Source organism: Rhyacophila brunnea, unplaced genomic scaffold (assembly GCF_057557595.1).
Source record: "Rhyacophila brunnea isolate RB1 unplaced genomic scaffold, BYU_Rbru_1.0 scaffold_21, whole genome shotgun sequence".
Taxonomy (NCBI): domain Eukaryota; kingdom Metazoa; phylum Arthropoda; class Insecta; order Trichoptera; family Rhyacophilidae; genus Rhyacophila; species Rhyacophila brunnea.
In genome coordinates this window covers 29,068,049-29,212,227 of record NW_028232871.1, presented here as the reverse complement: position 1 = coordinate 29,212,227, position 144,179 = coordinate 29,068,049, and the positions used below count along the sequence as shown (strand labels likewise).

General features: G+C 33.2%; 2 protein-coding genes across 2 annotated transcripts; both read right to left on the bottom strand.

The window, feature by feature from the left end:
- Positions 1 to 34,568: 34,568 nt before the first annotated feature.
- Positions 34,569 to 43,140, bottom strand: LOC147070925 (MD-2-related lipid-recognition protein-like). Its single transcript, XM_085948783.1, has 4 exons — positions 42,933 to 43,140; positions 36,912 to 37,028; positions 35,602 to 35,771; positions 34,569 to 35,060 (listed from the first exon to the last, which is right to left on the bottom strand). The coding sequence occupies exons 1-4, from the start codon at positions 43,027 to 43,029 to the stop codon at positions 34,977 to 34,979; spliced, it is 468 nt and encodes a 155-aa protein (XP_085804909.1). The 5' UTR covers positions 43,030 to 43,140; the 3' UTR covers positions 34,569 to 34,976.
- Positions 43,141 to 58,518: 15,378 nt separating this feature from the next.
- On the bottom strand, positions 58,519 to 118,258 carry LOC147070924 (uncharacterized). The gene is made up of 12 exons (XM_085949263.1): positions 118,092 to 118,258; positions 102,534 to 102,686; positions 73,833 to 74,618; positions 69,218 to 69,791; positions 68,075 to 68,263; positions 67,634 to 67,844; positions 66,311 to 66,453; positions 65,657 to 65,882; positions 64,388 to 64,508; positions 61,489 to 61,643; positions 60,828 to 60,996; positions 58,519 to 58,996 (listed from the first exon to the last, which is right to left on the bottom strand). Exons 1-12 carry the CDS (start codon positions 118,188 to 118,190, stop codon positions 58,820 to 58,822), a joined length of 3,003 nt encoding a protein of 1,000 aa, XP_085805389.1. The 5' UTR covers positions 118,191 to 118,258; the 3' UTR covers positions 58,519 to 58,819.
- Between the last annotated feature and the right edge of the window lie 25,921 nt (positions 118,259 to 144,179).

Genomic DNA, 144,179 nt, shown 5'->3' with positions numbered 1-144,179 from the left:
GGGAAGCCATTGGTGGAATGACCATTTTGAAAGAGGAAAACATCGATGAAAAAAAATGTTTTTAAAATATACATCTGCGTGGGGTTTTGGTCAAAATTAGTCAAAGCCGTAGATGATAATTATTGTAATATAATTATTATTTATTGACTAAAATTGCTTATTTAAGTAAGTAAACACATTATGTTTTATAATACATTGAAATTGCATTTTATTATTTTATTACATGTATAAACTATCCGTTTAAAAGTGGGCATATTAAAATATAATATTAGGTTTCAGAAAAATAATTATTGTGTAAATTAAATATATAATATTATGTTTTATGTTTTTTTTTGTGAAGTTTCCGAATTCGTGAAATTTAATACTTTATGTCAGCTTTTTATCGGGTTAGTTTAGTTAAGAATTCATTTGCTTTAATATTAAAATATTATTCAGTATATTATTATTGACGTCTATAAAATGTGTAGATAATTAACTCGTTTTTGTATTCTTTATACCTGGATAAATCAACAATATCTACTATTATTGTACATTTATTATTACTGGCCATAACATAACATGTCCATAAGGCTATATATACCTCAGCTGGGGCACGGTCTAAAAAGATCGTGACTAGGCGATGCGTAGATTGTGTAAATGACGCGTGCCGAACGAAATATAATTTGTCATAAAAATTCAACATGCGTCCATCCGATTGCCAGCGAGTCCAAAATTTCGTCGCACCTATAGTTGAAAATTATTTGCCGTTTCACTGAAGTATGCTCTTAAATAGCAATATAAGCCAGTTATCAGCTTGCATCAATATAATAGTATTCTTTTTAACACTACAACAGGCCATGATGCCCAATGACAGTAGTGTAGTGAAACCAGCGCTCAAAATGGAAAATTTTACGAATCGGAGCACTCGATAATTTTCCGAAAATAATACCATACTTATTTATTCAGTTTGACGTAAGTTTTGTAAAAATAAGTGTGCTAGAATTTTTGTTATTTGGCATATCTTAATCAAATGGTAAAATATTTTTTTTTTACCTGAGACGGAGTGATAATCTCAAGGATATCATAAATCTGCGTGAAACACCCAGGTTTTGAGAAAACCACATAAATATTGTGATCTCACCGGGATCGAACTCGGATCCTCCGGTTCAAGCGCCAGTTATATACGGAAAATGTATTTTGCAACGTTTTTATTAGGTCGTATTCTTATTTGTCCGGTGGTTGTTTATCCAGTAAAAATATTGCAATCGATTTTTAACTAACTTCCCGACTAGTTATACATTTGAAACTTTTAGAATATATCAGAACACGATGCCAATGCATTCTTTTAATTCTTTTAGCCATCTTTAAGTAGAATTTAATCCATTTTCAGTTAATTCTGTTTTGTATGAAAAGTTATTTCGGAAGAAATCCGTAATCCAATCCACTATTATTGGTTGATAGGGGACTGGGGTCATAGCAACTAAATTATTAATATATACGTGCGTTACTATGGAAATCAAAATGAAATGTCAAAATGACATTTCAGTATTCTATTTGTTTGTTTTTTATTTACTTAATATCAAGTACAAGTTTGAGCATATTGAGCAATGAGATTATTAATGGAAAAACTCACTCAGTACAGTAGCTACCAAGTAAATTCGCGCATAGCGACATTCGCACATGTATAGGTAGACGTCACTCAATTTCCATTATGCGATATCACGCATCGGGAATTTATAGCAATATCACCTTTATTGTAATGGCGTTAGAACAGTGTTTTTAGTGTTAATGTTCATTTGAGCGAACCCGTTCAAACCGAACCATTCGGCAGACCCGACAAAAAGCATTGGGAATTTATAGCAATATTACCTTAATTGCAATGGTGTAAGAATAGATTATGCCATTCGGCAGACCCGACAAAAAGCATTGGGAATTTTTAGCAATATCACCTTTATTGTAATGGCGTTAGAACAGATTATGCCATTCGGCAGACCCGGCAAGAAAGTGAGTGTCATTTTTTCCAGATGCTTCGTCCATATTAATGTCATTGATATTGAGCATAATAATTCAACAGAAAATTTAAAAATGTTGTATATAAAAAGTTCTTTTTATCTTATAATTATTTAATACGTCTTCTCCCAGTCTCGCTCTATTTTACATATTTGCATGCGTTACAGATATTCCAGCATAAATATAAGGTTAATTTCTAAGCACGCTACTGTAGTAATATACAACAGAGTGAGTAAATTCTACAGGTTTACACTTTACACCTAAGTAAGTCATTAACTATGATTAAGTGTAAACCGTGTATGGGTAGCACACAGATAGTTGATAATCGCATTAAATTAAAATTACGGAAAAATGTATAGAATTTTAAGCAGGTGGCAGATATCGTGTGATGAGTTATTATTTGATTTTATTTACATTTTTATTTCGGTCCGTGGGTGAATCTCGTGTCTGGAAGATTTATTTCACAAACAAACTGTATTGAAAATAGTCAAATATCTTGTAATTTATTACAGTTTATCCGATATATTATTATGTATCTGAGTAAGAACCGAGAGCTTTGAAACAGCCCGCATTTTATTATGAAAGAATAATGACATCTTTTAAAAACCATTAATTAAATACTCTTCAGTAGTTTATTAATCATTATTAATAAGGCAATACATTTTATTATTAGGGAGCATTTGGAGTTATTCACAAAAATTGGTAGTTATGACGTTCATATTGGAAATTTTATTAAGAACCACGTAACCTAACCTAACATATCACTTAACTCCGAAATCAATAAAAAAGTGACAATTATGATATGTCGTATTCAGGCAGTAGTACAGAAAGTTAATTATGAGGCTTGATATTTTTTAACACGACAGTTGTCAAATGCCGTTGAGTAACACAGTAACACAATCACTGCTAACCTTTTAATTACCTTTTAATTAATACATTTAAATAACACGTTAATTATATCTAATAGCTAAAGACTCCAAACGCGCCAGTAGCGGTGTTAGCACTAAATGAGTTTTAATACGTCTTAGCTGATTCCAAATGCATCCCATCAGAATCATAAAAATAACGGAAACGTGTACGATGTTTACTATTTAGAATCGCCATGCAGTGATATTAATAGGGACGACGGGCTACATTTATGGCCAAGACACACGGTAATACAGACGCCGTTGGGTCAACAAAAGATGAATTAGAATATCAAATACTAATTTGACGATTGTATAAATGTCCGTAATTCTTTCATATTTTGTTGTAACTTACTTTGTATCAATAATACGTTGAAAAAATATGTGTATTTGGTAAAATCCGTAGAAATAAACTAATTTAAGTAATTCTAATGGATTTAAATCAATGACATTATTAATGGACGACGCACTCAATACAGTAGCTAGCAAGTAAGTTCGCGCATTCGCATGTATAGGTAGACGTCACGCAATTTCCATTATGCGATATCACGCATCGGGAATTTATAGCAATATGACCTTTATTGTAATTGCATTAGAGCAGTGTTTCTAATGTCAATGTTCATTTAAGCGAACCCGTTCGAACCGAACCATTCGGCAGACCCAACAAAAAGCATCAGGAATATATAGCAATATCACCTTTATTGTAATGGCGTTAGAACAGATTATGCCATTCGGCAGACCCGACAATAAAGTGAGTGTCATTTTCTTTTCCAGATGATTCGTCCATATTAATGTCATTGATTTAAATTCAAATTCCATTAAGAGCCTTCGGTTGATAGTATTAATATTAATATATTATGTATCACATAACTCAAAAAGAATATCGATTTTATTTAAATATATAAGTACTTAACTGACCAAAATACCGTATTTGATTCATAATCTCGACTATTTATTGTATTGTAAGTACGAGTATATTTTGTTGTCAACAAATAATGTTAAATTAAGTATTAATTTTTACATGTTATTTTTTATAGTATATTAGCAAGGCTGTCGTGTTATTTTACTGTGAAGGCTTTTATAATAGATTTGTATTGATAGCATAAGCAAATAATAAAATTCTAACCAATACAACCCCACGTAGGTACCTATAATCGTTCGATTCTAAAATCGAACTTCCTTCAGTCTTCGTCTTAAGGCCCAACTACACCAGCAGACTCGCAGACCGAATCAGATGCAACGATCGTCGTGAGCAATCGTTGACTTATCTGTAGCAATTACACCATTCAGCTATCGACTCAACCGAGTTGACGTTTGATTTAATAGGTTCATAGTATACACTCAGTTACTAGTGTTAACAATACATACATAATGAGTTAAACATAACATATTTATTGGTGGCACCACTAAACAGTCTTCCCGCAATATGCTATTAAATGCCAATTGGAAATGACATTTAGACAAGTAACGAAACGCTGATTGTATTTAATAGGATATTATTTTTTTGTTTTGTATTATTATTTTTGGTTAAAATAATGAATGAAGTAAGCCACCCTTAATTTCATGACGTAAAAGTTAAATTTGTGATGTTATGTCAAACGCAAGACAGGACACGCCACGTGCGGTTACACTTGGATGCTCAATGTTAATTCGTATACTTTCGTACGTTCTCGGTAATCTTCGACACGATCGTGTCAAAAATAGGAATTGTTCCAATTCGGTAGCGATTCCAGGGAACGACTCAAGGTGACTTTTCATGATTTGAGCTTTATACGAAATGCGTAAAAGACTCATTCTTCAATATTATCCAATTCATTCATACAATACCGGATAATTTAATTATTCAGTAGAAAATATGTCATTATGAATTCAATCGGATTTACTTAGCATAAACTCAAAATGATTCTCTTATTTAATATACAAATCAAGTAGTGTAGGTGCTGTCAATAATTACACAAAATACACTTGCATCATTTCTCATTACAATAAAATAATTTCTTGAATTATAAATATTACATTAAGAAGTATTATAATTTGAAGCGCCTCTTAGAAAATTTGGCGCCGGCTTGTTCAAAATCAAACATGCCAACACCCACTGAAATTAAAATATAATTAACTATTTATATAATATTCATTTGCGCTGCTCTTTGTCAGCCCACACGTAAATTTTCAAGGTTGCTGTGTGATAATCGGCAAACCTCATTTTGTACGAAACTATTATTGAATTATCGGATTATATTTTTCAATGTGAGAATGTATGATCTTTAGACAATGATTTGGTAACTATTATTGGAAGATATTGCGTCAAAAATAACTTAAATCTGGATAGTCACTTTTTGTTTTCTAAATAATTTATTAATTATTGGTAAATACCAAATGATATAAATTATTAATTTGGACCATTCACGAGAGATTATGCAAAGATCAACCATTCTTCAAGATGCGCGATCTCCTCTGTAATAGAATCTTGACAATTTTGTGTAGTCAAAACTAGAGCTGTTAAAACCATAATTTATTTAAAGGTTTGATTCCAGGTTCGGCACTAGTTAAAAGTCGAATGACGTTATCAGTCGACCACTCCTGTGAGATTTGTGTTTTATCTAGTTTCACAGTAACTAGAAATGGTGCTTGGTAATCTGTTAGTATAGGGAGGGTCAATGCATGAGGCGAATACGCTGGCGTGATTTTTTTCTTTATCATAATGCTCCACCCTGCGGTTTAAAGAGATGCGAGATTCATTGTATTTTTTGGAAGGACTTCTTCCTTTCCTTTGTAATAATTTGTCGTAACTATTTTTTTTTTGAATAAACCAAGGTGATTCTTTCAAATATTACCATTTTAGCCATCATCTTGAAAACGTTTCTCAAATAGGTACAGCTATAGATAGGACATGCTCTTCATATACCCGAGCTTATATTATATTATCTTATTAGATAGATAATCTACAGTTTTAGAAAAATTATATGTTTTTATTACTTGCTAACGCTGGCGCTACAGACCATTCCAGTCCAACTGCATAACCATTCCCCAGGTATCTCTATCCCGAGCTCTCTCTTTCTCTCTCTCTCTCTCTCTCTTTCTAGTCAGCCATATTCAGCCTCTCTGCGTCCCTCTTGACGTTATCCGTCAATCTTCTCCGAGGGCTGCTCAGGGGTTCTTTCATACATATTATGGATTGCTCTAGATTCCTTGCATCTAACAACACGACCGGCCCAACTGTGTCTTTGCGCCTTTAAGACATTGTTTATGTTGTGTTTACATTGTTTGGATAGCTCAGTATTAGCACGGATGTGTCAAACTTTTCAATTCATTTATTTATGCGCAGAATTTTCGTAGTTCATTTTATTTTTATTTATAAAATCGATCAGTAGGAGCTTAAGTATTATCGATTTACGCATAAAATCGATTGGATCGAGGGGAAATAAAATATTGTAAAGGAGGTCAAAAAATATCGTTACGGTGCTTGCCATTGTGCAGAACAATGTGACAATGAGGCAACAATAGATAATAGAAAAATAATTAGCTGGCTTAATCATTCGAGACACAAAAGATACTTCACAATGGCCTATGTAGGCACGGATAAAAATTGGCTTCACATATTGTCAGCGATTTGTGTAGGTAACAGAAATTGGTACTTAGGTCAATAAATTGAGAAAAGCAAGGATCCGTGACTTTTTATAAAATATCCTTATCTAATAAGGTTAATGTCCTTATCTAATAGTCACCATAATAACATTTTTATCGATTTAATAGAAATTAGTATTTATATATATTCTTTCGACCATGTCCGATCCTAATAGGATCATATGGGCCTCCACAGAGTAGAGGTTGGTATTGACAGGTTTTTTTACGAGAAACGGATGTCAGCCACTTGCTCAACCTATTAGGTCCATACCCTGACACACACAAATTGAAAAACAATATATTGTGTACTTGCCAGACCCAGGATTCGAACCTGGGACCCACGGCTTTGTAGTCCAACGCTAAAGCCGCGCGGCCCTAATTTCATAGTACGCGATGCATAATAAATTGTTGTACGGTGGAGTCTTGGAAGGTTTTTAGTTCCCTCCACCACCCGTCATATATGCACAGCCGTGGATATGCACGGCCGCTTTCCATGACGCTTTAAACGTGTCTGAAAGAAGTGATTTTAAGTGCTCATTCAGTCCCGAGACGGAGCTGCACGGGACTGATGCTGCAACCATGCACCGTAGTGCTTAAAAAAGAAAGTTAAGAAAGAAATGTGCCCTATGTACCCGCATACTGAGTGTCACGAATTGAAATGGATGAGTCTACAGAGGAGTCGGGACTATCCCGCTCCCCATACGACGCTGCAAATTTCTCGAATGCCGCAAAGTTGGCCTCGGTTGCTATCAGATCTCTATGTTTAATTGAGCCCGTGTGAGGACGGACCCTGGCAAACAGCTCCGCTCGTTCGAGTTCCATAAGCGGGCAATCCCAGAGGATGTGTTCAACATCTTGATGGTCATGCCCGCAGGTACAACCCGGCCCATCTACTATCAAGCCAAACTCGTGGAGTCTGGCGGCGAAGTTGCCATGGCCGGTGAAATCGGAACCCTTCAAATTCACTTACGATTTTTTTTTGTTATTTTACCGAGGCTTTGATTGTGACTTGCTGTCATACGCCTCTTCTATTCTAGAAGGGGATCCGCCGATCAGATCCTCACTCCTATTCTGTTAAAGAACTTTCCAATTTTATTTGTTTTTTTGCTTCATACTTCTGGCATTCACTGTATCATTCATAATTAACGAAGTCAGGGGATTTCGTTATTTTTGGACACCCTCAACTCATCACTTGCCCATGTAATATTTTGCCCCTAATTAAATAATTACAACACAATTTTAACACCCCTCCATTTGTTTAAAAACAAATTCGTTAAAAATTAGTTTATATTTTATTGATTTTGAGACGTTACATTTTCTCAACCCCCACAGTAATTAAAAATTTCATCACACAACTAGAAATTTCAAAATTTTAAGACTGCAAAAAAATAGCGCCGCAGGCGACTTTTTCCATTAGGGCAAATTTTGTGTTCGTATTTTGTCAACCCGTCACACCACCGTCCCAGAGCCTTGTCAGCCCCCCCTTATGGAGACCATGCAACCCCCTATCCTCTTTTTGCCAGAAACTATTACAATAAATCAAACAACTTCCCTCTTTTAAGGCGTGACGTCATATATGAATGTCCTCTAGTCTGCTAATTGTATTAAATAACTATAATTAGTTAAGGACCCACCACAGTCATCTTTCATCTCACAGTAACAAAACATGTTTACAATGAACAAATCACGTATATTCTATCAATTTTAATGGGAAAATACAATATTATATACCTATGTTACCAAACGTTCAAATATTTTCTTGAATGTTTGATTGATCATTTTAAATCTGGCATAATTTTATTTACAGTGTGTAATAATTTTAGTTTCTGTACAATATTCATACTGAATGTGATTTTTAAAAACTTAGGTTTGTTATTTTGACCAAGTGTACATAATTATAAAACAAAAAATAATAAAACAGGCCAAAGCTAAATAATTCGAGGAATTTAACTCAAACGATGCTATCTGTATTTTTAGTGCTGTAAAGAACGGTTCTTTATAATCTATAAAATTGATGCTTTTATAAAATTCACACCGGTTTTCATTCGCATAAACAACAGTATGTACCTTTCACGGATTAACCCTGAAAAAATGTAACGTACATAGCGATGTATTATGTATTTAGCAAACAGGAAGTGCATCCGTGTCGAACGGACATGCGCAGCGCAGTGACACCTAGCAGGGAAACTCAAGTACCAACTACAATTTCCGACGCAGCCTCATTTAAACTTGCATCTAAGTTTTTTAACATGAACATTGACCGACAAAGACAACTTTTATTAGGTACACGTTGTTAAGTGGTGACATTATGTTTTATTTATTGATTGACAACAGAATACAATATAAATTATGTATTTTTAGTAGGTACCTTATGAAGTTCAGTAAAATTTGGTACTACAATAATTACTTTTTTGAATGTGGTAAGTAAGTACAAAATAACGGTCAGGGTTGAAAACTAAAATTAATTGTACACAAACTATTATGACAGATAGACAATTTGAATAAAATAAAACGCCTCATTTGAAATTATTTTAAATTATGAGTTGAAAATAATTCTAAGAGGTAAAATCTGTTTTAATAATTATATCCAATTATAAAATATGTATGATAGTAGTTTTATAATAAGATTTTTTTTAAATTTATTTTGTTTATTTTATCGTAACTGCATTTTTGGGGAATGGATAATAAGAAATATCTTCTTATGTACTTACATCATTTAATTGGTTGGAAACTAGAATTATTGTATTGGTATTGTGGTCCTTTTAGTTGGAGCATATGTGCACCACGTGGTGTCTCCAAAATCTCTGTCACTCGCCAGTCTTCTTGGATTGTTCCGGGTCATACCAGTAGCCCGTAGCTCCATCGTATACACCTTAGGTATATAGATAGTATTTAGCGGACTTTTAATTTGCTAGAATGGTGACTGCCACGGAACAGATTTATAAGATATAAATATGTAAAAGCCAGTCGCCATAGACCAAGGTTTTTAAGCCGGATTGGGTATATTACTTTATAACGCTCAGGCCAAGAATCGCAAGAAATACAAATCGCATCGAGTGTCGCATTGAAATATTGCCAATATTGAATAGGTATCCGTTTCGATGACAAACTTAAAAGTAAAATATGATACAGACGTAATTATAGAAAATAGCATTATTCATGAATACGTTGTGTTTAAGTTTATCCGATATTTCTCCACACTCGACACTTAAAACTTGTTGTAACCTCACCCTTAAGAAAACCCATTTCCCACTATTTTATGATCCCTGGTGACTAAGTATCCATCCCACCTTATAACGCGATGTACATTACCGCGATATTTTTTAAACTATTAACCGTCACACGGATGAGAACGCGGCAAAGCGGATACTGATCTCAAAACGGATATATCCAGCGTCCAGGTAACTGAAATAAAAACCAGCCGTTCGATATCAGACGATTTTTTAATCGTGACAAATCCCCGCGAGATTTGAAACTTATAAAAATTAACAGGGCATGTTTAGGTCAAATTATCCCGATGGTGACAGTAGACAGGTTTGAGATAATCTTGTGAAGCTATGTTATTTTTTCATACTTATAAATATTTTTTAAATATATATTACCTACAAGAGCACAGATGACGCTATCGATTCGTCTTAATATTTAAAAGGGGTCTCAAAACAGTTAAAAAAAAATGTGTTTCTTACAGATTCACCATAAAATATGACCTAAAAATTACAAAATCCTGCAACTAATATCATAGAGGCGTATAATACAGCCACACAAACAGATACGTAGGTAGGTACTATTTTTTTTTTATTCAACGAATAATTCACAAGATTTAAGGCTATATCTCAGTTGAGGCATGGTCTAAAAAGATCGTGGCTAGGCGATGCACGGATTGTGCAAATGACGCGTGCCGAACGAAATATAATTTGTCATATAAATCCCACATGCGTCCATTTATTGATCTGTTTATTGTTCTATTAGTAACAATAATAATGTATTTATTGACGTCGCCATCACGAAACAAATTAATGTATTCACAGCTCGACGTTCGCTCTTCGATTGCCAGCGAGTCCAAAATTTCGTTGAAAATTATTTGACGTTTCACTGAAGTACCGTCTTAAGAATATAACATTCTTTTTATTGAACATTATATAATTTTGAAAACACTTCTGAGAAAATGTATAACCAATAGATAAAATCTTTTTTGAAAAAAATACGACACCCAGCAGGAATCGAACCTGCGTTTCTCGGGATTCACGCCCACGCACATCGACCACAATGCTATAGGTATCCTATCTAATTACGATAAATTTTAACTAATGGCATTTATAATACTCTATGGTTATATATTTTCTCAGAAGAGTTTACAAAATTATGTAGATACATTCTAGTTAACACACAAAAAAACATTAATATTATGTGCCATTATTTGTAGTTACAGAATATTATAATCCTAGCAAAGAGATACGTTGATATTTTTACTATGTTTGTAGATAGTTAGAATTTATGGTTTTTATTTATTTTTTTATCGTGGGAGGCCTCAGTCAATTGGTGCCTCGGGACCCAAGTCCCTAAACTCGACAGTGAAAAATAAATATGGAAAGGAATATAAAAATATTATAGTTTTTACAATTCACGAAATTGAAAAAAAGATCTGGTTACATTGGTAACATTCTACTTATTGAACTAATTGGAAGGTTGGTTGATCTGAAATCGTGAGAAGCATCTGCCCGGTTGGATGTATTTTATAACACTACACAGCTGTTTTATTTTTTTATAAGGCCATTTGAAATAATAATGCAGTCTATTGTTGGTTGTTCACATCACCTGCCATCAAACACCGGATGTCGGTTACCCTACCTGGATACACTTGTCTGCCATACCCACCGGATTGTTTACATTTTTTTTAAATTCTATTAAATTCAGAAGAAAAAGCGTTTCAATGTTTTGTGTCCACCCTCCCATAAAAAATGCAACGGCTATATATATTTTTTTGTTGTAATTAATATTAGCTTAGGTATATTATCATCAACATCAGACGTGCTACTGCAGATGGTGGGTATTGGCTTCCTCTAATCTATACTTTCCCAAACTGTTTGTTTTGTCGCCCCCTTATTAAAGTTTTTTTCAACGCTCTCCTCCCACGAGAAAATTCTATTTCAGTCTTAATTATCAATATACCTAATGGTTATCGTAGTGTAATTTTTTAATTTTAAAAATATAGTAAGTACGAGTATGTATGTAGATAATATTATGAAAATAAAGCAAATTAAAACTGGAGTTCTCAAACTAAATATTTATTAAATACAATGCCATTGTCTTTAACTTGGACTACATTATAAAGACATTTTATTTATGAGTTCAGTGGGTCTGTAGTTTATCATATTTATGTATTGAGATTATAATTGTTACAATAAGTTAGCCGTCTAAACTGTCAAAGCTGTCACCCTCGCTTTAAAAATTAACACAACCAAGAGATGGGCTGTTAAAATATAGCACTTTTTAACAGTTTAGACGGTTAACTTATTGTTACAATTAACCGGCTAAATAGGTTTATAAATATGATAAACCACCGTAGATAGCCGCCGATAGCCACCTTGTGTATGAATATACCTATACTACGTTTCTGTTATTTGTATTGCTTCAAAATAACACGGATATCACTCAGAACAATTCCGTAAACAAGACGGTATCTACAATAATTTGTTAGCTCAGAAACACATCTAACTTGATTTGAAATGTATCCCATTAGAATCTCCAATTCTATAAAAAAAAGTCAATTATTATTAGATACTCAACGACATTTTTCACAGCTAGCGATTAACGCGGTGCGGTCATGTGTGACCGTGTTAAAAAATATCACGCCTACCAGTTAACTTCCTGGGACAATTAAAAGTCTGAATACATCATATAGGTATTATATAATATCACTTTGTATTGGTTTAGGGGTTAAGTGATATGTTAGAATAGCCCTGCAGATGTCATTTAAATCTTCACTTTAGTAGCATGCGGTGTTCCTTATGAACAATGCATAAAACCCCACTATTTGCTGCATACATACGACATAGGGGTTTGTTACTAATTAATTTAATCACGGCATGTAGTCGATCGAATAGTATGGTGTGTACTATTTTGGAGTGGCAGCTCTGAGATTTATCATACAATCACGCAATAAATGAATAATATTTTTATATAGTACACCTGATCCTCTTTTTGCACGGGGGATACGTTCCAAAGACTACCGTGCAAAACAAAACCGTGTAAAAAAGATATGGTGCCCATACAAAAATGGTAGATAGGTTCCATTACTTAAAATCAACTCAAAATACGAAGTTCTTGAACTCAAAAATAAATCAAATATCGATACATAAAAATACATAGTTTCGATTTAAATAAAATTTTGCATAAATTAATATTATATTCATTCGTTACTTGACAATAAACGTGGCCGTTTACTGCTGTTTTTCACTCTCATCGCTGGAAATATTTAATGACGCTGACGCCGAAGCACGCTGCGCGTCTCTCGTATCGAACCCGAAGTGACTGACTAGTGGCGCCATGTATGTACGTAACGTGCGGTCCATTGCAACGCAATTTTTTGATAAATATGTACATACATACGTATTTTTATTCTTTTTAGTTTTTTAAACCGTGTTAAAGCAAAAAAATCAGTGTAAATAACAGATAATAAAAAAATAATCGATACTTTTTTAAACCATGTTATTTCGAAACCGTGCAATAAAAAAACCGTGCAAAAAGAGGATCGGGTGTATTTAACGTTATATTTTTGGGGATGCTTCGCATCTACAGCATTATTGGCCCGCACACCACAGATGTACATACGGATACAAGACGTAAACTGTCTAATATATTTTATTAAATTGTACAAAAGAAGTCTCCCATTACAGTCATTACCCATTGACTAATTATATTTTTTTAGATTTTTATTAAGTTTACACTAACAATAAAATTAGTCTCTTTACTATGAGAAAATTTCTCACAAGAAAGAATTATTAAACAATGGTGTTCATAATCCAGAAGGAAAAAAAAACGTTTATAATTTCACGAACATCGTCATTGAATTGTTCATAAAAGCAGAAAAAAGTTATTCGTTATTCACACCACCGATTGTATGTCCAATTAATAAGGTGACTTTGTTATGTAAAATTTACGAGAGTAGATTAATAGCTCACATTTTTTATTACGTAGGTTTCTACCTATTTACAAAAAAAAACACTCTACCCATGTCTTATAGTAGATATTTCCGTAGGTGTTTCAGGTAAAATATTATGAAATCTATTATTATCTATCAGTAAGTGGCGAAGGGTGGAGGTAGGCTGGTGAGAGCTGCCATAAATAGTGTACATTAAACTTTGTCAATCATACGTATTTGTTTTCATTGAAATATTACTACAATTTACAGATGGTGTAGGTTTGTTTTTAAAATCCAATTAAACCTTGCAAAACCAAACCACCTTTAATACCTCTATACCAAACCATAATAGATAATAGTAAAAAAATATCTAAAGTTATGCAATTAAATCATACATAACTTTGGATATTTTATAGATAGAATAATATTTTTTATTTATTATAGTTTGGTTAGGCAGGGCTTAATATATTTGAAAAAATGAACAAACAATATGTGTAATAATATGTTTTCTTAATTCAACGAAAACAAATAAGTATGAATGAAGACTATTATGGTAATTGATAATTGATTTTTAACAACTAACCAAAACCATCTGTAAATTGTTGCCTTAGTTCAATAAAAACAAATACATATTACTAACAAAGTTTAATACAAAATGATTAATAATTAAATAATTAAAAAAAAAATATTTTCAATGGCATTTCATCACATATATAGATTGTTTTTAAAAACAAAAAAAAATATTTTACCTAATGATTTTTGATGTGTATAATGTAAAGGAAAATAAATAATTTTAACTCATCGTTCAATTTTATGCCGTCAGTGAGCAACAGTAGTAATATCGTATTATCTTGTTATTTCCCGTAAGTCTACGTGACAAATGTGTTTTTTTTCTCTGATCACCACAATCTACCTCTTTCCAAAAGTCACCCTTCGCCACTGCCATATTATATTAGATATATATATTATATTATTGTCGTGTTCATAGCTCATTCTATTTCAACCATTCTATAAACCGCTCTCTTTGAAGAGTTCATTAAAATGAGCAGTGAAGTTAAAATTAAAATCACTTATTCCCCTGTTGCCGATTTATGCTTTCTTTTCTACTTTCCTTTTCAAACTTATATCAGTATTCATTATTTATTAAACATTGCAATGAAAGTGAACGTTATCTGAGTTCAAATATCCATAACTATCTAACGAGAAGTCTTTTATGCTTATTAACTTCATGATATATCACTCTTTTACTGCTAGAATTTGATTAGACACTTATTACTTATTAGTCTATGGATTAGAGGTGAGTTGGAAATACTGTCACCTGTTTGTGTACTCAAGTTTCGGATGAAACTACCCATACTCAGTATGTGTGGCCCAATAAACTTATTCCAAAAAACTTGTGATGATATCATCGCGAGTCGCAGTTCTGTGCACTCGTCAGTTGGTAGTCTTTCAACACTTTTGACATTAAATGCGCGCAAACGAGATAGCACTTGAATATAGGTATATTTTAATTTATTAGTCTATTGCGTTCGAATGTATGAATAATAGGTCATAAATTTTGTGTCGCAGCAGTGAGATGACGCACAGGCTTAGGCTTGTTATATGAATGCTCAAAACATGTTTAAAATTAAAAAAAAATGAATTCATTTTTGCAAGAATATTGTAACCTAACAGAAAAAACAACTCATCGTGTTTAAAATTTTATAATAAATAGGGATTTTCGATAAGCGGAGCTCAGCGCATGTTTAGCGATTCTATTGAAGCCGATACACAGCCTGTGTTCCCTGAGCCGATACGTATTTCAAATACTAATATGGAGTTGGTTTTAGTTTCAGTTGAGTATAAAACTTTTGTCGCATACGCACGCCAAACGCTCTATATAGTACTCCAAATACTAGTAAGTATTTTGGACCAAGTTTCTATACTAAGTATTTTTAATACTGGTAGTAAGTATATTTCGTTTTCAAAATCGACCTCGGAGCGATGTTCCTAGAAGGTTTAATTTATAGCTGTGTGGCAAACGGGTGAGTTTAGATGTGAGACCCGGCTTAATATTACGATGCGTCATAACTAAGAGACAAGACAGCGCGGATGACATAAACAGACATTGATGATCCTAATAATTATGACCGTAAAGTCACGCGCATTCGATAACCATTGTGGATGCGACAGCAGCTTGCAACAACTCGTAAGTGAACACCTTTAGTTATATGCACGCAGACCAAATGTTTATCGCTATACTCAAAAACAATTAAAGTATTACACCCTTCTATAAAAATTATTATGTTTACACTAAAGATCAGCGGTGAAGGCTCCATAGTAGGCATATATTTGAAGCCTACCTTCCAAGAAAAATAGAATTAAAATTGAAATTGAAAGTATTAAAATTTTATTAAATAAAAAAATGTGCGGGAACCAATAGAATATATCGCCAGAATAATTAATTAATATTTAAAAAATTAAAATGAGAGCCATCTATCGTCAGGATTATTTAGAATAAATAAAAAATAAGTGACAAAACAGCACCTCTAGCGAGTATTGAAATATCGATTCTGGTGAGCTTATTGTACGAACTGCGTGTCAAGAGTATCGGGGTAGTCTGGTTTTGTTCATAAGAATCTATAAGCTTATTAGGCCAAGCTTATCTCCGGATATATTTAGTATCGAGGACTGGCGCTTTATTTAAATAATAATTAATAATACGATAATTAAAAAAATATATTTCTATGGGTTCAATCACGCCATATAAAGATAGAATATTTAAAAAAAATAATTCATAATTTTATCTTGCGATTATTATTTATCAGTTAATTCAGTCATATACTAACATATATATATTATTTTTTAGTTGTTTTTTATTTTTAGCTGTTGATACCGCTATATTTTTAGGCATATGTTACGTTTAGGTATAGGATAATACATAATTTATACTCATTGCTCAATTTTATATCGTCAGTGAGCTATTGAAATTTCATCGATTTAGCGTGATGTTGACATTAGTGTGTAGCTATTCATCAGTAGTAATATCAAATTATCGTCTTATTTCCCGTGAGTATACCTGACAAGTGTGCTCTTTTTCTTTGATCTCCACAGCCTACCTCTTTCCAAAAGTCACCCTTCACTGCTAAATATAATATAATATCTTGGGCGAGATCCTGACCCTCGACCACGCCCCTAAAGTAACATACCGAGCTTTCAGAATGTTGGGTGTATTAAACTCTCTTCTTTAACAGTAAGCAAGATTAAATGTATTCAAAAAAGCCTTGTAAACTTCTCGCAATGTTGATTGTCATGACGTGAGCTTGTTTTTGTATCCATGGGAATGGAAAGTATCTGTCAGCTAAGTCAGTAACTGCATAGAAATTCCAATGTATGTTGTAAAGTATAAATTATATCGATATCAGATAGACACTATCTGATATCAGAAATGGCAACCTTACGGTATGAGTGGTATGACTTTATTGATAATTATTATTTCCCGCTGGATTTTCATAATATTCGTCATAGTGGATGTAGCTTTTATCGATTCGTTATTTTATAGTGTATGTGTTAATATAGTACGTCACCTCAAATTAATTATATGCACATTAAAAGCTTGCGAAGTTTTAGTACTATTCATAAGGAAATGTATTTAAAATTACATAAACCGGAGTCATACGTAACATAGAATACCTAATTAATAACTAGTAATATTTATTTTAAAACTTTTTTTGACGATTAAAAGATCTTGAAGATCGAAAGTTTGCGTGAAACGTCGGGGTCACCACTTTTGAAGTGGATGATGAGGTGGAGATAAATGACGTCGTTGCTTGATTGTTTGGATGAGAGTTTATTGTTGATACGTGAATACAATACATACAATAATACTATAATACAGATGACAGCGTGAGATTATAATTGAGGGTAATGATGTATTGGTGAGATCGATGTGATCAAAAGATTGAGTATATTAATGAACCAAGGGACTTGATTCGAGTGGTGTGATGGTTAACTGTGTCGATTGAAGAACTTGTGATTAAGGTAGTGCGTCTCGTGACGGACTCGATAAGTTGAGTGAGGATTCATGCATTGTCCTTCCAATATATAAAAATGCAGTACATATATTACAAGAGATATTGTCGCAATTAACAAAATCAAAACAGACCCTACTGATCTAGTTATGATCTAGGAAATGCTGACAAATATTACCGCTCTATTGTTTTGCTTACTCATTTAATGATGAGCGGTATGATTTCTATATATAATCATTAACTTCTCCATACTAAATACCTACCCAGTTATTTTCATTTTATTGGAGATTTATTCTATTCTAATATTTTTTTAGAATCTTTTATATATCTTTTTTAGAATTTTTTAAAGATAAAAATGACGCGTTGTTCGTGAAGCATTTCACAAGCACTTACTTGCTAACCTATTTTTAATTATTCACAATTCTCTATACATATTATGTAAATATATATGATATGATTGTATTTCTCGTGGTGCAATACGTAAGGCGCTGGCCTTTTATCCGGGAGCTCCGTGTTTGACCCGGTGAGGTCACAATATATTAATGTGGTTTTTCACAAAACCTGGGTGTTTATGATTGTTTCACGTATATTACTAAATACACTACTGCATGGTTGGCGAACCTTTTTACGTACGCGTGCTAAAATTTCCCAAATATTATTTTTCGACTGTCTGACGTGCCGAGCAGTTTTTCACGGAGAAAGAAAATGTTTTTAAGAATCCTGTTAAAAATGATGATGTTATAGATATCACTCATATAATATATACTATATAGCATACACATAGCTTTATTACTTAAATTACGCCGATTTCGGTCCACCAATTTTGAAACTGTCTGCCAGAATTACTATTACAAGCTCCACCAAGTTTTTGTTTCTTATTTGGTAGGTACAGCTATTTTTGTGGATAAAGAAATCGTTTGCTATTATATTACTTAGTTTGCTTCTTTACGCACAAATTTACACCAGAATTGATTCCATTAGATGCAGTGACGTCCCTAGAAAAAATGCCGGTCCTAGGCAGCGCCAAAATGCCGCCCCCTTTTTAAACAGTATTTTTTATCATCCTTTCTTGACTCCAATATCTAAGAAATGTGTTGTATGGATACATTACTAACAAAATATGTACCACTGAAAACAAAATTAAATCGTGGACGAAGAGCGGTAGGTGGGACGCTTTGTATGACTGACGCTCTGTATGACATCTTCAGTTTCGACGGCCAGTGCAATTTACGTGCGTACTGGTTAATAAATCAGATCGTTTCTGGTTACCAATGACGTCGAAGGACAACATAAGTAAACTAGACGTCACGAATACGACAAAAAACAGTCCTTTTAAAATTTTTGTGTTAATTAATAGATACGTTTTGTTTCCAAATAGTGATTTTTTCAATTGAAAGATATTTTCGTTATTACTAAATTTAAGTAGCTATGTCTATATAATAACTATCAAATGATTCTCCTCGATTTGCCACCCTTTGAGTAACTGCCGCCCCCAAGCGACGCTCAATTTGCCTGCCCCCACGGGACGTCACTGATCAGATGAGGCGTTCTCTCACTACAGTGGTATCAACATTGTAAATCGATCAAAATCAGAGGTTCGCGGCGCAGCTTCTCCCAACGCCTGATGAGGTTAGTACGATAATATTATATCTGACGCATAAAACCTAAGGACCGACCTATGCAATTATATATTTACATGAAACGTAATGCTTATTCTTGGAGAGTATTTACCTGCTATTTTTAATACAATGCGATCTATAATTTATTATTCTTATAGGCATATTTTTTCTCATCAAAATAAAACATTCGCGTGCCATGCAAAATCATCTTGCGTGCCATAGGTTCGCCACCACTGCACTACTGTTTCACTATTCTAATTGGCCTCATGGCCTGATGTATCGTTTTAAAGAATATACATGTATATAATATTATATATTATAAATATTTAATTATTTAACATAACTACATATTTTCTTCCATCTTGTCTTCTGTTTACCTTGTATTCCAGTATGTTTTATTACGTAATTTATTTAAACATGCATTTGATCTTAATGCTGTTAAATGTTTCCAATGCTCACGGTGAACTGCATACGTACAATTTTCCGGGCATTATACCTATTATATAAAACTAATCTACCTACTTCAGTACCTACCTATTATCTTGGTGATATCATGTTAATTGTTTAGCATAGTTAAGTGTTTCTGTAGTTTACGCAAATATTTAATATACCATGACTATGTTCATTGCTAAGTAGTTAACCTGTCACTGTGCTAACAATCGAAGCAATATCTTCTCGTAGATAAAAATAGTAAATATATTAATAGTTTATACCGTAGAATCCTATTTTCGACGGCTGGTTTGTAGACTGCAATTTGATGAATAATAATAAGATTAATTATAGAAATATATTAATTATAACAGAAAATTAAAAAACTTTGTAAGTATATAAAAAGTTCTTTTTAATCATACAAACTTGACTTGACTAGCTTTACAGATCACGTATATATTAATAATTTAGTTGCTAGGACCCCAGACCCTTAGCAACCAATAATAGTGGATTGGATTACGGAATTCTTCCGAAATAACTTTTCATACAAACCAGAATTAACTGAAAATGAAATTAATTCTACTTAAAGATGGCTAAAAGTATTAAAAATGCATTGGCATCGTGTTCTGATATATTCTAAAAGTTTCAAATGTCTAGCTAGTCGGGAAGTTAGTTAAAAATCTATTGGAAGATTTGTACTGGACAACCACCGGACAAATAAGAATACGAGCTAATTTACGTTAAAAATTGATTTTTCCCGCTATTTAAATAATATGACGTTATCATCATAATCATTAATAATTATTACTATCGATCGATTCATAATTAGGTGGAGGTAATAGTCTGGCCGCAGCACGAAATTGTGAATTTGATCGTAGTGTTAATCATTGCTCATATTTCGACTGCAATACGGTAAATTAATCTGAACGAAATATGCAATCGAAAATCATTGTTTCCAGCGAACAGTTTCCCGCGTTGCATTCAAAGATAATCAATTTTAGTATTACCATCGTAACTCTCAATTCAGTACCGCGGACTGATTGTAATTATAGTCGGCTTTGGGTGAAGTCCTCCCTTAGTACCCTCCATTCTTCTAGATCCTTAGTTATTTACATAAATAAATGAGTTAGTCGATCCACGGGATTTTCGAATGACCCTGTTGTTGTTTAGTGCCCGTTAGATACCGCTGTATGACTGCACTCGTCCAGTAGTTATCCAATCACTGATCGTATATTATATTAAGTTGATATTATTATTTCTTGGTATAGGTATAAACGTCACATGGGTCTAAGTGCCGTCGTACATTAGGGCGGCCAGACACTATCACAAATAGTAGGACACGTCGTCTAACATTTTTAAATGTTTTAATTCGGTACGAAAATATTTAAATTTTAAGACTGAATTGAATAAACTACTTAAACGTGGGTTCACCTAGTTTAATCCCGGCAAATAAAAATGGTTATTATTATTAATTAAATCAAAAATAAAATTACAGGATGCATAAAATGATCCCACCACAGTTGTTATAAATAAATTATCATAATTTTATATTCAGTAACATAAGTGTTAAGTCCGCTTTGTCGTACATAGATGGTCGTGCAAATTATTTCTAAAAAGGAGTGTCAAATTAGAAATACCAACGAGCTCATCCTATTAACACTACTGTATTAATAAAACACTGAATGTTTCCCATATACATGTCTGTCTTAATAGAACTGACTCACCTTGAAATTTTAAAGACCTGTATTATAGCTTTTCTATGATAATTCTCATTGTAATCTAAGCGTCATTTTGAAGATGATCATCGTATTAAATAGTAATTTCAAACACTTTTCACGCAGGACTCAAAATGGACCGGAGCGCACCGGAGAGCAGTTCTGGTTCGTGCAATCGATAAAATTATCGTTCCGTATCGTTGCCATCAAAATAATTTGACCGTATGAGATAAATAAGACATACAACAAAAGTATAACACACTCAATTTTATAGAATACACATACAACTATCTTCAAAAACAATTATAAGGCCAGTGGTCACTTACGGCTGTGAGACTTGGTGCTTAACTCAAAACGAGGAAAACAAATTAGCTGTCTTCGAGCGCAAAATACTCCGCAAAATCTTTGGACCCACGTTGGAAAATGGGAACTACAGAATAAAAATGAACCACGAGTTAGAAGAGCTGATTGAACAGCAAACAATCATAAGGTACTGTAAGTCCCAAAGACTACGATGGGCGGGACATGTGGAGAGAATGCCTGAAGTTAGAGCGCCAAGGATCATGACGAAGTGGTTACCCCAACGGAAGAGACCCAGAGGCCGTCCAAGAAGGAGATGGGCTGACGCCGTAGAAGTGGACTGGCTTCATATAGGAAGACCCGGTAACTGGAGAAGTGTGGCGAGAGACCGGAGTGAGTGAAGAGCGGTTGTGGAGGAGGCCAAATCCTACCCCGGGATGTAGCGCCGTGGAAGAAGAAGAAGACAACTATCTTCAGAAAATTGTCGAGCGCTTCGGTTCGTAAACTTTTCCATTTAATCCTACACTATTGAAATTATACATTGAAAGACTAATACTCGTTAACTCAATTCACCTAAAGTATTAACCTGACAAAATAACCATATTATTGTTATGTAGATTGTAGAGCTATTGCGACGGGTACAACCGATACTGTGTGAACAAAATTTCGCCCATGTGAAATAATAGAATAAATGACAAGCACGCTATACATAATTATATTACCGATAATTGAACGTAGTTATGCAGAATATAGCCAGTCCACAATAGTGCCGAGCTGAGATAATGGCACTTTAGCAACAACATGATATTAAAAATGTAAATAGTATTTTATTTCAAGAACAATTTTTTGCGGCTTGGCTATTTTCAGCAGAACGTAGAGAAAACCTTCACGCATCTGATCTATATTATAACTCATTTTTTAATTTTTTGTGGACTGGCTACTTTCTGCATAACTATGTCCAATTGACGTTATATTGTTTATATTTATCCTGACGTCATATATAATTAAATTATATAAGTACCAATTTACCACATCAACTAACTATATAATGTATTTATAAAAATGTCGGATGTCCAGTGCAAAGAGATAATAATTCAAGAGGGGGCCAACAGCCGGCCCTCGGCTCGGCCGCCCGTGAACGCTGCACTTATTGTGCACTGTATACTAATGAATTTATATAAACTTAATACAAAAAACAACAAACAATGAAGTGAAATTTCTTTCGAAGGGGCTTGATGTATTAAAAATACTTGATTTACAACGTGGTCACAATTTTAAGTGTTTAAAACAGGTAAGTTATATTGTGTGTACAATCTTAAGCACGGTTAAATGATACATAAATTATTTGATTACATTTGTTTAAACATGAATTTACATTTTGGGTAGATTAGATAAAATGGAGTGTTCAACACCTCCTCGAGTAACTATAAACATTTTGCCCTTTCAGGGAGCTGTCTTGCGGCCTAATGACTATAGAAATACCATCATAAATTGTCCGGTGTTCAAGTATAGAACTAAGTTCATCACAGTATAAAAAGTATTGAATAATATTTCCACTGTTGGCCAGTTGCGCCCTCACTTTTATTTATACTGGTGGATCTATAGCAACGCCTCTATTGGTTTTTTTTATTTGTCCCGAAAACGCGGGAATTTTGTAATAATTAAAATTATTTATTCCATGTCAATTGACATGCTCCATACCAATTTATAGTATTATGGTGTATATTGTCACTTATTATCAGTTTATTTTATAAGTAAAGAAAAATCATAATTATTATGAGTTAAATGATAGATAATTAGATCTTTCAATTAAGGTTACATGTAAATTGTACGTAAAAAAATCACCGTGGCACAGTTAACCGTGAGCTTTCTTTTTTATCGGAAAAAGATGACCGTATTCTATACGGTCTCTAATTTTATTAGATTCAATAAATGAACATTAATTCAATTTTCATAGCTGATTTTGACAAAATTCATGAATTCAAGAATGAAAACCTAACCTATCCTAACAAATAATCCAGTATATCGGCTATTTTCAAAAATTGTTTGTTGCTGGCTTCCTGTAAAGTGTAAACCGACAAGAATCGTGTTTTATTTAGACATAAATTTTATGTCGACCCAAAGAGGTTGGACGGTCTTTAATATACGGGCATATTATATTTCCGATACAAGATTTCACTGTGAGGTATGATACGGCGAACTGCATACGTACGAGTTTCCGGATACGTTCGATAATATATTAATAATTGTATGTTTGTTCAAGAACATTTTAATGTATAGGTCGATATTTGAAATATCCACTCGTAATTCCTGACTAAAAAGAAAAAAATATTACCTTTTTGTTTGTTACTATCTTTGACAACGATTGTTCACAAGTGTGACGGAAAACTATAGTTAGTCTTTTGATGCCATTTTCCTATCATCTTCCGACTCACCAGTTGGGAAGCTCTGATAGAAAACGTGTTATGCAAGTATGATTATATTGCATTTTTATGGTATATAACACAACAATGAGAGTTATGTTTGAGTTATGCCACTATTGCAATAATTACCCATACGACAACATAGCCATACGTTTCCTACTATTTTCAACCGCAAAAGTTGCATTGCACAGTTGAGAAATTAGGTATATTAAGATTTGTTATCTAAATAAATTACTTCAACACAGGTCGTCTATTTGGATATATAAAATACTCATCTATGTAACCGCTTGCTACAGCCACAAATATTTGAGATGTTATCTAATCATTCAAATTTTTAATGCCAAAGATATATATCTTGTACATATATTAATATCTTTACGAAACCATTTAATATATTAATATGCGACATATACTTACTTAAATAACGGTGACTTCAATATAATAGTTATTAAAAAAATGTATCAGACTACATACATATACATTATATTATATTTATATTAAGTTTGTATTTTTAACGAACTGGTGGCATGGATTTACTCTTTTTAGTAACGCTGTATTCAGTGTTTTTCTTGCCAGATCTAGAAATTTTAAATATGCATCTAGCTGCTAAATGTGCTATCTAGCATGTTATGGCGTTAAAACTAACGTTTTGTCTACACCGCAAACAGCTTAAAACTTCTCATAATTAAGCTAGAATTTATTACACCAGATTTGTCCGAAAATCAACATGCTGGTATTACGTACTTTATATCTTACTAGGAAAAAATACTAGATGGCAGCTTCATCTGTCAACATTCTTGTTGATGCGCTCAATGCGTTCAGTGTGTTCAATGCGCAGACATAGAAAATGTGTGTGCGTCTGTGTGCTGTGTTGCAGACAGATAAATCACGACAAATATGTATGCATTTTATAATTAATACACTAAATGTTACATACAAAATGATGACAAAATCTGCATTAATTTTAAATTTTATGACCTTTTCTATTAGTTGGGAAATTCGATCTTTGTTCTTGTAAAAACGAATTTTATAATTGTGACACATTTTTTGTAGACACTTTTTCAATTTTGAAAAAAATCTAGAATTTTATTTTGCCACCTGGCTTATGTTTTTACATTATCTAGCATATTTTTGTGAATGAAAGAGCTTCACTAACTGTGCGCAAATATTTCAGAGCTGATAAGAAGATAGGAATTATGTAGTTATGTGACATCGGATTTTTGTCGGCTTTCGGAAATCTTCTGCATTTGCTGGTAGAACATTGGGCAAGCGCACAGAACAGATAATAAATATAATTCCGATAGTCTATATACAAATACAGTTAATTTTGAGGCAGGCACGAAAATGGACCACGCATTGTAGACGTGCAATCTTAGACTATATATACATCTAGACGCCACCCGTTGCATTGCTAAATGAAGCCGCGTGCCTTGCGTTTGGTTTGTGGGCGAGCGAACCCATTCGTCTACAAATGTTCGAGACCATAGACCATTTCGCTAGTGCTCGCCCAAAGTGCTCACACTAGACGCTCAGAATTAAAATAAAATTTTCTATTTTTTTTACGTTATATAGTATTTTTAAGCGGTCAAAATGCAACCATTAGATAAAGATATCCATAATTTAAGTTATTTTAAAGAAACACTAGGTCACTGATATTAAAATATATAATAAAATACAAATTAATTATCACGAACATGTATCAACTTACCTATGAAACGTAATACCATCTTCTTGCTTATCAGTATGGCTACCATATTTTGATACAACACACAAAACCATCTTTTCTACTTAATTAACTAAAAATATTTACCATTGACTTTATGTTTAACACAAAAAATACCAATTTTAGCAACACGAGCTCGCATGTTATCGACGCTATGTGAAGCGTTTCGCCTCGATTTGATGGCGATACTTTTGGAAACTAGCTCACACATATGTAGACCTTTTATCTTACTCTAGCGCGTGTCGCAGAGATTGTAAGGGTGCCGAATACTTTCTCACTCGCACTCATGCATCGTTTTTGTTCAGGCCTTGCGTGCAATAGTGTGTGTAATACATCAATATTAAATGAGCGTCAATGCATAAACCGAGAGCAGTTGTCAGTATTCGACGTATGACGTTTTCTTGACACGTGTTTAAATTTATCCACAATTCTTCCTTACTCAAGATCGGTTGCCTGCTTCTCCTAACCCGTTAGGTATTTCAGTTCCCATTATTTCTGAGTTCCCTGGGCCAGCGGGATATAAAGGAAGTAACGGGTTACTTTCCTCGAATAAAGTGTCTGACATCTATAACAGCGACAGCTTGCTCAATTGCATGGGATAAAATTGACGTGTTCATTGAAGTATTAGGTATATACCTACGTACACGTGAGTTTTATCTAACTAATTACTGCTTCAAATTAATTATGTAAACTTAGAGATATGTAATTAAAATAAACAGGTACCTATGCGATATGATAGAGGTTGCTATGCAGATGAAATAGAAATAGACTGGACATGTTGTAAGCCGAGTGGACAACCGCTGGACAAATGCCGCCATACAGTAGTACCCAAGGGGCATTAAACCACTACAAGGATGTCCTAAAACCGCTGGATATAAATGAACTAAAAAATTCACTGGATTTACGTGACAGCGAAGAACTAATAATTGAGGGGAGTTGAGGGAGCTAGGTATGTGAGGTCTTCATCCCCGGCTGATGATGACGGCGAAGATAAACAGGTATCATTGCTGTAGAATTTTGTTCTGATAACTTTAATTAGATATGTTCCCACATCGGTTGGAATCCTGAATAACACTTAAAATGTAATAAATGCTGAATGCCAAATTTACAGGTTTATAGCGAAACAAATTATTAGCAACAAAAAAATACAGTTGATAAATTAATTAAATTTATTCAGAATGTCCTAATACTCCTAATATTGTATAATATACACGAGATTCTTATCTAAACTGTGTCAATGCACTGTCGGTTTGTTGTCATGGTGATATTTTTGCTATACCTACTACATTAATTAAAAAGATATTATGCTATTCACTAACGGTGAACTACAACTTATTATTTTATTTGTAGTGCCTACTACCAGTCAAAGTATATAACATACTGCAATTATAATGAATTTAATATGTAAATAAATAATTCTGGAAATCTCCATCATAGTTTTTCTTTGTATTATAAACGATCAACCTTGTCACATCACCGCAATGGTTGATCACACGTTTCTAGCAATACAGATTTCAAACGCATCAATCGTACGTTTGTATTGTTACTCCAGGGACGCACTAAGCGGGGGTGATAGGGACGCAAAACATCCGCGCGATAACACTTAAGGGTTAAAAAAAGTCCGAAAAAAACATTTAAAAATAATTTTATTAAAAATACACTTTATTCAATTACATAACCAAACCTTATAATACAAATATAATATATGAAGTACATATATACGTATGTTGCCTACTGCCAAATGATGGCACTTACTACATAGCAGCAAATCGAAGAGCTAAAACGAAATATAATGTTGAAATATTAACTATATTCTCATCCAGGCGTTTAAAATCTCCGATTTATAACTAATTCATCACTGATATAATTATGCAGAAAACCACAAAAAGCATTTGTTCAGGTTTTTAATATTATGAATGAGTGTCATAAAATTCTGCATACATATTATAATGTTTTGTATGCATAGCGTCATATAGATAGGTACAGTATTTAAAGAAAAAGCAATTTGTGTCATTAGTTTGTTTCACAGATAGTAAAAAAATCGCAATTATCTTTTATATCATTCAATTAAGAAATGGTGTTCGTTTGGATTATTATATTGATTTGTTTAAATATAAATATTTCGATAACAATATTTCCACTAAATAATTTTATTTGGGGAGAGGCCAATTTTTGACTGGCACCAGGCGGCAGCCACCCCTGGCGCTGCTCCGATTGATAATAAGGTTCGATTCTCAAAACAATAAAAAATTAATGGAATGGTTATCGCACTGTTTTACGTATATTTCTCAGGATTACTTTCTTTATCATTCACAAATATTCCCCGTAAAAAAAACTATCAAATAACCTCTACGCTGTGCGCAATCAACTTCCTTAGGAACGGAAGTGGTAGTTTTGGTACCATGTTTTTATTGTGTGGTTAAAAAGGTTGTAGAAAAGCGTCACTAAATTTAGTCGAATACTGTGTGTTGAAAACAATAATGGAAGGAGAATGCATTATCAAGAGACCATTCCAGAAGCGTCGAAGAAATAAAGAGGAAGAACTCGATGAGATGAGATGAGATGAGATGCGATGAGAACCCAAAAATCTATTACTCACCATAATAAAATAATCGTGAAAGTCTCAAACATTATAAAATGGAAATTGGTTTTAAATGCTTTATGAAAGACAGTAATAATTGCCGGAGAAGGCAATAGGACGCCCCGGTCGTCACAATATTATGGTGAATATTATTCATGGTCTCAAGAGGAATTTTTAAATAATTTTGAAGTGTGAGGAAGGCCTTCATCTATGTCCTATGATTTAGTAGTATATCATGGCCCCCACATCTTGAAGCGTGCTCCCGGGCTACGATGTCTGCGGGCTCATCTACTTATCGCTGAGGTTAAAGGCAGTGTGATGCTCTGCAACCCAACGGTTCCGCCAGGTAAAATTAAAGGTGTAAAATTAACTTAAAAACCTTCTTGAACAACGATTTGCAATATTCATAATAATTTAAATATTGTACATTATTTATGCTTACATTATTATAACTAAGTATTGCTCAATAATTGTTTAGTTTACAGTTTGTGATATGAAATATTTCGAATTTTTTGAGGATTATTAAGCTGAGTAAACACTAATTATTACATTTGTCACAAATAAGTAAAACAAATATTTGATGTTTTGGCATACTTTTGAAATATTTTTAGAGACAATTATTATTACACCAATCCATGTATTTTTTTGCGAAACTAAGCAATTGCAGATATTATTTTATCAAATTAGATTATATCATTGAGTTAATTATCTTAATTTTATTATAACCGCGATTAAGTTTAAAATGAAAAGTGGGTATTTCGTATCTATTTAAAAATGATAGAATCAATCAATTACAATACATATTATTTTATCTGGCTCTCTAATAATATTCTATCAACGATAATCGATATCACTGATTAGCTTATTTTAATTAATTAATAATCAGAGACGGATTCAGGGCCCTAGACCTCAAAACATATAATAACGTCCCCATTTTTTGACCATGTCCGATCCTATTAAAATCATATGGGCCTCCACTTGTTTTTGTGAGAAGTGGGTGTTAGCCACTTGTTATATTAGGTCCATGCTGTGACTCCAAACACAAATTGAAAATCAATACGTAGGTATGTGTATTTGCCAGACCCAGGATTGAAATTTTTACCCAGGGCATTATACGCCGTACTCAATATATAAATTGGATTTGGCGGGTATTGGAAATAGACACATATATTAATAATCTTTCTTGCTCAATAGGTACTAAATGTTTAACATGAACATCCGGTGACCGCGTTAATTAATGTGTTTTTGCAGGCGCCAGGTCCAGTGGCAGGTTTAGGGATGTTATATGCTCGAGGTACTGAATGATAAACAATAAAATAAAAACCATAGATTCTAACTATCAATGTAATTAGTAAAAATACCAAGGTATCTATTTCTTAGAATCACAGCCCATAATTAAAAATAATTATCACACTTACATACTTAAAAATATTAGAAGTTCATTTTTGTGTAACTACAAATCCGCATCTGTTTGAGTGGTTATGCTATAGGCAGTGAGGGTTTGAGCCCTCTGAAATATAGGGTCTCTTTAGGGTAGTGCCCGTATCGATGCACTTACTGCCAAAGTATTCCATTTCATGGGGGGCTTTATTTGGTCAAAAACACCTGTCCCTCCGATACTCGTGACTGCACAGTGACGTACCGCGGAGAAAGGCAAATTGTGCGTTGCATAGGGGTGGCGAATTAAGGAATGGACACAAATATTGCATCTTTTGAGAGCAGTGGCGGTTTATTATGAAGCAGATGATGAGATCGCTTCATCAGAAAGTATCGGCATCTTAATTAAAAATAATCGAAGCATAAAAATCCTGACAGCATAACTATTGTTGTACTGTACAATAATAATAAAATTACCGGTTTATCGCATAGGCAACTTTTCACAAGGGTGCCTCCAAACCTGTCTTTTGCTTTTAGTTTCATGGACATGCTCTAATTCTCAGTAGACGGTGTGTATGTCAATTTAAAGATTGTTTGTTTAAGATAGCCAAAAATAAATCCTAATAAAATAGGTAAGTCAATTTTGTTCGAATTTGCAGATAATTTTGAACTAAAAATGAAATGAGGCGCCATTCTAAGTCTGCTTAAAGGTAGCACTTTACCTGAGTTCGTCACTGTAACTGCACATAATGTAGGTACTATACATTTAGAATGATAATATTATTATTGATATCTGTACTAAAACATACAATCATTTAACATTTAATACGCTTAAAAACTAGGTAAACAAAATTTCTAAGTACGAATATTTTATAATATTATCTAGACATGATTACATTATTATACTATTTGATAATATGTTATAAAAGTTATAAAAATATACGAAAATACATCTGTTTTTATTAAAGTGCTGTATTCTTATCGAAATATTTACGGATGAAATGGAGTGTTTTTTTATATAAATTGAAAACAGATGTTAAAAGTTATCTATTATTAAATTCTATCGTAAGGCCAATCGAATTGTAAAAAAAGTAGTTGATAACTGACTTTGTAAGTAGCTACCTATCATTGTTGTAACTAGAATTGAATATTAATTTTAATATAACAACTTTCTTATCAGTGTATTGTGATTAGTTGTGCGTAAGATAAGCGATGGTACAAGATATTTGAATGCATTTCTCACCTGTTGATGGCAATAATGGTGGGCGTGAGAAAGAAACAATGTAGAATCCAGCGGAATGCAACCGATACGATTCACACATACGTATTGGACAACTTTACCTGTCAATATTGACAGAAAGAACGCCAGAAATTTAAGCAAACACTTCACATATGTCACTACAACCAATAAAACACTCAATTTCGTTCAACTATCAACGCGGAATCACAAATATTTTAATAATATTGTAAGAGGAATGCGTCGATTCGCAAGCGTTCTGCGCGTTTTGGTGTGTATGTACCTACCGAAACAGTAGGTACACTAAACTTGCTTGGTGAACTTTATCCAGAAATAATGCAGACAAAGTTCGAAGCAAACTGCTTCGCGGAACAAAATGTTAAATGTACAGGTGAGTATAAAATTTGTAGCGGGTGAAGCGGGTCCGATAGTGGGGACCCGCGAGTATTTTACAGGTAAATACTTTGTTTCAAATGCATCGGTCGGCGCTCTGTTGGCGACGCCGTGAACTAAGCGAGAGAGCGCGCATTTTGAATCTTCTAATGATTTAGTTTGAATTAATTTTATTATATGTTTGTTCGTAGAGATGTCGTGAGTAATTTAGTAATAAATAAAAAATAATAGGAAACTAATATGTCAGGATAATAGGTAAAATTATTAGAAAATCGTCGGGCAATATCATGAATAATTACATACCTAACCAATATACCTTTTGGGTATATTCATAGGATGAAGTTGAAAGTATAGAAACCATACAACGGTATAGCATGTTTTTTTAAATTTCTTTTTACCGATAGTACGTTTCTGGACTTAAGATCAGGGCTTGAAATAGACCGGAGTGCACCGGAGCGCAGTTCCGGTTAGTGAAATCCCCGAGATTATCGCTCCGTCTCGTGAAAACTATTAGTATAAAATAATTAAATTTACTGACTTTTATATGTTATTAATTTATTTTTATATAATATACACAACATTAGTTAAGTAAGTTAACATTTTCGAAAAATTATCGAGCACTGCTTAAGATATATCTAGTGGCTCTCATGTATCTACAGATATATTATAATATGATACAACAATTTGTTTTAGTATGGTTGAATTGGGTATTACCACAGAAAAAATATGCCTATATTGTACGTTTGCGCATTGAAACGTGGCAACTGTTTTGATATTTTCCGTAAGTATTCAGCAGCTTATTTATGTATTGATAGTGTGGGTCTCAGTTATAGTTACATATATGTGTGGTTTCGATAGAAGTTAACCATATTTTTTCGTGTTCGAAATAGGTACTAATGTATCTTGCAATCAAGAAATATTGTATTGATATTAGGTGTCTCGAGCGACAAAATACGAATAATACAATTTAATACATTTTACTGATAATTTACATGTTATAAAGGTGATTTTTAAGCCCGATAGAACGAAAAATAACTTTTATAATAAGGAATAAGGGCACTCATAGCCTATAACGCCATTTCCATGGGGATCCCTGCCTACGCTCCCAGCGTATGGTAGGTAAGTATATGTGTATCTAGAGAAGTGTAAGGATTATATTATCAATTACCGTAAGTGGGCAGCGCAGTATGCTGTTATCATTCAATAAGGCCTACCGTTTGACCTACAAAGTCACGCTCCCTGTTCTTGCCGGGATCCTCCCCCTTGACCTGCACATACAGGTACACGGTGTAACCACAATGTTCCTCAAAGGTGAGAAAGGCGATGTTGGTAATTTCCACTTTGGTGCTGAAAAAGTGTCATTTAGGAAGCGGACAATACGTCAAATGACGCTAGATGTGGCATCAAAGACCTGGAAGCGAATGTGGGATACTTCCACCAAGGACAGGCTCAGATATCTATTTTGTTTTTCCAAATGTTCAATGGCGATTGGGAGATAATAATTGGTTTGCCTCCTGATCACTACACCAGTATTTTTACCGACCATGGTGGATTCGCTTCCAAACTCGTTGAGCTTGGACTTGTCACCCGACTAACGTGTCCATATGTCTATTTAGCTCATTCGGTGTACTTTCTTGCAGGTATCTAATTTAAAAGTTTTGTTTTTACTCTTTCTACTGTTTAATAACTTAATACTGCATCTATATCATGTATTAGTACTATTTCTGTATTGTTAAATGTAATATTGTGAACGTCTTACATTATTAATGTAAATTGCACTACCTATGTAAAATAAATGAAATTTGATTGATTTATTTGATTGATGTGGCGGTCTACTACAGGATACACACCACATCCTCTGGGAATATCCGAGAATGTGATCCTAAAGGGAAGAGAAAGATGGTCTATCACTCTAGTCCAGTAGTTCTCACGTGAAATTTAACTGTGGCCGCTCAATTAACATTTGTAGTTATATGGAAACGTCTGGTGGCCGCACCAAAGTTCACTTTTGTTGTGATTGAAAAAATTAAAACTAAACTAAAATTTTATTTACTAAAAAAATGGATCAATTTATTTACAGACAAGTCCATCTAATAAAAGACTTTGAAGATTTTAGTACCTACATATATATTTATTTAAAAATAATGCAAATGGAAATTCCTCAATACTCCTTTTTTCCAATGCGACCCGCATGGCTGCTTCTAAGTTTACATCTGTCAACTGGCTTCGATATTTTTTGTTTTTTATGAAGTGCATTACACTGAATGATCTTTCACAGTATACAGTAGTAGGAAAAATCCACAATATTAATAAAGCAATTAATTGTTGCCAATTCTTTGAATTGACTTGATTCTTGGTCAACGTATAACTTCGACCAAAATTATTTTTCAACCGTGAAAAATAAATTTTTGAAATATTATTCTGTAAAGCGCTGGTGGCCGCAGCAAAATTCTCTGGTGGCCGCACATGAGTACTGCTGCTCTAGTTGATGCAACCAGCTATTGAGCCCATCAGGCAATCCGACCTGGTCATCACAGAGGCTAATTATTTTGTCTCGTTTAAAAAATGCGGTGATTGCGGACGTGAAGATCTCTTCGCATAGATATACACATAAGTCCATATTGTTTTAGCTTTGTTTTGTGTACTATAATATATTTAAGTATAATCATTTATTTTTGTTAACTCACCGTGCTTCCCTCTCCCATAGGCACTTTTCATTAGTAAGTCTTTGTACACTCAGTTAAAGCATACTTATGTGTGTGACGACCTTAGTCTTGGGTATCTGCTCCTGAGACACTGATACTTCACATCGAAAAGTAAGGCCTCGTAATACACTCGATTAAGACCGAGTGTGGTGCGGGGCGGTTTCGTTTGGAGGAATCTATGTGTTGTTCGCAGTTGATAATGAGACCATATTGCATTTTTTTTTTTGAAAAATTAGCAACAACTAACACTACGATCGAATATTTCAGCTTCAATTAGTAATAACAGAATCACCTTGTACAAAAAAGCAGTAAATAAAAAAACAGCTCAACGGCGATAAGTATCTTAAATAAATTTTTATCAATATCATTTCTGAAGGGTGAATAAAAACAAGGTCAGTAATTTATAAATTTTCTTATTATTTTAAATTTTCATTAAATGTTAACCATATAGTAACTTATAATTAAGTTATTTACCTAATAGAGAGATAGTATTATTACAATGCGACTTATTTATTATGGTTGACAAGTCATCACGGGGCGAACTAAAAATCAACCCACCAATTTTTCCAGGTACTTACACCTTTATTAATACCCCTCATCCGGCCTTCACTAAATACATCGCTCTGACGCATCAACTACAATATAGAAATCGCACTATTTTGGTTGGGTTTTAATTGACTATTTTAATATCGGTCAAATTTATTTTGATGAGTTTTATTATTTTGTATGCCGTAAAATCAGTTCGGCATGATCATAATAATCCTTTTTATTTGTAAGTAATGCTTCATATTTCTATAATGCGAATTTACTTGGTAAGTTTAATGACTACTATAAAACAGCATTCGGCATCTTCTTCGTTCCACAGCTTCCATTTGACGTCGAATTGTTTCTGCAAATTTAAATAAAAAAGTGTAGGTATAGTTAACTAATAATACATTACAGATACTACGATTTTTACTTAGAACAACATTAGGAAAAGCGCGCATGAACGATTAAATTAATCGGACGATCGTACTCAGCCGATAGTAGGTAGCATGGACCGTTTGTATATCGGCAGTTTTCGAATGTCGTGATTTGTCTGAAGCTCGAGGTTCAAAAGTAGTTACACATCAGCGGGATTCATTCTACCGCGCGTAAAGTTTTACTTCAATAAAATAATCGTTTAACACCCACGGTGGCCGCGCGGCATAAGCGTTGGACTATCATGCCGTGGGTCCCAGGTTCGAATCCTGGGTCTGGCAAGTACACATATTGTTTTTCAATATGTGTGTGAGTCAGGGTATGGACCTAATAGGTTGAGCAAGTGGCTGACATCCATTTCTCGTAAAATAAAAATCTGTTAATACAAACCTCTACTCTGTGGAGGCCCATATGATCCTGTTAGGATCGGACATGGTCGGAAAAAAAAAATAATCGTTAAAGGTTCTTACGGTTGGGAATTTCTTGGAGATCTCCAGGTTATATGTGTAGGTGTAATTATTTCCGGCTTGGTAGGGGCATGGGGCGAATTCACAGCCGTTTGTGTTCATTCCAAGGAATGGCATATCTATTAAATTATTCACCCAATAAGCACGCGACGTCAGAGTATTGCCAGAGAAAGCTGAAATGTAAAAGAAATTTATTTAAAAAAACATAGATAAAATTAAATTCCTCAGAAACTAATTAAGAACCAGGGAATTATGACAGGAGCGTAATTGTTAAAAAGTAAAAAATAACTATGACCTTTAAATGGTAAATATAACTATGACCTTTCAGGAAAAATATAAATTTTATATTGAAATTGTCCTATCTCTATTATGTTGATAGATTTATAATAGCACAGATTTTCAATACGCCATAATAAATCAAATTATATCCATAATTTTTGCATTCCTAATCGCTAGAAAGCCTCAAATAAAAGTGACTTTTCCGGCAAGCTTAGTATATCTCTATTCAATATAATATGTTCAAAATTATTGGGTGACTAGATACAACGAAATAATGACCTAACCTAACCTAAATAGATTCCACAAAAAATAATGTTTCATTTCCCCCTGACTATTCTGTTTTATCACTGTTCTGTTTTGTCATGTTCTGTTTTGTCACTGTTCTATTTTGTCACGTTCTGTTTTGTCATGTTCTGTTTTGTTCGGTTACCGGCGTATCAGTTAGACATGGGCATCGAGTCACTCAGTAGTGACTCGGAGACTTTCGTTCAATTAGAGGTAATGATCACTATTCTGGCTGGTTAGTTCATTTGATTCAATTGAAAACATGAACGTAGACCTACAAAATTATCTGAAGAATGGATGTGGGAGCCACAGTCGAAAACTACCCAATCAAGACTCGCAACTGGACAGAATCTGAAATTCAAAAGACGTTTTCAAAATGACGTCCATATGGTAGTTCGTAGTTCCATTTTTGACCGTTCTTTAGATAAGTTTGTAGGACTGTAATAGTCAGTTTTTTACTCTTCATCATTCACGATTCATGAAAACTTCCTTATGACGTCATGAAACTGTATGTTGCATTTGCAAAAAAGCTGGTGACTGTTTCATTAGGCAGTCTCTGACTCAATTAGGTATAGAAAAGTAGGTTTTTAGCAATGTCGTAACGTCAGACGAAAGACGTAAGCCGAATAAATCCAACCGTACTGTTCACGTGCAGTATTAAATAATATGTTCTCTCTACTCAGCATCCATCATGAAGTCATCGCCACTGTATTATGGAGAAAGTAAGTTAGGCAGAATGTTATACTTACTGGGGGTAAAATCAACAGATATGGAAGCAGAATTTCCTCTCTTGATAGCGCATGGAGCTCCCGTGGCGGCTTCTTTGCATGGGTCTATTCGCACTTGGTGAACCGTACAACTGGTGGCTGAAATAAGTAATAATAAACATTATAAATGTATCATCATCTTCATCAGCTGGGGTCAATCTACTAAATGTATGAGCTCGTCTATCCAGCAAGGTGTACCTGTAGGCGTTTAGTACCCCCTGGATACCACTGTATGACGGCATTTGACCATCGTCATATATGCCATATGTATCCGCGTTTTGTACACGGCCGCCTTCCATGACGCTATAAACGTGTCAGAATGAAAAGATTTTAGTCACACTTCCATGTCCCGAAATGAAGCTGCAAGACACTGATATAGCAATCATGCACCTTGGTGCTTAAATAAAGAGTTTAGAAAATAATAAAAAAATAATCTTGACATGCTCTGTCGTCATCTATATTTAGTGACACGAAGTGTCCTCTGTATCCATGTACTGAAACTCTACCGAAATAAGGTAGTCATGAATAATTGAAAGTGATGAGTCTGGCTATCGGGCTCGTGGTCTGTATTAAACACACATTGAAAAAACAACGTGTAATTGTAGTTAAACCGCAATCGATTTTGAGTCCGCACCCCTACATATACATAATGAACAATAATCGTTTATAATGTTTAGATGAAAAATCACAAACAACAGTATGTCATATGCGCATTATAAGTTATAACCAATATGTGCAAATATGTCCATATCTTGTTTAGAGTTGTAATTTTTCACTGTGCGAATGTACAACATATTAGTTTATCAAAGTTACCAGTTCAGTCACACTATAAACGTTTTGAAGAGGGACGGCTTTACGAGTTCTCAGAGTGCGCAAATGTGTAGGGGCTACCAGATAAAAAAATATTAAGCAAACATAGTAATTTCGTAACTATTTTTCATGTTATATTAATAATAAACACTATTGACCATTCGACCATTCGACGTAGAAAGGAGCTTTATTGTCCCCTGACATTTACAGCTAATATTATTATGTATTTTAAAATATGAAGATAGTAAGTCTTGATACAGGTGTGATTTTTTTTGGATTATGGGAGGAAAAATAAACATATAGGTATGAACAAACACTGAACATGAAATATAACTACCTAAACTTTCATAAATATTTTCACCAATACCGAGATCCTGATATCTGGGACTGGGATTAAGGATATATACTATAATTTCATTGCATTGCAATTTAAAATATCTCTTCGGGACTACATTCGCTACTCAACACGTATAGTTTTTGCTCACCAGTCAAATAATCCCTAATTATAGCACTGGTCATATTTTTTTAAAATGAATGTGAATCTTCCTCAACCTATTATTTCCAAGTTCTCCATATGATATATACATACAGAAAAAAACAACATGACGTGAATTTGCTAGATATGGAATTCGAACAGGAGACCCACGACTTCATAAGTGAACATGTTACCACTTGATCTTAATATTAAAATTAATCAGAGCTGAACTTGATAATGCCAAACATTGCGAACGATGAAATCATGTTTGTTATTGAACATAAAATAAAATTAATACAAAATGGGGCATGACTTTTGAACCCGGGGTATCAGTAGAATCAAAACAAATTCTTAGTAAATTATTAAAGTGTGTAAATATATTATTTTATTAGATTATAGCATGTATTAATTGAGTGTATATTAGATAATAAGAAGAATAATTTTGATCGATTGAAAAATGGTTCGTTTTACCGTGCCATCGGCATGGCCGTACGATGGTTCGTCCTTTTCGAAAAAATGAAAAAGTGTATAGCATACTTAATGTGTTCTCCTCCAATTGGATTTTTAATATTTAATTGGAGATTTAATCGGATGCAAACTGCAGTGTCGTGTGTCTGAACCTTTAGAATGTCTTGCCCTAAGCATCACACGACCTGTCTACCGGCACGGTAATTCACTGCTAGTAGGATTAGTAAACAACAATTAATTAGTAGCTACATAGGTAAGTAATAAAAAAATATACTTAGGTACTCTCGTGGAAAACAAATGAATTCCACAATTTTTGTTCTTTCAGCTACCCAAACAAGCTCAACTCTTCAAGTCACGTCAAACCGTTTAGCAATTACTAAAAACGTTTTAAGATGTACTGTATATATAATGTAATTTTTCTAATTCCGGAGAAACCCCATTGTTCCGTGGAACCCGATTGAACCCTAATCACTGCCACATACTAATCTTTGATAAAAGGAAAGAAACTGGTATTGCTTTTTATAAAAGATATTATACGAAAAGTATATTTTATAAAATATTCTTCATAAAAGATATTTATCAATAATTTTTGATAGTCTAATCCCGTCCTAAGTAAATAATGATTTCCTCAAAAGAATATGTGCATATTCTAATCGAAAGAGCGATGTTTCTATAAAACTGTATTATGGGTAGACAGTGGAAAATCACTGCAATATTAATAATTATTATCTCTATATACTCGTATATAAAAATCTCGTGTCACGATGTTTGTGGTCGCACTCCTCCGAAATGGCTCCACCGATTTTTATGATTTTTTTATGTATATTTGTTAGGTATGAGAATAGGTCAACAAGTATATTTCATACCGCTAGGTGATTAGGGTATCTCTATCCAGAAAAAAAAATCTTTTATTTTTTTGAAATTTTTTTTTGTATTTTTTTTATTATTTGGCATCAGAAAATACCTATAACCCCAAATTTTTACCTTCCTACCCCCACCCTCCCATTTTTTAAATTGCGATTTTATTATTTTTGTATGAACAAATTTAACCGTCGTTCGTATTTCAAACAGAACGAAATTATTTATGTTGTTGAATGACAAATGGCGCTACATCCGAGAAGAATTCAAGAAAAGCGTCGCGTCATTTTGACATTTCATTCGGCATATCACAACGCAGTGCGTGCAAAATTTTGTACGATTTATTTTAATTTATCTATTTTTGTGTGCGTGTATTACAGTGCACAATGCCAGCAAGACGCAAGGGGGCCATTTGGGCCATCGAACGAATAAAGCCACAAACATGCGAAATAGTAGAGCAGAAAGAACAGACGAACAAATCCAACAAGATAACAAAAACGTGCATGTGAGCATGTCGCAATTGCGTGCATCTCAATCTCAAGAGGCACGAGCTGAACGAAATCAACAACGACAATTGGAACGGAGCCAAGCGCGCCGGTTCGTAGTCAACACACGCAGAGCAAATGATTGACAACGCCAACAAGTACATCGAGCATTTACATCCGCTTCATTTCTTCGTCTCGCATTCGAGTATGAGCCAGATATTGAATATTCCGCTCATCCGAAAGTGCTGATTGGTGCTATGGACAAAGAATGTCTCCATTGTCATGCGCTCAAATTCAAACATGAGTCAGCCGGGATGTGTTGCACATCAGGAAAAGTGCAACTACCAGACATTGAGATACCACCAGAACCATTGATCGGCTTGCTCATTGGCACGGTTCCAGATTCAAACCTGTTCCTGAAGTCCATTCGCACATTCAATTCATGTTTCCAAATGACTTCGTTCGGAGCAAAAGAAATAGTTTATAATACTCCGGTAAATGGTCAACAATTCCATTCTATGTTCAAAATCAAAGACCAGGTATACCACAAAGTAGGCTCATTGCTGCCAATGCCAAACGAACCACATATTTTTTTACAAATCTACTTCGTGGGCGGTGAGGGCATCAATCGTGTGGATGCGTTGCGGCTACAATAACCTCAATTCGCCTGATGCCAGGCATATCGTCGGCGAACTGGACGCCCTATTGAATGAGCACATTTATGAGCAATTATTGAAATTCTTCAAAGCACACATGCACGAATTGCAAAGTGGCAATCACGCTATTGTCATCAATCCTGATAAAACATCAGCTGGATAGCACGTGCGTCGATTCAATGCACCTGTTTTTACGACATTGCTGGAATCATGGTTGGCGACCACACATCGACGCGAGAATTCGTGATTCTAAGAAGAAACAATAATCTGGAGTTCATCGCTGACATACACCGTTCATACGACGCTCTCCAATATCCGCTAATTTTCTGGTATGAACAAGACGGATATTGCATAAACATTAAACAACGAAATCATTATGAACATCATTACTCATTTTAAATTGAGAAAATGAATGGTTGGTGTTTTTTTGTTTTTATCGGCGGTCATCGTCTACAGCGCTCCATTCCTCTTTCTGTCATAGATCCCATCCCCACACACTTACGATACATTCGTTATTTTTTTATTTAACAACCAAAATATTCACTAGAAATAATTTATATGGCAGAACAACGTTTGCCGGGTCAGCTAGTAATATTATAATAATCATCATTTTGTATAAATTTAATGTCAATCTATTCTGAGAGAAAGCACTTGAATAAGAAATTATTGATAATACGAGGTAATTAAAATATCACACTAAAGGTTATTCACATATTTATAATATTAATAAGAAATGTTGACAAATAATTTAATTGAATTTATTATAAATAATTTTACATTTATTTTTATTATCAACTTGACCCGCGAGAGATAATAATATAATCCCGTCATAACGATATTACTAATGAGTAAGTACTAATACTAATTATATAAAAAAATATTAAAATCATAATAATTATAAAGTTGAATCAAATGTATGTGATTTAAAATTATTTGCCCTTTGATCAGTGTTTTGAATATTTTCTAAGTACAAAATTGGAAGGTATATTTTTATATTTAATTTGTCCCCCTGTTTGTTTCATTTTAACACAAAGTCTGAGGCCAATATTGATGAAACTTGCACAGCTTATAGGCTACATTATTATTATCAATTTAATAAAGTTCACCTTGCTATCTTAAAAGGTTAAGTACAACATACAACTTTTCTAAAATAACGCACATGCAACAATTCATTGCGAGTAGATAAAGTGGTCAGATAGCAGCGGTGGAGTGGTAAGGTGAGGTGCCGGTAGAGGGGTGCGCGCCTATATTCAACCCTCATCGATATCTCTGGCTCACACGAGCTATAGAACAAGTATGGTAATGACGCACGTGTCTAAAGGCACTGACTGGATATTCATCGAAACGGAACGGCTGACTAGTAATTAAAAAAAAAAGCAAATATTTATAAGCAGTCTATTTATTCATTCTCTATATCTGTTTATTTCTTATTTCCGTATTTCATGCGGACGATGTCGCGGTATATTGCTAGTATTATTATAATATATAAATAATGTATATTTTCCATTTGAACTGAAGAAGAGTACCTATCGAACTGGTCAATGTATACGGATTTATTTTTTCCAAGGATTGGTTACCAGTTGTAAGCCATTTATTCAAATCCTTAAGTAGTCCCCGGACCAGGGCTGGATTTATCCGTTTAGAAGCTTATAGGTACATATCGAGAGTCATATATCTAAATATAGTGATGTCGAGTAATCCAAAGGGACGCAGAAGAAGAGGCAGGTCAAAAATTAACATTAGAGGAAGTGAGCATAATCCACTTTGACCAATGAAATTATTTTTAATTCATGGCATTTTCCAGGTCCTGATTCCCTGCCAATTAGTAGTCACTGGGTTATAGGTATTGTACCTGATTACTACCAGTGTCAAGTTACCTCATCAAATCATGTATGTCGCGTCAGGCCATGGACGAGTTAACTCGAGCATTCTTGTAAACGTCCTAACTTCTGAATAAACTGTTTGTGTATATTTTCTAAACAATATTTATAATTTTAGTGTGAAAATATTCACGATAAACTCGAGAAACATGTTGATTTGGTAAATTTTCACAAATATTTATCATTCTGTTCCTATTTCATATTTTTTAAGGAATTTACTTTATTCAAAAAATAGCTGGCCTACAAGTAGTGTCCACACAGTAAAAATTGGCTGCCAGTGAAAGATAGCACTTTTTCTACCAAAATTCAAAAGTGCGACGCGATTCCCGTTCACCTATTTAGTGGTTTGACGATTAAAATGATTTAATTACCTTCAGAGCACTGCGAAGTCTGAACAACTTCAGAGTTGACAGCTCCAATTGCAAAAACACACACCACCAGGGTTAAAAAGAAACCCATGTTGTTCATTTTGTAAGTCGTTATGGAATTCCTTCACTCGACAATGACAATGGAACCGTACTGACTGAAATTGCTCTGATATATCGGACGAGGTTCGCTCACTAAAGCCACTGACTATCTGAACTCCTCTGATATCACAATGACATTAATAAATAATTAGACCTTTACAGTGACAGTGATAAATTGAAATTCAGTTGCAAAACTGGCCAATATTTTATTAATATAATTCAAATTTAATTGGACACAAATGTAAAAAATGTTTGAAATTGATTTGTCAAGTTAATTCGTAATTAAATAAAAAAACATCACAAACATAGAGCTTGAAGAAACATTTCTTCTGTTAGATGAAGCCTCTGTTATTTTCAAAATCGTTGCCATTGAGTGTCAAAAAGTGCCATTTTATATGACATTTAGTAGATTTAGAGACTTTTTCTGCTTCACAATTTCTGTAAAAGAAGGTTTTCTTCTACATCTTTAGTTACAACCATGTATTATCTTATATTGACACTGATGCAATGCGCAGGGAAAAAATCCTCTATGACGATGACGTATCTATAATAGATTAATAGGTATTGTTATATTAGTCTCGATTTAATTTTTTCTATGATTGTAATAATGTAGATGTTGATCCAATATGAGAATGGTTAGAAAAAATATATTTTGTGATCTTTTAGTCTTTTTATATATCTGCATGTAAAATGTCGATTTTGGAACCAGAAAATTTATTGAAGTAGGTGGTACACAGGTTTGGTACTCTTATCCTACTGTCCGGGACTACCAGTTGTACTAGTAACGGAAAACACGTTGTTATTATCCATATTTTTGTTTCAAATGCATCAGCGGTTTTCAAAGTAAATAGTTTCACGGCGCGGCATCCTACAAAAGTACCTATGTTTTGAGCAGTGATTTGAAACTCTTCCCATCTCAGATTAATATTCGATACCTTTTTAGCTTTTCTGAGCTGCCAATCCCAAGTGTAGTCGAACGTAAGCGGCATTTTCTCAGAACCAATATATTTGCACTGATTTCTATATAATACTTACGAATTTCGAAATAAAGCACAAGATATTATAATATGATATTTTTAATAAAAAAAATATGTAAGTATAAGAACCAGCGGTATACGTACAATTGTCTTCCAAAATTAAAACACGAATAGTCACCGAAGTGGTAAGGTAAGAGCAGTTTACTTTTTGCTATCGTCTGAAGAAACCAGCCACCAAATCATGCGAATTGTGATGGTCAGTGGTGGGTTTTATATAACGCAAATGACGCAATAAATTTGTCATAAGGTTTAAAAGGGGCCTCTAACATAAACAATACATTATTAAGGGGGGACATTAAAGTAGGAAGTAAAATGATGTTAACGCGCGTGTTTGAACACGTACCTAACTGTTTTTTTTTTAAACGGTACATGTTCAAACACGCGCGTTAACATCATTTTACTCCCTACTTCTATTATAGTTTGTCAATTTATGGCTACGGCCGTATGTTGTAGCTTAACCACTGGGGAATGCCAAAAGAAATGGCGTATTTTAAAAAAAACTACCTTATTCTTAGGTCAATAATTATTATAAAGCAATCATTATTCGTAAGATATTTATCACACTTGAATGGTCAAAGACATAACTTATAAATAGTATCTTTAGAACTATCTTCAAATGTGTTAATCTTGCCCATTTTTTGAATAATAAAATGCCAAATTCTTGTCAAATTTGGGATCACAGAGATTATCAATATAATTTTTTATCGTAAATATTTCACTATAATAATGTCGACATAAATTATACTAATGGTTTTATAAATGCGTTTAAAATAAAAAAAATGTAAAAAATCTTAACACCACTGCACATGTATGTACTGAAATATGACTATATTCTAAAACATTAGAGCGAGAGGTTTAAAAGAATACTATTTTATGTAATAAAAATACTTTATGCAGTCATCAAATGTTTAAAATAAATAAAAAGGATAATAAGGCTTCAAAAATATATAAAAAGATTATCTACAACGTTTAAGGAATGTCCAGGATCATGCTTTGAATATACAATAAAAGCTCCATTTTGACCAACGCTGAGCACGTCCGCCCTTAACGCTTTCGCTGCTGAATAGATAATGAGATTTTAATTGCCCCCTTTAAAATGCACGTTAATTACATCGATCGGCCGCCTGGTCATTACGCACCGTGTGCGTCTTCCGCGTCCAAAGTATTAATGTATTCCAAAATCTTAAATGTATCATCTACCTTATTTTTAGTCAAATAAAAATATATCAACTAGATAGGTAGTCGATTTTGTGTAACAACTATTAGACATTGAATACCTATGTAAACCGTGAAAAGTTTTCTATTTATTTATTCTGCGCATACAAATTTGAAGGAAGAGAATATTTTTTAAGTACATAAATATTTGTCTAGCTTGGCAATGTTCATGTTGGTATTTTAATATTTATAAGTTGCACAAAAAATAGTCTATTTACTTACTTAGACTTATAAATAAGTCTAAATTTTATACCAATAAAAATATTAGAAATTTTTGGTTTTCATTTTATTTTTTTCTCGGGCCTCCACCACCCTAAACGCGCCAATGGTGATGGTACATTATCGCCACAGAACAGATAATAAAGTTCCCTGATTATCGTAATGAATTAACATGGTCCGCATTTTTTTTCCAAGAGTCAATTAAACTTTTAAGCTGCACCAACTTTTAATAACATTGACATCTAATTTTAAATATAAATATTATTATAGATTGATTATTTAACTATAATATAAATAATTTCGCCCCTTTTTAAATAAGATGCCTTCACTGTCATTTAAGTAGGTAACTAAAGGGGGAGACTGTATGGGTTGACGACATAATATTGTTCTGCAAATTAAAATTCTATAGCTTAAATGGATAACTGCTACGCAGTTTGTTTATACACACATACCTACCTGATGTATTTTAACTATAGTGTTGTCAACCAGATTATAATAATTATAGTAATAATTGTACTATAATCCCGGTTGACGTAGGTACCTACTCAGCGCTCGAAATGGAAAAGTTTACGAACCGGAGCGCTCGACAGTTTTCTGAAGATATTTACATATTTATCAAATTTTATGTGTATTTCATAAAAATAAGTGTGTTATATTTTCTATTATATAGATTATCTAGCTCAGACGGTCAGATTATTTTTTCCACGAGATGGAGCGATAGTATTACCGATTTCACGAACAGGAACGGCGCTCCGGTCCATTTCGAGCCCTGTAACCTACTGTAATATGAATAGTAGGTACGGCAAAACAAATTTGAGTTTGAAAATCCGAAAATTAATATGTTAAAAAATATATCCTGTAGGTGTAGGACGTTATACTTCCGGGGTTTTCCCGTAATGAAGGAATAAGACCCGGGTTTGTAGCTGTATAAACTAATAACAGTTAAGAGAGCTTTTTTAAGCTTTTAACCTGCCAACCGAAAATATTCCTTTCAGAATAACGCTCTGGAAAATATCGGTGAATTTAAAAAATAAACAGAGTTTTAGATCGGCTATGTGCCGTGACGTCCCGTTGAGGTAGGCAGGTCATGTGTTGCTTATGGACGGCAAATGAAGGAACGAATACAACAATTACAACTTTTGGAAGCAGTAATGGTTTTCTATAAACCATATGATGCGTTAGAAATTTTGCATAAAATTTGAGACTAAAAATGAAAGGGGATGGTATTAAGCCTGTCTAAGGGCGGCACTTTGTCTAAGTACGTCGCTGGTTATGTAAAGTGAGAGTATTTTTGATATTTTATCTCACGTAAGTGCACAATCATTCTGCTAGGCAGGATACTCAGTAGAAAAAAATAAATAATAAATAATTTTTAATTGGCCAAGGCACGCGGTTGTCTGGATGGGGGCGCATCTTCTCAGGAAGATCTCATGGTAAAAATGTATTTATGCCTAAATATGTTTTATATATATTTTTTTTAAATATATTATTAAATGATGTTTCTACATCTATGCTATCTATATCATGCCCACCCCACCACAAGAGAGGTCTAACAGTCCTCTAGTCTGGGGTCGCCTGCAGCACTACTTTACGTCAGGACTGTTAAATATTTTAAATGCCAGTGGTTATGTATTGCAATTTGATTTGATATGATGATTGATATATTATATTTAAATGATAATTCCCGGATAGAATTTAGGAAACATTACTGTAAAGCATAACACTGCCCTTAAAAGGCGGGACATGGACATGCTCAGCGTAGGTAAAAATGGAGTTTTTATTGCATTTTCAAATCATGATCCTGGACATTCCTTAAACGTTGTAGATAATCTATTTACTTATATAATTTTGAAACCCGCGCGTTAACATCATTTTACTCCCTACTTCAATTGTAGTTTGTCAATTTATGGCTACGGCCGTATGTTGTAGCTTAACCACTGGGGAATGCCAAAAGAAATGGCGTATTTCAAAAAAACACTATCTTATTCTTAGGTCAATAATTATAATAAAGCAATCATTATTCGTAGGATGTTTATCACACTTGAAAAAGTTTAAAAATTAATAAATGTAAAAAATCTTAACACCACTGCACATGCATGTACCGAAATATGACTATATTCTAAAACATTAGAGCGAGAGGTTTAAAAGAATACTATTTTATGTAATATAAATACTTTATGCAGTCATAAAATGTTTTAAATAAATATAAAGGATAATAAGGCTTCAAAATTATATAAATAGATTATCTACAAAGTTTAAGGAATGTCCAGGATCATGCTTTGAAAATGTAATAAAATATCCATTTTGACCTACGCGGAGCATGTCCCCCCTTAAGCCTTAACCATAGAGATAGGTAGGTGGGCCCGCCAGAGATCCTGGCCTGGGGGCCCGCTTCAAGATAAGTGGGGGCCATGATATAGAATATACAGTATATTACGTGCATTTTATTGTAAATCTTGTGTAATTATACAATTGCAACGGATATGCACCGTGTAAAAATATCTTAACACAGAAACTGTCATAAAAAAAGTTACTATACCAATTATACCCATTCTATATTGTGTTATCTATGGCCTAAAACAATACCATTCTTGATGGACAACCAAAATAATAATAATTCAAGAATAATCTCTGTTTAAAATGTTAATTTATTATTTACGACACGAGGATGAGTGCAAATTCAGTACACCAGTCATCAAAAATAAATCAGGTGTATCCAATGAATAGTTAATAATATGTTTATATTTTCTACCAAGAAAAACGTGGTAGATACTAACACCAACTACTTGTAACTTGACCTTACCTTGGAAAAATATTCGCCACTTTCGGTCATAAAACCCGATGCAGTTCACTCCTCCCAAATGAAAAAATGAGTTTAAGATCCAAAATAATATTATACTGTTAACTTTATAATAAATATTTCTACTATCTCACAATAAATGTGCATTATCTATTTTGACAAAATACCCTTTTACAAAACATTACATTCCTTCTCTCCCGCAATTCATTCCCCCTTTCCCTATTCGTCTGGAGTAAGAAGGCGGTTCGTTAATTACACATATATATCTAAATCATCCATAGTCATAGTCGAATGATGATGTCCCTTATCTCAACCGCAACTGCCATGTATATCCGCTAAGTTGATTCAGCGATCATTGTTACCGTTCTATGGCTACTAATGTTAACATAGGATTTTGGTATCATCATCATCAGGGGCGCGACAACCCGGTGTGGGTCCTGGCCTCCTCCAACAGCTCCCTCCTATCCAGTGTGGCCGCTTTCCAATTTGGTACCCCCAGAATACGGCAGTCACTGGCAGCTCCATCTAACCAGCGAATCTTTGGCCTCCCTCTTCTTCTACGTCCTATTGGATTGCTGGACATCACTCTCTTTGCCGGTTCATTGTCATTCATACGGTGCATATGACCTAGCCATCGCAGTCTCCCAATCTTAATTGATTGAACTGCGCTGCAATCTTCGTACAGCCCGTAGAGCTCAGCATTATATCTTCTCCTCCAATTGGTGCCATCCCTGATCGGTCCATATATACAGCGGAGAATTTTTCTTTCAAAGATGTTCAGGGCTCGTTCATTTCGCAGAGTTAATGTCCAGGTTTCCGATGCGTAGGTGAGCACTGGCTTTACATGTCTCTTGGAAAGAGTGCTTTTAGTACTTTAGGTACTTTAATAATTTATTGTATGTTCGTGGCCCCCTTTTAAGTCTTATAACAAATCGATTGCGTCATTTGCGTTACAGAAAATGCGCCACTGTCTAAAACCTAGAGAGCAATATGCCGTAGACCGAAGAGTTTGCCAGGCAAACTTGGGTACATTTTGATATGACACAGTTTTTTCACTTTTGTTCAAACGCGTCATTGTTTGGATGATGCAGTGTCTCGCACATTGAAAGTGAACAAGCGACGTTGGACCTGGCTCGGCCATGTTTTAGAAACTTACAACTTGGCCTGTCTGCTATTAAAGCCAACAGGTGCCGGCGTCCTGGAAAACTGCTAAATATCTACCATCTGGGTACAGTGTGTATAAGGCGTAAAGCCCACTTAACGCAGCAAGTGGGGCTCTCGCGCAAAATTTCACAAGTGGCGCGTAAATCAACGAAAATACAACGTAATCAAATACGCCAGCGCACACTGGATTTGACGACGCATTATGCCCGCCTACCCCATGAGTCATGGTTTTTTGGCTTCTCGGCGATACGAATGAACGAAAATACAACGTAGTCCATTCATTGTAAACGGCGAGTAAAATCACGCTCCTCGAAGCGTCGTCGATGCGACGAGCGAGAAGCCATTATTTAAGAACAGCGAACTCTTTGTTTAGTTATTGCGTGTCTGATTTTAATTACAAGCCCCGAGAAATTTTATAATATTTTTATTGCTTTGTTATGAGTTATAATAATAATTATTTTGTGCTGCTTGAGCCCCTTATTATATAGGTGAAGGGTAATGCGCGGGTGGGAGAGGGCCTACTCAGTAGTGAGCGCACCGAGCGCTTTCTTGGTGGGCTTTATGCCTAAGGGAGAGCTACCCATGGTGTGCTGGTATGATGGGAAAACACAAGACTGGCGACTGCAGGGGTTCTTGGAGGCGCCGCCGTGGTGTATAATACGGACATGGGCTAAGTAAAGTAATTATTTAGTTTCACTGCGTATCGAAAGTTGAATACGTATGTTTGTACCTATGAAATGAAAATATTTCACAATCATCAAAATATACAACTGACAGTCACAGTGCATGTGACCTCTGTCATATAATTTGGCCTTTGATTTTTGATTTTAAAGTACATCCCATTATCAATTTGTAATCGTGCCAAAATAGTTCAATAAACAATATTTATGTACTAAATTGACAATGTTAATTTATTTACATATTGTTTGCAGTGGCAGTGACCTAATAATAGTATGTAAGGAATAACCCAATCGTTTTAATGATAACCATTTTCACATACTTACGGAAAATTTAGACCCACACATATTGAGCTTTTCTATGTGACTGGAAAGAGGTTACTAAAGCTAATGATTTTGCAATATCATTAGTAGTGTAACAACTATAGGTACTATATATTATGTATATATAATGTATGTATAACCAGATTGACTCCAGACCATTGGACTTCTCAGTTCTTAACCGGACACGGTGGTTTTGCCTCCAAGCTCTGTCAGCTTGGCCTAATAGAATCTCCGACTTGCTTATGTGGCGAATTGCAGGATGTCGATCACATCCTCTGGGAGTGTCCCCATACGTCGGTTGAAAGGGAAGAGCTTTTCAAGTCGGTCCGAGCCTCAGTTGGATCGGTTGGCCATTGCGACTTTGTATCTATGAGGGAAAATTTCTCAGATTTTAAAAAGTTTGCCGCATTATACGGCGAGCGAGAAGGTCTTTTTTCATCGAGAATTGACCGTAATACTTTATATGGAAGTAGGGATCACGCACACTCTAGTGCACGCCAACCAAGGTCTTGGGAAGTTGCTCCTGGGACACTTTCGGCACAAATTTGAACAGCGCCTATCGTTCATTACGCCACGGTATACGCCTGCATACCGGGTGTGGAGACGTGGCGGGTGGTGGAGGGAAAAGCGAAGTGTAACAACTCAGGGTGGATCCTGGCCTCCTCAAGTCATCATTAGCAGTCTGGTCCACCATCCCCAATACTCGTCTAATCTGAAAATCCGATTTCTCGCTTATCTTGGGCCATGCCATACAACCACCGCAATTTAGGTCTCCTAACACTCATCCATCCAAATGGTAGAAACATATTTTGATGGGAAGAGTGCCCATTTACCTTATTATATCGAATGTCTCATAAGGCGATACTTCAGTGAAACGGCAAATAATTTTCAACTTTAGGCGGGACGAAATTTTGGACTCGCTGGCACTCGGAGATCGAACGTCGACGTGTGAATACGTCAATTTCTTTCGTGATGGCGACGGAGGTATTAATTCTTAAATCGTGTAAATATGACTAAAAACGTTACCCATTTACTTTAAAAAGAAAACATGTCAATGAATATATTATTATTGTTACTAATAAAACAATAAACAGGACATTAAATGGACGCATGTTGGATTTATATGACAAATAATATTTCGTTCGGCATGCGTCATTTGCACCAGCGCCCGCAATCCGCGCATCGCCTAGCCACGATCTTTTTAGACCATGCCTCATCTGAGCCTTAAACCGAATATGAATATTTTTTTCTCAAACTAAACAAACAGAAGCGGACCAGATTAAAATAATACTAAAATATTATGTATAACACTCAAATATTTTGTTTACTAGACTAAATTGAAATATTATTTTTGCTCTTGAAATTGACAGATAAGCCCTTTTGCCATTTGAAAATTGATTTGTCTTTTTTACCTAGTTTTACCTGGAAATATTCTCCTAAAGGGGTGGCTTTGTACTTATATAAATATGTATAGCGCTAGCGCTCAGTAATAACATACTAAAAACTAACACTCGTACATGCTGTACCACGGTCGCCATATTGGAAAGTAGTGGACGATTTTTAGTTTTTCAGCCATACCTCATTAACTGCTGAAAATATCGAAAAACGTTATACATAAAAGTTAAAGAACATTAACAAATACCTACATATTTTAAACAAAAACAAAAAACAGAGAGGTAGGAAACAGATTTTACTGTGTAAGTACTATTTTTTTAATCGGCCTGTTTTCCAACATGACGATAGTAAAACTTATTGGAAAGTAGTGCTATGCATATGCAAAGCCCTCTTACCTATTTTAGGGGAATTATTTATGGGTTATAGTAATAAAATTATGGAACATTTATTAAAAAAACAAGAATACCAAAAACTATAACTGAGAAATTTGTATTGAAGCCATAAAGGTTTTACCATTTTCCAAGATGGTGGCTGTATGAGTATTAATTTTTGACATGTTATTATGACAAAACAGAACAACGATAAATATATCTATGAACTTTCAGGAAAAATATAAATTTAATATTGAAATTGTCCTATCTCTATTAGTTGATAGATTTTTAATAGCACAGATTTTCAATACGCCATAATAAATCAAATTATATACCTAATTTCTGCATTCCTAATCGCTAGAAAGGCTCAAATAAACGGGACTTTGCCGGCAAGCTTAGGATATTTCATCTTAATCAATATAATATGTTCAAAATGATTGGGTGACTTTTTTGTTTGGTACAACGTAATAATGACCTAGCCTAACCACCTTGTATGAAAAAGCAAGGACATGGTTATTAATAATTCAAAAAAAAAACCTAACCTAAGCTAAATAGATTCCACATAAATTAATGTTTCATTTTTCCCCTGGCTGTTCTGTTATATCATGTTCTGTTTTGTCCGGTCACCGTATTTTGCATATTGTGCTAAGCCTCTACTTTAAAGGAATTAATTCCATATAACATCTTTTGTAATTTAATTCGATGGCTTGTTGTTTTTGATTAAAAAGCAAAATAAAATTAGATTATAGGAATATGTAAAACTGCATACTTACTAGAGGTGAGTTGGAAATACTGTCACCAGTTTGTGTAGTCAAGTCTCTAATGAAACTACCCATACTCAGTATGTGTGGCCCAATAAACTTGTGATGATACCATCGCGAGGCTCTCGCTAGTTGGTAGACTTTCAACGCTATTGACATTAAATGCGCGCGAGCGAGATAGCACTTGAATACAAGTATATTTTAATTTATTAGTCTATGCATTCGAATGACATAATCTTATGTATGAACAATAGGTGATAAATTTTGTGTAGTAGCACATTCCCTCACAAATGTGGTAAGATGAAGCACAGGCTTGTTATGACCACTCAAAACATGTTTAAAATAATAAAAAAATCACTTTATGTTAACAAGAATTAACCAAACAGAAAAATAACTCATAAATTTAAAATGTGTTTCAAATTTTATAATAAATGGGACATTTCGAAAAGCTGAGCTCAGTGTATTTTTAACGATTCTATTGAAGCTGATATTTCAAATACTAATATGGAGTTGGTTTTAGTTCCAGTTGAGTATGAGACTTTATGTCCCATTCGCACGCCAAACGCTCTATATAGTATTCCAAATATTAGTAGGTAAGTATTTTGGAACAAGTTTCGATACTAAGTATTTTTTTATACTGGTAGTAAGTAGACTTAGTCTTCAAAATCAACCAGTTTTCCGATCTCTAATACTTACTCTTTACATAGGTATCATTTATCTCCCTCCAACAGGAATTCTCTGCCACTGTCAAATATTATAATTAGTAATCACTCACCGAAAGACAGTAAGCATTTCTCATAAAATACACACATCCGATGGAAATATAAAATAATAAACCAATTTTGTTTTGAATTATTTAATACAAAGGTACAGTTTCAAAATGATTAGATTATTGACATCATTGCAACAGTATGTATTATTTGAGGAATTTATTATATTGTTATAAATTAGAATAATACAATTCGTTTGATTGGTGTTTTGATTCCTCAGTGTGTTTATACAATATCAATTAAAAATAATTATTAAATTACTTATCTTGCTTGATTATAAAAAAAAATGTAAAATAAATACAAAGGAGATCTTCAAAAAGAGCACCTAACAGTGAAAATAAAATATTAATTAAAACATATTGTTTTTAAAATTACAGTATTGCAAGTCTATCTTTGGTTACATTATTTATATTTATACATTAACCAAAATATACATATTAATTAATTATCATAAACGGGGATGTAGCAGTACTAGTGACATCTAGTGATGGAATTACAAGACATGCGATTAAATACAGTTTACTGAAATAGTGTATTAATTATTAATCTATGAGTAAAAATACTAAAAAAATAATAAATATCTTTAAATTCAAACATAAACGTCCAATTGAAAAATAAACTATTATAAGATGAAATTCATTGAACTTTCGTCCAGGTTAACGATTCTTAGTTATTATTATTTTAATCAATGAAATATTGTTCAATTATTTTTTTTTGATAAATAAAATGATTAATGCATTTTATAATTTTATTTTAAAAGTAGGTTTTCTAAAAAAATGCTTTTAACTTGAATTCTTTATTATTTATATCGATAATTTTTTAAAATTTATTTTCGATAGTGTGAGTTCTCGATTTACGACCATTCGCATTTACGACGAACAAAAAAAATGATGCAATCGATTGCGTCATCTATAACTTTTTAAACAATGTGCAGTTAGTCATCCTTTCCAGCGTCCTGGACAGTATTTTACTAGCGTTTTTAAATTTCGAAGGTACGCCGCCTCATTTAGCAAGCACTCACCTGTTATAATAAATTTCGACTTACGACCTAGGTGGCAGAACGGAACCATCACGTATATCGAGAACTCACTGAATTACATAATATGTGATTCGTATGCTGTCAAAGAGTGCGATACTTTGTACCCTTTTGGTATAGCCTCAATGATTTTGATGCCGTGGTGCTACAAAAACGACTTATGCGTTTCAGGTCTCATCTGACGGAAGGCGCGAGACAAGGTGATGAACCAAAGGAAATGGTACGGTCTTGTGTTTGCTCTATGCTCAAATGCTGGAGTGTAAGAGGGTGAACTAACTAAGTATGTAAATACATCTGTATTTGGATGTACATGTACATGGATGTCATGGAATTCCATCATTAGATGTCTCTAATATCTTATTAGACTATATAATAATGTAAGTTCTCGCTTCTATGAAATAGATAGTATAAATATTTGTTTGATAACTATATCTAGAAGTATGAAAATTATGTTTTGGAAAGAAATATGTCATTCAATATTGACTTACAAAATGATATTATGGTCAACGATAGCTTAGGTGTGTGCAATCTAATAAATAAGACGTAAGTAGTGATATCTCTTTCTTCTTCATTTTCAAACAATATAATAATATGAGATAGAGTATATTATCAGACATTGCATAGGTACTGATACCTACTTTTTGTAATGGATGAAAGTACATATTGTATGATAAAATATATCCTCATGAAAATGTCCATCTAAACCAAGCATGGCCATCCTTTTAACCGGTTCTATGCCTTCATCTCGCTCTATGAAGCCGTGATCGACAGGCCGCACATACAAATTTCGCATCTTATCTTGTCCGACTTTAAACTCAAACTACCAGCCACTGTCGATTGATTTTGCAATCTAAAAAATTCAACACAGAGTGATATTTTTTTTGAATAATTATGAAATACTAAGCCACAAATTATCGGTATTACAGCGATTGTAGTAAGAGTTTCGCTCTACATTCAACGTGTGTCGTTAAAAAAATGCTGCCTGTCAGATACTGCCATAGTAATAATATCGTGAGGCATAAATGATGATAAGATTGAATGATTGCTGACATCTACACCTACTGGTCCTATTATAGCTGCAATTCTTCATTGAACATAACATATTTATAGAAACAATATACATAATATCAAAATATTCAATATTAATACCTATGTATTAACTGTTCTATACACTGTATATCCGAATAATGATGTTATTTTATACAAAAATACCTACTAAAAGTAATTTATTAAAATACAAAAATAATTGTCCAAATCATATTAATTATTGACCTATTTAGAACATTGTATCATTCTCAATGCACTACGTCATTTATATTTATATTTTGGCAGTACGTTATTGTGTGTAGACCTTTTTACAAAAACTAATATTATTTTTATACTTCATATCAAAATGCCTGTTTGTAATATTACCTAGTTGAAATGTTTTGAAGATCTGTTATAATATCTAGTCTAGACCAAGATACGAGGGTGGGTCAATAAGTCCTTAGAAAAGCCGACAGGTGGCGCGACTAGTACTGTAAGCGGTTTGTTTTCATGCAGCGGCACTACCGATTCAGTATGCTGCGAAGTTTCAATCAGATTGGTCGGGTTGTTGTGTGTTTCTCGTACATTTAAAAAAAAAATTTGCTTGTTTACAAAAATGGAGAAAATTGAGTTTAGAGCTGTTATTAAACATTTTAATATAAAAGGGTTAACAGCAAAGGAAATAAAAAATGAGTTGGATTTAGTTCACGGCACATCTGCTCCTTCACTTGCAACTATTTATAACTGGTTAAATGAATTTAAACGTGGTCGTACATCAACAAAGGATGAACCACGCTCAGGACGTCCTGTAGAGGTGACTACACCAGAAATGATCAATAAAATCCACGATATGGTGTTAAGTGACCGAAGATTAAAGTTGAGTGAGATAATTGAGGTTACAGGGATCTCAAAAGGTAGCGTCATTTCTATTTTACATGACAAATTGGGCATGAAAAAAATTTCTGCAAGATGGGTGCCGCGTTTGCTCACAGTCGACAATAAACGCAATAGGGTGGTGGCCTCTAAAGCCCTGTTGTCGCTCATGCAACGCAATCCGGATGAATTTTTTCGTCGCTTTGTGACTGTAGATGAAACATGGATACACCACTATACTCCCGAGACGAAAGAACAGTCAAAGCAGTGGATTGCGAAAGGCGAACCATGTCCAAAGAAGGCGAAAACCGTAAAATCAGCTGGTAAGGTTATGGCTACTGTATTTTGGGATGCACGTGGAATTATTTTCGTTGACTATTTGGAAAAAGGAAAAACAATAACAGGGGATTATTATGCATCTTTATTGGACCAGCTAAAAAACAAAATTGAAGAAAAACGGCCTCATTTAAACAGGAAAAAAATCCTCTTTCATCAGGACAATGCCCGTGTTCATACATGGTTACGATCAATGGCTAAAATTGAAGTATTGAAGTTCGAATTGGTCGACCACCCACCGTATTCGCCAGATTTAGCCCCCAGTGACTTTTTCCTTTTCCCAAACTTAAAAAAATGGCTAAGTGGACAACGTTTTTTTTCAAATGAAGAAGTCATCGATCGGACAAATGCTTATTTTGAGGACCTTCCGAAAACTTATTTTTCTGACGGTTTAAAAAATATTGAGAAATGTCTAACCAAGTGTATTGAGCTCCAAGGAGATTATGTTGAGAAATAAAAAAAAAAAAAAAAATAAAAACTGTTTTAATGCTTTTTTCTAAGGAATTATTGACCCACCCTCGTATATTACAAATTTTGTATGTGAACAGTGTATAAAAACTGTTATTAAGTTGTACAGAATTATTCTGTACAGGATGTTCTTGGTCTAGACTAGGCATTGTATCCTTCACCATTATATTATAATTCATCTCCTTTAAGGACAACCGCCACAGTGTAACATAATTATTTCTACATTGTTGACAATACGAAAGAAAAGTGTGGCACTAGTATTGTTGTCCTTTTTTAACATTGGTGCCTTGTATAAATTTAAATAGTTCCCTGCAGCTCTATTCCAACATAACACTTAACTCGAAAATCAATAGTGATAGCGATAAGAATGTTATGACGCATTCTAAGAGTTAACTATCTTGAGCTATAATCTGTCAAATGTAAAGTTTAACGGCAACACCAGTAGCTGCGCTAATTATATAGAGGAGAGTAGTTATATCTCGGATTGTAGAGATATGGAAAATTACTACTCACAAGTTACTGTTGTCGTCTTACACGTCTACAAGCTGTCAAATGTCATTGAATATGTGAAATATTTAATTGATAAGGCACTGTACCTGTGTACAATGTAATATAATTATTATATTATAATACAACAATAATTATTACTTACCAAACATCACAGTGACATCATAACAAAAATGTCAGTGGAATTTCGCACATGCAGCAGATGTTAAGTTAGATTTTTTTTATAGATATTAAAGTATATATTCTTTTTAAAACTACAACAGGCCATGGGTCCCAATGACAGTAGTATAATTAGAAATAGAAGTGAAACAATCACAAACACCCAGGCTTTGAGAAAATTACATAATTATTATATTGTAATATTACTGGGAATCGAACTCAGAGCCCCGGATGAAAGGCGCCGTACGCACTGGACCATGAGGTCTACACATAACTATCTAGCATACATTGAACTAGAAGTTTTCAGAGTTATCTCTGATTAAGGAAAATATTTAAAAGGTGTTATGGAGCTAACTAGTTGGAATAGAGCTGTTGGACCCAACATAAATAATTATAACTGGAGTTGTTCGTTCTTCAATATCTATACAAAACGCTCTCTCTAGAGATTTTAACACATCCTTGATGTGTAATAGAATACGTCTTATTTGCGGTATAAAATCAATCTTATCATTATAAATAATAGTGTTTAATATGACTATCTTTCCCGCTTTACGATAAGGCACTGAAATAGTTTCTATTTACACTTCCATAAAAATGGAGAAATTTGAAAAGTCCACTATGATTTAAAACACCAATAGTTTGTGATGTTATAATCAAACAATGCATAGTGTCGTGTGTGAACTGTTCGCTGGAGGTAACGCAAGGCGCGCTTCGTGAAGTATTCTTAATCTCGGGCCCAAGGGTACCCCTAAGGCTCGAAGTCTCTCCTCTCCCAAGAATGGCAACTCGGCAGCACCTACTCGTTCATTTTCCAGCAGTGGGGCGTATTTCTGTAATGGAAAAATGTAAACATTAGCATCAAATAGGTGAAGAAGGAAAACTTTCTTTAATACATTAATGTAAGCACATTTTGAATCCGTTTTGAAATGCCAAAAAACCTTGTTACTACGCGAGTTTGCTTTCGTGTAATTCGTATATTATGGTCATAATAAATGAGGTACTAATTTAAGCTGATAACAAAATAATTACAAGATAAAAAGAACTTTTTATATACAACGTTTTTAAATTTTCTGTTGAATCATGAGACTTGACTAGCTTAAACAATCAAAAAAAATTGTATTTGATAGAAATAATACTGAAATGTCATTTTGACACTCATATTGATTTCCATAGTAACGCACGGATATATTAATAATTTAGTTGTTAGGCCCCTAGCAACCAATAATAGTGGATTGGATTACGGATTTCTTCCGAAATAACTTTTCATACAAAACAGAATTAACTGAAAATGTATTTAATTCTACTTAAAAATTGCTAAAAGTATTAAAAAAATGTATTGGCATCGTGTTCTGATAAATATTCTAAAAGATTCAAATGTCTAGCTAGTCGGGAAGTTAGTTAAAAATCGGTTGCAAGATTTGTACCGGACAAACAACCACTGGATAAAAAGGAATACGACCGAATAAAAACTATCTGTCAAGTATGACTGTCTAATGCATAGTACCTGATCAGTGCCACGGACGAGTTAACTCGTGGGTTCTAGTAAACGTCATAATTTCTGAATAAACTATTTGTGTATATTTTCTAAACAATATTTATCATTTTAGTGTGAAAATATTCACGATAAACTCGAGAAACATGTTGATTTGGTAAGTTTTCACACATATTTATCATTCTGTTCCTATTTCATATTTTTAAGGGATTTATTTTATTCCAAAAATAGCTGGCCTACAAGTGTCCACCTAGTAAAAATTGTAAAAATAACGGATAACGAGAAACACATGGAGACAAAATTTAAACAAAAGTAACAGTTGCAGTCAAATAACCACATGTTATTAAAAAAAACAAGTAAATTCAGTTTTTTGTTTCTGACATTGTTTTGATTACCTACCGATTATCTACACAAACCCGAAAGAATAGCAGTATTACACATGTTTTATTGTATCATTAAATTTAAAGGACTGATACTAGATTGACATTTTGTTATATGCATGCGTCAATTGACCAGCGCATCTATTCTATACACAAGAGTACTATCGACAGCTATCAAGAGTAATTTTTCATTTTTTGTACAAGTTTTACAATAAGTTTGTTGTAATTGTTACAATAAGTGCTATGTTTTAACAGCACCTCTCTTGGGTGTGATAAATAGAGTGAAATAGACATTTTTGATTGTTTAGACGGCTAACTTATTGTAATTGTTACAATAAGTGCTAATACTTCGATACAAAAAATGAAAAACTACCCTTGATAGGTGCCGATAGAGGCCGATACCAGTCGTATGTATAGAATATATGTGCTGGTATTACATTACTTGCAATTCGAAAAGCTTGTATTGTATAAATTGATAATAGGGGCGTATGTACTCTCGGTGCGTACATTTATTCAATAAACCACTGTTATTAAAGCAACCTTTTCAATGTTTTCTATTTTTTGGATCCCAATGATTAGATTTGTTCAGTGACTGTCTCTTTTCCAAGCTACATTTGCCCATTTCCATTTTAGTAAATATAATGGTATTTTGGGGAGAGCGTTCTTTTTAATTTTGCACATGGGCGGCAGAATCCCTGCAGGTGGGTCTGATCACACAATGGCGAAAACTGTGAACGAAAACAGTGAACTTTTGGAAAATTAGGTGTCTCATAAAATATGGTTTATTACCTCATAGCCTAGCTTCTTGAGAAACATCCTCAATAAAGGTGGTTCATCTCCAAAAAACTTTGTCAATTTTTTGACTCGGGCAGGATTGGCAAGGCTTGATACATCCATTCCTCCGTAGGTGTTATTTGCAGCACAGAAGCTGTTGTCCATTCTCGGCATGGATTGCGATCTACAAACGGTAAATAGTAAAAATGTCAATTAAATAAAATTTTGGGGTTACGTGTCTTAGGTTTTGGAGAGTCAAACAACCAATATACAATCATATGATGATATTATAGTGGTGTGAATATTTGGTAATTTATTTGTGGTTATGTTAACAGTACTTTAATCGAAGAGGCGAAGAAGTACACATATCTGAGACAACAACCCTCAGTAAAAGCTAGGTCCAGAAACTAATAGAGAGGGTAGGTAGCATATTAATGATAAGGGAACCAACGAGGGCAGGTATGTAATACAGTTTACTAACATCTTAAAAGAAAATAAGCAGCATACGTTGCTCAATAAAGAGACAATCATTGGACGAATCTAGTCGACGGGTTGATGAGATAGTTGAATAGGCAACAACGCACAGGACCAAGAAAAATGTAATCAGTTTGGTGGAGGCCTTCATCCAGCAGTGAATTGATCCAGGCTGATGATATTATGTTAATATTATATTTACCTCTGTTGATTTCGCAAAGCCGTGATTTCTCCTCTGATGTTCTCCATTTCTTGAATCATGAGGTGTTGGGTTCTCATTTCACTAGAGAGATGAGCGACAGATCTTGCCAACGTAACAACGTGTGACTCCAGGCGTTGAAATCTTTTGTTGATGCCCTGTGGATAAACAGACAAAAATATTTATACCATAAGACCTCTCTATCCCTATGCCATTCAAAATAGATTAGGTACATTTTAATTTCATTAATTTGCTATTAATGTCAGGTGTAATTGAGAAGTGGGTCCTAAGGAAAATTTAAATGTAGGTACTACTGTGACAGTGTTATTTGAATTGTAGATTTCTTTTTTACTATATCACCTAAAATCATTTCAATCTATAACAACAGGTTTTGCCGGGGTCAAAATGTAAAGCTATTGATACTGGGCCGTATTTAGATTGCTAGATGATAATTTCACGTGCATAAAGTGAATATAGGTTATCATTATCCAAATGCATGTTTTTCAATAGCCTCAATATTCTTCTCTTTCCTTTTATCCTATTTGTTGAGTCCTCAGCGTTCTGATCTAAGTTCAATCAGTTACACAAAACACGGAAAGGTTACCAAGCGTTTATGAAGCGCCTAATTACAAAAAGCGACAAGTCCACAATTCAATATTTTCGGGAAACAACGTTTTTATGTTTCTAGCTTCAATTATTTGTTTTAACGTGAGATTTTTTTTCTGTTATATTCTATGTCGAAATTAGAACCAAATGGCAATTTGTTTCAGCTGATAAACTCTTAAATGTAATAAATATAGGCAAAATAAAATTGGACTTAGCGCTACTTGTACTTCACTTTTTAATTTATCCCGCATAAGGCACATATTTCCGTGGCACTGTCATTAGTTTACCAGATGCTACAGCATGGGAGACGCCCTTTTCAATATTGAATGTTCCCTTATTGGTTGACTTAAACACGCACGAAATCAACCAAGCTTTAAATAATATGAAAAACGGCGCTTTTTGTAATAAATCGAGACTTAAAATATTTTTTTTTGTAGGGTTATGTCGCGTTTTGGAATTTATAAATCAATACATATTGTGTAAAATTATACAAAGAATACTTGCGTATTTTTTTCTCGATTTTGACCAAATGTGGACTTATCGCTTTTTGGAATTAGAAGCCTCTTATGGATATTCTGAAATGATGTAACATTCTTGTTCTTAATTAGGAAGAGAAAAGAACCATCTGTGCCTACAATGTATAAGATTTTATGTTCATACAGTACATAAGCTTTTATGCAATGACGTTCCTAGACAATATGCCGCCCCTAGGCAGCGCCAAAATGCTGCCCCATTTTTTACAGTGTTTTTATCATCCTTTCATGACTCCAATATATAAGAAATGTGTTGTACAGATACATTACTAACAAAATATATACCACTAAAACAAACAAAATTAAATTTATAAATATTTTTTCCCCAGAAGTCGAAGGTACGAGGGTGGGTCAATAATTCCTTAGAAAAAAGCATTAAAACAGTTTTTTTTTTTTTTTTTTTTTTTTTATTTCTCAACATAATCTCCTTGGAGCTCAATACACTTGGTTAGACGTTTCTCAATTTTTTTTAAACCGTCAGAAAAATAAGTTTTCGGAAGGTCCTCAAAATAAGCATTTGTCCGATCGATGACTTCTTCATTTGAAAAAAAACGTTGTCCACTTAGCCATTTTTTTAAGTTTGGGAAAAGGAAAAAGTCACTGGGGGCTAAATCTGGCGAATACGGTGGGTGGTCGACCAATTCGAACTTCAATACTTCAATTTTAGCCATTGATCGTAACCATGTATGAACACGGGCATTGTCCTGATGAAAGAGGATTTTTTTCCTGTTTAAATGAGGCCGTTTTTCTTCAATTTTGTTTTTTAGCTGGTCCAATAAAGATGCATAATAATCCCCTGTTATTGTTTTTCCTTTTTCCAAATAGTCAACGAAAATAATTCCACGTGCATCCCAAAATACAGTAGCCATAACCTTACCAGCTGATTTTACGGTTTTCGCCTTCTTTGGACATGGTTCGCCTTTCGCAATCCACTGCTTTGACTGTTCTTTCGTCTCGGGAGTATAGTGGTGTATCCATGTTTCATCTACAGTCACAAAGCGACGAAAAAATTCATCCGGATTGCGTTGCATGAGCGACAACAGGGCTTTAGAGGCCACCACCCTATTGCGTTTATTGTCGACTGTGAGCAAACGCGGCACCCATCTTGCAGAAATTTTTTTCATGCCCAATTTGTCATGTAAAATAGAAATGACGTGAAGACGTGAAGTGAAGGAGCAGATGTGCCGTGAACTAAATCCAACTCATTTTTTATTTCCTTTGCTGTTAACCCTTTTATATTAAAATGTTTAATAACAGCTCTAAACTTAATTTTCTCCATTTTTGTAAACAAGCAATTTTTTTTTTTAAATGTACGAGAAACACACAACAACCCGACCAATCTGATTGAAACTTCGCAGCATACTGAATCGGTAGTGCCGCTGCATGAAAACAAACCGCTTACAGTACTAGTCGCGCCACCTGTCGGCTTTTCTAAGGACTTATTGACCCACCCTCGTAAATGGAAGTAAACTAGACATTGTGAGCCCGACAAAGAAAATACAGTCCTATTGTGTTAACAATAATTGATAGATACATTTTGTTTCAAACCATTGAGCTGAATTTTTTAATGAAAAGATATTTTCAATATTACTTAGTTTAGGTAGCTATTTTTATATATACAAAATGATTATCCTCGACTTGTCGTCCTTCGAGTAACTGCCGCCTCCACGGGACGTCACTGCTTTTATGAGTTCCAATTGTCATACTTAGTAACTATCTATTGTGTGAAAATAAAACCTTGTATTTATAGGTTAGATGGCTACCTGCATGTCATTGACTTTCTTTCGTTGGTCAGTGGCATTTCGCCGCTTATCCCTGACAGGTCTGCTGCTCACAGAACTCGACGGAAGAGACGAAACGCTGCCATAGCGACGCTTTGCCATCCTGAAAAACGGATAAATACAATACATGAATGACTGTAATTTACAAAGGGTTTGAACTGTAACACGAGGAAGACTTCTAAACTTTAGTATTACAATAATTGTAAGGTCCAATTGCTAACCACATAAATATTATATTCTGTAGGTACATTGGCGCATTGAAAAATAGCTGCTATAAACTAGTTCATAGCCACCATCTTCGCAGCTGTTTTGACATTTCAATGTGATTTTTGTGATTGGTAATCTAAATATTTTAAATACAGTGGAACCCCGATCTACCGTTGTCGCATAAATCGTTCACCCATAAGAACAATGTTAAATAATCCCGCATTAACCGTTCCCCGATTTAACGTTTTCCTCGATCTATCGTCTAAATATTATGGTCCCGTCACAAATATTATCCCGATTGACCGTTTTTGTTGAATATTTTTCATTTCGCTTTTGTAGAATTGTTTATGATACATACAGATGATAGGCTTGCCTCGCATCTCGTATCACGAATTTTTATAAGTCGCAACTAAACTGCCCCCCATGAAGAAAACTAGAACTCTAGCTGAGAAACTGAAAATAATTCGAGCGTCGAAAAAATTCCATGAGAAAAACTAATTTATTTAAAATAATAAATTATGTATTACATCGTCGCGCGCAACTTCGTCACACGTCAAAAATACACTCTGATCTGTTTTCCCAAACGCGCCAAAAAAAGTATAACTTCAAAAAATTTTTTTATATATCCCGTATTTATCGTTTCCCGCATTCATCGTTATTTCTTTAGGGTCCCTTGAAAACCGTAGAATCGGGGTTTCACTGTAGTGATGGTTTGGTGTATTTGGCTGTCTTTCAATCTAGGTAAGTACAATAATTGTCATTGTATGTCTTGTAACAGCCGATTATACTGTAGTTACATTTACATTGTTTGTGGAATATTTTGTTCTTGGTACAAGTTGACCATATTTCATGTTCAAAATCATTAATATATCATAGTCATAATAAATAACTATATATTAATGAGAAATTTATGTTTCAGAGTACCTATATCTTGGCAATATCTACACTTTTAATTACTCATTGTATTGACTGTTTGAATGAATCTAAAATTGTGGTGATGCTCACAGTTTTTGACAGATGTCTCATGACTAATGATTTAATTACCTTGGATCAGTGGGTTGATATTTTCCCAGACTGTGATTTGTCGGCTTTCTCACTCCCAATAGCTTGAGAACTTCACAATACATCTTCTCCAAGCCCTGGAGCTGTCTTCTGATTGCTCTGGCGTCCTGTGTTGATACATCACTGTCCGATTGGCCATCTAACATTGAGGACAGGTCCAAACTCCTAGTTGTAGTTGAGGTTATGTCAGTTGTATCCAAGCCAAACACTGAAAAATACATTATTTGAGAATTAGTGAAATGTAAAAGGTATTTATGCCAAAAAATATGATAGGATGTAATTAATAGCTTAATTATAAAATTAATTATTAATTATATTAAATTAGCTATTGATTAGATGGTTGTTAAGAAAATTTATTACTAAGCTACAACTGTTAATGTTCACCTGGTCATAAAGGCCCAGGTACAACATATGAGTGAAAAAGCATGCTTTTGGCTAACGACATGCTGATGATTCGTGCCTCGCCATTTCCCACCGCCTCTATCTTGCATGGAGAATAATCAAACGTCATGCGATTATAATAAATAAATGAATTGAATGGTCCTCATTAAGTCAATAATTTCTGAAAAAAACCTATTCTTTGTGAATATGTAATGTTGATGTACATGAAAATTTACTATGGATTGGTTTACTTACTTTGTTTCTTATACTGCACATATTGTTCTTGTTTTTTGGAATTATTGCTTCTGTGTTTTGGTGTGTGCTGCCATCCGGCTCTCTGGTTTGGTAGCACGGCTCCTCGTCCTTCCACATACTCCGGTTTGCTTCCATAAGGTAAACTGGAAAACAAAAATCTCAAATTTTCAATATGTCAACAACACGAGTTGTCTATCAACCAAAATGAGCAACCGATCATCAATCACAACAAAAACTGTCACCATCCATCCACAAGGTATGCAGCATATATATAAGTAAAACGAAGAGTGTTCCCTGCTCTTTCCGTCTTTCATGCATCATTGTGAATTCTACAATTGGAGCAGTTCAACAAAGCTGCTTAAATTTCAGCAAACTTCCATACAAAAAATGCAAAATTTTTATCATATCCAGGTTATTCAACGAAATAAAAAAGTTGTTAGTAAATATAATTTCTGTAGTAAGTGCTTTAATTAAGATTTAGAGAGATCCTGACAATGGCAGGTGTGTACTGTAGCGTCTTGCGAAAGGATTGATGACTCACTAGTACATATTATAATAATCAAGTGATGGAAAATACTGCAAATAATTCCTACTTAACCGGTTCTATCCCTTCAGTGAGATATCTCGTTCTATGAGACCGTGACCGACAGGCCGCACATACAAATTTCGTGAGATATCTCACTCGACTTTGAACTCAAATTACTTGCCACTGTCGATTGATTTGCATAATCTAGAAAATTAAACACACAGTGACATCTGTTGGAATAATTATGAAATACTAGCCACAAATTATCGGTATTACAGCGATTGTAGTAAGAGTTTAGCTCTACATTCAATGTGTGTCGTTAAAAATCTGCGGCCTGTCAGATACTGCCATAGTAATATCGTGAGATATAGAAAAGGTTAACTGCTCTCTACACTTCTATGCACTCTAGCACTGAATTTAAAATACATTTGAAGAAGTGTCGACAATACTCAATAGAGTGTAATACATGTTACGGACATATTCAGAGAATTCTTCTTTCGCGGCAAATCTGGAACCTCTGATGAATAGACTATATAGTATTTTCATTATGTTTTTCTTACATTTGAGATTCTTGAGGTGCTGACGACATATTAATTAGATAAAAAAACCTCCAAAATCACCTCTTTTCAAGGTATTGATCATAATATTCAATATGCCGTTTAATGATAGCAAAACACCGTTCTATTTTTCTCTGTTGAAATTACTTGTGTTGTGCAATCCGAATAATCGACCATAATTAGTACAGTTTACTTTTTGCGAAAATAGGCAAAGATTACAATATAATGATCTTCTTTTACCTCTGATGTTTAAACCTGGCAGAGTTTCTTGGGGTAGCATCAGGAGTAGAAGCGGGTGGAGATAATGGGGGCAGAGGAGGTGTGACGCTTGAAGCAGTCTCACTTCCCGCTAGTCCGCCGAGCTGCGCTGACTGGTTTCCATTCTGCATTTTTGGATCCAAGATTTGCCGGAGCTCTGATTCTACTATGTCTACCCATTCTGAATCGCCAACTGTAAATACAAATTGAATTAATGGAAACCTTATTACAAAGCGACTGACTCTCGTCAGATTCTGTTGGATGTCTAACTTTAAAAAAAATAAAATTGTAATAATGTCGCAAAAGGAAATGTAGTAAAATAGTTTTGAAATTGCCGTAAAATCTTTTTTATGAACCCTTCTTTCTGTAGTATTAACTCTGGTACAAGTAGGCAAACAATATGCAAATAATAACACTACTGACCATTCCCATTCTTTTCATGGTACATTTTATTTGAAGAGGTTGGATGTTCAGAAGCTGCAGTGACAGTCCGGTTAGGAAGAGGGTCTGATTCGGTGCTGGTGTCGTGCCCGATATGTCGCCCGCTTGAATACGCTGCACTTCCTCGACCCGAATCTACGTTTGAAGAGGGTCCACCATTTTTGTCATAATCTGTAAAACAAGTAATATGTATAATATGTACTTGCTTTTTTTAAATTATATAGTGATATAACACAAATATATAAATTTCCTGACAGATATAGCATTAATATTAAATTATATGATAATTTCAATAACAGGCAGACAATATACACAGTTATTAAGTTATTGTGACCAGTTAGTAGCTACAGCAGCTCTATTCCAACTAGATAACTCCGATAACTTCTGGATCAATTCTGTAGATAAAGCGGTTATCTAAATTACATGTTACCATTCGACCCCTACTGACGTTTTTTATTATTTATCACTTTGACGTTTGTTTAACCTAAAAAAAGATGTTGTCAAACTGGAATTATGTATAAATATGCTATATTATCACAGTATGTATTATATTTGTATAGTTGTATTATAACATCATGTTTATAATATAATGTTAGATTTCCTTTGTATGTATTACATTGTATCTTATAGAAGGTACCTACAAAGTTAAATTGCCTTTGCAATTTGTTGAGAAAATTGTCACAATTTAATTTAAAAATTCTTATCCTGTATCTCGCTCTATCTAGTTACGACGGCTACGTTACATTTGACAGTCCATACCTTAAGATAGTTAACGCTTAGAATGCATCATAGCATTTATACCACTATTTTTATTGATTTTGGATTTAGTGATAAGTATAATAAAGCTGCATAACAACTTGTTTTAAAGGAAGTAAGAGAACAAAATAGTTCCACTCAATCAATAGGTGATTCATAGTTTTGCAGCAAACAGCAACTAGACTGTGGTACCCGACATTGGTTTTGTATACTATGTGAGGAATATGCTAAATATGGTGTAATAATTGGTGCTGACATTACAACAGCTGATGGCATGTTAGTGTCGGTGAATCACTATGAATCAGTATGTATCTAGCGAACTACTAAGTTTGTAATATAATAAATAGAGATAATTAAGCAATAATGTACCTGAACTCGCAGTCGATCCAGGATTGATTTTCTTAGATATTAGATTACTGGTATTCCCTCCATCATCATTTAAATCCGTTTGCCGAAGAGCAGCTTGAGGTATGCCATTGAATACAGGCCGCGTAGTCATACCACCGTAAATAGGGTCACTCTTGTCATCATTAATATCACATTTGTTCAACTTCATAACATTTTCAAAGTTCCTATCGTGTTGGGACACCATTCCACCACTTGCATTGTTTCTGTCTTTGTTATCAAAACTCCTCCCCTGTGCCATAAGCCTTGACCGGAATCCCCCATCATCAGAATCCTTTTCATGATCCCCAGTTGGACTGCTGATCTGAGTTCTTGATAATGTTTCGATTAAGTTTCCGTGAGAGCCTCGCCGCATTGGAGGTCCGTTCATTTTGTTGGCGGGTGTATTTGGTCCGATTTGTTCCGGTCGGTTTTGTTCTTGTTCTAATGGAAGCTGGGGTTGAGATGTGGTTCTTCTACTTTCTGCTAGGCCTCGCTGTCTTAAGATTTCTCTTTCAAGTTGTTGTGGACTTCTGACGTCCACCGATCTGTCGTCAATCTGGAATCAAAAATATACTGTTTCAGATTTTACTACTCAACAATTAGAATTTGAAATAAATTTGGTATACGCTAAAACACCGTTTTTGCTGAGAAACTTCCAATAAGGTGAACATAATATTATGGAGTATTTTGCGGTGTTGTAGAAGTTGTTTGTCCCTGCAAGCCTTGGATCTTGATTAATACATTAATTAAAAAATAAAAACTTGCGAATTTATTCAGGCGGCGTGGTTGGAGAGAAGAGAGAGTTGAAGAGAACCTCATTCTATATACATAGATGGCAGTGGCGAAGGGTGACTTTTGGAAAGAGGTAAGCTGTGGAGATCAGAGAAAAAGAGCACACTTGTCAGGTAACTTACGGGAAATAAGAAGATAATACTTACGATATTACTACTGATGAATAGGTGCACACTAATGACAACGACACACTGGTCATAGGTTTCACCGCCGAATTTGTCAAATTATTTAAATCACTTATGGCAGTAGAATTCCACGCATACTTTCTTTACCAAACAATACGCATCGCCAACAAAAAAGTTTGTTTAATGTATAACTGCCAGTTAAAAACAAATATTTATCATTTATAAATTGTTGTGAAAATGTCTAATATAAGTTTTTTTGCTGTATTCAAATCTAAATGAACCCTTGGAAGGTCAAGCTTTGATAATTTTTAAATGCAATCGTTCGCACATTTTCTACCGGGACACTACACAATTTAATAAATACTTATATATTTAAAGCACTGGCGAATGATTTCGGTACAATATGAGATAATTTATCCACATTCACAGTAACACAATGAATTTTGTATTATAAAATAAACCTTTACCACCGCTTTGACATGTCAAAATGACATAAACTGTGAATAGGATGTTATGTTTGTCTATGACTGAAGTAACCTAAATAATAATCGCGAATTAATACAATATTTATTTTTAATAACAATTTATAAATTATATGTGATCGAACACAATAGTTATTATTTTTTTTAATCATCCTTATTATTTATTATTTGCTTTTAAAGATAAGCAAAGACAATAAACAAATCAACATTTCGAATAAGCTTGTCTGTTAACGCTTCTGAGTCTCGAACAAAAACCCAGACATGCATGAAGTTGGCAACTGAATTTCGGTAGAAAATTCGGCTTGGATTATCGTTGAAATAATTCTAAAAATAGCACTCACGTTGGACGTTCCGTCATTTATTTTTGATTCGAAACATGACTAAATTAAAAGCTCTACTTATAAATAACGACGATAGATGGCAATCAATATTTTTATTATAAACTACAATGTCCTACAATATAGATATTTATTTATATAAATTAAATACTTGAAAATAGAAGGTAAGCTTTAAATAATCGCTTAGTATGGAGCCTTCGCCACTGATAGATGGAGCTTAAACATATAAAAATGTAGCAAAAATGAGCTTTTGTCTACTAATGGTCTTGCTTCAGAGATTTTGATAGAGAAACTACATCTCTCAGAAGAAGGGTTTCTTCAACATATTTGATTAGAGCCCATAATTCATTGTTAAGAAGCGCAATATATTTTGGCGTATTAATTTAAACCGTACCCTTACAATGTAGTGCCTACAGTTTGATATAATCGAGGTCAGTGCAGTGAGATCAGGAAACCTGCCTTTGCAGAGGTTAATAGTCACAAATGGAACCAGAATTCAAATACCACTCATTTAAAACTGAACCAAGGTACTGTAAGAAGACAGTTCAATCAGACGATCTTCCTCTGTCAACGTAAAGTTAGACGACGATTTGGTCCTAAATATCTTAAATTCATACGACCTTCTTGCAAGTATTGTGAAACGAATTGTCAAGGTGAGAAAGACACCTTTATTGGAAGAAAAATTGCTGGAGTAATGGGAAACTTTACCATTGTCACCATTGTTTTCCATATTAATACTTTTGCCTAAAGGTTTTAATCTTCTTTGCCAGTTTCTATTATAATGACTGTACAATAAATTTATACATTTATTATCTAAGGTAGATCTGGTATTATTAAGCGCCTCAGGGTGCGAAGGTGCACACCATGAAACCTCGTATCTAAGTAGGTAGGTAATAACATTGATGAAATTATAGGACAGATTATATAGAAAGGCAACTGATATTATTACCAGAGTTCTTAGTAAAGCTGTATTGTTTTATAGTTTTCCATGTTTCACACTGTCTTGTAATAAATCAGTTGGTAAATTATTGCATAAAATGAAGGATTAAATTACATACATTAAACTGTTATCTGTGAAGAATTTAAATACATAAAGTAAAGTCACAGTTATAGTAAGATAAGTAGCACCAACAAGATATTGTCATTAATGGAGACATAAACTAGCCAAATGGGTTATATTCAAAGGAACAGCTATCTTTTAATGGACTTCAACAAAGATCTAAAAGGTCTCTAACAAGGAATGTTCTGTGTACTATAATCTGCTTTGTTCATAAAAAGGTTTCTCATTTAAGTCTAGTTATCATTAGTAGAGTCAGCGGTAGAGTAGTTAAGTAGTAACTAACTATCCTTCTAAGTCTACCAGTGTAAACGTAATTGATAGAGTAAATTACTTAGATAATGACATGAGATTCTACAGTGAGATAGTAACTCTATCATTCGCCTTCTTCCATCACTGATTGCAAAGATGTCTACTTTACTTTATCCGCACTATTCCTACTACTGAAAACAAGTTTGATATAGTATAGCGGTACTGTTCATGAAGCACCATCAATGACGTCCCGTTGGGGTAGGCAGATTGAGCATCGTTTGGGGGCGGCAGTTACTCGAAGGGCGGCAAATCGAGGATAATCATGTGGTATACATAGAAATAGCTACCTAAACTTAGTAATCTACTATCACGCCGTGGGTCTCAGGTTCGAATCCTGGGTCTGGCAAGTACACATATTGTTTTTCAATTTGTGTGTGAGTCAGGGTATGGACCTAATAGGTTGAGCAAGTGGCTGACATCTATTTCTCGTAAAAAAACAAAGTCTGTTAATACAAACCTCTGCTCTGTGGAGGCCCATATGATCCTATTAGGATCGGACATGGTCGAAAAAAAAAAAAACTTAGTAATAACGAAAATATCTTTACATTAAAAAAATCAGCTCACTGGTTGGAAACAAAATGTATTAATAGGACTGTACTTTTTTTCGGGTTCGCGATGTCAACTTTACTTCCGTCGCCCTTCGACGTTATTGGTGACCAGAAACGATACGTGCACGGATGATAAAAAATACTGAATATAAAAATGGGGCGGCTTTTTTTTATCTATGGACGTCACTGAGTACCATATTATTGTGTTCGGTTAGAGAAATTCGACTCTTCGATGACTCAACTATAAAAATCATATGTTTTTTGATTTGCGTGTAAATGAGTACTCTATCGAATCCAGTATATTAGAGTAGTTTAGCTTAAATGTATGTTAGTACATTCTACTGCTAACTCTATCAAAAATAACTAGAAATAGTACATAATGGGTAAGCCAATCAACCAGATGGTGTTAGGCAGTGACGTCCCTAGGCTAAATGCCGCCCTTAAGCAAAACTTAGAATGTCGCTCCTTTCACTTTAAATTTCAAATTTTCTTCAAATTCGTTGCGTATCTATTTACTTATTTTATTATTTAATTTCGACTATTTTAAACAGACAAGTACACCATAAATATTTAAGTTGTTATACATACCATGTATTGAGAATTAGATCATGACAATGACAGGTTTGGAGGCACCCTTGTGAAAATGTTGAAAATATGAAAACCGTTATTAATATATGTATTACAATGAACATTAAAATACTACAATAGTTGTGTAGTCAGATTTTTTAATGCTCATTTTGAAACTAAGATGTCGATACTGTTTTATGGAAAACCGCCATTGCTCTCAAAAGTTATAATATTTGTATTCGTTCCTTCATTCGTCGTCGTTTATAATGTGCCACCCCTATGCGACGCATGACCGGCCTACCCCCACGGAACGTCAGTGATCTTAGGTTAACCGGTACATACAAGTGATGATTTAGAATAAAATAATTATTATTACCCTTTCACTGAGCGACATCGTAGGTTGTTGCGGATTTGCGAAACCTTGGTTATGATGCAGCATGTCGGCACGAAAATCTGCAGGAACTCCAGTAGGCATATTTCCAACAGCGCCATACTGCGGCCTGTAGTAAATGGCGTCCGGCGGTTGCTGGGAAGGCGTTCTATTCGCAGGGTTGTAAGCAGCTTCGTACAGAGCCTGCGCGTGTCCGTGTTGAGGAGTAGACACGGCGACTGGAACCGGAGGACCCCGGCATTGCGCTTGATCCATCATTTGTTGACGATTCATCGTAATTGGCATTTGACGCTGAGAAAACTGTGGAAGAGATGGCGCTTGCTGTTGTTGCTGATGGTGAAGTGGGGATGCAATTCTGTCCGGTCCTTGGGTAGGTTGTCGGAAATATTGCGGTGGAAATTGTGCACGAGCTGTTACAGCTGGAGGTTGTAGTGGTGCTGTATTAACAATTTCTCTTCTTCGTCCTGCAGCATCGTCTGCTTCTCGTTCTGCTCTTTCTCTTGTAGATTTTCTTGCTTCTTCTGATACGTTGTTAAGTCCAGCTGTTTCTTCTGCTTTGGTTTCGCCGCTAGCATTTCCGCTGCGGAAGCGGCCGGATATCATGTCTTTGAGCGTGTGGTAAGTCTTGGCGACGGCTTTCGAGGCTCCTTTTGTCTCCCTCGTTGCGTCCTTTGCGCTTTCAACAGCGATGGAGACGGTGGTATCTTCGCGGTCACCGCGGGCCACGTATCCGCCGCTTTCCGGACATCCCCGTGAAGTACCCGGAGTTGCCTAAAACAAAAAAAAGTATACACTGTAAAAAAATACATTCAAATAAACATTTTATAACCGTCAATTTCTAAATATAACAGAGTAAACAGAGTTTCAATGCGAGACCTAAAATTATAATCTTGATGGAAAAATGCAAATCAGCTGAGACTGTTTATTATTCCGGCAATATACGTGATGGTGCATGATTGTTTTGTGGCCATATAAAGTAGATGTCATGGACTCCATACTTTGGGAAAATACATAGTAGGTAATTTGTTTCACACGCAAAAGATACATTTATTTACTACTACACAAGGTATTAGATATCAAGACGATACAGAACGACCGGTATGTTTTCATTATATTATATTCAAAATCCATTATTATTTCTGATTTTGTGAAGGAATACTTTGCAAATAATGAGTCCAATTTATATAATACATAGGTATCGTATTTCAACATTGTCGTATTTGCCTACCGAAAAAAATGCATTCATATTAATCTGTGTTCAAATCCAGTAGTTAAATGACGTCTTATAAATAAATATTATATTGTTTAATTTTTTTGAGCTATCCCACATTGTAAATAATTAATAATTGTCAATGATTGAATCATATTTAACACAATTCATTTTCTATTTAATATACTTACATTTTGAAATGGCAATTTTATATTTAAAAATATGGCTGAAATTCATTTATCTCTACTGAACAGTGTAAAATCTATGTATTTTTTAATCCACTGGTAATTAAAGAATTAGGACTCTAGATAAGGAGGCATATACGCATTTTGAATGCAGTACGATTTTCGAATTAAAAACGTGTTATAAGCTCATTATTTTATTCTTCCATTGGCAGTTCGCGTTCTGGTTTAAAGTATATTTAACATACATACTTTGAAAACATAATCATGCATATTTTACCCACTGGAAAAAAATCCCTTTTAGAAAAAAATACGACACCCGACATCTAACCGCTGGATGCACGGCAATGTACTTTTCCAATTAAGCCACGGGCACCCTATTTAATTACAATGAATTTAATCAGTAGCTCTTACATGAAATATTTATCAAATTGGGTTAATAATGTATTTTTTTTCTAAAAAGGATTTCTTCTAGTGGATATATGCATGAGATGTTTTCAAATTATGTATGTTGAATATATAGAATGTAACATTCTCAAATCTTATGTATTTGTTTACATAACTTACGTACGATTTCATCTGTGTTTTGCGTGATTATTCATCCACAAATTAATGCTTACTGTATTGTTTTTGACTGCCTACATAAAATTGACAAGAAAGTACCTACCTTTCCACAGGTAAATTTTATATTAACGCTTTCGCTGCGATTTTAATTGCCCCCTTTAAAATGCACGTTAATTACATCGATCGGCCGCCTGGTCATTACGCGCCGTGTGCGTCTTCCGCGTCCAAAGTATTAAAATATCGCTTTGATACGGCAATATTTGAGATGCATGAAATATCTAATTGAAGCCAAATTTGATTATGCATTTTTTAATCATATGAATAAAAAATTTCAAGGCGTAGTTTGGCATTTTTTGGACTAATAATCATGTGTGTGATTAAGTAATTGGGTGAAGCTGAAATTATAGTGGATTGTCATAGAAGAAGTGTGAAGTTCTTTTGCCTGCCTAAACCTGCAACGTGAAATCACCTGTGCTGACTTATCAGTAGATCAGAGGTTTTTTTACTTCAATTGCATACGTCATTTAGGTTTCATATAAATATAAGTACCTAAGTAGGTATTTTTTAACATCTTTAAAAAAAGGTAAACGTTTAATGGAACTTTATACGACCTAACTATTCCAACAATCAATCATAGACGAAACACCTCCTACACTACGACCGACCTCCGCATTGGAGGTTAAATGGTAAATTACCTTTTATACAATGTAGGTATTAACAGGTAAAAATCGTGAAGTAGACACTTGTAGATATGATGACAGTTTTTTTAAATTTTTTAAATTAATTAGAAGCGCTGTTTATCGTAAACAATAATTTTTGATGCATTCAAACGGTTGTCGATATTGTAAAGTATACAATTTTTGCTTTGAAACGGAATTTGTACTAGAGAATCGTTGACTTGTGAACAATTTATTCAGTAGAATCTCAAAGCCGAGTCACCGTGCATGAGAACTAATAATAATGGCTGAAGTGGCTGCAATTTTCCTCATAATTACGGAGCAATAACTTGAGTTCATGTGATTTCCATATAACCGACAAGCCAATGCAAAATATAACACTTTGCCAAAGGGAAGTGTATATGTATATAAAAAAAAGAAAATTATATTAGTGATCATTGAAAACCAGCATTAGAACCGGGATTCTGGTATTAGTATTTTTGATCCCGATCTCGAGATTGGTAAAAACAAGATATCATGGTTAATACCATTTTACAACGTTTTTCTTAGGTCGTATTCTTATTTGTCCGTACAAATCTTGCAATCGATTTTTAACTAACTTCCCGACTAGCTAGACATTTAAAACTTTTAGAATATATCAGAACACGATGCCAATGCATTTTTTAATACTTTTAGCCATCTTTAAGTAGAATTGAATTCTTTTCAGTTAATTCTATTTTGTATGAAAAGTTATTTCGATACCATTATTGGTTGCTAGGGGATCCTAGCAACTAAATTATTATAAATAATATTATATAGGTGCGTTTCTATGGAAATCAATATGAAATGACATTTCATTATTCAGTATTTCTATCAAGTACAAATTTTTTTGATCATTTAAGCTAGTCAAGTCAAGTTTATATGATTAAACAGAAAATTTAAAAAGTTGTATATAAAAAGTTCTTTTTATCTTGTAATTATTTCATACTTAGAGCCAATTTTATTTATTACGATTGACTATGGTTTATGGGAAATCTACAAACAATTAAGCTATTTGATAATAGTATATTATGTTTATATCACTAGCCATCCCATGAAATATTTGTGTAAAACTTTCTTTAAAATATATTATTTAATTCTTTAGTTGAGAAAAACATTAGTAGGAAAATTAATCCCCGGATTTAAGGATGATAAATAAAATCGAGAGGCATCTGCGATTCCGGGATTAAAAATCCTAGTGGAAAATGCTTTTATGTGATATTCATATAATATACTACATATCATAGCTAAGATTTCTTCTTCAAGTATTTTCTGTTAGCAGAGGCTTAGGTAATGATTAGAATGTGTGTAAGCCATTTTGATTATACTAGGGATTCATTATCTCAATTCTATTCAATAAGTATAATCTAGATTCTAGAATACATAATTAATATATAAAAAAAAATCTTTTTGAATAAAATATGATGCACAGCGAGACTCAAGCCCGCATTCGCTGGATTCGCGCCAATATGCTTTACCGATTGAGCCATGTGCTCATTACGACGAAGTTAATTAGTCGTTTTTACATCTTTAAGTGCTTCGCAAATTGCTATATATGTAATTAATTTTTGGCAGTCAGATTTTATGTTTAAAATTGTGTTAACGTTACATTCACAAGTTTTTTTAAATTATTCGTTGAATAAAAAAAATAGGCATGAATTATGATGAATAGGTACTGATATATTAAACTTTCTTTCAAGTGAAGCTTAAATCCGAATTAAATTTTTTACTTAGAAGCTGGACTAATTATTTTTATGACGAAGCCGAACAATTACTAAATCTGATTGCGTTTCGCCAATACGTCAGGTGTAAAATTTTGTTATGTAGTTAACTTTGTGTGACACGTAATTATTTTAAATACTCACACCTATAATTATTTAAAAAACACTCGTTAGAACATCCATAAGACAGACATAAGTGTTACTGAGTAATTATTAATATCGTATCTAGTATTACAAAAAAATGCATTCCAAACGATGGACATTTTAAGCGGTATTAAATTAATAACATAACACATAAAATAACAAATAAAAATTAACAATTATACACAATAATACCTAAATTATTTTGTACAATAACTGTGTCATATACGATTGTAAATATACGTCTTCTTTATGTGATTTAGTTAAATAATATTTAATAATAACTAACATTAAAAAACAAATGAATTATTAACATGGCCGACTATAGGCAGGCCACTGAATTGCAAATAACTATAGTAGTGCTAATTATTGATTATTATTATCTAACAAAATATGTTTGTCTGTTTGCAGTAAATGAAGATTCTCGATTGTATAATTTCGTTCATAACAATTTAAGTATTAGGTACCATTTGTTCCGGTATGAAACAATCATGTTTTTATTATAATGCAATCAAAGTATGAGCAATAACTACCACCACGATCGAAATCTACAGTTACGTGTCACGGGCTGACTACATTTTTTTTGATCATGTCCGATCCTAATAATATGATTCTATGGGCCTCCACAGATGGAAGTTTGTATTAACAAATTTTTGTTTTTACGAGAAATTGATGTTAGCCACTTGCTCAACATATTAGGTCTATACTCTGACTCCAAACACAAATTAAAAAACAATATGTGTATTTGCCAGACCCAGGGTTCAAACCTGGAACCTACTACACCATAGGCTGACGCTTAAACCGCTCGGCCATCGTGGGTCGTGACTATAATGGGCCTTGGTTATTAAGAATAACTAAATTACAACAAATCAAAGCTTTCAATTATTCATTTTGTTATGTATAATATACCTAATCTATTTTTTATTGCAGGTGATAAAATAAGTAGATATCGAATTTTCTTTATGGATAGGCAGTTTGTGAAATTGAGTTATGAATGCCATCCGGTGGTAAATTTAAAAGCTGCATTATGTATCTGCTAAAATAAAACACATTTATTAGCAAAAAGGCAGTCATTGCACCTATTTCTTGCAGTTACTAGTTGTTTATTATTACTTTGTTTGTATTTTAACAACCTACTAATAAAAAATATCACCGTTTTATATTAATTTACAATAGGTAGGTAGTAAAATTTGAAAAATAAACTCATTGTGTCATTTATCTCGAAAGTGTGTGAGTCAGTTACTGCATTCTTCCTTGGAAAGGCAGTACAGGCTAAATGGTAAATTCTAATTTGGGTTCATGAAAAAACTTCTTGATTACATTCAATTATTGATTTCAGGAGATTTAAAAATAAATTTCCACTGGTGCAACTCATTCAATTGAGTGTAAACTAAAATTATTCTGAATGAGATACTTGAAACACGCGGTAAATACATAATTATTATTTATTATGTTGTAATGTGTGTTTGTTAATTTTATAAGCTTGCGAATCTGTACCCGCGTGCCCGATTTTCCTCTCGGTCAACTATTGACGGGTACTAACTGACACTTATTGTGATTTATTTCCACTGACAAAGTTCTGTAAGTAAAAAAAAAGCTTTGATATACATATGGGGTATGTGGCCAAATGTTATATACAAAATATTACTATCGACTGAGTATGTACATTATATTGTATGTGAGGTATGTAGGTACATACATTTAGTATGCTTATGTTAAAACTTTGCGGCATTTTACGGTGGGCGAGAAGGTGTTTTCTCATCGAGAATTGACCGTAATACATTATATCGAAGTAAGAATCACGCACACTCTAGTGCACGCCAATCAAGGTCTTCGGAAGTTGCTACTGGGACACTTTCGGCACAAATTTGAAAAGCGCTCAACGTTCGTTACGCCACGGTATACGCCTGCATAACGGGTGTGGAGGGTGCTGGAAGGAAAAGCAAGTATGCTTGTATACCTACGTGTCTAATGTATCTACTAGGGATTTTTCCAAACATTTCAAAATTCCTTGTTTTAATACTTGCTTCTTTACTTAGTTATAATATTTTCGTCTTCTTTTATTGAATTTTTTAGTTATATAAACGAACATGCATTGTATGCTATATAAGTGTGCATTTATCATTCGTGAGTGCGCATATATCAGAAGATGCCGAAAGGCGAAACCCGAGTCGCAAAAAATACTCTATACTTATACTAAATATGGAATGAAAAAAAGTAATAAATACAAAAATTTAGAATACAAAAATCGATCGCCTACCGAAACTCAATTTGGAGAGCGCTTATGGGTAGGTATTGAAAAGGCCAATAGTTAAAATGTATCGCAATTAAACATGGCAGTCGTAGCATAGTGATAATACACAGGGCGCGATACCCAAGAGACGAAGGTTCGATCCTGCCGGGTGTCTTATTTTTTTCGAAAAAGATTTTTTCAGAATTATGTGTATTCAAAATATTATATGTTTGGTAACATCGTATTCCGGGAAAATTTAAGACGAAATATTGTGTATTCGAATGAGAAAATATCTAGTCAAAAAAAATATTTAGACGTATAGTATTTCATAGTTTAAAGAGCTGAATATTATTAGAAAGATCGAAACACAAATTATATTGACTGTCAAAGTTCATTGATTAAGAAACACAGTATTGAAATAGCATTATTTAATTTCCACTGACACTGTCACTGAGGGCGAACTCGACCATTTTCCTTTCCGGGAGTGACGATGCGTCAGTCGCAGCCCGATGCGTCGGCCAAGGCACGCGTCGGGAGGGTCCCTGCGCATGACGCAGTCCTCCCTGGGCACACTACACTCGCGCACTCCGCACCTGAACCATTCGCAGTATTTAACAATTGAACTGATGAGTTATGATGGAGAAGCTAATCGCGGAGAGGATGTCTGTCCCTCCTTGGTCGACGGGCGGAACGACACTGAGGAGGGAGTGGACTGCGTAACGGCGCGATGATGCTACTTGCCGCAACCTCGGCACTCAACCAATAATTATTACTTACTTATTGTAAAAAAAGGTTTATTTTCAATTAAATTGAAATATTTTTACTAATACTTAAGATCATGTATAATGATATACGCATTTGTTTTAAATTGCCAACGGCTTTTCGCCTATTTCCCGTGTACTCAGATACGTCTTATTTATCATTGTTCCTCGATACTAAAGACGTGACAAGTGACAACACAAGTATTTAATATGTTTGTTATATATTATTTATAAAATTTTGCATATTTACAGTAGGTTTTCTGAAGCCTGGCCTTTCCTGGCCTGAAGATGCCAAAAGGTAAAAGCCAAATGTAGCAACATCGTAATCATAACAAAATAACGAAATATTTTTGAAAATTTGATTTTTGTATTATTCATATTACTTATATATTAAGGTGCTGGCCTTTAACCTAGGGATTTCGGGTTCGATTCACGATGAGGCATGGCCCCCACATCCTGTAGCGGGCCCCCAGGCTAGGATCTTTGACGGGCTCCCTACCTATTGCTAAAGATAAAGGCAGTGTGACGCTCTACAGTAGCGTTTTCCAAATGGTGTACGCGGTACAATTAATGGGTATATTTTTAGTGCTTTTTTTATATTTTAATACATCTATTTGAATTATGGAGTTGTCGAGTATCGATACACAATTAAAAATTCTATCGTACAACCACATAATTTTAAACAATAATATTATTGAACATAAATAGCGCCGCAGGCGACTTTTTTTACTATTCGTGAGAATTTGTGATGAGTGTTTAAATCATTTATCTAGTCGATTCGCCACTCCGGGCCCTTCCTGAGCCCGGGCCCCCAGGCTAGATCCCTGTTAGCCTCCCTTTTGTGGGGGCCATGCGATGAGGTCACATTATATTTACATAATATAATATGTGAATTCCTCAAACCTGGGAGTTTTAGCACTGTAATTGAGCTACGCAGCCTGTTGTGGTGTTTAATAAGAAAAAAAGTGAAAAATCTTCAATTGCTTAAATCTCGGTATAAATAAATAAATTTACCTTCGTAAAAAGCCAGGTGCATTTTGAAATGGATATTGTCATTGTTTAGTCAATCGGCACGTGTATCTTTGGGGTTACAAAATGACCACAGATGCAATTGTAAAATGTTTAGTATACAGTAGGAAAGTTGTTATATTTATTCGATAGGTTTTCATTGTAAAAGTAAACAGCTGGACGACGATAGGTTAGGACCATAATTGGCGGAAGACTGTCGTGGAATAGTCCAGGGAGAGGATATTGATTGGATTACTATCTAATTATATAATAGACCTAGTTTTTAATACCTGGGATAAGGAGCCTAATAATAATTGTAGAGTAATAAGTAGAATAATTATTATGTATCTAACAAAAAAATTTACCTGACAGCACATTGGGAAAAAAGATTTTGTCCCATGGCACACCAAATAAATATTCGCTCTAAACGCGACTCTAAATTAAATAAACAAAGACGTAACTCCTTATCTACTATTTCTGTATTCGATCCCTTTTTATTTAATTTCCATAAGCGATGAGAAACATATTTCGCAGACACGACCGTCAAAACGGTAATAGATATTTAATGGATGTAGTAAGTAATCGGGGATACTGATTCCATGTCCAAAATGGTGATAGCTGTAGCTCAGAAAATGAGGCTTTTGCATATGTCTATTAAATCCACTTCCATTGTTAATGCATCTGTAGGTACATCTAATAATCGAGTGATGGAAAATACTCACAACGTTATGCAGAAGGTTTCAAATTCAAATGTCTACAGTATTTTTGACTTTAAAAAATATATATTTGAGGAATTACGTGTCGATCACTGTAAGCGAGGATTCTCTTAAATTGAGTAATACATAAAACGGACCTAGTCACAGATTTCTCCTTTCACGGCACACCTGGAACTTCTCGCGGCACACGGCTTGGCAGACAATGGCTTATACAATTCATCGACGTTCTATGTACCGAAGAACACTTTTTCGTCATTAGATAATATTTAAAGTTAGTGTCATTAATCTATTAAAATAACTGGAATGTGTATATTATAGGCCATTGTTGAGACAATCACGATATTTCCAAACAATCACCTCAGCAGGAATTCAATTTGAGAGCACTCGTTTACTTTTATGTTATCTCGGAATGTTGGTAAATTCGCTGTTGACGGTGAATTACTACAGCGTCGGTGTTAGGTGGATGAAGAAGAGAACAATTGTGGGAAACATTCTCACCGATGGTAATTATTATTGCGTTCGAATCTCACATTGTCTCAATTGGGCCCGACAGCAGAGACAGACTACGCATATGGGGTAAACAAGACGTAAACGTAGAACGTCAGATAAAACAGGGCGCTGAATTTACGATAATTTTACACATATATTAAAATATAATTATTTACTTCCGTCTATCTATCGCTATTATCGGGAGTAGGTAATAACAAAATTGAGATGACAAAATAATCAAATCATTTATATTATATTAAAAATAATTACATAGATAAAAAAATGTGTTTAATATTTTAAAGAGATTGAAAGTTTACTAATTAGTGGTAATTTTATTCATGATAATTAAACAAAATGTATACACTTGGTATTTCACATAATTATTATATTGTTTGTTTTACGACAATTGTTTTGTTTGCATGTTGAGTTTTTACACCATGCGAGTAAAAGACGTGTCATAAAATACACTTATGTATGTGGTGAATGCCAACCAGGGAACTCAGAAATAATGGGAACCGAAATACCAAACGGGTGTGGAGTAACAGGCAACCGATTTCGAGTGTGGAAGAAAATGGGATAAACTTAAACACGTGTAAAGAATACGCTTGTCGTTCGTTCTGACAACTGCTCTCGTTTTATGCGCTGATGCTCATTCAATATTGGTGTATTTGATGGTTGCAACACACACTATTGCACATCTATAATGTGTGCTTTATTTTTGTAGGACACTCAGATATTCAAAACCCTGCATCAAAATGTAGTGCATTGGGGAATAGCCTATCGGAATTCTATTTATTAATCTGTTATGTGATGCCAACTAATAAACTCCATTAAATTAGCAAATTATAACATAACTACATTCATTTTTTTTTGCATTTTTATTTTTAGTAATCGCTCTTGTTAATGTGTCAAATTTTGACTATGTTATAAATATGTAACAATGAATTCTCATTATAATGTATCTATTTTAACGAATTTTGTTGTATGTATTTATAACGGCCTTGGAGACGTTAATAAAGTTTTATTTTTTATTAAAATGGTTTTTATATGCTGCCAAAATGTATAAATACGGACCTGCAAGAGAGCAGTTTTCGCTTTGGATGCGATGAGTATATTTTTTCTTTACATATTAATCTCATTTTGCGGCCATTCAAACTATTATAATTACAAATTTGCCGCTCGTTTTTTCAGTAGTAGAGCAATTATGCAAATAACATGAAGGCTTAGGCTAATTTATTAACGAGCAGTCAAATTTTTAATGACCTACAAATTATACATTAAAATTACTTTTTAAAACTGGTTAAATCAATCCAACGTTCTTAATATTCTAACATAACATAAGACGATCGTAAATGTTTTTTATTTGCTTTCGTATATATAGTAGAGACGTAATAAATTAAAAATTAATTAGAAGCCAAATAAAACTATCACAGTGTCTTCATAAATTAAATAAAAAGATTTTTTTTACTTAAATAAAACAAAATATTTCAACAGTTTAATTCTAAGCTAAAAGTTTCAATGTTAGGTTAAAAAAAAACTGAAGAATGTAATAAAAAAAATAAAACAGAAATTGATGGCAGTATAAATACGGATTAAATAAATTAATGTTATAGGATTCCACAATAAAATCAAATACAAATAATAACTTAATTAAAGGTTTTAAATGGAGCATATTTTTGGAGGGTTATCCACGTGGCATATTATAATATAATAATAATTCCAGGCGTTACAAAATTAACAAAATATTAACTCTTTTTTTCTGAGAGCAATATTGATTTTTTCACGAACCGGGAGGGGTGGTATTTAAAATTTCAATGGGAGATAAAAGATTTTGTGACATCATTTATGGATGAGCCCTTGTATGGTTTAAATGAGTTGCTTAGAGTCATAACTCACATATTCAAAAAATCGAGTTTTGAGATAATCGCAAAAACCGCTAGAGTACTGTTTTTTGTAATTAGAAGAAAAGTATTGAACTCCATATGAGAGTCGATTTACATTTTTTTAAATACATAATATTCATAAGGCTGAAAGCACACAGCCACACTATGATTGGTTGACAAGACTTCGGTGACAGAACTATTACTCATTGAAAAATGTGAGTTATGACACCAACAGTCAACTTTATCAACGATTATCACATAGTTTAATGTGATTTTTGATACCCAACATTTTTGATTTGTACGTCTTAGATTAATGTCTTTAGAATCACTTGGTATATTTAACTAAAAAATGACAAACTTTCAAAATGTGAGCTATGACTCTAGGGCCTCTAGGCGATTCAAATACAGTTAAAATTGAATAATTGAGACTCCCAAATGATTCATAATAATATTATGTAGTCGTCACTAATAGAGCGACATTATGATACCGGTGTGTGATCAGAAGTAGGCGATTAATAATTATGTCTTTATTCAAAATCACGTGCAGAGAATCCATATCTTGTGGAGAGAAAATACGTATACAAGAATTTTTACGAAAAAAAAATAGTCGAAAAGACCAGACTGATTACTTATCCATATTTTCGTCGGCCTAATAAATGTAATATAAAAAAACTATGAGTAGTTTAGCTAAAAAATAGAAATTTTATCAATACGGATGGGTAAACGCCAGGATAAGATTTGAACTATTGACGTATCCTAACAATATTATATTACAATCATTAGAATATACAAATAATATATTTATATATTGAATGTTAAGTTAAGTATTATAAAAAAATGCAACATAAGGCAAGGTGCGAGGCTTTGTCGACATACGGACAATGTCGTGATACGAGATTTGAATAAATTTATCGAATAAGATGGCCGAAATTGTCCCTGACACTGACTGGGGACTCGAAGCATAACATTATTAAATTTGCCGCTTGGTATAATATATACATACATACCATATATCAGATAACTACGATATTATAACGTATGAAGATGGGCAAGACGTTTGAAAGGACATAGTCATATATAATATATGTAGCTATTATATTATGATATCGATGTTGTGCGTTTCCTCGGAAAAACCAAGCGTCGATTCAAAATACGGGGACTTTACCCGTGTCCACTTGATTTTCTTCTTTAACAATTAATTATTTAGTATTATAGATTTATTAATTAAAATAAAACAAAATATATATTACTTATAGTACTTATTTTGCCAGGGCTCGAAATGGATCAGAGCGCACAGGAGTACCGTTCCAGTTCGTGAAATCGGTAAAATTATTACTTCATCCGTGGAAAAAATATTTTTACTGTCTGAGCTAGATAGGCCATATAATAGAAAATCTAACAAACTTATTTTTTTAATACACATAAAATTTGATAACCATCTGTTATCTTCTATCTGTATCTGTATTCTATTATCTTGATATCTTCAGAAAATTGTCGAGCGCCCCGGTTCGTAAACTTTTCCATTTCGAGCGCTGTATTTTGCTTAGTTAAATAATAATCTGGAGCGGGTTCGTCCGTTCAAATTCAAATTTATTAAAGAGGAACATTACAAATTATAAATTTAAGACATTCACAGGATGAAATTTAAAAACAAAGTAACATTTAAGAAAACACATATATACCTAAGTAGGTATATATATTATAACGCATGGAAGTACACCGAATGAGCTAAGTGCACCCTATTCTAAGAATTTATAAAACATCAACCACCTGTATTCATCTCACGTAGGTGGAATATTTCAACATCCGAAGCGATTTGGTTGAACAGACTTATTGCCCTCCCAATTGGCATCACCAATGACAGGTTAGTTCTGCACCTTGGGAGAACAAACAACTGATGCTCCAGATTTTTAAGATAGTTATCAGGGACACTCAAGTCAAAACTACCCAGAATGGTAGAGTTCTCATTTATACTACGTAGGTATAAGTCGAAAAATTACGTGGTAAAATATTGATATCTTCTAGCATTTACATTTAAACTACAGTATGTATACAACAGCATACCTAAGAGTAAGTGAATTGGATAAAGCCATGTATAGTATCCATATAACCTCAAATAAAGGAGTCTAAAAAATTAATTACCTACTTAAAATTTATTAAATTATAAAATTTATTTAATTATTGTTCATATTTTCAATAAATAATTTTCTTTAAAAATTTTGTTAGTATACATATCTGTATTATTGTATACTTATTACCTATGTACCAGTGTATGATGTTCCTTTGAAGTAGAGGAAACCGGTCCTGATTATTTTTAAATTTTTTGTGTTATAAATATTTCCACCACGAATGGTTGACGATATAAAAGTTGAAATAGATAGTCTTAAGTATCTAAAAAAAATTGTGTCATGTCCAAAACTTGTCATTTGATATCCGTTTTGTAATTATTGTGATTGATTATTTAATTTTACTTTATTATTTTTTTAAAACTGACAACTTGAATTTTATTTATTTAGCCTTTTAAAAGATATTAGGTACACCTATATCATTTTATTAATACTTGTAATGCCAAACTGCGTATGTATGTAGAATTATCCCACTGATATTAATCAATAAATTTTGATTGACACACTTGTTAAACATGTACAGTTATAACTTTCCAGACAGCATAAGATGATTAATTTAATTATTAATACATATTTTTTTATTTATGTATAAGTTATTACAATATGACGATACGATTATTTATCAAAATGATTTATGATTTTCCTAATATATTTATTGTTGGTTCCGCTTTTACCCATGCGTTGAAATTACTTTGTTAAGCAGTTAGATTGTTAGAATGAAAATAGTGTGACGAATGAGACCAATTTCGTTCATAAGGATAAGTCATAATAATATGACTATTACTTGACTATGTTTAGTGTCTGAAGCATTGTATACAACAGTGGCGAGGGGTGGAGGTAGGCTGTTAAGATTCAACATAAATAGTGCATACTAAACTTTGTCAATCATACTTATTTGTTTTCATTGAACTAAAATTTACAGATGGCGCTGGTTAGTTTTTTTAAATTCAATTTAAACCCTGCCAAAACAAAGCATACTTGTTTATGTATGCTGTATATTATCATAACTAATTAGTGCGAGACTATTTTCAGAATTTACTAGGTGTTTGAATATTTTTGTATTTATATTACTTTATAAAATATACTATATTGTCAAATTATTTTCTTGTAACTATCTAAGTATTCGCTTTATGTTTTTTTGACACAATCAAAGCACTATTTTTATGAATTCAAAAATATTCCAATATATAGGTATTCTTACCTACCTAATATTTAAGAACATTGTCATTTTATTGGTTTGCGTCTATAATAATAGTTTTCTTGTATAAAAAAAAATGTTACCCAATCGATTGCTAAAATGGCGCAATGGACAGCGTGCATGTTTTTCAATCGAAAGCTCTATGGATCGATCCCGCTTGGTTTTTTATATCGTTTATTGAAAAAATCATGGTGGGTTTTCATCACATATCAATGAAACTCGGAATATTCGTGTAACAGTGTAAACAATACGTAAAAAACAATAGGTATGTATTTCATATTGACAAATGAAATTAGGTATTGAATATGTTAATTATTTATATTATAGAAAGATAATACCAAAAATATATTTTATAGTTACAAATAAGTAGGCAGCTAACTATTATGAAAGTCTAGAATGATATTTTATAGGTCGGAAAAACAAATTTAATGTTCTAATAAAAACATTGAAAATGGGTATGAATAATAATCAAAATAGGGATAGGTACAATCTACAATTCTCATTTTTATTTCAACACTCGATCGAGTCCACTGGTCAGGTTAATAAGATTTTTTTTTATATTTCACGCTTCAAAAAATTACTAAACATTAAACTAATATTAAAAGTTCATGAATAGAATCATGTCAAAAATTGGTATGACTTCGTTTTATGTTTACGATTATTTATTATTGTATAGAATGTTGATTATTCTCATAAGAAAAGATTATTTAAAAAATATATTAAATATTAATGTTTTGTAACCCAATACAATAGGTACCTTTACCAATTATCTATTGTACATATTGAAGGTTGTTGGTTCAAATCCCGATTGCTGGAAATTAATATACTAATTCGTAAATTTACTTCGCTGTAAAATGAATTTTGACTTTACATTGTGTGGTTTATACGCGCAGTCTGGAGTAAGAGAGTGAAAAGCAATTATCTAGGGTAGAGATTTACTGTGGCTAGGGACGCTGCAGTATATATTATATGTATATATATATATATATATTTTTAATAATTAAACAAAATTTTAATTCAATGAAAAAATTCGGTTAATGCACGGCCCCAATCCTGAATATATTTTGTATTCTTCGGTCAAAATTTCAACAAAACATACTAAGCTTCTCTTGTCTTAGACATTATACACGGATTTAAAATCAGATACCTATGACTTCTGTTTTCACCACCCGTCTGCCATAAATGAGGGAAGGCTCCTTGACCGGCATTTAGAGCGTCGGGCACTAAAATTTGACCAAAAATTTTAGAACTACCACCCTCTTTAGAGTAGGTACGTGTATATTTCAACAACTCCATCAAAAGGATGGTTTGAGAAGTTATATTGAAGATTGTCTAAAATATATATTGACAAGCATCTAACGAATTTGACAGTAATATTTAATAGAGAAAAAAATACAAATTCAATGTTTACAAGCAAAAAAACATTTGATTTTTTAAAAATACATAAAAAAATGACACGTGCTGTTAATTCGACTTATTTTTCGCGCATTTATTTCGTCCACTCATATTAATTATCGTATTATGATTTTCTTCAATATAACAATCATCGTTTTCTACAAACAGTTTACCATATTGCATTTGAAATACATATGTCCAATAACTAGCACTACGGTCGAAATTCACAGTTTCGTGCCGCGGCCCAGAATATAGTGGGCTTTAGTTTGAGCCTACGTACAAATTATGATAATATATTTTATTTTTGTTGTTACAAAGAAACCTATTCATGTTCAGACAAGAATTAATATAATAAATATCTTTGATTTTTAAAAAGGATATTAACAATTTAATCACAGACTTGGGGCATAAATAAAGACGCTGCAAGCAGTCGGGCGAAGAGTGTGAAACACTTTGTATTCAGGAGGCATCCATCGCACGTCACAGAGTCCCGAGGACGCTCCACCCGTCACTGAAATGATATTGTTATTATACGCGCCTCAACGTTTATTGTTATAAAATAAATTCTAACAAGGGGGTTCACCAACCTTTCACTATCAGTGTATTGTCATCGCGGCGGTTCATTGAGTAGGGCGGTGCCGAATGATTGCGAATAGGTGCGTTGGAGATGGGAATTTGTAAACGGTCATAGGGATACTTGAACCGTTTTATTTTGCAATACAATATATTAGGAATGAACTTCACTGTATTTCCTCAAATGGAAAACAGTAGATAGATAATGGTGAAAAAATAATGTTATATTTTAATTTGAATTTTTTGTTCAGTCAATGGCTGTTGCATTGTTTTGGATTGGGAAGAAGAGAAATTCTTTTCATTGGTTATGAACTGATATTATTCAAATAATTAATTATTAAACAAACCATTAGCGTCAATTAGTGTAATATATTATGTACTCATTCATGAATAAAATAAATTTATATCGACAATGTTTTTATTAACATACATATCATGTTATATAAAATTGTTACAACTTCTTGCACAAGGAAGAGGTTGATTTTAAAATAAATATATCATGCTAATTTGAAAATATCTTGTGATCATGTCTGATCCTAATAGAATCATATGGGTCTCCACAGTTTTTTTTTTACCAGAAATGGATGTTAGCCACTTGCTCAATAATATGTGAATTTGTCAGACCTAATATTTGAACCTGGAACCCACGACATTATAAGCCAACGCGCATGCCGCTCAGCTATCGTGGGTGAAAATTATCAACGAAACTAATAAAAATATTATTTTTTCATTTTACCTGAACGTTTTATAAGTAGAATATAGCTGATGGAGAATACGTAGGATTTGGCAATACACTATTTATGGATGTCGTTGAAATATGGGAGCCAAAAGCTACATTGCTGAACGACGGCGACAACTCCACTATCTGACTGGGAGATAAATAGGGTTTAGCAATACTCCTAGGGAATTGAATTTGGGCGTCTTCGACATAATTTTCACTATCTAGATTCTAGAACCTAGACTCTAGTCCAGCCACCGGAAAAGTAATCTTTTTTCAGCTATGATGTATTGCTTATTCTATCGATATATTCCACCCAGCGAGAGTTTTTGGGTCTTTATAAATGTCACGAAATATAGCTGTCATAATAATTATTTTCAATATTCAAAATATGTTTGTAAGTGCGTCTGCGCGTGCAATTGTTTCCAGCGATCAATAAAGTCCATGTAACTAGTAAATCAACAGCATTGTTTATATGGGTGTCCAAAGAGTGGAGGTTATTTTGACAGACTTTATTTTACGATTAATGTCTATTGACATTCACTCATTCTATTGCGACCTGATTTCCACGAGGGACAATTATTTATCATTTAGTAAATGTGCAACGTCATACTGAGCGACAGAAAGTCTATTCTGATAAAGGCTTGAATAATACTGTGTTTTAAACTTTCACGGTTGTTTATAATCGTAATGGATTTTTGAACTCAAGGCCCACTGTAGAAAGATTTCAACTACATAAATTTCTACGTTTTATTTACTTTAAACATGGTATTCCAGCTGAATCTATTGTTTATAGTAATTTGTTAGAGATAACTAATATGTTCAAATTAAAACCAAGACGGCAAATAGCTGACCCTTTGATTTTTGATTAAAACCGTAAATTCAATTTTTGACTGCCTTGAATAGGGGCGCACCAAGCGGGGGTGTTAGGGGTGCGAAACACCCGGGCGGCAGAAGTTAGGAGGCAGAAAAGTCCAAAGAATCAGTCACTAGAAAATGAACTGACTAATAAAGGTTCCTAAAAGAAAAAAAAACAATTTGTCTCATGAGATTGTTTTTTCGCCTGAGGCTCAATTTTTTCTATATCATTAAAGATTATTCTATAAATTTAAGCTTCCATGCTCTATTAATATACTATGTTATATCGATCGTTTAAAGTGACTTTGCACTATAATTCAGGATAAAAACTAAGACAAACTAATCATTATAATGTCTTTATAATATCTTCGCTATTTTTTTTAATTTAGAGGGGGGAAATTTTGGGCTAGCACCCGGGTGGCAGACATCTTTGGCGGGTTTCTGGCTCCCGAATCATTCAGTATGATCCAGTTTCATGTCCAGGTATTAAATTTTTCTGAAAGTTAGTAACGTCACGGTATACGCTCTGAAGGGTGTAAAGAGACAGCGGACATTGGGGGGAAAATAATGTATTATATTACAAATTTGGAAGCCAATTAATGTTGACTTAATTTAAAAAAAGTTGTTTACTGAAGTTTTCAAATAAAAGTAAAACTCATTCATTTCGTCGAAATGGTGAATACTGAATGACGATAATAATGTTAATCTGAAATCAGTTGAAGAGCTTCCGCTTCGGTTAAAAAAATTAACGAGCCAGAACATACATAAAGTATGCAGGTTATTTTAATTGGTATTTTCCGTTCGCTGATAACTTTTAGAAGTTACGTATTTGGGCATGCCCGAATCATTTTCATGTCATATTTAAGTAAAAACAAAACCGTCTTATATTTGGGTTTTAAAAAGTTAAACTAAGTACCACTTTCCCTACACAGAGCCGAGGTTATATAAACGGATGTTTAGTTGTAAATATTCGCCCACCCAATTGGGCCATTACTTTGGTTAAAACGCGTATTGTATAATAAACGATTCGAACCCGGACAAAACCTTTTGCATTATTCCACCACGGTAACTATATCAATTTTATGGAAGATTAAGAATAAAAAAGGGATTCTTGGAAGCGCCATATGGTGTCAATATGCTGCAATTAAGGACGGATATGGACTAAGAAGAAGAAGAATAAAATTAAGGCCTTACCAAGTGATTTGTTGTTTATTTTTCGATACCAAATCCAGCATTATACTATTGGGTGGATTTCAACTTTTTCGTTTCAACCATTTTTAACACACATGTCCAAAATAGCGAAATAATATGAATCCTCGACTAGGAATTCAGCTAATCATTGCTCCACAGTAGGCGTATCCATGTAAACCATATTATTAAATTTCCATCTGATGTATCATATTGTTCCGTTTCTTTATCTGGACTCATTGGATGAATGACTGGTTCGTCCTGCTCTCTGTCCAAAAAATACGTAGCAATCGGCGCCAATACCATATTTCAAACACATCAATTTTTTTCGATCCCTTGCCATTAGGGTCCATTGCTCGATACCGTACAAAATTTTGGAGAATACAGTGTTTTACATAAGCATAATTTTTGTGGTAAATGAAATTCTTCGATTCTTCCATACAGTGATAAGATGTGTCATTCGTTCGAAATATCTGTGCGTCTTCTAATTATCTCTGTTTCACATTCGCATTTTCCAGTAATGGATATACATAATATATAGATATACAAACTCGTCTACTGTTTTTAGAATTCGGAGTATACTTGCTGCGGATAGAAGATTAGTCCAATTCGACCATGTCCGATCCTAATAGGATCATATTATGTGCCTCCACAGAGTAGAGGTTTGTATTAACAGATTTTGTTTTTATGAGAAACGACTGTCAGCCACTTGCTCAAATTATTAGGACCATACCCGGACTCACACACAAATTGTAAAACAGTATGTGTACTTGCCAGACCCAGGATCCTGGGACCACCTGGGACCCACGGCGTTATGGTCCAACGCTTAAGCCGCGCGGCCACTAATCGATAACGATTAACTTGTCTTATTCCTATTAATAAGGAAGTCATATTTGTGACTTTTATTTCTTCCCACTGTAGCAGTTCTGTAAGTTGTTTTTCATCAGCAGCAATTAGAGTGATATTATTTGCGAATCTTAAATTATTTATATTTTGGTCACTTGATTGTTATTTTGCCATGCCAATTATCAGGGTTCCCCAGGAAGATAAATCATAATATTCAGTACTGACTCGGTTAGGAAACTTTCATAAATGCGTTATATTCTCTTATGTGTGGCTACTGGCTATTATTATATAGATTTTTGATAAAACAGGTAAGTTATGCCGGAGCTCTCATTTTCAGAAACGCGAAAAATACAACGCTAGATGAAGTAAAAAAAATATAATTAATTGCGTCAAAAGACATCTTATATTTCCGTGAGAGGAAGAAATTATTTTTCTTCACAATAATACTATGGATTATGTTGCATTTTATTTTTTAGACAAGCGTTGTTTAAATCATCATTATTTAATGCGCGGAAGCGATAAATAATTATATGGCATTTCCTTGCATAAAATTAAAAAAAAAGATTCTCAACACGAAGGTGGTCTAATACTAGCTTGCTTAAAATAGATGCTTCAATAAAAGATGACATCTTCCTAAGAAAACTACAGTAAATGATTATTAAGTAAGAACATATTTATAAGCTATTTAGGTACGGCATGTGAAGATCATAATTTTAGTAATAGATAGCTGTAGGGAAATAATTAGATTTATAATAATATGCTTTATTTTTACATTTTTAACGACATGACCATGACGTATGCACACTTATCGTAAGTACCATTGCAGTAAAACTGAGATAAGTCATAAAGTTATTTTATACTTAGTTTTGAAGTAGTCGAAGTTATGCTGAAACGAAATAACCCACAAAATAACCTATTCAGTTAAAATAATTATAACGTTTTTTTCACTCGGTATTTAGTGTTTATCTTAAACGTCAGACATAGACTAATTAAAATTTTTGTGTATACCAGAATCGACGGTATAAAAAATTTACAGTGACGATACAACATTTGGGTTTTTATACAATTTATAAATTTGTACGGTTAAAGACATGAGTGTTCATATCGATCAGAATCAGGCTCTTTTGCTTATATTAAAAAACGCTATCAACTTTCTAAAAGAACGAAACTGGTCCTGATAATTTTAAATATTTAAGATTTCAAGTATTTTATTTAAGATTGATATTTAGAATGAATTGACAGTTACCACGAAAGTTTCACTATATGTGATAGTTTTTCAGAACATGGACCATCGACATGTTATACGAGGACACTTTCTTACATAGAAGATCTTAATTGTGTATATGCGTTAGTAGAATAGATCAAATATAATAATACAAATAATTATAAATAACATCACCTATCGCAATGTCTGTTGAGTTAATTTTACACATGCTTTATATACAATACAATGTGCGCCTAGGCGGACATATACGGAATGTTAGCATAATAAGCTATGATAACAAGAATATGGCGTCGCAATAATCGGTCGTATTGAAATTTTGGTACAGTTATTTTCCAATTCATCTTTTTCAATCATTTCCCCGAGTCAACAATGAACTAAAACAGAAAATAATTAATATACGGTGAAAATATTTGATGTACTTATTAGAATCTGTACATGAGAGCTACCAACTGTATTGTTAGATTTTTCAGCAGCTTGTCTATTTACTTTGGACTTATTGGTTTAGGAATTTTAGATTTTTGTTATGAATTACTAAGTCTGTATTAAATTTTTTTTTTTTGCACTGAGGTACATAAATATCTTTTTGATAAACTGTGTGATGGATCTTTTCTGAATAACTGTGGGGTAATTGAAAACTAAAGTCATTTATTTTCGCAATGACAGGATACATGCGCTATGTCGAAACGATACGTTGCATTGTAAAGACAAAAGAGTGTTGATTGTGCATACATAATTATTGTTTGAACGAGGAAAAAATCGAAATCAAAATTATTACGCACTCGATGGGAATATTGACTGTTCGTAATTTAAATTTCAAATAATTGCGCGCGGCTTACATAGACGGAAGTGAAATCGCCATTATCGTTAATTTAAAATTAGAATCTTTTAAGATTGTTCCGTTTGAAAATTAAAGTATCCATTTTTTTCACAAGAAAATAAACGATAGCTTGTAAACTAAGCCGCAATAATTATTGACTATGAAATATAATAAAACTACATTGTATTCAAATACCCGAGAAAAGATCCGAGCAGACTAGATACGAGGCTGATCACTGGTGGCGTCGAAGAGAGGACGTCACGAGGGCGGACACTTTCCACATGGAGTACTACCATGATCAAGAAGTCTGAATTAATCAGATCAAAGGTAATTTCTGTACCTACTACGCAGGTAATGATCACTATTCTCAGTGAGGAGGTAAAAGATATAACAATATATTGAAAAAACTCTATACTATGAATTTGAAGTTTCATCATCATCAGCCGGGGTCAATCCACTGCTGGATGAAAGCCTCCCCAAGCTTTCTCCAACTCTCTCGGTCCTGTGTCGTTCGCTGCCACGTATTTCCGCCGAACTTTACCAGTTCGTCAATCCAGCGGCTTTTAGGGTGACCCTGTGGCCGTTTCGTACCCCTTGGGTACCATTGGATGACGGCATTTGTCCAGCGGCCGTACTTTCGGCGAGCAATGTGCCCCGCCCATCTCTATTTCAGCTGTTCGGCAACGTCTATTACATCGAGTACTCTTGTCTGCTACCTAACCCATTCGTTTCTCTTACGGTACTTTCGTGTGATGCCCACCATGCACCTCTCCGTGCCTCGCTGTGTGACTCTTAGCCTTTGGACATCTCTCGTGTTGAGGGTCCACGTCTCGCAGCCATACGTGAGCACGGGTAGCACACATTGGTTGAACACCCTACGCTTAAGACATAATTTGAAGTTTAAAGTGTGTTATTAGAACTGTCGATTATATTAGCTGTATGTCATTTCGAATGGTAGATATTTTTTTAGTAATCGCATATTATATGCAGTTTTATGCTCTGAAGATTAATTTGTATTTTAATAACTAATTTTAAACTACATCTGTTCTATACATACGTAAGTCAAAAATAAAAGTACCTATCTACGAAATTGGCTGGCATTTTTTAATTATTTAAAAATACTTCTACTTATGTATTATTTTGTCTTTCCAATTATTCAGCTATAACAAAATCGTTCTATAATTGCAATCAAATATTGTAATACCACAAAACGTCCATACTATGATTCTTATTAGGTATAGTCCAGTCTTTGGTTATATTTAATATTTAAATGTAGATAATAATATTAACAAAAACCTACATGGTATAATAATGACACGATATTTATGACAATTGTCATTGCCGCCTCCGTCGCAGTGTGTCTTGGCCCTCAGTTGGCAAGGTGTATGTTACAGTAATATAACATATTATGAAGCGTCATTTTTAAAATAAAAAAAAACATGAAGTTAGTCATATCTGCTAGTAAAACAATATGTAACTTTAATTTAAAAAAATGATCGATGTCACTTACAAAATAAAAAAGTAAATGATTCTGAAAAAACATATTTCTTTCTCACATATTTCGGCCGATATATTTAACATAATCAAACTAAACATCAGATCACTATTTTATTGTAAAATAAAATAAGACGTATCTATATTTATACATCACTGGCAATGATGCACGTTATATTTCATCTAAAAAAATCCGAATAACATATTAATGGTGTATGAATTATCTAATAATACATCGGTCATTTCTGAACAGATTCATTGTTTTTTTACATCCAATATAAATGAATACGATATTAAGACGATGACACACACTTAAATCCAAGATGAGTGTGATTGTAAAATAATTGATGGTGTAACTCTGCGAACAATGAAGTAGGTGGCACATTATACGCAAGGCAAAGCGCGGTCGTTGTCAGTGGGAAAAAACATAACTTTCATCAATTCCTGGAAGCTTAAACCTGGAGGATTCACGTTATGGGAGGTGAGAAATGATAAAGTAATGCTACAACGTGTAAAGTTTCCTTTGTTTTAAAATCGTGATGAATTTGTATATTACCGACTTAATATGACAACTGGTAGAATATTGTTTTTCATATTATAATAATGCGACGGTATAGCAGGAAACATTAAAATAAATGACATTTTTTTGTAATTATTAATTTCTAACGGTTTCCATTTAAAATAATTTGTTTTAGCTCTTTTGATAATACATAAGTATAAGAATATGTTTCTTTTCGAACATCTTTAGATAACATTCTATTTTCAAACAGATTGAAATGTCAACCAATAATATCTACAATATTTTGTATTCATAATAGTTATTAGAATTAATTGATATTATAGGCAATGGTTAATAGTGCATAATTGGTTTTATGGCGGGAATATTAATCTTTTGAATATAAATTATTTTGTCGGCTGCATTATCAGTTGGTTCCTTTGGACGCACGACCTTCGTTTCGGACATTTTCCGAAGAAGTGTTTAGTGCTACGCAGGAAGTCTGGGTCTATCGTTTTATAAAATGCCACCAGCGATTGTCAATTTTTTTATTTTTGTTTATGACAATTTTATAATTGAACAGATTTTATTATCAATTGAGTTGAGAATATAGAGGCTAAGTAAATAGAGTGTGCTATGGCTTCCCTGAAGAAGTTTGAGCCATATACCATTTGTGGTGCTGTTTTGCTAATGTATTCTCCTTTTTTGATCAAGTGTTTTTACTATCGACATATTATGATTATATATTATAACATGTTGTAAGTAAGATGTATTAGTTCTGAGTCAATTAAGTTTGAAGATTGAATCCAATGATATGCGATGTTGTTGTGTACGCCAGAGTATAAATCTACAAAACCTTTTGCCTGATTAATTAAATATGGCGATGCCTGTAGAAGAGAGACTTAAACGACAAAAGGGCGTGATAGTTTACTAATGACAATTTAAAAAAACTCACCTTTCTGCGATACATAATATTAAACGATTTTAGGTATTTTTGACCCCCTTCCTCAATCGACACATTTATTCATTAAATATTTTAATGAGTTACTATTTTGTTAGTTTTGTGACGTGACCTATTAAAGAACCTCACCTAACCCATTCATTAAAAAATGTCACATTATATCAGACTTACACTTACTCAGATTACGTGTGTCGCCTTTTAAATTTGTTTTGGTTAATACCTGTTTTATAAATATTATTCAGTTGAAAATGTTCCTCTGAGGCGGAGGAAACCGGTTCAGATTTATTTATTAAAAGTAGAATAAGTAGATACCAAGAAATTTTGCGTTTTATTAAGTTAATCAATAATACAACAGTTCCACCATGAATTGACAGTTAACACAATAAAAGAAAATATATCAGACTCCTTCCCTTCTACGGTGTGACATCATATTATATGGAAGACCATTATACGAGAACTTAGTAACAAGATAACACCATTTAAATAATAACTAGTTACTGATAACGTATCAATTATATTCATGATTATATAATTAGTCTGAACATGTACCCTCAATGTAAAATAAATTCAAAAATTACGAGTAGCACTACGTGGCATGCAAAAGTAAATGTTGGGTACAACGCAAAAAGACCACAAAAGAAACCAAAGATTGAAGAAGCAGGCAAGAGTACGCGATATGGTAAAAGTCTCTAAGCAAATAAAATGGCAATGTTCTGCACACGTCGCATGGGCAAATGAACAACCGATGGACAAATACCGCCATGTGGTGGTACACAAGTGACACTAGATGACCACAAAGATGCTCTAAAACTTCTCTAAAACTCGAAAAAATACATTGGATATATTTGGTAACGATGAACTAGGGATCGAAAAGAGTGAGGGAAGCTTTCATCCAGTGTTGGATCAACCCTGACTGACGATGATGATTAGTTTAAATAGAATAATAAAATAAATCTACTAATATATTAGCCGCGTAAATTTTTTTTCGTACGAATAATTTAAATTTATTTATCTACAAAAGGACAAAGGGCGAAAAATATTGATATTCTCTGACATAATAAGACGTTAACGTACGTAGTAACCACCTGTTCGTGACAGCTGACAATCGATTGTAAGGTGTGCATAGTGCAATAACGTGTCTCGGATATACGAGTATCAACATATTTTTGTAAAATACGTAGCCTATAATAGTGTCAAAAAATATTCAAAATTCGAATATTCGTCGAAAAGAAATTGTAAGCACTTACAATGTATAGGGCACTAATTCGAATAGAGAGTTATATTTTATTTATTTATTTATAAACAGAGTATGCACATTATGATTGAAATTTTAATTAACTATTTCTTTTATTCAACGAATAATTCACTAGATTTTAAGAATGTACCATTCTAATTATTGAACATACATAATTTTGAAAATTCTTCTGAGAACATATATTATAACCAATAGAACAAATCGTTTTGAAAAAATAAGACACTCGGCGGGAATCGAACCTACGTCTCTTGGGTTTCGCGTCCTCTACATTACCACTATGCTACGATTGCCATGCTTAATTGTGACGAATTTTAACTATTGGCCTTTTTAATCCGTGACGTCGGTTAGTAACTAAAGTAATGAATACTTTAATTTTTAGAACACAAAAACCGATCGCCTACCAACTTAATTTGGAGAGCGCTTGTTTTCAAAATTATGTATGTTCAAGAATTGAAATTGATAAAACTTTATATACAATTGACAATTACATGCATATGTAAATTCATAAAAATTAAAACAACAAACACATATATTGTACTTATAATAATAATAAAATGTTAGTTGTCATAATATTATGGAAAAAAATAAGTAAAGGAACTTATAATTATTTAAAAAATTATTTGAGTACTGATACAACAAAACAAGTTTATTCACTGGAATTATTGAATACCTAAATGCAGGTATTGAACATGTAAAATATATACGAACTACTCAAAAAGAATAAACACTCGGTACTGACGTAAATAATAAAGCTTTAACATCAACCACGAAGAAAAAAACCATATCTTCTTTTAGTATATAATATCAGGGCTCGAAATGGACCGGAACGCACCGGAGCGCCTTTCCGGTTCGTAAAATCCCCAAAATTGTCGCTCCGTCTCGTGGACATTTTAAATTGACAGTGAGCTAGATTTTCCATTTAACGTAAAAATCTAAAAGTTTGTCCACACTGGTAACCTCATTAAATTTCGCGATAATTATCAAAATTTGTTTGATCAAAAATTATTTTAATCGGAATTTAATAAGGCTGCCAGCAACTTGTTTCCAATGTGGACACGGCATAACACACTCATTTTTATAAAATACACAAGCAACTGTGTTAACATTTTCATAAAATATTGAGCGCTCCGGTTCGTAAAATATTCCATTTCGAGCGCTGAATAATATCGAATTTAAGCAATGAAGTGATTTCGTATTGCGGACAAATTTATAGTAAATTTTGTATAGAAAACGATCATTTCCATAAAAAAATAACGAATTATGAATTCAATACGTTTACAACATGGTTTGTAATAATATATAGATGGGGAGCTAAATACAGCAAAACAGTGATCGCCAAATGGTCGCTCGCGAGCTACCGGTGGCTCGCGTAGGATATTTTATCATATTCATAAATTTGCCTCTCAAATTTTATTATTGGACTTGAAATGAAATATTTCTCGAAATGAGTTTCAATGAAATGCTCAACAAGCTGCCGTTATTTTGTTTATAAGTAAATAATTAAAGTACGCATTTTATGTTTTATTGGAAGTCCGATGTCCTAATTAATTTTAAGTAATATAAACATATTATGTATGGTACGATAAAGGACGATAATAAAAATTATAAAGAAGGATTCTGTATAAGTAGTTCACCAGACAATTTCAATATCTGAAAGTAGCTCACATCTTTATTTAGTTTGGAAACCACTGCAGCAAATCAATGATTATATTATTGATATATTTTAGTTAGATGAACTCAAAAAATCGTATGTCATCATACTACAAGAACGTAAAATTGCTCCCAAAAAATGGCGGAATTTTTCAATACGACACAAAGAATATTAATTTTTCCATGGCGACTAATATTTCATAATTAATTTTCACTAAGTGGTGTATTACGAAAATTTCATAAAGCTCCTATATTCTCAAGATACACAAATGATATAGTTTACCTGCATCTGCATGTCAACAGTCCAAGCTGCGTGGTTTCTCCGGGGAGCATCAGGAGCCACGGCCACCCCCCGCTCCTGCCGCTTTCTGTACTCGTTCAGGATAGGGATCTTCGAGTCTTTGTCACAGGTCGACAGGATTACCTCTCGCTCGATCTGAAATAAACACATTTTTTAAACATTAATATTACACCCACGATGGCTCTATAGAGGCCCATATGATCCTATTAGGATCGGACATGGTCGAAATTAGGGTCAACCAACAGAAGCAATCACAAATGTATTACATAAAAGAATATTGATGAATTAACATAATAATATTATGGTCACGGAATGCATTATTAAAACAAACATATTATTGTGTCATTAGTATATTACCCGTTTTACACTACCTACTCCAAATTATTTTTTCCTTACTGGCATGCAAATGGAAAATAGGAGCTCAGGATTAGTGTGGTTTTCTTATAATAAATAACCAGTCAAACAAGTTTTGTTTTTTTGTAGGAAAGAAAAGAAAAGAAATCCGAGGTCACTGAGCTTAGGCTCCATCCATATTATTTATAAGAAGCTTTTATACAATATTTTTGGTGCAAACTGAATCAACTGTGGTTAGAAATTGCAATACCGAATGAAAATATCAATACCGGTATTTCCTATTAAATACCGGTATTCGTAAAATAATTGAAAATTTATTTATAAAATTACCACTAAGTAATATATTAAGTAAAACTCTCTTTAAAATATTAATATTTTATAGCAAAGACGATGAAGGGCCATTGAAGTAAACCAAACATCGCGTAACCCGACAAAAAATTACAGTCCTGTTAAGCCTTTTATGTTAATTAATACATTTTGTTTCCACTGTCAATACCGAATATTATCGAAAAATACTGGGATACCGGTTTTGAAATACCGGTATTGCAATCCTTAACTTTAGCGTCTGTACCTACCTCTCACGGCGTCCCTGTGTATATATATATGAAATATATGTGTGTATATTTACAGTGGCGAAAGGTGGAGGTAGGCTGCTAAGATTCGCTATAAATAGTGCGCGCTAAACTTTTTTAGTCATATGTATTTGTTTTTATTGAACTAAGACTACAATTTAGAGATGGTGTTAGTTAGTTTTTAAAAATCAATTAAACTATGCCTAAACGAAACCATGATAGTTTTGGTCTAATTTGGACAATACGTCAAAATTGTGTACACTTTTTCATTCATAGTTATTTGTTTTCTTTGGATTAAAAATACATATTACACATATTGTTGGTTAATTTTTTAAATTCATTAAGCCCTGACTAAACCAAACTATTATAAATAAAAAATATTATTCTATTTATAAAATATTCAAAGTTATGTATGATTTAATTGCATAATTTTAGATATATTATAGATAGACATGTATTTTTTGACTAGTATCTATTATGGCTTGGTTTCTCAGGGTTTAATTGAATTTTAAAAACTAACCAGCACTATCTGTAAATTGTAGTCTTATTTCAATGAAAACAAATATGTATGTTTGAAAAAGTTTAATGTGCACTGTTTATGGCGGATCTTAACAGCCTACCTCCACCCTTCGCCACTGGTATATTATGTATTTTAACCCAGATCTTAACATGCCACTAAAAAGTCTGAAATTTCATAAAAATGTCGTATGAGATAATGTCAAGCTTAGTTAAGAATAGCCTAAATGCTTAAAAGAATATTATCTTGAAATTTAAAGTTGAAGTCGCTTATTAGCTCCAATAAAAATAAATTGTAACGTGTTATCATGTGAGGAAAAACGTAATGATCTGGTATGAAAATTAATATGGATCTCATGGGATTATAGTGAAGAAAATGTGGCATCTTAACACTAGTATGAATTAGTAAAAGACATGCAACTGAACAATATGTGGTGAACGTTGTAGGAAGCAAAATGCGATATGTTGTTGAAGAATCAACTGTGCCGTTTTTGTTTTAATTTTAATTCAGTCATTGTTAAACGCTGTTAACAACATGATTATATATATATTTTTTTCCGACCATGTCCGATCCTAATAAGATCATCTGGACTTCTAAATAGTGGAGGTTTGTATTAACAGATTTTGTTTTTACGAGAAATAGATGTCAGCCACTTGCTCAACCTATTAGGTCCATACACTGACTTAAACACAAATTGAAAAACAATATGTGTATTTTCCAGACCAAGATATCGAACCCGGGACCCACGACGCTATAGGCCAACGCTTAAGCCGCGCGGCCATTATAAAAGTGGGTTTCCATAAAGTAGTAAAAAAAACCATAAAGTAGGTAGGTACATAAATATATTATGTCATGTTTTCGATCCGATACGGACCCATGACACATTGTGCTCTGTCTTTGTCAATTCCCTAAAAGTATTGTTGCAATTACGGCGTTGTCTTTTTTGGATTTCAAAGCGAATAACATTTTAGGCACTTGCGGAAAACAAGTAAGAATTATTAGAGTTGGGTAATCATATAAATGGAGTTAATTGCAAATTGCTACAGTAATTTTTATAAAGCATGGCTGTCCAATTTCGGGAAAGCAGGCTGCCATTCTATACCAGGGAATAAAAAAAAACCGTGGAACAGAGATAGCTGTGATGGGACACTCGAACCCTACCACACTCGGACTCAAATCTGTACGCAATCAATACCTACTTGACTATCACATTTATTATATCTGTTTCTTTAATAAACGTTGTTTTCGGGTAGCATTTTGTTGATTCTTTGGACCTACTCTTCACTCCACCCTAAACCAAAACGATAATATGACCGAATATTAGTAAGTCTGCCTATTTTGGGATTGACGGCGCGACGACCCAGATTGGCCGGTTACGTTGTTAGATGCAATAGACCTAGAGCTCTCTACAACGTGTATTAAAGAATCCCTGTACGCAATCTGTAGGAGTAAATGGGCGGATAACGTCATGATTTGAGTTACCCCATCTCCACCCGCCATGTCTATGCAGCCGCGATTTGTACACAGCCACCTTCAATTGCTTATAAACGTGTCAGAATGAAAAGATTTTAGTGCAACACTTCGGTGTCCCGAAACGAAGCCGCACGGGACTGATGTAGCAACCATGCACATTGGTGCTTAAGGAAAGAGTTTTAAAAATATAGCGTCAAAACGGGTGCAGAGAGGCTGAGTGTGGCCAACTAGAGAGTGGAAAGAGCTCGGGACAGAGATTCATATAAGACGGTTGTGTAGTCGGCCATAGATTGAATGGTCTATAGTGCCAGATTAAGTAAGCCGATCTTGGTTATCTAAACAGAAATAAAAGAATCGATCATCAAACTTTATTATACTAATCTAATATTTTGTCTCATTTTTTCACCCCAGTATTTCTATTTTGTTTAATATCAAGCTGCGATTATAGTAGGTATAGATTTTGTATTTCGCGTCTGCTAGGCCGGATGCGCAGTCGCAAGAAATAAAGAAATTAATTAGTCTGCGCAAGCTGACGGTGTGGTGGGGACGCACCTTCGCGAGGTAAGTAATAGAATTATACTATATATTATTTGTTTTATTTTTTAATCAAATGCAAGGCTTTCCGTCAAAAATTGACAGCTAACATGATTAAGGCGATAAAATAAATAATTAACTATTTAACAAAATGGTTACACTTAAAAAATAAGCATCCGGAATGGCATTTTTTCCACTTGAATTGTGATTAGATTGCAAAAAATATGTAGATAGTTTAATGAAATCAACATTCTTATGTAGATTAGTATTTAGATAACTTACGTTCAAGTTTTTTGCATGATTAATAAGAAAAGTAATTCACCTTGCAGTATTACATTAAACTTAGATTAAAAATAATATCGTGTTTTTTTATCCATACTTCCGTTTAAACAAAATTTTTACTTATGCTGAAAATTTTAACTGCATTATTTGGGGTTTAACTGTATAAAACATTTTTTAAACAAATTTAAACAAATGATCGCGTTTATTTATGAACATAATTAATATTAATTGATTGGTTATTATTGTTACTATGCAAAAATGTAACACATTACATTATATGAATGCTACATTATGAGAGGACAAAAGTTCAGCATTCCCCAACTTGTCATCCAAAGAAAGATCAACGGTAAGCGTAGCAGAGGACGACCGTAGAGAAGATCACCTCCGTGATTGGTACGAATGGAGCTCCACTGAACTGATCGGGGTAGCAAATGATAAAGCTAAGATCGCCCTGATGGTAGCCAACCTCCGATACGGTATGGCACGATAAGAAGAAGAAAAGTGTGAAATTATTTCGTATATAATGAAATAGCTGTTGTAATAAATGGTGAGTTTTTTCCATCAGAAGATATAAATGTGGTCCAATCGCCATGGATCAAGGCTTTGTCAGCGAGCCACATTTGGGAAGACTCTGCCGAACATAAATGCATACCTCCTTAACAATGAGGATTGTGTGGGAACATTCTCACGATTCTACTGAAAAAAAAGACTTCTAATATATCTTTCAAACACCGGTAAAATTAACCTACGGTGTAATTTTGAAGAATCGTACTAAAAGAAAACCGTCTAAGTAAAAGAGTTTATGAACAGTGTCAAATGAAGTGTATATTATATTCTTTATCGATAAGAATTAATAAAATTCGAGTGCTTACCCGTTTCAGTCTGTTGATTATATCACCACGTTCGATCCTAAAAGGGTCATATTATGAGCCTACACGGAATTAATATTGTATTAAGGCTATACTTCAGCTGGGGCACGGTCTAAAACGATCGTGACTACGCGACGCGGAGATTGTGCAAATGACGCGTGCAGAACAAAACATAATTTGTCATAAAAAGTCAACATGCGTCCATTTAATGTTATGTTTATTGTTCTATTACTAATAATAATAATATATTCATTGACATGTTTTCTTTTTCAAATAAGTGGATAACGTTTTTTAGTCATCTTTACACGATTTAAGAATTAATTCCCCCGTCACCATCACAAAACAAATTGACGTGTTCACAGCTCGACTTTCGCTCTCCGATTGCCAGCCAGTCCGAAATTTCGTCGCACCTATAGTTTAAAATTATTTGCCGTATCACTGAAGTACCGTCATAAGTGATTTTTGTTTTTACGATTAATGGATGTTAGCCACTAGCTAAAACCTATTACGTCTACTCTTGTTCCAAATAAAACTACATGAATTTGCTATAGCTGGGATTCGAATCCGGTATCCAAGACATTATAAGTTGACACGTTACTGCTTAGTAATCGTATCATCGGTTCATGTAAGTATCAAAACAAAACTAATGACAAACTAAAAATAAATAGATTATTAAATGTGTAAAACTATTGAAAACATAAAACAGATATAATGTATAAATTGTGAGTATTTGAAGTTATACTTCTTTTGGTGCATTTGGGAAAAGAGATCAGAGTGTATTTTTGGCGTGTAACACATAAATTATTATTATGATTATATTCATTTCGGTGTCAGAGGTAAATGCGCATGCGCATAGTGTCGTTTAGTTAGTCGTTCAATACAACCAAGTAAACAGCACGTATTGTAAACATAACCAATATTGTGTTATAATAAATATATAATATATTATATTGTTTATAAACATATTTCTGGAGACTAACATTCTACACTGTTAATTTAAATACATAAATATTTTTTTTATATTTATATTTATATTAAATGTATATTTATTTTTCTTTGTAAAGATTGTGTATCAAGATTTGAGGCTACATTATTTATATAAGTATTATTTATGAGTAAAATTATATATCAATAAAAAAATAAATTATGTGAATGTTGAGTAGGTAAATAATTCAAAAAATATATTAATATTTGATTTTTTATTAATAATTCATCATGGGCACTTCTGAATCGATTGTAACCGCTGTATGGCAAATATGAGTTTTGGTCCAATACAATAATTAAATTATAATTATCATGTGCTATATGAGACACAGATGAATCGCGTACGTTTTCATCAACCTAATCCACTGTAATGTTAATCGACTCAGGTAACGCCTTATTTTGTTTTGTTACGGCAAATAAGTATAACTTCTAACGCGCGTACATAAGTGCATACAACGATTTTTTTTAAATTTAAATTTTATGGGCGTATATTGTTTTTCACTGGATCCTGCTCTTTCTGCTCTCGTTACAGAGTGTGCAAGAAGTGAAAATGCGATATTTTATATTTATTGCTCATTGTGGCAAATCATTGGTAATTATAATTGAAGACTGAATTGCCCCCAAGCATTACAGGTGAAAAAAATAATGTAGTATTCCCATTTATAGTAATGTGGCTAATTCGAAAATAATTGTGATTAATTAACTGGAAGAAATTAACCGAGATAAATGATACAGTTTTGTAACTATCAAATTCAAAATTAGCGTACTTATTCGTATGAAAATTAATCATTTTTAATTGTATAGTTTTGTTTAACTATCTATTCGTGTAGTTAGAATAATATGCTATTCATAATTATTGTGTTAAAAGAAGCCATGTTCGATGCCTGTATTATAATAAAATGAAAGTGGATTTTCTGTGTAATTTCAAAATAAAAAACTTTAACGACCAAATTTTTTTTTAAATTTAAATTACTTTATTATTAGAATAGTAAGTGAACCACCCATATAAGAATATTATAAATAATATCTTAATTCTTTTTAATTATTAAGAAATTTATTCTGGAATTTTGTAATTTAGGAAAGCTCCTCATGTAAAATAAAAGAAAAAAAAATATTGCCTCAAGTCCCCCTATTATTGGTACCTAATCCCATCATAATCTGTTTTACTACTGTACGAAAATATAGTACGTTTATTATTTCTACAATAATAATTAATGAAGTCATCCAAATGGCCAGAATATCAACAGAATTATATAAGAAATGAAAATATAAATAATATTAAATTCTACAGGTGTTCTAACACCATTATCTAGACTATTCAGATAGGCCGTTTGCCTTTGCTTAAATACTATACGTATAGATAGAAACAGAATACAATTTCTTATTCGTTTCAACAATATTATGACTGTGTAACATCAACACTTTGAAAACCCTAAGTGGGTTTTTACTGGATATCAAAATTTACAAAATTTATCGAAAGTACAATGTTCAAGAGTTTGGTTATTTCTTGACAGTATTAATCAATTATTAATAATCAAATATTAATAATAAAATAAGTATGGTAAATTATTAAAAAAATTATCAAGGTCTTAAATAATTGAAAAATATAATGTTTTAAAAGCTTTCGATATATTATTTTATTTTCCGGGCGACAGCTCTTAAACTTTTACGATGCTAATACATTTCGTCCGATCCGGTGTTGTCACTTTGTGTTACCGTAAGAGATTGATAATATTACAGTAAGTTACAGAATAATGCCTATTTTGCTAACATATATAATTCTAATAATTTCATAATAATTATTTGATAGTATTTGTTTTATCTATAAACTGATCAAAAGGCTATCAAAATTATAACACTATGAGTATTTTTATCCATTCTTACAACCTAAAATTCATAATTTATGTCCATCGCACCGCTTACTTTCATTTATCTTTCTCACAATTAAGTCTCTTTTTGTCGCACGCACTTTTAGATCTATGTTTTTTGTTCATTATGATTATAGAATGCGACGACCTGTTTGCAATGCGCATTTATAATTTATGACAAGTTAATGAATATCTGTCAATTATATGTATTTACTGGATAATGTTATCGATTTTGGAAATAATAACATTTTCATTAGATGGAATATTGATGATTCTAAGAAAAGCTGAAATATGAAGATGAAAAAGTGAATATTAACTGAAATATTTGCAGTTTAATAGAATGAGTAACCTAAGGTGACATTACAGTAACGGAAGTGTTAAACAATTAAGCTATCGACCCTTATATTATTCTTGCTAATAATTTCAAATAACTGTATTATCTGAAGTGTTTAAATTCTGTCGAAAAATGACGACCACATTCGTAATTAAAATCAAGGTTATTACTGCTTACTTTCCATATTTACATCCGCTATATCGTAGAGTAGATAATAATTATATATAAAAACTATTTGATAGTTGATATAGGTTACTATTTGAGTGAAAATGTGTATTGTTATATAATTTTTCACGACGTTTTGAATGCCAGTGATATATACATTAACATGAATTACCACCCCACGTGAATACTGAAATGTCATTGATTGAAAAATAGTTTTTATTATTCTGATTATAACTGAACTAACGTTTTAAAAAAGAAATCGTTTTAATTCGTCTTTCTGTTACTATAATAATAGTTATAACATGTTTAAATTGAGATCACGACCATAGAACCTTTGTGATATGACTCACGATATCAGGTGGTTTATTTTTAGTAAACAGGTTTTAGTCAAAATAAATCTTGAATGAATACAGAGTCAATGAAAATATGTGTAATGCAGGCGTAGTGAAAATGATTAATGAGCACATTATTTAAATACTACCATTATTTTAAATTATAATATTACGTAACCTTTCTGTACTTATAAAATATGAATATCAGATCACCAATTACTTGGACATTGAGCTACTTTATGGAGGTCACGTAGTCAAGAGAATCTCTATACATATTATATACTTACAAGCTTCTACTTACCCTCTACGTAGGGACGTCAAAAAATATCTTCGATACCATTTTTGTTAGTATCGAATCATTCGATAACTTTTCAGTAGTTGGACTATTTAAATGCTTGTGATTAAATGCATTAGAATAATATGTGGAATATTTGAACCATGGTTTTCGATTTTCTTTTACCTGAAGTGGAGCATATATATGAGGAATGGAAATTGTTTTGTTTTAACATATTTGTTGTGTGTCAATAAATCCACTGTTTTTAATTTGACAGTTAAGTAGTTGTTCTGGGTTGATATTAAAAAACATCCAATCTCCGCAGCGCGATATATATAATTTCTTTATAACACTACAGCAGGCTAAGAAGCCCAATGACAGTATTGAAGTAAAACAGTAATGTATTTAGTCATGGAATTGAAACAATCACAAACACCCAGGATTTGAGAAAATCACGTAAATATTATTGAGACCTCATCGGAGGGATCAAATCTGGAACACACGGATAAAAGACCAGCACCTTAAGCACTGCATCACGAGAGCACCGAGAGCAATACGGAATGACAATTTATACTAATATATTTCGGTATTTATTATTGAATAGCGGTATTCGTGAAAAATATAGAAAAAAACATAAGTATTTACTAACTAATAAATATATATACCTACCTTATATGAGTTCTTTAAAATATTTATATTTTATAGCACGTGCCATTGCTTGTCTACAATGGAAGTAACCCAGACATCGCGTAGCCCAACAGAAATACAGTTATGTTAAACCTTTTATGTTATTTTACATTATACACTAAAGTTAATATTATTTATTGATGACATTATTTTAAGAATTTAATATACGAGTAAATGTCACAACGTTATATATCAGTGGAGAGAGAAAAAGCTCTCACCTATGAATATGGCATGTTAAAGATGTGTTTTTTACACTTAAAATGTACATTATGAAATCATAATCGTACCCATCGATTCAATAAGCAATGCTATGACTTAGTTTATGTTTTTTTATTTATTTCTTAATTATCAATAAATTATTTTATTTTTTGTTATTTATTTATTATAGAATGTTTATTTTAACATAAAAATTGATAGAATATGAAATAATATAACAAGTAAAATTATTTCTGTAATTAATAAAATATATATAATAAAACGTTTGGCGACGTAATGTTTGTTTGGTGTTTGTAAAAGTACGAAACTTTTTACTTTGCAATTTTATATCATTAAAATGATTAATATTCATACTACATTGTAACTACCAATACAGGAAGAGTTTAACGTTATATTAAATAGTCGATAGAATCTATGGAGAGTTATTTTGGCTAATCACGAAATGGATATGATAATTAAACGAAATGACGTGTTATTGCTCACGAGAACGGTAAATTTGTTATTTTGGTGTATTAAATAATTGATTATAATGCCTCGTTTGCCATATGCTTACGTAATAATAAAGTAATTTTGAATAATATAACAGGTAAATGATTGAGTGCATTACAAATGAAAATATTTAAAATTTAATAACAGTCAAATTTACATTATTGGGAAAGAAAGTCATGTTATTTTACAACCAATATGTTAACTAATACAAATGTTACTTTGGAATTGGTCCAAAGTGCTATCTCAGGACATGAAAATTCAGATATATAAAACACTGCTGGTGTCAGTCCGCAGATATGGATAATAATGTTGGTTCATCAGTAACATGTCTGAAAACTTACTGTTTTGTGATATTCGAAAGAAAGATCATGAGAAAAATATTTGGACTGTGATGCATACGTCACAACTGTTAAGTACATGAGAAATTTGGCGAACCAAAATACTCAATCGAATGGACTTGGGCCGACCATTCTGGAAAGATTTTGATGGCGTACTGCGGATGTGTATTGGGATACCAAAATATCGATGGCTGGATGACGTGGCTCAGGATACGCGTGTGATCAGTATTTCGTTTGTCCGTGGATAAACCTGACTGAGGCCAACAACTCGAGGAGACCAGAGTCCACCTCGGGGTATTGTGCTACAAGTGATGTTGGTATAATAACTCAGATACAAAGTTTAAATTGAAATTGATTTATCTACATGTAGTGATCTTTACAACTACTATTACAAACTCAGGACGTTCACAATATAAATATCGTAGGTTAGATTATGTGACCCAGGATACGCAAGCGATCAGTATTTCGTTTGTCCGTGGATAAACCTGACCGGGGGCAACAACTCGAGGGGGCCAGAGTCCACCTCAGGGTATTGTCCTACAAACGATGATGCTGGTATGATTAACTCACGTACAAAGCTTAAATTAAAATTTATTTATTTACATATAGTTGAACATTACAAATTACAAACTCAAAATATGACATGGAAAAACAAAGAATTATTATTAAAACGGTGTTAAAAATAAACAACGAAATATGAGCAATATTAGTAAAAGAGTAATTGCAAAAATTAAGTAGGTACATGAAAATAAGTACGCCTAGGGGAGGCAGGTTATATGGAAGTATGGTGAAGCAGGCAAGTATGGTGAGGCAGGCTGCTAATCAATTTGGGGCAAAATTTCCACGTTAACATTATATTATATGGGTACGTTATAATGATCAAAGTAAAATCTTCGTGGTACCCTGCATTTATTTTTATCGCGTCGCTATTTCTCGTAAGTTGTCGGCTATTGTTGGCCGGCTTCATTTAGTTGGATGAGAAAGCCGCTTCTTTGCCCCTCTATTTATTTAATACTCGTACCTCTATGATGTACGCCGAATGAGCTAAGTAGACCCTATTCTAATAAATTATAAAAAGCATCCACATAAACCGATACTCACGTAAGTGGAATATATCAACATCCAAACACTCTTATTGCACGCCCAATTGGCATTACCAATGAAAGGTTAGTTCTGCATATTGAGAGAACAAGCAACTGATGTTTCCGATTTCTAAGATAGTTATCAGATAGGCAAAAGTCCGTCAAAGCCTTCAAGGGTAGGTAATGTTAAAATTACTTAACTGATCTAATATATGTATGTATTTTTGTGACCTATACGCGAATTGAACATATTTTTAATGTACATATATCCAGTGAGATCCTTTACAAATATATTATGTTCATTATGGAGTTTTCATAAAATGTTCGCTATATTGGTACAATGTTTTCAGTTCATGTGAAAATGGACGTGATCATATTATAACATTGCTAGAAATTTAAAAAAAATGCAAAGGCGGACGTTTACAAAGTAAAACAAGCAAAGTTTCAGAACAATGCGATCGGTTATTCATTCATTTTTTATATGTTAAACAATCATAAATCTTAGTAATAAAAATACTATTAAATATCTTACTAGTTTCTACAATGAGACAAATATAATTAATTAGATTTAAAAAAAAAAGAATAATACAAAGTATGCAGTTATGAAAAATCAACCAAGTATATTTTACAAATTGTAAAATTAAAAAATGTATATTTAATCTACTTCCCTACATTTTTTTCTTCACAAAACAATGGGATTCAAATTATCATTCATTATAATACTTTCAGTGCACAATGGCTTCAAGAAAATAATTTATGTGGGCTGATTGTGATTGATAGTAATAAGATTGTAATCTCTTGTACAATAAATAAAATACATTGCCAATTTATAAAAATTAATAGATAAATGACGTATTAAATTATGCAAAACTTACACACACGTATAAGTATTTAAAATGCCCATAAAAGGTTTGGCAGACAGTTGATTGATTTCTGACAAAGATTAATAAATTATTGTGAGATTTGATTATTGATAAATGTAATTAGATATAAAGTGTGTGGGTTGTAGTTATATCATGATATAAAACCATGTATGGTTTTTGACCACCAGTAAAATTACCATAGGTGGACATACTTTTTAGTACTTATGGCAATAATTTATTATGTTGATAAATCAATAAATAATGCGTACGTGACAATTCCCAACTTTTAAATCATTTATAAAATATTTTATTATTGCAAACAAGCAGTTACATATTATATTATTACATTTTGAATTATATAAAGAATTATTAAAATATATAGAGATAAAATAATTAATAATTACAAGATAAAAAGAAATTGTTATATACAACGTTTTTAAATTTTCTATTGAATCATAATATAAGCTTGACTTGACTAGCTTAAACGATAAAAAAAAATGTATTTGATATAAATAATACTGAAATGTCATTTTGACACTCATATTGATTTCCATAGTAACGCACGTATATATTAATATTTTCCTAGCAACCAATAATAGTGGATTGGATTACGGATTTCTTCCGAAATAACTTTTCATACAAAACAGAATTAACTGAAAATGAATTCAATTTTACTTAAAGATGGCTAAAAGTATTTAAAAAATGCATTGGCATTGTGTTCTGATATATTCTAAAAGTTTCAAATGTCTAGCTAGTCGGGAAGTTAATTAAAAATCGATTGCAAGATTTTTACCCGACAAATAACCACCAGACAAATAAGAATACGACCTAATAAAAACGTTGTAAAATAAACGAGTACAACAAAACAAGTGACAAAAGGGTTAACATTAAATGATATAAGTACATAATAATTATATATAAACCGTGTGAAACATGGACCCTGAGTAAAAGAGAGATCCAGAAAGCAGAGCAGCACGTCGTGGTATGGAGAGGTGCATGCTAGGCATAACGCGAAAGGACAAAAAACGGAATGATAAGATGAGAAAACAAACAAGGGTTTGCAATGTAATAGAGTTCGCTAAAAATCACAAATATAAATGGGATGGACACGTAGCTCGTAGAAGGGACAATCGCTGGACAAATCTAGTGATCCGGTGGTACAAAATGATCGATAAAATGGTTAAAAGTTATGCGAAAGTACGTGACAATGAAACGCACAAAACCGAGAGAAATAGACTCAGCTTGGAAAAACCTTCATTCACTTTGTTAATGTTTCTTGGCATGGTAGAGCTTTTTGTAGTAATTTTATCGTCGAATGAAAAGCTTTCCATAAACGTTTGGTTTGTATATGAGTACAGTTAAACCTCAACATCATAATATTCATGATATTATTTATTTTCAAAAGTTGGGATTTTAATCAAAATACTTTTAGGTAAAAAAAAATGTTAGACTGATAGCGTTACGTGTGAGATGTTGGCCGATTTGTAAACGACACGTTAACTGCGATTTGGTATTAAGTATACATATGATAAACAATAATATGATACGACATTGGGTGGAGTATGTCTCTTGATATTTTTATTATTAAGTAATTATTTTTACTGTTAATTCTTGGTGGAACGACATGTTATTAAAAATAACAAAAAATATTTAAAAAATGTTTAGTTATAAATGTATTCGTACCTTTTCCATAATTATTATAGTATACCCAGGGAACTCAGAAATAATGGGAACTGAAATACATAACGGGTAAGGCGATAGCAGGTAACAGACTCGGGTAAGGAAGAATCCGTGTTAAACTTACACACGTGTCAAGAATACGTTTTACGTCGAATACTGAAAACAGCTCTCGGTTTATGCATTTACGCTCATTTAATGTTGGTGTATTACACATACTATTGCACGTGCATAATGCTTGCTTCATTTTCGTAGGACACTCACACATTCAAAAGCCTGCTTCAACATGCGGCGTGTTGAATATAGCCTATCGGTATTCTATTTATTATCTGTTCTGTGAGTATACCCAAGACTGCTTTTGCCCATACTGACAAAATCAAAATCAATATTTCTCAAAAAGTTGTAAGTACGTTATTTCTAACTAATAATTATATATTTAAATATTTTACCATCGGTATCCTACCATCGCAAGTGTGAATTATTAAAGGGTATCTCATACAATAATTAAACATGTATATTGTATGACTCTCAATGTAATATACTTAATAATGTGTCGGGTCAGACTTAGGGCCGTATGTATAAGATTCCCAAAGTCTTTATAAGCTATTTAACCGATTTTCCACCATAAAGCGTATAGCACTGTTTGTGACGTAAGCAATCTGACGGCACACGTCATTCAAAATGGCTGCTTCATCTGTCACTTTCAAATGACATTTTTATAATGCATTTATTACAACAAACGTTTGCGTGAGGCCATCATTCATTTTGTAGACTCTGTAAAACATTTGCGAACTTTAAAAACAGTTCTTAGTCGTGCTGTTTACAAAATACGTATAATTTTGATCCATAGTCTATAATCTAGATAGTAGGATGGTAGATAGATAGATAGTAGGATAAGATGGATTTACGTAAGATTACGATAAAATACCTCCGCTAAACGACCGCAAAGAAAGGTACCTACTGCTATATCTGTATAATATTATACAAAGATCATTACATTACATTCTAAACTAAATCCATTTTCATTTCTGTCATTTCTTATTCCGTTTTGACATTTCATAATAATATAAGTGATTGAAGTGAAGTTAAGTTAGTCATAATATAACTGTATGTAGTGCCATCAAATGGAAATGTTTATCGGAAATACTTTATCCTTTCGTACAGTAGAATTATAAAATAAATGTGATAAAATGACTGATAAATTATTGAAAGCTCATAATAATTCTTCATTTATGATTATTAAATTTATATGGTAACGTTCGCACACTTTCAGACACATTTACAATTTCAAAATTTTAAATTAATGATTGGGGAGTGAAATTTTATAAGTTTGCCGTTATATGGACGCCATGACACATTATGACGTCACATCGTGACGTCGCTAACCAACAGATTACATTTGCATTCATGCATACAAATGAGCAGTATTTAGCATATAAAGTATTTGGGAATCTCATGCATACGACCCTTAAAGACTTTACAGGCAAGAAGAAAGCAGCTTTGGACACATTTTGATGGAAGGGGATGGCGGAGGACATAAAATTCGGCGTCAGGAATAAGAAGAAGGCGATGAAGACAAAATCAAGTGAAGTAATAATGCCTGTCGATGAAGATGGAATGATAATCTTACCGGAAACTTGGCCGAGTGAGTGTGCAGCGGCTGATGAGGTAGAAGGGCACCGGGTAGTGCCAGCTGGGGTGGCGCATTCAACGCTGGTGAGGGGGGCATGCGACGCGCGCCGCCCACCGGCCTGGGCGGCGGCACTGGCTTGTAAGGAGAGCAGGACGCCACTGTTCCGCTCGCTGACAAAAAAAAAACAACAATTTAGGTACAGTTGACAATAGGTGCATACTATAAAATTAGGTATTCGCTCAATAAGATGATCATATCTTGACGTAAATGGTGCTGCAATAGTGATTTACGCCGCATGACATATTTTGGGAGAACATTAAAATTAAGATGGATCAGAAAATTAGTGCGACTTTCAGATTGCCCTTTATGCTCCAAAAATGGAACAATATTAGGTATATGAAAGCGTAATTTATACATTAAATGTGTGTGGCTATGAGGAGACGAATATAAAAATAAAAAAATAATCGGCATTTAACGAGAACATTTTGAAAAACCTCAAAAATATATAAATAAGCTATATATTATTAGAAAAAAAATATACAAAAAGACATGAACTATGTAGCGTCATTCATTTATTCTTTAAACTACTGATCAGTCTATTACCCATGCAAATTAATAAGAAAAACGTTATTTGGGTAGTTTCAAAATTGTCAATGAAACACTATGGATAGAGAAGCGAAGCATTCGTCTATCCGTAGATTGCTGAAAAGCTTGTATCATTACAAATTAATAGTGCTCAATAGCTATACAAATACAATGTCTGCGAAGATCTCGAAGAATAGATAAATCCAGCAGAGCATTTATACCCCAGTGCCAGTCTCAGGAAAGTCCTTAACAGACTTCGAACTAAGATAGGACACACTCAAGAGTAGGGAATCCAATCCGGAGCCAAAATTCTAATCCCGGGATTTCGGGATTACAATTTGACAATCCCGGGATTGGCATTTTTTCCGTTGTTATTATAAAATTTAAAAATAACTTCGGTCAAAAATTAATCTAGTATAATTTATACTATTTAAGACATTTATTGTTAATATTGTATATCTGCGTCGAATCTTGGAAATACATTTAAGTTTAATGGAGTAAATAATATTGTAATATAAATAATAATGTGAATTTAATATGAGATTGCTGTTTCTGATAGCAAATACTTAATGAATGGATTAGCGAGATTTAAAATAGTAAAGCAAATAATCATGGTGTACTTATGGCATTTCCGCTTCATAAATCTAATTAGTCAACCAAATATGAAACTGCCGTAAAACGTATGAGATCATGGTAGAATTACTTTGTTAATAGTGCGAAGCATTTTTTTTATCCAATCTTTCTCATTTTTATTAATTTATGTGAAAAAATAAAATAAATCGGCAACTTACACATGGGTATAAATCAAACTTCATTCAAACTCAGTTTATTTCTAATGTAGTTATTTGTTATTAAAAGTATTTTTTCTGTTATATTTTCGTTTATATTTTATTTTCCATAAATTAAAAAAAAATCAATCCCGGGATTCATTGGTATCGAAAATAGCTCGGAATCCCGGGATTGGAATCAATACTCAAGACGATATGGTGAAAATTGATATTATTGATGACCCAACCTGCATGTGCGACAAGTTGCAAAGTATTGAACACTTGTTCTACCCACTGAAATGCAACTTCAATGAGATCTTACAAGCTAAAGAAAATGGGGTTGCTTTTGCCATTTTATACAGTGACATAGAACATAATATATGAAGATTCTGACACGAAAAAATACTATTTCTAAAGAGAAAAATCATCGATAAGATAGGACATTTTCTTAAATACCATCTAATTTATTAATTTGGTACAACATTTTTATAAATAAATAAAAAGTTTAATCGCCCATTAATGAATCTAATGATATTTATTTAAATCATTTGAATTTAACTGAACGTTATTTTTAACGCGGTCTTGTAAGTCTGTGATTCAAAGATAGTGTCTAATTGGTTAGAATAATCACCACTGAAGTCCCTGCGGCCGGGCAAGATAAAACAGATTACATTCTAGATTCCTTAGTTAGTTTCCTTGGAAGAAATTATCTCCGTAACGCTCTGTAGAGTATACTTGGATGTTGCGGCAAAAAATGCTTTTCCGGTTTTAAGTATACTAGCCATAAAGACCAATGTCCTGTAAGTGTCAATACTGGGTGTCTACAACTTTTCTTTGGAAATGTAATCTCAATAAATTAATTTTGCCAATCAGCACTTGTTATATTAGTTAATTAAAGCAGGTTGTTAATTTGCATTTTTTAAATTAATTATTTTGTAAAAAATAACACAAATAAATATGTATAGTAAATTAATCATTTACAGTGAGCATGAAATTTGTCATTTATATTATACATATTTCAAGATTCATCTATTTTTTTAAATTTATTTTAACACACCATGATGGACAGTTGAAATTAATAGTTTAAGACGATAGCGACATGATGATTTTTAAAAAATATTATGTAGATATTAGTGATGAAACTGCCTGTTGTATGGAGGTAAACGATTATTAAAACTAGAACAGACCGAAAATCATTTTCTCGCAAATAAATTATACAATTATAATAAATGTAAAATTGTGCTGTTGCACAAATTCTAAAATATTTATTTAAAACTAAAAGGTCCACATCTGAAAACGTCACTATCAAATTAAATATAGTTTGGACAATCCACATTGTGAAGTTTTGTATGTTTTAATCAAAACAACACTTTACGAAGTCAAGCGTCGCTACTTCCGATGAAAAAGTAAAAGAATCTTGCAAATGATTCCACACTTACGTATTATATCAGTGTATTTTCACATGTTTTCAATGCAAAATAAAACATTAGAATGTAATTATTATTTGTATAAAAAATATAAATATTTGTAATTAGTTTTTATGTTGTGTATTTGTTTGTCAAAAAATTCACAATAAAGACATTGATTCATTTACGAGTCAAATTAAATGTGAAATAATCGTTTGCTATCGCGTCTTCGCCACCGTTAGTTTTTAAAGTGAGCGTTAAATAATCGCTTAGAATAGAGTCCTCGACAATGTATCACATAGAGTGGTCATCCTACACATTATTGTGCACGGAATGTCGCGTCGTCTATTGGCGTCACTGCAATTAACTAGCAAGGCTCTATCATGTGCAGGACAAGACATATTTGTCGCGTCCCTACTTCCAGATTAAACGATTTGTTTTATTTCTATGCGCTACGTGTTAAAACAGGACTCTGCTGATATGTCCAAGTAAAGACACGCATAAGCTCTCGTCTAGAAATTACTCAGTTTTGTGGATTTAATGAGAAAACCAGACGTTTTATAACGCCTTAAGGAAGCCTGAGAGAAAAATTATATAAACTTCGAGAAAAGAAGGAGAAAAATAATTACAAGATAAAAAGAACTTTTTACATTTAAACTTTCTATCGAATCATACAAACTTGACAATTCTATGTTTTAATAATTTAGGAGAAATAAGGCAATTGTCAACTAATCATTTTTTTGCTATTTTGCAACAAACAAATATAGAATACTGAAATGTAATTTTGATTTTCATAGTAACGCACGTATATATTAATAATTTAGTTGCTAGGACCACCCACTTAGCAACCAATAATAGTGGATTGGATTACGGATTTCTTCCGAAATTACTTTTCATACAAAACAGAATTAACTGAAAATGAATTCAATTCTACTTAAGATGGCGAAAAGTATTAAATGAATGCATTGGCATCGTGTTCTGATATATATAATTCTAAAAGTTTCAAATGTCTAGCTAGTCGGGAAGTTAGTTAAAAATCAATTGCAAGATTTGTACTGGATAAACAACCACCGGACAAACAAGATGACGAGCTAAGAAAAACGTGGTAAAAAAAACGCACACTGACAAAACAAAAATCTATTACGATAACAAAGAACTGTGAAAGTCTCAAACAGAGTTTAATATCGTTTACTAATTAATTTTTCCGATTATGTACGTAAACGATAAAGATTGTGAGTATAAAATGCGTTTTATTATGTTATTAACACTGTCGACATTAGACTTATATAAAATATTGTATAAACAGACGCATTCTTAATTATTTGAATTTCATTGCCATATCAATAAAAAATATACGAATAATGAGACAATCTAATTAATAATAAATCCGCGATGCATCATTAAAAAAAATAACCACTGACAAAGCAAGCATTTAATTTTAACTATTGATTTATAATCTATCAAAGATAGAGAGTCTATCTATCTAGATAGAGTTTGAGAAGTTGACATATCCTTACCACTGTATGTAAATTAAAAAAATATCGTAATAATTTTAATTAATATTAATACTATCGACTGAAGGTACTTGATGGAATTTGAATTTAAATTCTAATGGATTCAAGCAAGTCTGGTCAAGCTCTGGTGAGTGTACGCGGCGCCTGAAGATGCCGAAAGGCGAAACCTGGGACGCAAAAAACGACTTAAATGGAATAGTACAGAGATTGAATCCATTAGAATCTTAATAATTATCGGGAAAATGGAGTTTAGAAGATTGCAACAATTTTGATAGTAAAAAGCAGCGTTGGATTACTAATTAAGCCTGGTCACATATATAACTCTCTTCCACGTAGACAGGCGGGGCCACGTTGCGAAAGTGATGTCACGTGGCTAGCCAAAACGAATGATAAATTAGCATCTGCGGCCTATATTGAGTGTAATTTGTTACATGCGATGTAAAAAAATGTCGCGCCGAAGTTATATGCGGCCGTACATTATGTTACATGTGTTTTGTGAATGACAACAAAATCACATCAACAAATTTCACATGTAGACACGTTTGTGTGTGTGACTGAGTTAAGATTTTCGCATCTGTCAGTCTATTTTGATTTATGCATGTATTTCATTGTTAGTCCAATTTAACGTAATTTCGATTATCTATACATGTCAGCCCTAATATTACTCTAAAAATGTAATATGTTCGAATATGCATAATAATATTATTATACTTCTTTTCTACTTGTAAAAAGTAAAAACTTTACTTTATTCGTAGACAATAAATACTATGGAACATAATTGGGGGAAAATGTCAGATACAGATAAACACATCCACTTCTTTACTTCACACATTGTCAGCTATGTCCGTACTATTATGTCCCTCAGGGAAAAAGGCATATGAATCAGGTGACTTGTGTTGAAAGAAACCCGCGGTGGTACGATGGTATTCTCCTTCCTTTGTCTCCTTACCAAATACTATATTTCTGTGCACCTCCTGAGTAGTATGCACAGCTGTTACGTTTAAAGACCGTTGTCTTGAAGGTAATTTATTGTCAGGTGATTTACATAACTTCAGGAATGTGTTTAGACTAGATGACGAGAAGATGATCGAGAAAAAATAAAGCTTTCACGAAAGTTAAAACGCTTTTATTCAACCGAAATGCAAGTACAATATACAGCGGACAAAATATACGCGTTACAAGGAATTTAAAATAATAGACAAGACCGCGAAGTGCGTGGCCTTTTTTACAATATATTTTGGTTTCTCATATTAATTGGTTTATTGAGTTTTGTGTATAATATCCATAGTAGTATGACCATGGCTCCCACATCCTGAAGCGGGCCCCCAGGCCAAAATCTTTGTCGGACCATCTACCTATTGCTAAAATTAAGGGGAGTGTGATTTTTTACAGTAGTGTTCCTCAACTGGTATTCCGTGGAACCCCGCGAGGTAAAATTAAGGGTATTTTGTCTATTTTTAGTGATAATTTGTATTTTTAAATAAATCCAGAATTATTGAGTTGTCGGCACCTATGAAGCACTGATCACGACTCCCTTTTGTTGTAGTCAAGTAACTTATAAACTTTCATCATATTGGAAAAAAGTCATTGTCATTAGTCAGGAAATATACTAAAAATAACTATAAAATAAAATTTTACACTTAAATTGTCATTTAATTATATCAATCATCATAATATTACATTTAATTGCATCGCAGTCATTTTAAATGGTACTAGGTATTCTTTAAGTAAAATAGCGCCGTAGGCGACTTTTTTCCGATAATACAGCAAATCTGCGGTGTATGGTTATCTTACTTAACTAGTCAAATCACCACGCCGGGCCCCCTTTAAGCCCGGGCCCCCAGGCTAGAGCCCTGTCAGCCTCCCCTTTGTGGGGACCATGACTATGACCGTCTGCTGGCCCACACTTGTGTTTATCAAGTTGAAATAATTCTGTAGGTATTGCATGATATTACATGGCTACTTTTTATTAATCCTTATTAACTTGCAAAGTTTTGGAAGTCATAATATGACAGAACGATAGTTATGTACGATAACTATAATGCCTAATTCTCACTTTTGATTATGCGTTTTCATTCAGTAATAATTTATTGTTCCGAAACAGTTATAGCTCAGCCAGTCTGGTTAAAAATCACTAATTGATATTGCGATCCGAGAAAACTCCGTTAATATCATTCAACAGTTTTATGAGTTGATAATTATTTATATCAGTATCTGGGGCAGGATTCCTTTCTTAATTGCTCAAAGCGTATATTCAGCGCAATCGTTTTCAATAATATCAACCAATTTAGTTGCGTTGCGTTCGTTTACTGTGCGTTAAAAAGCTCCTTCAGAAGGTCAATAAAGATAAACATTTTATGGAAAGTGCACGTTGATGTTTTTTGGTGGCTTTGAATTGATTTCGTTAATGTTACATCGTCTTACCGAATGTTTCAGCTGTTTTGAAGCAATATTATTTGTGTTGAATACAATATAATATTACAGTGACTTTATAAATCATATGGGGTATAAAACCACATCTGAATACCTACCAGAACATTACAAATTGTACAGAATGAATCCAGTATAATGTAAGCCACAGTATTACAACATTCGAATAAACATTTTTATACCATGTTTTTATTAGCTCGTATTCTTGTTTGTCCCGTACAGATTTTTTCTTGTTTCTCCAAAAATTTTAAGTAAATTCCCGACTAGCTAGACATTTGAAACTTTTAGAATATATCAGAACACGACGGGAATGCATTTTTTTATATACTTTTGGCCATCTTTAAGCAGAATTGAATTCATTTTCAGTTAATTCTGTTTTGTATGTTTCGGAAAATGCCTGAAGTTAGAGCGTCAAGGATCATGACAAAGTGGCTACCCCAGCGAAAGAGACCCAGAGGTCGTCCAAGAAAGAGATGGGCTGACGCCGTAGAAGTAGACTGGCTTCATATAGGAAGACCCGGTAACTGGAGAAGTGTGGCGAGAGACCAGAGTGACTGGAGAGCGGTTGTGGAGGAGGCCAAATCCCACCCCGGGATGTAGCGCCGTGGAAGAAGAAGAAGGAAGATGTTTCGGAAAAAAATCGTTAAAAGTAATATTTACTACTCACTATTATTGGTTGCTAAGTGGGTCCTAGTAACTAAATTATTGACATACGTGCGTTACTATAGAAATCAATATGAAATGTCAAAATGACATTTCAGTATTCTATATTTAGTAATACATAGAATTGTCAAGTTTATATGATTCAACAGAAAATTTAAAAACGTGGTATATAAAAAGTTATTTTTATCTTGTAATTATTTAAACATACAAACGTCTGGTTTGTGTGTTTTTATACCCTCTTGTCAGAGGTATAATATAACTTACGTGATTAAGTTTGTCTGTAATATGCTTCATGGAAAGTTATTATCAAGCACCCAATAATCGAATATAATGTATGTGTTATTTTCGCACTACATAATAATTAAAGACCAATTAACCGAGAAGATTGGAGAGAGTTTAAGGAGTCATCATCCATCAGTGGATTAAAACAGGCTAATGATGATACAATTGTTATTATAAAATTCAGTGAATTGATGAGTTTTAATACGAAACGGTTATACCTACATATTGAAATATTCGGGAAACTTTCTAATAACATAAAATTTTACATTATTATACTACGTGATTGAAGGCGATAACGATATAAGTAATACAAGACGACAAGGCACCAAGAATTATTGCGTATGGTCTCAGTCGATAGTTATTTTTTTTATATATCTATAAAATAAAAATATTAACTAAATAATGATTGCATGGTTAATCAACCCCTGTACGAAGCCAAAAATGTGTAAATCTTTTTGAGGTTTGTATTTTTGTTTTTACAAGAAATTAATGATAGCAACTTGTTCTACCTATTAGGTCCATTCATACTCTGACTCCAAATATAAATTGAAAAAGAATATGTGTATTTGCCAGACCCAGGATTCGAACCAGGGACCCAAGACATTAGAAGCCGCTCGACCATCGTGGGCGGTAAAAAGATAACTATAGTATATAAAAGTGGCGAGGAGTGGAGCTGTGAAGATTCGACATAACCAGTGTATACTAAAGTTTTTAATTTTGTCAGTCGTACTTTTTTGTTTTCATTGAACTAAGAATACAATTTGCTAATTAGTTTCTACAATTTAATTAAACCATGCCTAAACAAAACCATAATAGTGTAGGTATGCCTTGGGCAATCCAACAAAAATAGTGCACACTTTTCCTGCCATACTTATTTGGTTTCGTTGAATTAGGAATAGGTAAATAATATTACAGATGGTGTTGGTTAAACCATAATCGTTAAAAAAATATTCTTCTACTTATAAAATATTTAAAATGACGTATAATTTAATGGTATAATTTTAGATATTTTATAGATAAACGAATATTTTTTGACTATTATCTACTCTTGCTAAGATTAGGCAGGATTTCATTGAAAAACTAACTAACATTATCTACACATTGTAGTCTTAGTTCAATGAAAATAAATACTAATGACAAAGTTTAATGTGCACTATTTATGTCGGAACATAACAGCCTACCTCAAACCTTCGCTACTGATGTTATTATTATATTATTATGATCAAGTTTATACTGGCTGATAAACATTATTATTTTTTTTTTGCTGTATTAGAGGAAGGTAAGTAAAATAAATAAGTATCTTTCTTGTAAAGTAAATAGGAATTTAATAAATTATAGAGGGATGTTTAATTGAATATAATGCTAATATGACAAGCTTCGTATAACAACTACCTACTGCTTATTCAATTATATAATAATAATTATACGGAGGAACTTACCGGCTGATATTTTAGATACATGCGATCTACAGGACCGCAATAAGGTAAGGTTTTAGGGTGGCCCAGATTCCTCTATTATATATTATTATTTTTAGTGACTTATTCACCTTTGTTATTATTAATAACCATTTGTTAATTAATGCTTTTCTCTCTCATGGCACTTTTTATTAAATGACGTCTTTCAGTAAACTTAGTCAAAGCTCACTTGAGAGCGTGGCGATTTCAGTACTTGGGCATCACTCCTGAGACAAAACCCGAAGGTAAAAAAACTGCTGATGTTTCGTATCTAAACGTAGAGCCTTGTGATACGCTCGATTAAGACCGAGTGTGGTGCGGGGCGGGTTGGTTTGGAGGGGTCTATGTTTGTGTTGTTAATTAATAAAGTTCGAATAATTTTGACAAAATATATGAGGTAAAAGCTTTGTTTATGACTCCATAACGCGTCAAGTCATAGGTTTAGGTATTGTAAATTGCTTGAGAAAGATCTGTTCTTATGAATTGTCGGACTAATTAAATTCGGTATGGTTACAATATTGAAGCTCGATTTTATATAAATATAAAGGATTCATTTTGTATTAATCAAAAATCTCTTCGATATATTTGACAAAACTTAATGAACTGAGTTTTAAAAATAAATATGACCACCAAATAATATGTAATAATAAGATGGAATCCTTTAACGAATTCATATTTTGTAACGTTTTTTAAAGTGTGGGTATATAATTAATACCTTTCTTTGATTTTAAATAAAATCATATTTTTCCTTTCAATGTTTATAATTTCAATGACTATACTAATTGATAACAATACCAGTATTGACACTTTTCCATTCGATATAACATTCCTAGATTTACTATAATGACTGTATTTTCTTTTACTTTGTTAAATGTCAATTCATGGTGGAACTGCATTGTATTGTTGTTTTAATTTAATAAAACGCATTTTTTTTGTAGTACTTATTCCACTTTTAATCAATAAATTAGGACCGGTTTTGTCCGCCTCAGAGGAACATTTTCAACTCATGGAATAAGTACTATAAAAATGCGTTTTATTAAATTAAAACAACAATAATGAGTGTAATTTATTCAAGGTGAGCTATTTCAAAATTTTATATATTTTTTTCATTGACTACATTTCCATACTCTCATATGAATCTTGGCTGCTAGACGAATCGGTAATAGTTGTTTTTACAAGGAGCGAGTGGATATTATCAATTTGTTTAACATATTACGTTCATGCTTTGGGTCTAAGTATACATTGAAAAAACTACATGTGAGTTTGCTACATCTAGGATTTAAACTAGAAACCAACAACTTCATAAGCAGGAGCACATTCACTCGTCCATCATCGGTGAATCATTATAAGTAGCTGTAAGATCAAAGTAACAATTGCTGATTTTTTAAGTCATCATCAGCCTAAATCTATCTACTGATAGATGAATGCCTCTCCAAGCTGATTACACTTCTCTCAGTCGTGTGAATTGCGTTTCCACGTATTTCCACATAAGTTAACCATTTCATCGATCCAGCGGCCTCTAGGTCTACCTTGCGGACGTTTTGTACCTCTTGGGTACCATTATATGACTAGATTTGTCCAGCAATCATCCCTTTTTTGAGCTATGTGTCCAGCCCATTTTCATTTGAGGTTTTTAACGAACTTTATTACATCGCAAAACCATATCTATTTTATTATCCAATAATTCTGTCTTTTGTCCTTTTGAGTTATGCCCAGCATGCACCTCTACATACCACGCTGTCTTACTCTAATTTTCTGGATCTCTCTTTTACTTATATTCCATGTTTCATACGCATATGTGATTACGGGAAGCACATACTGGTTGAACACTTTGCGCTTTAGGCACAGTGGGAGGTCATTTTTGATGACTTTATTCAGGCAGCCAAAAGTTTTTTAAGTATCTGGAGTTTATGTAGTTTTTAAAAAATAACAAATTTTTATAAAGTAGGTTGTAATTATTATTCTTACACGTAAAACATTTTTTTTTTGCTTTTGAAAACATTAGTGGTATAAGGTCACATTACCTATAGTCCAAAAGTCTATAATGTCTTAATCTGGCCCTGGCGATCTGTATAAGTATTCGAATAGTAACAGTAAACACTACTTGAGTTTTAGTAAATATAGCTTGTTTACCGAATGACTATACTCATAACGGAATACGTACAGTTACTACTTATTACTAGTATTTGTAATCTATTTTGTATGAAAGCAATATAATTTACAACGTTACAACGACTTCTTGAAACAAGATGCAATATCCAATTGTAATTATTTCATACCTGCATTGTTTATTACTTACAGATGTAATTCATAGATAATATGAATAATTTTAATGGTGTTAACTGTCAATTATTGGCAGAAAGACATTATATAACCTATTAAAATTAAACATAATGTAGTAATACTTACATTGTGTGGAATAGGTACACTGGAATTATTATGTTTTATTACTAATAAATAAGATTGTCGTTGAGCTGTTAAAGCCTCCTATGTGATAAAATTAAAATTTAAATGAGAGACATAACTCTGTTCTATAAGGAAAAATATTAATTTATATGAATACTTTGATTGATAGTTAAGTGGTTGTTATCATTGAGTAGTCACTGCCGAGATACAATTCTCTTTCCACATTACATAGTCCCAGTTCTACCCCCCACCATTATATTAATTATACCCCATATTTTTCCATTTTAGTTGTTTATTACGATTTGCGACCTGGATTTAGTATTTCGACATGTTCTGAAGCTATGCACACTTGCCAATAAAAAAATGCACAACTGACAATGGATATAATTAATTACTGTTTATATACCAAATTACCACGTTGTGACAATATTATTAAGCATAGCTGAAGTATGTAGTAAATCTAACGTAGTAAATTATATGGAGTGCACTCTCTGGCGGCATCCGGAATACATGTCCCAGCCACGTGAAGCGCCTCTTCATGATTACTTCAATCACCAAGGACTGCCGTATCCGCTCACAAATTCGAGTGTTTATAATGCGATCGTACCAATGTATCTGTAAGATTCGGCGGAGACATCGATTCTCCAAGTTCAAAAACCGAGACCTTTGAAGCTTAGTACGGTGCCTCGTCTCATAGCTATAATACAGGAGCACAGGCTTTAATCCTTGTAGCACAACCTATATTATCCCGTCTTCGTGGCCGATCTTTTTTCACCCTAAAGTGGTGCTATTAAAAAGCGATCTACACGCTGTGGGTCTGGCTTGACGGAAAGCACGAGAGTTGGCAATGGATCGAGAGAAGTGGCACCAACTTGTACTTGCCATATGTCCCAATGCTGGGGTATGACAGTGTGATGTAAGTAAGTATGTTAAAGTGTTTGAAGATATTGTACATGCAATAAGCCTGTTAAAATGTCATTACTTGTAAGTAACGGAATTAGGTAAAGTATTGGAAATAAATTAGATTTTAAATTAAAATTACAGCAAGTATCAACAATCAATTGAATTAATTATATCATTACGATTGATCGAAAAGTATTTTTTATTATTTAAATAGTGTGTCGTGACGCAAATACGGCTGGGGGAAACTAGACTATACTATTAGATTATACAAAATAGACTGAAATTTAAAAAAAATCTGTAACAACGTATCCTGGTCTCTATTAACCAAGCTAAAGTTTTTTTTTTAATAATCGATGTAAACCAGAATATGCAGATAAAATCTTGTCGTAGTGTTCAGAAGATTGCTATTTACATCTTAATTTATCGAAGCAATATGTAAATAGATCGTTATGCATAGTAGGAAATTTAAATAATTCCTGTAGATAGTAAGTATGTAGGGGTACTTTATTATACAAAATAGTCAACTAAACCGTAACTTTTATACCAATTATATTCTAGTGTTCAAGTGTTAATTATGTCTATAGTGTTAAAGATATTGCACGAAATATTTTTTGATTTGGATTTGAATTAAAGAAGAATATTATATAATACGGTATATAGGTACGAAGATTGCAGTGTAGCACATTAAGATTGGAGACTGGGCTCGCCAGGTTATGTACCTACACCGCATAAACAAGCAATAATGTCAAGAAATGCAGAGCAGGCCAATAATTCACTGACAAGATGGAGCTAACAATGATTGCCGTTTACTTGGGGTAATGGATTGGAATGCGGCTACAATGGATAGTAACACCTGCGTACCGTCGTCAGGACAAGCTCCTAATGTTGCTGGATACAAAATTCGTATGATACACTTCGAAAAAACTGATAACTATATTTCTCCGGATCCGGAAATTTGTATGTAAACAGGACACTTATTCGTACGCCGCAGTACGTGAAACATGAGTTCATGTAACATTTAATCAAATGACGAGTTGTTCGTTGAACATTTCACCGTTAAGTATATTTGTACGTATGCTACAACATGTGGAGATGTCTTTACTAGGTAGGTTAGGGTTAATCTAATTGGAACAGTACTATTGGCAAACTATTGCCGCATTTTGTAAGATACGTACAAATGTATTCCACGGTGAAATAACGAAGAACTCGTCATTTCTCACATTTATCAGAAAGTCATAAAAATATTAGTATTGAATAATTAATTAACTATGAATCTAATTAATGAGAATCAGCATGCTATGAAGACATTTTAAAACGACAAGTTTTAAAATGCGTTAAATTAGCGAATTGAAAATAATAATGGCTATATGTCATTGTACAGATTGGCTACAGGAAGCCGTCGTTAATAGCGAGTATCCTGTGAACTAAAACTTGTCATGTCATGGAGGAGTTTATTATAAAAATGAAAGAAAATGTAATACTATAGGATAGGTCTGAACCAGTCTTCTGTTTTGAGCAAGATCATTATGTCACGGGCAATGCCACTCGTTAGACGTGTTGTGGACTCTCCTCTCTCATTATTACAGTGTTTCTACATCAAAACCTGAAGTATTTATTTATTTTTATTTAGAAAAAAATATTATTGTCAAACAGTTATTATTAAATACACAGTAAGTAAATATATTATATTTTATTATGGCTACGCAATAAAAGTAATAATAGTCGTTGATGATGATAATTATTGAGAATACTATGCTGTAATATACGAGATCATGTTGACGAGACGAGTATTAATTGTAATCATGACAAAGCTCTATATTCCAGGTATGTCCAACTTCAGAAGTAAGCTATGATCTACAATCCAGTATTAAAATTGACATTGATCCAATGACTAATTGACCCATTGTTACTAACCAAGTTGATTGAATTTATTATATTTGGCTGAAAACACGGAGAGTTTGCAAAAAACAATAACACTGTCTTGTCTTTCATCGTCAAAGTAATATTCATCTCTTTTTCAAAGTCTTCGTTTGGGCACTCATTACACTCACTGTTAAATTTAATTATTATTCTTCTCTGAAAAGAGCGTAATGCGTGATGGCAAACAAAATTACACCCTGGTTTAAAGCGCGAAGATTTGCATCTTCTCTTTCTCTTACTCATGTAGTAGGCTGTGACTGATGTAATACAAATCGACTGATACGACGGAATTACGCAGGTTTTCTCATATTTTGAAAACGACTTTCACGTAACCTCGTTAAGGAAATAAAAAAAATAATGGAAATACAATAGGAATTTATACACTGTTTACAATGTTTACATCATCACGACTCAATTTATTATTATGAGCCTATGCTTTGAAGCGATCGATCCCGCAATCAACTGGTCGTGCGCGATCGCCGCGTTTAAAATATTTGATATAAATAAAAAGGATTGCTATTGAATTTAAAACTATTTTTTAGATTAAGAAGCATTTTGTGCGAAAACTAAAATAGCTTAAAATAATAAAAATAACCATAAAGTAAGTTATTAAGAATAAAACAGGATATGTTATTTAATTATTTTCATAATGTTTTCTAAAAACCTCAAATGAAAATGAGCAAGACGCGTAGCTGAAAGAAGAGACAATTGCTAAACAAAAATATTGTCATCCAGTTGTAACCAAAAAGTAGACACAGATGGATTTGAATCAACGAAATATTTTAGTTCTACAGAAATTCGTGTCAACTTATGGCATAATACCAAGAAGAATGGTATAAGCTTTGAGAGTCATCCATCTTGCGATGGATAAATCCAGGATGATATTGATGATCCACAAAAATATGTATATCTTTCAAATGCGTGATATTTGACTAGGTTTCTACACAAAACTGTAATATATTGAAATGTTGCAGTTTTTGCTTTTTCTCTAAAGTTTACTCTTGCTATGTTCAGAGCCGCTGCGTTGTTGCAATAAATTTAATGCAGGTACCTCTCCGGGCAACCGCATTGACTAATGCGCCGACCTGCCAGGTGAATGTTTTATTTTTATTTAGTTGATCATTTTATCTTTTGATTGCATTCCATTATAAATCACGATATCTGATCAAAGAAACTGATATTTACTTCGATAGCCATTTTTATCATAAATATGTAGGAGCTTATAAATAATGTAATCTCATTTAAATAATATGTACCACTCTCTGTTAAGAATAACATCGCTTAATCTTTATCTTTTGGTGCCGGCATCTGGTGACAAAACTAGAAGACACATTCTTCACTTTTTGGATGTTACGTTATTAACAATTCTCTATAACTTCTTAGTTAGAAGCATACTTGAGGTTGGATCTATTGTCTGGGCCCCGCATAAGTTGAAGTACGGCCTTATGGTAGAGATAGTCAAGAAGACATATTTGAGACACATTTGAATATTATCTATGGTTCTATACGACTGAGTTTCTTCTAGGTGTGTTTCCACACTGTAGCTGAAAGTTTAGAAGGGATATTTGTTTAGCTACATATTTTTTCGACTCATACGCGGCGTAAATGGAAACTATGCCATTCTTAGTAATATTGACTTGTGGGTCTCTGATAATTATGTTAGAAATTGATCTGATCGTAGTGTCAGTTATTACTTAACTTCAATAATAATGCAGTAACTTGTTTACGGTAAGTGAAGATTGAATATTTCGTTCATTATAAATCAACGTATTACCATTTTTTTCAATATGAAACATTCACCATTTTCTATAAATAATTTATTGCATTACGTTCAAAGTATAAAAAATAGATAGCACTACGATCAAAATCAAAATTTACAGTTTTGTGCCACGGTTTGACAGTAGGGGCCTTGGTTACGGTGCATCTTTCGTACGTGCGTGACAGGAGAAAAACTATTTTTTTGGAAATTATTCAAAGGATACTGTACTTATTTAATTTAATACATGCAAATCACTGCAGGTTTAAAGTCAAGATAAATAGTTGCCATATGTTGTAGACGTTTAATGACAATAACCATATTTTGATGTATGGTACTCAACCAATACAATGGTCATCAATGATGTCTATAATAAATTGTCAGGTGGTTTCAAAAGGCAGCCAACTTATAATAGATTGAATTATTATGCACGCATGGAGAGTGCAGTAAGTTGCCAATATTGTGGCGTCTTTTATGCTTGATAGTAATGATTGTTTGTATTAAACTCCTGCATCCGACTGCTGCACGTATTATTATGCATAATATTTGCAAAATACATTCGTGTACAAACAATGGGTAAAATAACCACGCACGTGTAATGTGGAAGCCAAATGTATACGGTGTTTACAAACCTATGTTAGACAAAAAATATTGAGTAGGTATTATTTAAAATGTGTGTAAGTATCTATGTATATATAATATATATTATATTTCTAAATCCTAATTTGCTGCTCTCGTGGTGTAGTGCGTAAGGCTCTGGCCTTCCAATATAAAGTTCTGGGTTCGATCCCGGTGAGGACACAATATTTAAGTATGTGTTTTTCTCAAAGCTTGGGTGTTTGTGATTGTTCGAAAATTACTAACAACCACCTTGAACAAAAAAGCAAAGACATTGTTATTAATAATTCTAAAATAAAATATCCCGATTTACTTATTTTAGTGTATCATACACAATAGTTAGTACGTATATCATTAATTTATTATTAAAATATCACTAGTACCTTCACGCCCACAATAGCTGAGAGGTTACCATGTCGGTTTATAATGTCGTGGGTCCGGGGATTCGAATCCCGGGTCTGGCAAATTTATTCTTTTCTCTATTAAATCTATTCTTTTGAATGTATTTATGGACTTAATAGATGACACAAGTGGATAACATCCATTTCTTATTAAAACAAACTGTTAATAAAAATTCCAGGAGGCCAATATGATCTTCCCATAAAATCCAAGATGGTTAAAAAAGTATCGCTTCAAACAGAATACAATATTGAGTTTACATAATTTTTATAAACCTCGGAAACACTCAAACCTACTAGAAAAATCCTATAAAAAGCTGATCTTAAGTGGGATTCGAACTTACCTCCTTAACCATCTGCGTGGGTGTTTCTATCGTTTATGCCAGGGATTCCGAACCCCCTTGCCTGTGAGCACTTCAGCGTGTGCCCACGAATTCACGAATTACTCCTGCATTTATAGTTTAAAAAAATATATAATTATAGTAATGTTTTAAATCGGTCAATAAAAATAATTGCAATTGAATTTGTGCGTGATGTATTAAATTTATCACCTATGTACGAATCGTGATGCAACCTGCTTTATGACCAATTAAGGTAAATGAAATTACTAAATTAATTGTAACAGACAGAATTGCCATTTTTTATTATTGATGTTTTCGTACTCATGAAAAATGACATTATTATTTATGATTAGTGTAGTTTTGAGTACCTCATCGACGGATCGATAGCTTTGAAACGAAAGCACTCATTGATAGTTTTTTTTTCTAATAATAATTTGTGGGACTACTGCCATAAGTTGGTAAGCCTCGAAATCATGTTATGGAGCAATTGTGATTTGAAAGTTTGATATGCCCTCTAAAATCAAGCGTAATGCTAATAATTTCATTAGGCTTTATGCGCATGTTCTATATATTGGATTACCGTATTTTTTTCTAACATACATATTTATAATATAAAGACACATAATTCGTTGTTAACTATAAATACCTAAATTATCGACTTCGACTAACGACTCACATTATATTATTATTATGTTTCGAAGGGGTTTTCAAAATTGTGTTTTTTAATATAATTAATATGGTGGCAATACTCGCCCAAGACACACTTATAACAGTATCGGCGCTTGTAAACGATTATACATACTATATTTATTTCATACGACTGTCCGAATAAACGCAATAATAACACAGCGAACGGATACGCATTCAATCCTTCGACAGTATAGCTTATATCTACAGTCTTCACAATGAATAAGAAAAAATCACTTCCCTATATAACTAACAGTTTTCTTGTTTTTTTTATTTGCATTTGTGCTAGTTTTTGTACACACGGTGTATAAAAAATGCCATGCGTACAAATAATGATTTTTCTGCTATTCTAAAGCCGCCTTGCGGTGGAGAAATTATTATGCGTTTCCAATAACTAGTTTGATATAATGATTGCTTATAGGCTGATGTGCATCTTGCTGAGGTTTTGTTATAGACATAAGTATATATGACACATATATCTGCGAACTACAAGCAAAAATGCTATAATAAACTATGTTAATAGAGAAATACGTAGGTAGGTATTATGTTCATTCTTCTGTTGACTTATGACATTGTAATATAATATAATATAATATATAGATAGATATAATATAGATATAATAGAAAAGTTTGTATTTTGTGCTCTTTCATATATTATGGTCTAATTTTAGTAAGTATTCTACATTTGTTTTTTTAATACCGAATACTTAATTAAATCAGTGGAAATCAAACTCCTCTTATTTAAAACATTGTTTTCAAAATTGGCTTTTTAGGTCCCTGAAGTTTCTTCCAAGGAGTCGTAAACATTTTAATTCAAATTTATACATATATTTTTAGTCATGCATTTTTCAATATATCGCTTCTATCACTCTCCTATGTAGCAATATATAAAAAAGTAGGTATGTAAAGTGTTTGTGACAATAATATTTTAAGTATTCATGTTCATGAATAGTAGGAGAGAGTTTGATAATATTATCGCGACCCTCTCGACGTCAGTGCAGTATTCCCAGATCGTAAAAAAAATCTTTTTTAGTGCGATATTTTAATAATAGAAAGTGGAAAAAAGGAAAATACACATTTCCTATATAAACTATGATAAAACATATTATTTTTTATCAATAGTCTAGCAGTACCTAAGCTAGTATAAATGAAATATATTATTGTTTTTAATAAAAATTGTATCTATCTATAATAATAGGACCAACATACCCCCACCAACACCCACGGTGGCCGCGCAGCTTAAGCGTTGGACTATCACGCTGTGGGTCTCAGGTTCGAATCCTGGGACTGGCAAGTACACAATGCATATAATCTTATCCTATATAATATTTTTTTTTCGACTATGTCCGATCCTAATAATATGATCATATGGGCCTCCACAGAGTAGAGGTTTGTATTAAAAGATGATTTTGTTTTTTTACGAGAAATGGATGTCAGCCACTTGCTCAACCTATTAGGTCCATACCCTGACTCACACACAAATTGAAAAACAATATGACATATTGTTTTTCAATTTGTGTGTGAGTCAGGGTATGGACCTAATAGGTTGAGCAAGTGGCTGACATCCATTTCTCGTAAAAAAACAAAATCATCTTTTAATACAAACCTCTACTCTGTGGAGGCCCATATGATCATATTATTAGGATCGGACATAGTCGAAAAAAAAATATTATATAGGATAAGATTATATGCATTGATGATCGAAAATATTGAAGGATAGTCCATTAATTTTCCCACTTGTATGAGACGGTCTAAGTCAATAAAATTTTATGTCAAAACCAACAGTGGTCTCTGTACAGTTTTTACGCATTTCGGCATCTCAATAAGCAGCAGCAATAATATTTTATTTTCATGGGGTAGTACAATTGAAAAGTTAGAGAAGCACTGCTTTAAAGCATATATTTTTAAGACAATATGGAAAACGCTATTCGTTTTGTACTTTAGTATTACTGTAAATTCTAGAACCAGCTTTAAGACTGTCTATAATATATCACAATATAACAGGTTCATAAAATATAGCCCGTTTGAATATATTGCATTGTATCGACATCTATGAATGTCACCTGCAATGCGGAAGACTTTTTATAAAGACACCTATCACTTCTATAAAATATTAGAAGTGTTATTCAACTAACGTTTCTACAAGTTGACGGTGAAATATGCCAATCCGTTTGAATATTCATGATAGATGAGCACTAAAACTTCTATCTTGTATACATAAACAAACACTATGTAAAAATAAATTATTATATGTTATAATATAAGTATAATAACAGATGTTTGATTATTTACAGCTTTAGTTAAGTACAGACTGTCCTAGGGTGTTTAATTACGAAATACTTCTTATTTTTTTTTATTCCCGAATTCCGGAATTAAAAACGTTGGTATTTCAAGATTTAGGCAATATTTCAATACGATTTTTGATAAAAAAAATATACGTTTTCGGTAACTTAATAAGTGTGATAAGATTATTGAAAATATAAATACAAAAAAAATCATTCATAAATCTTAATATTCAGTGTATTTATAGGATCAGAGAAAATTGTACAATTAATGAAACAAAATAAACCATCAATCAAGGATAATGTTGCCTTAAATAAAAAGAATTTAAAGTTACTCAACACATGTTTATTTTTTTATAAAAATCGACGCTTTTTAAAATAAACATTAAAAACATTAATACTAAAAAAATGTCAAAAATCTTTACTGTACGTTATAGAAAACTTAATAAACTAAATTTAAAAAAACAGACATGTCCATAAAATATTATGTACCTAATAATAAGATGGGATCATTTAACGAATTCACATATTATAAGGTTTCTTTTTAATTGTAACTTTATATTTGATTTTAAATAAAAAAATATTTTTGTTTTTGAAGCTTTTAGATAAGTATTTCAGTGGTTTACTTTCAAAACTGGACATGTCCCATATAAATGCCGAACATGAGTTAATATCGGAATATCATTCTATAACCTCATACACACTTTGTTGACTTTCAAAAATAGCCACAAACCACCAATTTAATATTGAAAAGAGGTTTCAAAAAGTAGATTGACATTCAAATAGGGACACGTCCAACGTTGTTGACATTCGAAATGAGACATGTCACTTTCAGCTAATTAGACACAGACTGTATTGAGTCACGTGACCAAGTATGTTGTCATACAAACTGACAGTTTGGTAATTGTCGCGTGCGTGTTTTCGCTCTGTGTTATTATTTGAAAAGTTCATTTATCTCTGAGGAGTGAATAGTGGACATGTCCAGTTTTGAAAAATAACTTTAAATACTTTAAAATGTAACATATAAAACATATGTCTCAAATTGAAAGCTTTATATTATTTTTCAGCTCTATTATGCTTCTGGTAGTATTAGTAGTAGGTAGAGTATTCACCTTAAAATATGCTCGACTAAACCAAGTAGAAAGCTAAGACACCAGTCATATAGTCCAAGAGAGACACTGTTGTGAGAAGTTGTTAATTCGTTATTAGTAAAAATTTAATTGTTGTAATAAAATTTAATAAAAAATCATTCTTAATAAAACTAGCCAGCACTCACATATGGGAAACCCTTCCATATCCGTCTAGATCCGCTGATAGCAAACAAGGTCGGCATTCACAAGAAAATATTTCCTATGATAATTTTTTAACCCGTTATAAATTAAATTACACTATAGTATACTTGTAATATTTAAGGCGGGCAATGAAAGTATTGTTATTTTTACTGTACCAATTATGAGAATTACAAGGTAGCTTCGTGCTGCTTGTTATACAGATAATGTATGCAAAAAGCTTTTTACTGTGTCATAATTATTTAATGTGGGAGAAATTAAATAAACAATAAGTACAAACTGTATATTTTGGATGCATTAGTTATTAATTGTGTTGTTTTATTCTAAAATTAAAGATAATACATAGTAAACAGGTTAAAAACAAGTCATATGCAATATTTGATTTACATATTCCAGTTCGCAACATTCGCGAGTTTTTTTAAGCTTATTTTTTAACTAGCTATCACTAGTTATACCTCGGTTGCCTAGTACATGGATACTGCAGTTTAGACCAGAGGTAGTCAACCTTTTTATACCTACCGTCCACTTTTTTTCTCTGTTAGTAGTATAATGTTGTAATCGCCCACCGGTTCCACAATAATGGTGATTTATAAAGTAAAGAAGTAACTTTACTTTGTAAAATTTATAAAGCAGAGTTACAGCAAGTTAAAGCATATAATAATAATTACTTGTCAAATACTTTATGTCAGACTTCGTGCTAAGTTTGACAGAAAAAATCTTTATAAAACAACTTACTGTAGTTAAATCTATCTTTTTATTTTTATACTTTGCACACACGAAAGCATGAAGTGTGTTGAAATTACATACATTTAATTAATTCAATTATTAATGAGATCCCTGAGGCTGATGCTGCGAAACTAAATACTGGATATCTGGCTCAATTTTACTACTACTATAGCACCATTTAGTTTCACTTACGTAAAGTGAACTAAACTTATGCGAGGGCGATACAAATAGTATATTTTCTGAAATTTAAATTGCCACGGGGAATTTTATGAAAACATAATGAGAATGTTTTTGAAACCCACCACCATGAAAGCTGTAACGCCCACTAATGGGCGGTAGGGACCAAGTTGACTACCCCTGGTTTTATTATATTACGATCTGGATTGAGATGGTGAACAATACTTCTCTTCTGCGATCAAGACATAACTCTGGTTACTGGGGCGATAAGCTATGGCATCATACCGGTACTGGTCTACGCAGTCGAAGTCTGGTCAAAGAAATGGAGAATAAGAAGATTGGAAGCTTTTTAGATGAGGCTGTATCGGAGTATCATGAAGATATCTTGGGATGATCACATTACTAATGAGGACGTTATAAGACTAGTCAATAAGACAAGATAACTTATAGTTACTATAAAAAGCTGTATTTTCCACAATTAGAAGGATGATTAACAGTTTACACCAACTCATAATGCAGAGGAAGTTAGAGTTTAGCAGAAGCGTAGGTAGTATATATTCTTACTTGGCTTAATGTCCAAGGCGTTAGAGATCTGATACGACTAGCCCAGGATAAAGAGGCATTCTGCAAGTTGGTCGCACAGCCAATATAATACGGTACCAAAAGAATATCTGAACTAAAGATGTTAGTATTATTACGAAAACAGTTGAATTAATGAAAAAAAATAAATGCTTCAATATTAGATAGGCACCTAGATACTAACCTAGATATCATTTCTATAGAATCCAGATCGATTTGTTGATGTTGTAATCCCGGGGTAGAAAAGCTCAAATTCTGTCTCATTTCAAAAAAATATCCATAATAATGTATTAGCGATTTTTTTAAAGACCGTAGAAAAGGGCGGGGTAAATCAAATCTAGCAGGCACATACTGTTCTTGGTACATAACCCATACTTAGACACTCCACACTATCTGTCGAGCTATGAGCAATGACCTACAGCTATAACTACGGATGCTCACCTACGAATTATTGCGATCTGTCGTATCCACGTGTGATTATAGAATGCGCGTGGCCTAACGGTCATAAGATCGTTAGTGTCCATTTGTGTCGACAGCATTGTCTTGTCTTTTACATGTGCCGCGTCCGAATATTAAAGCAAACATTTGATGCCTCTGATAATTACGCCAACCAATGAGAGCTGCGGATCTTCCACTAATATGGGCCTCGCGTACCGTAGAATGCTAAGAGGAGTAGAGCCAACTCTTTGAGAAGGCTGATTTGAGTTATCCCATCTCCACCCGCCGTGTATATGCAGCCGCGATTTGTGCACGACCGCCTTACATGATGCTATGAACGTGTCAGAATGAACCAAAAAAAAGTGCCACACTTCTTTGTCCCAAAACGAAGCTACACGGGACTGATGTAACAACCATGCGCCTTGGTGCTTAAAGAGAGAGTTTAGAAAATAAAAAAAGAATCTTTGGCTTGTTCTGTCATAATTTATCTTTAGTGATATAAAGAAATATCCTCTATACCCATGTACTGAAACTCTGCCAAAACAGAGAAATAATGAGAAGTGAATCTAAGGAGGGATCGGAATTATTTCATCCTCCATATGACTTAGTAAACGTTTCAAATGCCTCTCGGTTGATATCAAGTTGGCGTGGCCAAATGGACTGAATGTCTGGATGGACCCTAGAAAACAGCCCCTCTCGGTCGTATCCTATTAGAGAAGGCTAGAGGAAGAAGTCATTAGGTCCTGACGAAGAAGAAGTATTATTTTATTTATTTATAAACGGCGCATACACCGATGAAACAAATTTGATTTACGATATTAATTATTTATATATTTTTCATTCCTGGAATGAGGGGTGCGGACACAAAACCCCACCCCCTCCTCCCATTGTGTGCGCGTAAATAAAGGTAATGAATAGCGACCGGATTACATGCAACATAAAAAGCTTGAAATATGCATGAAAAGTATCAAAAAGTGTCAAAACATGCAAAATTAAATAATAAAAAGATACTAATTTTTAGTTTTTTTATTTCAAAATCATATAGACGATAAATATTATACAATTATTGAACATTTTGTTACTCTTGTACACGTTAACAATCAGGTGCTGTTCCAAAATGTTCGGTAGTATGACTAGTATGATTGTGTCTTCGATCACTCAAAATATTTTTATAAGTGGAAAAGGACCGTTCCACATCCACTGACGTACCTGGGCAGTATTTGAATTTGGGTGTTATGTAAGCACTTATTGTTTCTAGCAAAAGTTCACCCGTACCATTAACAGAACTACCTATCAATTTGAAGCAAAGGTTTTCAAACTTTTCTTGAAGTTTACGCGGGAATACCTCTGGCAATGTGGCATTCATTTGACGGATTTTATTCATTAACTGAATAGATTCAGTCAACGCCAAACCTTGAGTTTCAAGTTTTTTAATACTCGCAGGTAATGCTTCCTTGAACTGTCAAACTGCCATAGCTTCTGCACTATCGAAGTCATTTACGACACCTTTGATGGCTTCGAAATATTAAATATAGCGACAATTGTATCATCACTCGATTTCAGGTAAAATATGCAATAATCGGTGAGAATGCGCTAAATATGCAAATGCATATAATCCGGTCTCTAGTAATGAAACTACGTGTCAATAGTGATAATTACTTGCAGAAAAAATAGTGACATAAGTAGAAATAAAGGTGTCTTTTAGAGGCGATGTGAAACACATCACGTGAAAGTCGATTATCAGAAGCCTCGTCAGTGGAAATTTATTTCAGTCTTGTATTATTGAAACGGCCGGATGTCAGTAAACATGATTCAATTCGAAATAATTCTCATGCCATTCCAAAATCAGAATACAATGGTTTGCATTTTGGGTTGGTACATTTGAACCGAAATAAAGGAAATTTACGAAACATAGTACAATATTATAATCAATGTTCGAAAGTATGAATGTTTCGTAACGCCCGTGAGAATTAATTATTTATCTTGGTCATTATTATCGGATTTTATGTAACCTAATAATAGACTAATCGGGTATAATTTACACCATGATTATGGTGACTCTTTTATGATTAAAAATGATTTCAAACAATTCTAAGGAAATGATATAACAACAATCTTAGAAGTCAATAGATGTGCTGTAATGCCCATTATCAACAATAAAAGTTTATGTTTTAATTGCAGATTTAAAAACAAAGTCTGTTTAAAGGTGTGGACGTACAAGTAAAATGGCAACAAAAATACGGTATAATAACACAATTTAATGGAAAAAATCCTTGGTTACTAGATAGTAATTATACGGTCTAAATTAAAACATGTGTGTCGATAATTCCTATATATCTACGAGCGTCGGTCTGGGTCTCAGGTTCGAATCTTCGGTCTGGCAAGTACATATATTATTTTTTAATTTGTGTATGAGTCAGAGCTAGGGGCGATACGTTATGATGAGCAAAGTAAATCCTCCGTG

Coding starts and splice junctions, on each gene's coding strand:
- LOC147070925 (XM_085948783.1), bottom strand. CDS start 43,029: ATGAACAACATGGGTTTCTTTTTAACCCTGGTGGTGTGTGTTTTTGCA. Junction 35,772..36,911: donor ATCTGTTGATTTTACCCCCA/GTAAGTATAACA, acceptor TTTACATTTCAG/CTTTCTCTGGCAATACTCTG. Junction 35,061..35,601: donor TCTCCAAGAAATTCCCAACC/GTAAGAACCTTT, acceptor TTAAATTTGCAG/AAACAATTCGACGTCAAATG.
- LOC147070924 (XM_085949263.1), bottom strand. CDS start 118,190: ATGCCCCCCTCACCAGCGTTGAATGCGCCACCCCAGCTGGCACTACCC. Junction 68,264..69,217: donor TGGATCGACTGCGAGTTCAG/GTACATTATTGC, acceptor CTTGTTTTACAG/ATTATGACAAAAATGGTGGA. Junction 65,883..66,310: donor TGTGCAGTATAAGAAACAAA/GTAAGTAAACCA, acceptor TGTATTTTTCAG/TGTTTGGCTTGGATACAACT.